At 40.7% G+C, this 144,179-nt stretch overlaps 1 protein-coding gene across 1 annotated transcript; it reads left to right on the top strand.

Annotated features, from left to right (window-relative positions):
* Window positions 1-2,052: 2,052 nt before the first annotated feature.
* On the top strand, window positions 2,053-65,431 carry cdh2 (cadherin 2, type 1, N-cadherin (neuronal)). The gene is made up of 16 exons (XM_080034486.1): window positions 2,053-2,334; window positions 4,043-4,151; window positions 41,402-41,622; window positions 45,039-45,200; window positions 46,362-46,517; window positions 47,753-47,897; window positions 48,246-48,418; window positions 49,811-49,948; window positions 50,454-50,639; window positions 51,324-51,577; window positions 53,318-53,460; window positions 54,517-54,750; window positions 55,694-55,927; window positions 56,248-56,387; window positions 60,947-61,111; window positions 64,001-65,431. Exons 1-16 carry the CDS (start codon window positions 2,275-2,277, stop codon window positions 64,205-64,207), a joined length of 2,727 nt encoding a protein of 908 aa, XP_079890612.1. The 5' UTR covers window positions 2,053-2,274; the 3' UTR covers window positions 64,208-65,431.
* The last annotated feature ends 78,748 nt before the right edge of the window (window positions 65,432-144,179 follow it).

The following is a 144,179-nucleotide window of genomic DNA, read 5'->3' on the forward strand; positions in this document are numbered from 1 at the left end:
AGCGACAAAAATAAAAACAAAAACATGCTTTGGATATATATATATATATTCTGCTAATTATTTAGACATGGCAGAGCAATCAATAAAGAGACCACAAATTCCATAGTTGTTGTACAGCTTTAATTGGCTAAGTAGGTTATCTACATTTTGTGGCACTTCCTTCCCTCTTTTGATTGAATTTGTTCCCACCAAAGAGACAGTAATTATTTTAAAACATGGATGATCAGGCGTGTTAATCCATGACAAGGGTGTAAAGTGACACAAGGCAATTGTTAGAACAAGCTTTCAAAAAATGAATCAGCCGCCTTCTTCCTGTGTGTGTGTGTGTGTGTGTGTGTGTGTGTGTGTGTGTGTGTGTGCTGACAGTAAGTGGGATGTGATAGTGCTCACTGTTTGTTCAGGATTACAACACACTCTCAGGAGCGGATGGTTTGATTTGCGAGATGTGGGGAGCGGCATCACTCCCAACGCGCACTCACATGCCCCTCAAAACACAAATAACTTGGAAAAAACAGACTGCTCCCGAGGAGGTGAACCGAAAGTCAGCCTACGTCTAATTTTTGCAGAAGGGTGGGTATATTTCTCGTCCACCAAACTGAAATATATCTGTGTCACAGATGCAATCTCTTCCATGCAGCCATCTCTTGATAGTTAATTAGGTGTCCACAGCACAGCCGAGGTAGCTCAACCTTCGTCAGGCTGTATCACATGAGAAGATAATGTAAGGGAATTATTCATTGCATATTTTAGTGGTACATGAAAAAAGCTTTACTTACGGACTCTAGACTTAAGTGAAGATGAATGGAAATAATGCAAAATTCAAAGGTCCACAGTGATACAGTCATTTGTATAGCTGAGCATTTTTTCGGCAGCAACGAGAGGGACTGTGTGCGGTATGTTATGTGTGGTTGTGTGTGTGTGTGTGTGTGTGTGGGAGAGAGAGAGAGAGAGAGAGAGAGAGAGTCACACATGCAGATTTATCTACAAAGCATTGACAATTAATAATCCTTAGTATCAAATGTGCAGTAAACAACAATTATCAAAGGGCAATGTGATCAAAATCTCCCGCAGAGCGATCAATGGGGTCAGGGCTACTTTGAATGCAGGCTGAGAGACAACTGATTGAATCCTGAATAACTGATGTCTATGACATTTAAAATGCATTTTTTTCTCAGAGGAGTCTGGAGATTATAACCACAGAATACAAATGCAAAACAATGTGGATATGCATACAACCCAGTGCATCACATTCAGAAATTACACACTGCCATTTCATAACTTCAAACTAAATTCTACACCAAACCACTGACCACCCCATGAAGGGCATGGTAGGGCCTACTAAGTAGGCATGTAAGCTACAATATATTCATACATACAACATGTGTTCTTTTCTTTGTCAGTCTCTGCTGAGTATCTCATTTAAATGTAGATATAATGTGCATGGTGGAGCAAAACCAGACAATAAATACATGGTGACCTCAAACTGACCTTAATATGTTGACAACAACTGCAGGGGGCTGTTAACTGAAATGGTGAGACATTGTCTTTGGAGAGTTAATTTAATTTGGATTGGAAGGGCGGCTTAATGATAGGCAATCTATGAGAGTCATGTTTTAATTGGTCGGCGAAGGTGATAGGACTTTTATGTAGTTTAAATCATGATAGGCTACCAGTACCAAAGCATTAGGCCTGCATTAAAAACATATTTATCCTAACATAGCCTAATTGGCCACAACAGAAAAAAATATACACCATGTAAGATAAGACCACCATAAACTCTACACACTGTGAATGAACATAGCAATTATGTGTGTGCTAATATTATAATAGGCTTAGCCTCATGGACCTATACAGAGCCTAGGCTCCTCACTGCCATTTGTGATGACGGTCAACAACATAGGAGACCAGACCACGTTTCGTCCCAGCGGTGAAATTGGCTATGTGACCAGTAGGGAGAGACAGTGAGATGGGCGGTGTATAGACTAGTGGCTGCCGGGGCTCTTTTTGTTTTTGTGTTGGACTGGATGGGAGGGAGCAGCAGCCTCAGTACCAGGCAGTGCTCTCTTCCCTCAGTACAGACTGGATTGATAGAGGAGGAGGCTGCCTACTCCTCCGCTGCTGCCACCACCACTACTGCTCTTGCCTTTGTCGTAGAGGGACCTGTTTTCACTGCGGCCACGCTTGAGCCAGAGGGATATTCTTTTATTTTTTCTTCTTTCTTTCTCTTTTTACACGGATTCTGAAGAGGGGAATTAAGCGGTCACGGGCGCACCAATGTACTCACTACACGAGGGCAGTGGTCTGTTCCTGCTGGCCGTCTTGGCAGGACTGCAGGTAATGATCTTTTTTTTTTAATATATATATATATAAAGCGGTCTCGAGCGGAGTTATACACCGGACAGTTTGAGTGCTTGTTCCGTTGACGTCGATGCCGTCTGCTCTCTGTTGAGTTACGAGCCCGCTCGCGAGCTGCTAGCCTCCAAACAGGCACTTTACATGGCGTGTTTGGAAACGGTGGGGGAAAAAAAGCACGATAATGTCCCAATAGCACGGACTGTAAAATGACTAGCTAACGGTTGTTGGTTTCGCTGTTTTAAACCTACGTACATTTAAGTGAATTATATAGGCTAGATTGAAATCATTCAAATGTGCTATGACGTAGCCATATTTAAGTTCATGTAACTGAATATTTTATTGTATGGGAGTTGGAAGACAAGAGCCCACATTAACCTAGTTTTCACTTGGTTAAATTTAGTTTTGGTTTAATATTTATGCAGATTGCTGCAGCGTGTCCCTGTCCCCCGGCGAGTTTAGTCCCGTTTAAAAAAAAAACGTCAGCAACAATGAAAAGTAGCCTACTGTATAATATTTCGCAATTACAGACAACATTGTTTAACTGCATAGGGTTAGATTATAATTATTAAGGGATACTAATTGTTAGCCAACCCTAAAGGATGGAAACTCTTTGTACAAAAAATGATGTGGCTGCTCTGAGCAACGTAAACAGCCACGCCATTCAATAGTGCCGTTTCAACAGCTGAAATAGTAAGACTCAATTGTATTGGCGCCTGTGTTAACACTTAAACCCAGAGACATACGTCCTAGTGCCGTTGTTGCTTGTAACGTGCTAGGATTCCGATTCCGCTCCTCCCCCTCCTCTGCAAGCATTTTCCATTTAAATTCCTCTGATTAAGAATGACAAGTGGCACAGATACCCACAATGCTCTTTTTCAGAAGGAACCGTCGCGTTTTACATTCTTTTGCAGAGTGCACGCAAAGAAATGGGGCTAGGCCTCTGCTCATTGGAGCTGAATCAATGCTGAGGTTGTGTGATGATGGAATACATGTTGGACATCTGTCTGAACACCAGAGACTGTTTTATTTTTAGTCATGTTCTTTGTGATTTCTGTAGGCTACTTGTGTCTACATCTTTCTTGCTTTTATTGCTAAATTAATGCTTTTACGAAAGTAACTGCTCAACTGATTCAAAGATTTAGTTTTCTTTGTAACAGTCCCATTATTCCCCAAATATGTTGTAGGCCTATTGACACCCCATATGAACAGTCTTCATTTTATTCTCTTTCAAAAAAGGCACTATTTTAATTTGTCATAGCCTTTTAGTTTATTTAGACAGCAGCAGTTGGTATTTCTACAGACACTTGCATGAATGTTTATTCCCCTAACAGTGGATCGTAGCATTACATGTTTTATTCCCTTGTACCTGCACTTCAAAGTGGAATGTTTGTCCAGAGTAGTGTGTTGATCAGAGGGGCCGACCGAAAGAGTTGGTCATAGCCCCCTACCCTGCGCCTGGGCCTCTCAAGGGGGGACAAATGGAGCTTGTTCTTGCCTAGCCATGCTTTTTGGCTAATGCTTAACCCTTTTGGCCTCATTATCCTAATTGCGGTGCCTGCTATAAAAACAACAGATGCTTTTGTACAACTGCGGGGACTTGAACGGAACGTGACCAAGGGGTTTTGGAGGCAACAGAGTGCATTTTTGAAGGCTGATTTATGACTCTTTGTCCCCCCCACCATTACAGATTGCAGCAGAGGGCAGGGGCACCCCACCATGCAGGCCAGGCTTCTCTGAAGATGTGTACAAGGTTGTGGTGCCAGATATCGCAGAGAAAGGACAGCCTCTTTTCAACGGTGAGTGGTGAAATATTCCCAGTGCTACTCCGTTCTGGATGCTTGTTAAGTCTGTGTATGTGTGTTGGCATGCCTATCAGTTGTTGCATGCTTGCCTCCATGTGTTACATTTCAGGGAGGATCAGAACAAGCCTGACATATTTAAACAATTAGCTTCGGTGTAGTTGTGTGGTATTGAAAGTGGTGTAGTTTGCCTTGTAAACCAGCTCCAACGTGGTTCGACTTTACATGGCTCCTGTCCATTTTGCTAGCATGATGTTTTTTTTTCTGCTTCAAAGCAGACACAAACATAAGCAGTGTTTGCACAAAAGCTAGATCAAACATTGTGTGTGTTTTTGAGATTTAAACAAAAACCATTTCAAGTTGGACAACATTGGTTGAACTAGGAACACTTCTTATTGCAATGAATAAAAATCAATTACACACAGATTGTAATACTCGTGCAACTTTAATCAAGAAAAAAAAATGGCAATTCAATATTCCATACCTTGTGTTGTTGCATTAAATAATTCATGATATATGATTTTTCCCAATTTAACACCTCTTACAGTAAGTTCTTCTTTCACTTCCTGAGCATTATATTTTAAACCATATGGAGGAAGTATTTCTGTCTGCTCCTTTCAACACTTACAATGCCTATTAGGTTCCTGCTAGAATGATTTGGTTATGTGTCCAATTGCAGTGTTCCCCTGCTAAACCCACTCCATGGCAATTCAAACTACATTTTCAGTATCTTTCAAAATGTTTGGCAGAGCAATTGTTCTTCTGCGGGACAACCAATCTGTCAAGGATTTATATTTATTCTAACATATAACCTTGTGCAAACAAGAAAGTAAAAAATAATGATTTTCCTTGCTGTAGCCCATTACATTGCAGGAAGCATGACCAATCCCGCCTCTTTGGAGTTTAATATTGGCAAATTGAGGATGCAGCTACCGTGAAACGGTACGCAGGTCTACAGACGGTAATAAAAACGCGAATATATCACCAGTGTGCCATTACAGAGGTTAGAGGCTTGAGGTCATTCGGACCAGAAAACATTCTCGCTTGTGTTGGATTTCACAGTGTGTGCCTAAAAGTTGCACGCTGACGTTGGTGTGAGTCAGGGTTGGTGGAGAGGAGGGGGAGGTAGCAATGATGAGAGAAGAAAGGAGAGAAGGAAGGGGAGTGCTTATATGGGTGGGTACAGCTTTCACTGGGCTTTACCTTGTGCACAAGTTTGCGTTTGATCCTGCAGGTGATGGATTTCCCTCTGTTGGATTGTGGATGAGCCGTGACCGGTGGTAATCAGGTTCCCTTTTGTTTGCCCCCCCCCCCCTACACACACTACACACACACACGCACGCACACACACACACACACACACACACACACACACACACACACACACACACACACACACACACTCCCCCTCTCCTCTTTTCTCTACCCTTTACTCCCCTCCCCCCCAGCGAGTTGTTGCTCTGTGGAGATTTCCTTGACACAGAGAGGGGCACTCCAGTATCATTGTAATGCAGCAGGGCTCAGCAGCGTGGGATGTGATGTTAATGAAACTGCATTCTCTAATGAAAAACTCCTGTGGCATGTTTTGAAAGACAATGCCCCCACAGTGTGCAGAGGAGGCCTTAAGTTTTTCAACGTTGCTGTCACCATGCTGGTTTGGTATATTGTTTTTGACCAGGATCAGATTTTTTTCAAATGAAGCTTCTACACTAGCCACATGTAGCAGGCTAATGCTTTATGTTTCCTTTGCATTTCATTAACTTTGTCAATTGTCCCCTGGCCTGAAGGCTTTAGATAATGAATACAAAAGGCATTTGTTTTTGTATCCACATACCTGAAAGTCTGTAGCTGTTACAAAACACCACATAGGCGCTTGTCATGTTATAGAAACCCAGTCAGCGTATCCCAATGTGCATGAACTCCTTATGTTATTGGTTGCTTAGTGTGTTTGAAATAGGATCTTCATGCTAGTCTGTGTAATACTATCCGTACATTGAGTAAGGTGTCAGTTTATAGGAGTCCGGTGCTCATATTGTATTGCTTTTGACCCCGGAATATGCCTGAGACGCGGCATTGGTGAGCTGTGAAACCTTTTCCTATCAGAGTTGTCTTTGCTATTGATTAAGACAATACACATCCTGACGACTGTAAAACCGGGAAATGGTGGTTGACATGTAAACAGCTGCCATTGTATGCGCTAAATGAGCGACATCCTGTGGACTTGATGATGGCAATTGTGGCCAAGCAGTTAACAACATAGCTGTTTGATAGTAAGATTTAATCTCATTCCCTGGGGGCGTAAACTGGACTTTAACTGTTAGCAGGCCAAATAATGCCCCATTGATTTTCAATTGATGTTAAAATACATTTCAGGAAAGATGCTTAGAAGAGCAGCCAAACAAAAAAAAAGCCAAGAAGGACAATTATTCTTCTATGAACACTCCTCTCCAATGATCCATTAAAGGTGCAGTCAGCGATTCATGAGAAAGCTCATTGTCAAAATCACTTCTTGTCTACGTACTGTTATTCTACGTACTGTGTGAGTGCTGAAAAAAAGGCTCTGTAAACAGGTATGTCACTACCCCCTTTTACATACCCATTGTGTATACCAGTTTACAGAGCCCAGGCTTTGTATTAACAGTAACACATTTTCAGTGCACACACAGCACAGTATGTGTGCACTGAAAATTAGGTATTAATTAGGTAGTAAGCATTGTGAAGAATCGCTGGCTCAATCTTTTTAAATGCCAAACCATATCAAGCATAGCCAGAGAGTCTGAGGTCCGCTGAGACTCTCAGCTCTTTTAAATCGGGTCTCAAAACATTCTTGTTTCCCTTTTAACCTGTAATTTTTATTTATTTATTTATTTATTTATTTTTGGTAAAATGTTTTAATTCTTTTATTTAAATGTTGTATTTTTATCCATGTTTTAAATTTGTTCCTTTTTTGTATTTGTATTCTTTATTTGATTTTAACCCTGTGAAGCACCTTGAGTGGCCCTGTGCCTGAAATGTGCTTTATAAATAAAATTGCCTTGCCTTGCCTTTCCAACTGTCTACCCTCTGGGGCCCCATATGACCTTGCATTTAAGTTTGGAATATTTGCTCTGGTCTGATAACTGAGTGGAGAGAAAGCCTAACATAGTTATTTATTATCAGACCATCATGCACATGAAAGCAGCTCCGTTCTTTTGTGCTGTGTTCCCTCTTATCTTGTTTAGTCACTTGATAAAGTGACTTGTTTGACTCAATTGCGTTTAATTTCAGGTGGGATGTGGGCTGCGGGTGGTCTGCCCCCTGGTTGTCTAATGGAATTCTGGTGGCTTTGGAGAGCTGACACACATTGTGCTATTTTTTCCAGATGAGGCCTTTAGCAGGGTTGCAGAGTGAGTCAGTCTGAGCATTATTCAGCAGAGGTTTCCCCTCCCTAAAAACTGGGTTAATGAAAAGCCCAAAAGCCTATTTGAGCTTAATACATTCTCTTATGCTGCAGTACTGCAATCCCTACCCCCAACCACCTATTCTGCTTTCATTTTTCTTTTCATCCGCCCCACGGCCCCTGTGTTTTACTGCTTTTTTTCTTCTTGACGGTAATGCCAGCGCTGCTGATGAAAGAGAAGTATGTCTATAGTCTTGCTTTAGCCTCGGTTCAAGTGCTTTAAATGCGAGCGTGTCAAGAGGGTGCAGTGAGCTGGCTGCGGTTTACAGTTGACCAGTTTAATAATGTGATTGAAACAATTAGTGTCAACGTCAGCAATGGGAACACGGACTGGAAAGCTCTCTTACTTGGGCTATAGTGTATATATATGTATCTCAGAATTCTCACTTCGCCCATCATGTGGTTTAATAACCCCTCTTTGCTGTGATTATTTAAGGCAAACTTCTTAAAACAAACTTAAGCGCACCCCCTTTGACAGGAAAAACATTGCATATGTGAAATCCTTCATTTTGCACTTGCTGAACCCATTTTTATGTTGTTCTGGTTCTCTGCGCTCTGTTAAGATTCTGATAGCCCTGGGTACAGCTGGGGCCACTCAGATGTGTTTAAGGGGCCCCGGTGTTTGGTCAGACGTGACCCTGCTCGACCCTCTCCTGTAAACTGGGCCAAGTGCTCAAGCAACATACCCCCATGTTTTTTTTTCTTTTTTGCTTTACCAGCCCACATATTTGCAATGAGGCTGGTGGGGGTTACCTACCAAGGTACAGATGAATGAAAGCTGAGGCCAAAGGGGTCTTGACCCTCCTCACCAGGGAGGCTGTAAATGCTTGGCACCCCAAACGTGTGTTGTTCTGACCTACGAAGTTGATCATTCATCACTTTGAGAAACAAACGAAAGCAAATGTCTTGAGTTTTTCGGCAGCATACATAACGTGTTCTGTAATAGCATGATGGACAGTAAGTCACAATTATAGCCATTGTGCTAAGGTCAAAGGATTGAGAGGGGAGAATTCCAATGTCAAATAGCTCTGTCTAATATTGGAAACAATCCGTTTAGGCTAGCCACTTTGAGGTATAGTCTCGAACAGAATCACCTGAAACCCACAATGGTAAAAAAAGAAAAAAAGACAGTCCTGCCATTTGGATCTTTATGTTTGAGATGTATGAGGTGGTCTGCATTGATGTCTGGCCAATGCTGAATAATTCATCAGCCAAATATTACTTCCTTAATATTCAAATCCCTGTTGTAAGATGAGATCCATAAGCACAGAGTAGCCATCATGCAAAGCAAGAGCAGCATGAGACACCTTGAAGTTCTTCCTGGTTTAATATGTTTCACAATTCTCTTTGTCGTTGTATGTGGGGCATCAAGAAGAGCACAACCCCAAGACCATCTGTCTCTTTTTGGTGGCGTTCAAAAACGCAAGCTCTCCTTCATTTTTATAAGCTTAGGCAGAGGTTTCAAGTTTGTTCAGAACAGCAGTTCATTGCACCCATCCCCCTCTCTTTTTTATCTGGAATTCAATGAATCCAGGGTCTTTGTTTGCACTGATCAATATGTTATAATGAAGGCTGTGCTCCAATTCCCAGCTAAAGCATCACTGGCATGATGTTAGGCTTGAATTTAAAAACAAATCTTTATTGTTATCAGCCTGCATACATTTATTTTCATCTCCCTGTCACTGTTCTTTTTTCTCCTCGGAGCGCCATGGCCTAGATAACCACCACATATTGTGACAACAGATTGAATCTTGGCAGTGTATGATTTTGTGAATTAACCGTTTTATGCAGTTTGCCTAAAGTATAACAAGGAAGTAGAGTTGGACGAGTGCTTGTGGTCGGTCGACCACAATCATTTGTCAGAAGATCACAGCTCCATTGCAGTCCTACGGCTATATCGTTAAAAAAAAGAAAAGGAAAAATGTTGGCGTATTAAAGCAAGTGCACCCATCTGCGGCTAATTTGTGGGTGGGCTGTCTGAGCCTGCTGGGTTACATGACAACACAGGATATATTTTATTTATGTCTGACCTTTTTAGGGCCTACATTCTTCACCAAAGCAAAGGATAGTCTGTAAATAATCTGGTGGCAGACAGGTACTTGAACAATTCCTAAAGCTAGATAAAGTATTTTGTAGAGGACTGACATTATCCTGGTGGCTTCTCATCACCTCTGTTCATATCAGCTCTTATCAGCTACAGGCCCGGCCTTCTGCTATTGGCACCTAACAGTGTGTGGCCCTGACACTGGCCAGTAGTTAAGGTGTCGCTCTCTCGTGCCTTTGTGAGTGTTTGTGTGGGGGGGTTTGTCCTTGGCATATAATTACCTTGTTCAACCCAGACAGCTCTTAAAAGTGCATGGGGCGGCTCCTGGTAATGGAGACTTCTATAACTTGCTGTTGATAAAGGCTAATTGACCAAGACCGCCTCTATCAACACACAATTTGACTTCAAAAAAAAATCTGCATTCAGACCCTGCTTTATAATCTGACTGTGACTAGTTAAATATAGATTGTCATTTCCTCTTCACAAGGTTGCGTGTAACAAGATTTGCCAAATAAAAAAATGTCATTGTCTGTCATGATCCAAAGGGAATAGACAGTGATCTGAAAGGCATACCTTTTCACTGCGTTGCTCTTCTCCACACAGTCATGGAAAGGTTAAAGGGATTTTTATAGGTTATTTGGTCCTGGATCACACCTGGGCCCCTCCATCCGTGAAGCCGTATTGCTATGGTTTTAAAGGTGATATGTGTGCTTCCATTTAAAAGACTGTCGTAAGAGAAAAGATTTATTTGCTCTTCTAAAACAATCTTTTCCTGTTTGCAGTTTGTCATGACACCAGGGGGATCCATTCTTAGGCATTTTGCTGGGATGTTGCTACTAGCCATTTTTATTTAATGTTATGAAGAACCCACAGGATGTGCATTAAATGTGACCCCGCTACGTAATGAGGCCGTGTATAAATAGCTGTATTGACCTGACTTTCTGCATATATGCCTCCCTATAACTAGGCTAGGTGTTATTTTTCACAAGTGTAATGCTAGAACCAGTGTGTGGAAAAGAAAATGCCAGCTTGCACCTAGGAGACAATGCATCAGCACTATGGAGTGAATTGTTTACTTTACCGGGGACTGATTTGTGGAGTCCAGTGCCATTTTTCTTCGGTGGGACAGCCTTTTTTTGGCTGGTAGAGCAAACAAGTCCATATCTCTTTCACAGATCCTGTCTCTACAAAGAAAGCTCTGTTTGCAGTGTTGCCCCAGCTGTTTATTGTGCAACACCCCATTCGATTTTGCCCACAGTCTCTCTCTGCCGCGCTAGTTTTTCTCATTATGTTAAGCTAGATGAAAGTATAGAGAGAGAGACCTGGCTTCACGTTTTCCATCTGTAGGCATGTGAAGGAAAAACCACTCCCAGTCCCCACTACTTTCTCAGTCTCGTTAAATCTTTTGTTCGTGAGGCAATACCTTTGGCTTCATTTAGCCTCAGCTTTGTTGCTTTTAGAAAAGAGTGCATTCACTGGCTGCCCAGATGCAAATTCAACAGCAGCGAACCAAAGACGGCAGGCAGACACAACGTCTTTGTGCGCCGGGTCAAACGGGAAAGCTAATACTCTAAATGAATATATTAATAGAAATAGTTTGAGCAAATGCAGAAAATAGAATCGCAACAGAACTTGTGTTTAGCCTTTTTCTCCGTATGCGAGTGACACACATAGCGCACATTTTTCAAACCCCATGCTGTGTTCAAGGGGCTACACGAATAGGCACACTATTATTCCTCTAACAACAAAAGAGAAATTTGAAGCAGGGACACGTTAATTGACCCAGATACTGTAACCATGTTCACAAAGACCAATATCCTGCATGGGAGGAGATGTCTACCTCCTGCAGGGCCACGCCAACTATTGTGCTCCGGCGGAGGCTTCAATTTCAACGCATCAGTGCCTTTCTGGACACTAGCGTCTGATGAGTCGCTATATGCCGTTTCTTGTGACATTCTCTTCTCTTAACCACCCCTCTTATCGCATACGCCACTCCCTTCCCTACCTCCCCTGCCACATGCTAGCTTTGAGATGGAGGAGCCCCCTCGGCACCATACAATGATTGATGTGACTTAATTGAGTAATGCAAGTACAGTGCTGTAGCATTTAGTTCTTTATTCTACTACCAAATTTGTTTCTTGGGTTGACCTTGGCTTCACAGCTTCAGCCATGAGTGTGATCTGTGATTTTTAGTGGTGTTGGTAATATTTTTGATAGATGGCTGCCTTTTTAATGGTTTTTGGTGTTTTCTTTCTCGGCTGACTAGTGCACCTGTCCGTTCCTGCAAAAAGACACGATATGTCCAAGTCCAATTCACTATCGATTGATCATATCATTAATGGTTCTCTCTGGCGTGAGTTATTTTGTATTTTTCGCTTGTCTTTCGAAATAAAGAAAAAATTACTTTGATTTATAGTACATACATCTGTTTAACCTTGATTGGATTGGCGACTGGTAACATTGCCCCCCCCCCCCTTTTTTCAAACTGTTGGTTCATCAGATAAGCATATGTAGCCCACCATATTACGTGTCCCAAGTGATCTACTGTTACCAGGCCATGCTGACACCAGTGTCTGCCATCGACACACAGATATTATGATTGACCTACAGCAATTTCTTGTCTCCATTTGAGCGCACACTATGGCAGTTAGCAACATATCGCTCGGCTGCCTGCGTTGTCTGAGTTTATATTATCTCTGCCTCTGTCGATATTTACTGAGGCATTAAAGAGCGTGCTGCATGTCGCCCGCTTTATTTCCTGTAGCAGTGCCTGCTCAGCAGGATAGCATCTGGAGGGGGTAGAGTCCTACTGGCGGGTAGAACTGCTGCTACAAGATGAAGAACTGAACATTGTTTCAGTTATGTTCAGTATGAATTTCATAACCAACCCTTGTGTGTTAGACCATCCTGAATCCAATGAGGTGGATTAAACAAAGACAAACAGTTTAAATCTGATTTTGATTTGAATTAGTTCTTGTTGAAAATGACCTTCTGCTTCAAGTTGTGAGCACAATGAACATCATTGTTGGGATAATACAATGGTTGTATTATTTGCTTGAAATGACTTGTCTTCATCAATCAAGTTTCTCCAAATCAAGCGATGTATAAACGGTGAGACTCAAACTAAAACCTCCAAACTATTTCCAGCTCTTAATAGCTAACATCTTAGTCAACCATTTTATACATCTATCAAACGTTTGAGCAGCTTGGGCATCCAATTAGAGTTCTCCTTCTCGCTGCCCATATGTAAGTCAAATATTAATTGTTTTTAAACTATAAAATATCTGGGTCTCTTTATTTAACTTGCAAGAGTGTTAAAATTCCTTCACTAGTTTCTCATTTTCTTTGGCTCTCATTTTATTTCATGCGCAAGTAGAATCTTCTTGTGGGAGGCTGTGAGTTGCTGCCCATCAGAGCTGCATGATTAATTGTCCTAAAAACTATATTTACTTTCTGAAATCTCATGCCTAGGTTGACAAGTATTTGGCCCTTGTATAACAAAATAGGGGTCACATTCTTTGGCATTAACGTATTTCAATTATCAGGTGAGCATGACACATTGAAAGCAAATCATGACTACAGCATTGGAATGTAACACCAACAAATATTTTCAGAATGAGGACGAATCTATCAAGGTCATGAGAACTACCAGAAAATCCTTTGTCCCTGGAGGAGGCTTAATATCTCTTGGTGATTGGGAGAAAGGGTAGTCTTAACAAAAGATTTCAAGGTAGCACTTTTAGCATAGGCTATTCAGTTTCGGTAAACCTTTTCCCCCATTCCAGAGAGTTGTTTCAATCAATGTTAATATAAAAAAAAATATGCTTAATAAAACCTCAACACTGAGAGAAATGCCAAAGCCCAGTCTAATGAATCCACCGAAATGTGCAATGCGCTCAATCTTATACAGGTCCGGTGTCAGCCCTTCACCCTCACACTAAGTGTTCTAAGCACTGTGACCTTTGTAGAAGATAAGCTTCCTTCGGCTGACTTGAAGAGTTTGGAATAACGGCCTCAACCATTAATTTATGGCATTGCTAACCATATGAGGGCTATGAGCCAAGGTTATTGACCTTTCACGCCTGTCACTAGTGATAGAGGGAGCCAGACCCAGGAGGAAAATGAATTGGGCTTATTAAAGAGCCGGGGCTTGAATCAAACCCAGGGGGCAACTTTGTCCTCCACTTTTCTCTTTCATTTAAATCATTCCCTTCTTTTTTTTCCTTCTGTTTTTTTCACACTATTTGACCAACTGTTTTCTGCCAACAGAGAAATTGAAAGCACATACAGCACTGAATCATAACGCTCCCCTGAATGTGTCTGGGAGAGATCAGGGTGCAATGCGTGAAATGCCTGTAGGATTAACACTTGGAGCACGAAACACTTTACAGCAGCACATCTTGTACTGAGGTCATTATTATCAGATGAAGGATTTGTGGACTTAGTAAGCAAGCACTACGTTTTTCTTTCTTTTATTTATGTATAAGGGAGATTTGAACTGCTAGACAAGGCCTTGCAGTTTTTTCCCCCACTCACAAATCTTTTTGTCGTTGCTTGTGATTTACTTACTAGCCAATGAGACAAAAGGAGGAAAGCTGAACAGGCGTAAAACTATTTTGAATAAAACGAAGCATGCAATGAATTTTGTTGTGAAACAGAGAAAGGAGACAGAAAGGAGTGGGCACATCATGTTGTTTCAGCCCCATACTCCCCCAGAGCTCCCAGTGTGTGAAACCTGGTGGGAGGCAAGAGAGGCATGCATTTATATTGGATCAACATGCTATGATGTTATTTTTCCATCCCCACTACTTGTGTTTATAATCATACCCCCATTCCCTTGTGAGGTTCAACTAAAACCATTTTTATTGACTCTGGAGAAGCTTATCTCTGCCTGATACATTGTTTGTACATAGGACCATAATCGCGTCCCAGTGGAAATAAGCCATAGATGAAAATAGAGAACTGGTACAATAAATGTGCTTTTATTGTTAGAGGAGATCACTGGTGAGGACCAACTTAAAGGACATTTTTAATATCATACATATATTGTTCATACATCTACCTTGGAAAAAACGACTGGGCTTCCCTATAACCTTATTAGGAGAGCAACCACAGAGACTGAATCACTGATTCTGCTTCAGCCACCCTCTGTAGTATTAATTTAGAGGAGATTGTTGAATTTTTCAAGCGTTTGTTTATTTACAACGATACAGCCAGGGGGATGAGGTAAAAGGACTAATGCATGAGAATACTCTGTGCTAGCGAGTGCTGTTTGTAAATGCAATGCATACGTGTGGGTTGGGGAGGGACTGCATTTGCGTGCACTGTTAAGATTGACTACTTACCAAAATGTACAGTATGTGCAAAATGGAAGAAAAAATTATCTTTGCCTCGGGGGTAACAGGAGTATGTATGAGTGGGAGGGCTATTTTGGACCTGAAAAGCTCCGTATCGCAAAAGCTTACCTCGAAGCAGGGACAAGTGGGTGCCAGCTGATGGGGCTGGGGGGGGGGGAAACATGCACAAGGGTATGATCACACTGCAGCCAAATATGGTTGTCACTCTAAAGCTGTCACACAGTTTCAAAAGAGGAGGATAAAATGTTAGAGAAGCAAAGTGAATGGTTAAAATGAAATGATGGTTTGTGTATATTTTAATTCTGCAGTGTGTACTGTAATTACATTGGAAAACCAGCAACATAATAGTAATAGCACACACCTTTTTTAAACTCCCTTCCTTCCTCTTTGAACTGTGAATTGCCCTTTTTCCATGCGAGATGCCAGTTACTCATAGAACAAGATGAGATGTAACATCCTCGTGTTTTCAATCCAGATGCTGACTTTCGACTGGTGTTGCTTCTTCCACTGTGTGGGCCATTTTGTGGTCTGGAAATGATGCATTTTACGCTGAGCGCTTTCTCTTAAAGGTACTAAATTTGTCAGGAGGAGATGCACATGAAGTCACTGTCGGTTTATCACAGCCTGACGTGTAAAATCACAACTTCGGCTGTTTGAGCAATCCAGGCAAGCTGAGAAAACACATAAAGCTATCATGATGTTGCCGTGGTTATGGGTGATCCTAATGGATAAGGACATGTTTTCCATTTACCTGTTTCATCATGAGCTAATGCATTATGCCATTTTAAATTCACGTCAGTGGTTGCTTAAGCTGTAAATCACAAACTTCTGTATGAACACCAAGGCTGCTCCCCATAGTCCATTTGTCAGACTATTTAATATTCAGAAAGAAATGTAATATTTCTTGTTTTAATTTCTGTCTTGTTTAAATAGAGAATGAGCCACTAGCCAATGTGCATCCCTGAATCACAATGATACCTTTTTAAGTAAAATAAATGCTTGACAACCATTTTGTCAGATTTTGCAGTCAACTGAACAAATAGATAAACGTAAGAGTCTTACTAGTCAACAACAAACTTCTTTAGCGGATAGCGGTCCGAAATATGCTGTGCTGTGATTTAACCAAGAACATGAAACAATTGGGTCGAGATGGCATTATGACTTCAGTATCTAGTGTTTGTTCAAAGCAACTCCCCCACCCCCCCAGTGCACACGCACGCACACAGCTGGTCTTTTAAAGAGGATCTTATTGGATAAATAGCGGAAAAACAACTGCGGTGAACTCGTTTGGATGTCTCCCCTCTGTCCTACCAAGGATGTGTTGTCTAGAAGGGCTTAGGTCAAAAGACACAAACAAGGCTTTGTTCTTCATTTACCATGCTATACTCTGTGCAGATTGACTGTAGTGTGCAACACTGGAAAACACTGTCCATTTTACATCACTTTAAAGATTAGGAAGATAGAAAGAATATGTATTCATTACCTACGATTAGGGTTGCAAAGGGGTGGAAAGTTTCCGGTAAATTACCGGAAACTTTCCGGAAACTTTCCATGGGAACTTACGCTCAGGAATTTTGGGAATATTCGATTTTTGGGAATTGACTTGAAATTGGGGGAAATTTAATGGACTATCATATTCAAACTTAAATGTAGTTCAAATGTTCAAATGTGTGTCTTCAAAAGTCTTGTGCTCTGGGCTTAATGTAGCCTCAATGCTCCAGGGTTCTAGAAATCATCTGTGTGGAATGCACAGTGCATGTAGGGGGCGTGGCCTCAATACCCCTGCAGTAAGCAGTGTGCTGTGTGCATGTGATTGAGGAAAAGCACATATTCTCAAGTGTGAAAGCATGAAAGCTGGTTTATTTAGTCAAGAATATGCTAAATATACATTTCCCCCGACTATATTTAAAATCACTGTTAAGGTCAAACCTTAAATTTGTTAAATTTTTGGTTTATTCCCGTTAATTCCCATTAATTCCCAAAATTCCCGTTAATTCCCGTTAATTCCCTTGGAAAGTTTCCAACTTTGAAAATTCCCGGAATTTTGCAACCCTACCTACGATTCTGTATATTTAATGTATTTTTGCCAATTTATTGTCTTCTTGAATCGGATTGAACCGTACATTGTGGGTTTTTCATAGACATAAACAAACCAACACAGAAAAGATTCAGGACCCACGGGAGGCTACACATTGATGTGTTGAAGCGATTTGTGGCTTCTCATTTATAGATATTTGATGATTCAAGATGGGTACAATAAAATACACTTTGGTGCTTGAGATATTAGACTGCAGATAAAGCCACTTGCAAGGAACGCTGCCACAATTTTATTTCTTCAGATTTGGAATATAACCTTTTATTCATACTTTTGAATCCAGGGGGCTTGCGGTACTAAAGTGCAACTACATAAATGTATATCTGAGTGACTAGGTCTACAAATCATCCTATTATGAGCTGATTCCTCCACATTTTCGCACCACCGACAAGTATAATTAGTACCACCTCATAGGAAAACAGTGTTGCCATTGTTGCTTTTAATGCTAGCAAACTAACAACCAGAGTGCTCTCACGCTGAGTACATTTATGAACAGGGCTGTTGCAGCCATTTAAAGAGTATGTGTGTGCAGTAGTAGGGTATAGGACCCTGCTGAGAGCGTTCAATGAAACAGCCAATGCAGATTCTAGTCCCTCCTCAGCCTGATCAATCTGATCGGTGCTCTTCGTTTATTGGCCCATCTGCCGTGAGCTTGGAAAACATCTATTTGTGTCTATTTCATAAAAAAGGCACTCCAGTTACAGGGCACATGCATGAGTGGGGAGTTTTTTTTATTTACATCTTTCTCCACTACTTGCAAATCCACTCTCAGCCTGCCACACAGGCAAGAAGATGGTTCCTTAGCTGCTTATCGTGCCTTCCACCAGACCACCACAGGGTCTGAGGACGTGTATGTGTGTACACACACGGGGAGCTGTGCACCACTGTTCAACTCAGTTCTGTGCGGCGTAAGTGGGGATTGGCACGTTCTCTTCTGCCCGTCAGAGCCGGTTTCATCTGTTCAAAAATGCGACAGCTGGGCCTGAGCTCTTTCACTCCTCCCATACGAGAGATATGAACATAAATGAGACATGGAGAGACCGAATGAAAGGAGGGACATTGGACAGTAGGGTTGTCCACAGCTTCCTGACTGTGGCTTGGAGCTAAAGAAAATGTTGGCTGGCACATGTGTTATGAGTTAGCACTGACATAACTGTTTTTAAAGAGCGGCCTAACACATTAAAGATGTGCGGCTGGCTCCTCCACTTTCCTTTCTTTACTATTGATGCTGTAAACACTGAGCAGTAATGGGAAGGAAGGGCATAAGAAGAGTAATTTATGTGCGGAGGAGAAGCCTGAGATGAGCCCTCCCTCCGGGATTAATGGGAGTCTCTGTCTCTGTGCACAGGAAATATGAAAGGCCCTTTGTTGGTAAAGGGCTTGCTGCTGCTGCCAGCAAATAACTACCCCCTGTCATATCGAACCCCCCTACACCACCACCACCACCTCAAAATTCATTGCCTCCTCTTCTGTTCATCTTTCACCCTTTTTTTTCTAAGCCTATGTTTTTTTTCTGTCAAAGTCACTCCTTTATGATTCCACGCCAGGCCTGTCGTACAGAAGCCCAGGAGACACTAGCGCACGTTGTTTAGTATTCACTGTCACTTCTAGAGCTCATGGCCATTGTGGGGAGCAGCAGAAGGAAGATTCTGAGAAATAGTGTCGTACATGTTGGGGATTCACAGATTTTCACCTGCCCGCGTTCAGTCTTTTCCCACACCCGTTGTACGTCCCGATTGGTTTAATTCCACGACTCCCCGTCATATCAGGCTTAGTAGCTGGTTTGCTGTGGTTAATATGCGGCTGTGCTGGTGGTGATGGTTTATTTTTAGTTTTGGTGACGGTGTGTGTGAGTGGGTCTGCGTGGCGGCTAAGCACACCTCCTTAGGCTACGCTAAATAAAGGATGACCTATCAGTGAGGGGAAATGACTGTTTGGCACTAAACCAGCAGTGTGTCTTTCATCAGGTCACACGTTGGTCTCCTCACACCTGCGGCTCAGGACAGGAGGGTTAAAGGCTGTTGGCAGGTGTTAATTGCCAACAACAACAAAAAAGACTGTAGAAAACAAGGCTTGATATATACATTTTTTGTAGGGTCATTTCACTCTCTTCTAAGCTCACGGTTGAAATTATAATTCAAGTCGACAATCGGCTGGTAGCGAGTAGGGGTGGGAATCTCTTGGCACCTCACGATTCGATTCGATTCCGATTCAGAGGTCAACGATTCGATTCAAAATCGATTTTCAATGCATCTCAATGCAAAAAATTTTTTATGTACATACCCATGTGTGAATTTCAAAAATATATTTATATGCACATCTGAGTTTGCTACTCGGAGTTTGCTAATCACTTCCTACTTTTGTGATGATCATTAAAGACAATCAACAGATGAATTGCCTTCTCTAATATTGTATTAAGAGAAAAGCTTTTCTTGTCACAAATATGACTTTCTATGAACAGTGCAATAATCAATGCAGCTTGCATTTCAACACAATATGGAAGTATGTAAAAACTAAACCAATTCAGTTTTATTTTATTTCTAATCTCGTAAATCATGTTTCTATAGGATTTCTATTCTATTATCTATTATTTTCTATGTCATTTCAACACATTGTACAAAAAGTATGTCTTGGAATTCAGCTCTCATACAAAAACGTAAACAGAGATAAAGCCGGTGCAGGTCATGGGTTTGCTGCTCTCAGCCCTTTTGAAGCCACTTTGGAAACAACTCGCACATGTGTGGTGTGCATGCGCAATGGCGCATGAAGTATTAGTATTTACAAAAAAAAAAAAAAAAAAAAAATTATAAAAAAAAAAAAAAAAAAAAAATCGATTATTAACTTTTCTGAATCGATTCAGAATCGTCCGAGAGAGAATCGATATTAATCGGAAAATCGATTTTTTTTCCCACCCCTAGTAGCGAGTAGAGAAGGGTGGGATCCTGAGCCAGTGTGGAACATGTGGGAATGGCTAAACACTGTTTTCCGACCTCACATTTATCGTTTATTATTTTTGTTCGTGAAAAGATTAATTAAAACCACGGCAAAGAACGAAAAAACTTGCAAGTCAAAGCAGAACCCTGTCATGTGGAAGTCATAACACAAATGTAATAACTGGCCACAACAACAATGCTAACAGTATTTTGGAGACATTGTTTTTTTTATTTGTTTGCATCCCAAAATGGAAAGAATAAAGTATTTCACATCTGATTGTTCTATTCTTTTTCTGCCTTCCATTTGAATGAATAATAAAATTGTGTTCCCCTCCCTGTGGTTCTGAGCATACTAACACCATCAAAATTGTTTATTTATTCATTTTTTTGCTCACATAGATTTTTATTTATTTATCTAATTGTATTGTTAGGAAGGAAAATGTTTTTTTTTACTGGATCATCTCTGTCACACCTGAATAAATCACTGAATGTGTGAAGAAACAGCAGACATGTTTTTCCACAATACAAGCTTTTCCCTAAAAATGTATTCCTGCCTTAGATTAAAAAGAATTGCTACAGTTGTTTTGAGCTGTCCGTGGTAGTTTCAGCTGCGTTTGCCTTCCCTGCCTCAGGAGTTCCACAGTGCAGGCAGAGAATCTATTGGCTCCATATTGACTTCCCCGGGCTGTCTCCAATGGATTTGACATGGATAACGCGGTTGTGTTAGTAGCGAAAGGGGGAGGGGACTTAATAAAAGCAGGAGACCCACATCTAAAAAAAGAGGGAGGATGAGTGAAACGAAGAAGACGGGGGGAACTCAAATGAAGAGGGCTCAACTTGGCAAAAGCCAGAGGTTGTCAGGGGCAACTGAAATGGCGCTATGTAACCTGCCTTACCCCTGAGCCTCACTTTCAGAAAGCTCCGAGGTTGCAGGCATTAAGCAGGACTGAATATGAACTGGGCATCCAAACCAAATACACACATTGGATGTCTGCCTTTTTATATAAATGATTTATAATTGAGTTTTCCCGGGCTCTGCTTGGAGTGTAGATGGGGGTAGAGCTTTAATGAGCTTCATAGTTTCATGTTACTCTATGCTTTAATTGCAATACTGAGGACGCCATTCATTTGTTTAATTTACTAGACTGGGAGCTGATGTCTGGGCTGACATGGTTGTTGGGGGGGTGGGGTGGGGTTAATGGCCATCCTCTGGAAAGGATAAGGCTTATTAGGTCTGATGGGCCTCCTGTCTCATATAACCTAATGTGGCCATGATAGACAGAGGATTCTGGGTTTGGATATATTGGACCTATAAATGCAAAGCATATTCCCAGGCCCTGGGCTTTATAATTGCCCATTAATGGCCATGTTTGTAGATGGAGGGTCCATATGTCCCTGACGTGGCTGAGGATCCAACCTGGGCTTTGAGGCAGCACGCTGTTAAAAGGAGGAGAAACATGCGCCGGACATTGGCACTCATTAAAGTGACCTGCTCTCTGCTAGCAGACCTACAGTATAACAAATAAAAAACCTTTTAATGTTCTTACCAGAGAAGCGCCACAATTTGCCCACGATTCTACAAGTCGTAAAAAAGGGGAATTGAATTCCATATGAATTCTCTGCTGTCGTAGCTCATGGCACCAGCTGTCTGTCTGTGTTAAAATCTAACCTCATGGGCGCCACTCCCTCACAGTTTGGTGTGTTCCATATGTTACATTGATCTTAAGAGCTCAGCCCCCACTGGTCTACTTGAGCAGAAGACCTTAGGCTGATGGAGTGGGACATATGCAAGGACAACATCAAACATTTCAGTATTTTGGTGTAAGATCGCGTGACCGTGGTGATGCTACCCTGATTGATTTACAATGATAATGCGGCTTCTCATGTTACCACTCCCCTCATCGGCTCTTCATCTCATCCCTTCCTGTTCAGTAAATATACATAAATGTCTACTTGGATCCATGGAACAGGCTGTCATGACATGGTAATTTAATTTCATCCAGGCACACTGTTGGGGATAGTGTGTCAGTGGTGTCATACTGTAACATGCATGGCAGCACCCATGCCTCTCTGAACACCCTATCCCTTGTTTGTGTTTGGGCTGTTAACTCCCTTGCACAGCTGCCACCGGGTCACGTCTGGGGGGTTTCTGTAATGCCGATGACCTCCTAATGTGGATTCCAGTGAGGCAGAAAGGCAAATGTTTGTGCGTCCAGGTCTTCCTGGTATCCCGGGTCGCTACAGCTGTCATGTTATCCCCTGCCTGGCCCGAGCCCTTCCAGGTCTGAATGCAACACAATATCTGCTGGCGTCCCAGCTGCAGACACTTTTGAGATACTGCTGTTATTTTGACAGAAGCTTGCATACTTAATCGCCAGGCTTCCGGCACAATAGCCCTCATTGAGGCTCAAGACCCGACCGGAAAACAACAAATGCAGTTTTTCAAGGAAAGGAATCTTGAATTAATACCCGCATAATGCCCTGCTCAGTCTCTTATTAATGATGAGTGAACTTCCCATGAACTACACATTATTCAGATAACGTAAACAGTGCTGAATGTTGTTCACGGTAAGATGTAGTAAACTCTGCTTAGCTACGCTTGGTTAGTTTGCAAGAAATCCTCCCTCCAAAGTCTTATCATTTCAATGTTTTGTTTTCTGTGGAATGTTACGGCCTTGTTTGTATGCTGGTCATAGCGAGTGCCAATAGGAATCTTATTTACACTAGCTGGGTTTAGGAGTGTTGGCCAGCACAGTGGAAAGTGTCTCCTCTTAGTAGTCTGCAGGGACTACACTTAGCTCGGTTTTCTGACGGATGGGTCTTTTAATGTGACAACTGAAGGCAGCCCTGTAGTTTCTGTCATGGCCCAAGCAACAATAAAAACGCTTCTAGTAGAGCTCTGCTTTTACTCCCTTCTCTTTGTCTTTGTTTTACAAGGATTTTTGTCGGCCATATTCTATTTCCTCTACTCTTTTCCGCAGCTCTGCTTACTACCAGTCAAAAACTGATATGCAAAAACCGCTTCAGGTTACATCGCAGGCTGTGAGATTCTTTTCAAACCCTGACAACCGGGTGTTGTTAGTAGAGGTGCGGGTAGAGGGATGGAGGAACGCAGCACCGAAGGGAGGAGCCCGATTCCCCTTTTGCCGCTAGGCTAAAAGCATTCAGCTCCTGCCCATTGTGAGTCTTCACTCAAAGGGATTTGTGATGGAGATGATCTTTGACCCCTCTACACCCACATTATGTAAATGAGTGTACAAAAGAGGGAAGATACAATTATATTCCTACACACAAACACTGAGGTAGTTGAAACCTACTTTAGTCTTAGTAGAAATCATGTTTCTGTGAACATGCATGATTTCAATTGTGTGTGTGTGTGTGTGTGTCTCCCATATACTTTCTCCTGTATTGTGTATTAGTTTACTGCTTAACACAACTAGTGTCCTGAGGCATCTAAACAGCATGGAAATGAATAAAGGAAGACGGACTTGTTGTCATGTAACTGAGCTTCCTCCATATGTCGTTATGGCAATGGTTGGGAAGGTAACTAAATCTCCCCCCGCCGTCCTTGCAGTCTCCCCCTCTCCTAAACACTGTTATTGTCCCTGTGCACAAAGGAGGGGGGGGGGGGGGTATTGTAACTTAAGATGGAGCAACACGCTGAGGTTCATGGACAACGCCCTTTCCCAGACTGTATATGAGTGTATCAGCTGACCATTTCCGGTGGCAGTATTTATTTTTTTGAATCCTTCTTTTGTAAGTGTGTTTTTGTGACCTGCCTCTATATTCTTGGTCCGGCCCCTTTTAATATGAATGGGGTGAACAGTAGTTGCAATAGTGACACAATAATGGAAGTTGCACAGCTCGATTTAATGGCTAGCAGTATTCAGCCTTGTCTTTCTTTTTTTGACCATTTCTTTGTGTCCACATAGACGTTGGAGACCTTCAAACTAAATTAATTAAATATGCAGTGAAGTGTTCCTTCTGTGTGTAGCTGTAGGTTAATGTGTGTCTACGTCTGAACATGTGCAGTAGATTATGGTGAGAGATTTAGAATAGGCCGTGGTGTATTTAATTCAAACCATTTAATTTTATTTCTTGATTATTTCCCACCTGAGCAGTTTTTTTAGAGGCGGATACTTAAGCTCCACATTATAGAGTGAAATCCCTAGTTTTAGATGCGTATGGACTGTTCCGATTTTAATTGAAAACCGTTGCTGTATAACACTGAAACAGTTGGCCAAGTGCTTTTTTTCCTCTTTTGAGTTGTGCTTGTCGTTGTATTAGTACAGTGTCAGCATTCCTGCATGTCGAGATGTAGTTTATGACGTGTTGTACTAAATCCAGCATTTTGCGAATACATGGAACCTTGTTTTTAAAACTCGACATGACTCTGATGTACTTGATTCGAACCATATGTGTCAGGGGCTTGAAAGGGTTCTACAGCGTCAACAGACACAGCTGGCTGCCAGTTTGTGATCTCATAGCATGCCATGTTTGCCATAATTTGCTGTTCTCGTCAGCTTTGCCAAAGCCGTACCTCCGCTAACTAATTGTTTACCCTCAGATGCCAAATGACATGCGGATGAATAACCAATTTAAAAATTATCAGTGTCGCACTTTCCTGAGAAAACAATTGGGTGTGATCAACCAGACAAAGTGGTGAGTTTGCTGGATGCAAAACCTTAATGCTGACATCACAGAACTGGTGAGCTTGTAAAAGCGTCAAATGGGAGTTATTTATGGGTGCTGAGGAGGGACATCTCTCCAATGTTCACGTATACAGAGTTTGCATAAGAATTACAGTCTTCATTCGCAGTGAGGTGGCCATGAACAGTGAGTTACAGCCTAACTGCCCACAGCACTGATCATTAACAGTTCTAACACACTGGGATATTAAAGTTTGTTTTACGGTTCCCATCAACAACCATGCAGGGGTATAGACATGTTATTGAATTCATATAACGTGAGTTATTAGGCCGTACATCTTAGTGTCAGTATATATTGCCGGATCTCTCCTCTGTGGTCCTAGAGGAAATAGAGTAGTGAAAGAGATCATATTGGTTAATAAGCAGCTGTGACCATACCTGACCACTGAAGATATGAACAAAAAATAAAAGGTGGTGGTGGTTATTATTATTGTTATTATCACTGCAGGACTGCTTGTTTAACTCTCTGCATCCGTCTTGAGCATGCTCACACATCTGGTGCCCATAGACTTTGCTGAAAAATAATAAGCTCACTCTTGGCATAGGGTTTTTATCATCCAATGAAAGTAATGAGATTAAGCTAGTAAAAAAAACACAATACCTGTGTCCACTCCAGTGAATCCACGGCATGTGGATAATTTGGGAGAACAGCCTTAGATGAGAAGCAGTCTAAGTAATAAAACCAGTCAACGGCCAAGAGATACAGCCCCCATCATTTTCGTTTGTCTTTTACGCTTTAAAAATAGGATCAATTCCAGTCTAGGGAATTGGTATTATTTCACAATCTGACCTAGCAGAGGGGTTTTAAAGAATATTTGGACCACACCTGAAACTCTTTAATCCTCCACCTTTACCCACAAAAAAGTGGTGCTGCCCAATTTAGCCTTTGCTTGGTAATCAAAAAAGCTAATCAATGTAAGCCAAGACCAAACTTGCATTTCATCCTCAAGCTAGCTGTAGCCTTTCTGTTAGTAAGTAAAGTCTTACAAAGGAAAAACCTCAACTGTGTAACAACAAATTCTTACTGCCACTTTTTCAAACAACATCTTATTGTGGGATTAATTCTAAATACTGTTCGGAATCAGCTCGTCTCTTCTCATGTATACGCGAAAGAAGAAAGCAGGACAAATGGGGAGGCACATCAGGAATGGGTTGGTGGATTATGTGCAACAGTGTGGTTTGATGTTTAATCACTCCTTATGTGTAAGCTGTTCTGAGGAGGATAGAAAGGCTTTCCAGTAAGCCCTAATGGTATCGGAATGTCTTGGTGGTGAGTCTTGTCTCTCTGTGCATAACACGCTATGAACCTGTATTTTTTTTGTTTGCCTGAGAGGTTCCTCTGAAGCAGACTACTCTCTCCCTCTCATTCGTCTCTCTTGCGCTCTCTCTGGGTCGGTAAGGTGGAGGAGCGCTAATGGTTTGTATTTGTGAAGTTTTGAAAGCCCACTTCACAACTGTGTAGATCCACTGTCGGGGCCTGGTCTGGAAGCATTTTTAAAAAACAAATATTGCACTGTTTCATAACAGTTACGGCTATTTTTGTGTCAAAAAAATGTACTCACAGAAACGGAACAGTCTTCAAATCTAAAGGTATAAAAACACTGCTATCGTTTCCTCACGGAGAGAACAAACAAGTGACCACACGATAGCACCAGAAGCCGTCCACAGTTATTCACATGTTTGTGCCACCGCAGGGTTCAACACAACTATTTTTTCCTACTGGCCCGCTGGGTCAGTGGATCCGAGTTTTACTGGCCCCTTGTATATTTTCACTGGCCCTGCACACACTTTTTTTTCTTCATAATTTAGTGTAAATAATTATGTAAATACCTGTATTAGAAAAATAAAGAAAAATAACCAAATCTAAAGGGAATATCTATACTGTAACAGTATAGATATTCCCTTTAGATTTGGTTATTTTTCTTTTAGTTAATTATATTAAATGTTGAGATTGCTCATACACATACTATAAAACCAGGCAAACATATTGAATTTGAAGCCTACGACTGAAAGTATGTGGAATGGGTGGGCCAGTATTTAAAGTCCAGTAGTTTGATGATTGTTTTTATTCTTGAATTTGGGCAGTTTAATGAATTGTTCACCTGCATAAGTCATGATCAAACATAGGGAAAAATAAGAGATGAAGGTCTGATCAGTCTTTGTGGTGTGGTAGGCTGTTTTTATTACTTTTTCTATATGCATTATGGATGTGAATGTGTCGACCGAATGACCGGTTTTCCACTTGCGCTCAAGTCGACTTTAAAGATAGAATAGAAATCGAAAATCAGGGGGTTATGCCGTTTTTTTTAATGGGAGATTTCACCGTGTATGCGAGTTCACGTCTGGTTGTGAGCGCGCTGCAGGAGCGTCACTTCAGCATGAAGTGTCAGCTTCACATAAGAGTCCGGTGTGGGACCATTTTTTCAAACTATTGATACAAAACAATGCAGTGCAAAATATGCAGCGTAAGTTAAACGCTCGTCTAAGACTATGACGTTATCACCTTAGAAACACACAATGCCTTCGTCCGAACATAGCAGCGTTTCACCGTGAGAGCCAGTGAGTGAGCGAGTGAGCCGCCGCGCAGAAGAACTGTGGTTTGTGGCTAAAATAATAACCGGGATATTCCCCCCGTTAGCGATTTCAATGGGAAATACTTCCGCGATCTGATTGTATGTCTCGAGCCTGAAAACACAGAGCCATGTCGGCAGACAAACTACGCGACTAAAGGAACTGTCCAGTGATCCGAGTCCCTCCGTTAGTTTCTGTCTACAACCGACACAATCACCGGAGACGCATTCACAGCGTTTAAATAAAGCCTCTCATTTGTATTACCATTAGGGCTTGGATGCAAATACTGTAACATTACGGCGGCAGGAAAAGCGCAATTATCACTTCATTTTGTGCACCTCAACCTCTGCTGTGGGAAGAAAGAAAGGGGGCAAAAGTCGATTGATTTGTCGACTCGCAGGCAGACAGTAGGCAGCTCTGCCAACGGAGCGAGTGCGCCCGCTTGTTGCTCCGCCTGTCAAAACGCCCACGCATCGTTTGTCCGCTGGCCTTTCATTAAAAAATATATTTTATATTAGGTTTATTATATTGAGTCTTAAATAAACGCTGCTTTCATTACGACTCTCAATGCGCATTTCAATGAACCATGATGAAGTCTACAAAAATATACTGAACTGTGATTGGCCGTTACTGGCCCGGGCGGGACAGTGACTGGCCAATCAACTTCCCCTGCATATGATTTTACTGGCCCCGGGCCAGCGGGCCATTGGTTATGTCGAACCCTGCCACCTGCTTGTTCCTGCCACCACTGCCGATGTCAGTGTGACCTTGAAGAACATTGCCATCAGTGAGAGGCGACAGACTATTCCCCAGAGTCCTTGCGTTAAAAACTCAAGCTCTGGAAACATTTCCGCAGGCGGCCTTTCCAAGCGGAGACAGATTTGTACACGGCCATGTTTGCGGTTTGGTGTTATAGCTGCAGACAAACTGAGGCCAGATGTGTGTACAACCCCCCCCCCCCCCCCCTTCTTCCTCCTCTGCCATGATCCTGTATTCCCCTCCCTCCTTCCAGTTACCCTAATCTGGGACTCATTGTGTCTGTAATAAAGCACAGCTGCACGGATCCTTCTCTGAACCCACTCAGTTCAGCTGATTACATGGGAAGTGAGAGGGCTCTCTTCTCATAGAGTCCAGTCACACAGCCCATTCTCCCCACATGGTAATGCTCTACTGTTCCCTCAACACAGATAATGCATGGGACTGGAGACAACTTCCTGGTGCTGGACGGATGCCAAGACTAATTGCTCACACCTGATGTTGCATTTGCACTGTGGATCAGGGCTTCATCCGTTTCTATTTGTAATGTCAAACACAGATTTTGCTCACATAAGGAAAACACATCTTCATTCTTCTTCCATAATGTAGTATTAAACCCCATAATTTAGCTTTGCATACTGCACATAGGCAAACAAAATAGTTTGTCTCGTTTTTAATGCTGCTCACTCCAAATTATTTGAAGGCGAGTTTTTGATTGCAGGATGTCATTTTGTGAGGTCGGATTGTGTTAAATTGCCCTCCGCTTGGAAATGAAAAAGGTGTCCTGCATTATATGACAGTGAGCAGCCGTAATAGAAAGATGTGTCTCTCTTACAAATGGATGCCGTATTGAGCGTTGGAGGCTGAACTCCGGCATTAGAGACAAAGAAACGGTAACATGGATCTATAACGGCTCTGAATTGTGCGCCAGACGTCAGTATCGAACAACCTACCAACTTTCCATCCAACTTGAGGTGAACAACTCAAAGCCCTCATAGTCTATAAAACGGCCGCAATCAAAAAAACAAGCTTTTGAATTGATTTCTTTGTCTCCTGCGATATACAGGTTTGTGCTATCTATGACTGTATCATCCATTCAGCCTTAAGGTATAGACATTAATTGCTTTGCACAGATGGATGTAATACTAGCATCCATGCATGCATAGAACAAACATTGCCTACACGCCTTTTGATCTCTTCTGAGCACACACTATGAGTGGGGGGAGGGTCAAACAGGTTATAGTACGTCAGTAGCGAGATGTGTTTGCAATCTTAGTTTCAACCTTGATATCTCCAGGAAACCGACTCGGTACAAAGGGATACGCTTGGTTGACACATTAAGACAGCTCTTGTACATTCATACAATTCATGCTTCCCTCCCTGTTTGCTTTCTTCATGTGGAGCAGCACATAACAAGCTGTCATGCGTCTCAAAAGCTGTGTATGTGTTGAACGTGAAAGCTCTTGGAGAGGAACATTGGGCTTGCCTTTAATCTTCCCTCTGTGTATTTTTCGTCTTTTTCTTTAAGCACGGGCTAATTGTGTTTCAAGCAGAATTTGACACGTATTGATTCAAACGTGCAATGGCAAATGCACACACCCTGTGTATTGGCGGCTGCCCTAATCCCTCTCTTTGAAGGATTTTTTTTTGTCTTTCTTTGCTGTCATTGTTTTGAGGAATGGTTTTTTTTTCTTCTTCTCTCTCCTCCCCCAACCTTACAGCCTTGGGTTTTTCCATTTTTCAGTTTGTTTTGCTCTTAGGAAGGGGGTTTAGAGAGAGTTTTTTGAGTGCCTCGTTATGTGTGGCATAGGGCAAGTGAGCAACATGAGTGTAACTGTTGGTCGCTTTTACTGTAAGGGTCAGCCCACCACAATGACTCATTTGCTTTGTTTAGCTAGAAATGGCAGCGTTTAAATATTATTTTGTCCTCGTCAACAAAAGTGTTTTTTTTTTCTTTCTTTCTTTTTCTTTCTTTGCTTGGCGATTTATAAAACATTTCTCATTCGATCCCCTAGGAATATTTAACTGATTACCATATATGGTAATCAATCAATAGTTTGTATTTTCTGTGTATGTACAGGAAATAATTTTTATTTTGAGTGATGCACACAAGCAGTCCCGCTCTTACAGTACAATAGTCTCCTCCAGAGGCTGTCAGCCACATCTTCCTTTGTCTGCTGCTTTGTTTCTTAGCCAAAGAGGATTCACATGCCTTCTCCTTGTTTCTCGCCGTGCCCCGACTTCTCCAAAGGAAAAGGCAGAGAAACAGGAATTCCATTAGCTTTGTTCTCAAAAATCTCCGCATGAACTTGTGTGACTGTGGTACACATTAGAAAATGTCCCCAGAACTGATCCCAGATACCCATGCATAATTTTTTGCATTTGTTTCTTGCCTTTATTATACATCTTACTCACATCATTTTATGTATTTTTCCCCCAGACCCTCTGTATTGTATAAAATCCCTTACTTTTTGATTCTGGTTCAAATATCTGTGCTGTTCTGTTTTGTGCACACAGAGGGCTCAGGGAGAGTGTGTGTGTGTGTGTGTGTGTGTGTGTGTGTGTGTGTGTGTGTGTGTGTGTGTGTGTGTGTGTGTGTGTGTGTGTGTGTGTGTGTGTGTGTGTGTGTGTGTGTGTGTGTGTGTGTGTGTGTGTGTGTGTGTGTGTGTGTGTGTGTGTGTGTGTGTGTGTGTGTGTGTGTGTGTGTGTGTGTGTGTGTGTGTGTGTGTGTGTGTGTGTGTGTGTGTGTGTGTGTGTGACCTGTGCATGGTTAAATAAGATGAGAGAAAGTGAATGGGAATGGCATGTTTGTGTGTGTGGTTAGGTTTGTAATTGGATGCAGTGGACTGCATCAGTCTTTACCTGAGCTAGTCATTTGCATGGTTTTGATTGACAACAGAGCTATGCAAAGCATGCACAAGTATTATTCCCTGCGACGGTAGTGGCACTTCACAAACTACTCCTTTTTCATTAACTTTAACGATCACTTTCTTGCTAATTTGTATTGAGTCATTATGGCTAAGAAAATTGTTTGAAATTTCATTTGCATAAAGGCATATGAACTCTGTCCCGCCATGGTCCATCTACTGGAGTGTTTGAGTTTATTTTGCAGATTAAATCTCCCCCCAGTTTAAACATAGCGGGAGGTTTCTATGAATTTGCTGAAGTCATCAAACTAAATGAACTCAGAAGAATCACAAACACTTAAGGCAACCTAAGGGAGTTATCAATCAAGAACTGACTTAAAATATCCAAACAACTAAAGAGTAAGAGCAGCATAAGATATGATGTACTTAACAGATAGTGGGAGTAGTGCATGTAAATTAGAAAATTTGTATTATTATATGACATTGTCTTGAATATCACTTGCCATCTTTGACATTGTGTTTGTTTGGGGTGGTTATACACGTTGCTAATCAAGCAACATGTCATGAAAGTGTAAATGTATTTTAATAAAGTGAGGCAATCAAGATGGTTAACTTTTTATTATTAGACAGAAAGCAGTTAATATTTTAAGGATTAGTATTAACCATGTGCTGCTTTACAGTATAGCTATGAATGGGGCGTGTCAAATATGTAGAGAGGGTACTTAACCTTGTCAAACATGATGGTTGTTATTTACAGTGGCTGGTCCTACCTCCTCTCAGTGTTAAATTAACACCACGTCAAGTAATGACACAGGAGGTTGGACAGTTTTTTCGGAATTTAATCAGGGCCTAATATTCAACTGCGTTTATTTGATTAAATTTGATAACATACAAATAGCTTCCTCTTGGGTCAGTCTCCCGGGAGATGGCGTTGTCTTCTCGGACGTTAATTTGTCCAGTGCAAATGACGGTTTTAATGAACGATTTGATTTGTTTTTGCCTTGTAACGGTTGTGTCTGTCTCTTTACTGTTGGGGATATAGAATGTGGAATCTCAGCAAGGTACACGTGTTAACAACCGTATTTAAGATCACATTAATATTTATTCATTACCATTTCTATCCTTAAACTTACATTGCAAATGCCTTATTTTTTTCAAATTGAAGTACGGTCATAGAAATTGATACTCCATTTGTTGATTCCTTAATCCAATTTATGAAACTTTACTCCTTAATAATTTCATATCAAATATTGAACTGCAGCCGGCTGGAAAAGTCACTGTTTTCTGCTTCACAAAGTAACGCTGGCAACTAGATTCCCAGAGAAATTATTCAAAAGTTGTTGAAACTTCCTCATTTCCACAGCATTATTCATTCCTCAGCTGTCCATCTGTATCATACAATGACACATCATCAAAATGTCTCTAAAGACACAGCTTCCGTTTATCACTCATTCATCGCACTCATGAGTTTTAAGTGATAAAATATGTTTCCACCATGTACTAAAACATCCAATGTATAGTATACAAACCGGTGCCTTTCCGTCTGGCACCAGCCACCCTCAACCCCAGATTGTTTTCTGCAATGATAACAGTTCTACTCTCTTTCTACAATAAGGGGGTATCTTGTTGCACAATCATTTAAGTGACTGTTGAGATAATTTCCATAAATATGAAGTCCTGACTCAGTTAAGATGGAAGCGATACTGTGCCAATGCCGAGCCTTAGAATTGGCACATAAGAGTTTGAGAGATAATATTTACTACAGCTAAAAACAGTGAAGCTGGAGCCTATAGCCTAACCATGCAGGAGTAAACATTTTTTTTAGTTTTCCACTTGGTGAAAGCAGAATGAGACGTTGACATCATTGCGTAAGTCACCTATTCTGTTTTTTTCCACCGAATGCCCTGGATAATGACTTTCCCAGTGGAACAATGATTGGTACAGTTCTGTGCAGAGAGATATACTTCTGTCCTTCTTCTCCAAGAAGCAAATCAGAGTCAGGACCCACTGCGCTGCTTTGATTAAAAAGTCTTACAAGACTCCGTGAACATGCCAGTAGAGGTTACCTCATCACTAGCCACTGCCTTCTTCTTTGTCTCTTTCATTTTTATGATGGTATTTTTGACAGAAATTATCAAGGGGAAGAACTAAATAGCTTTGAGTCCGTGCATTTGAGATCAAAAGGACCTAATAATGTCATATTACAGGTTGCACTGAGGCAGTTTTAGTGCCCGACCCTCGTGATCAGCCTCCTCAGAAAATCCCGTCTCAGCTTGGAACCAGAAGCATGGGGGCACATAGTGAACAGCCCATGTAGCTATTTGGCTGTTTAACGCTTATGCTTGTCTTTTCTCTTCCTTCTTGTAACTCAGTATGAACCACAAATAGATTTCAGTAAAATGAATCCATATAACATCAGCTCTTTCATCAGCATAAGAGATATAAAATACATACAAGTGACTACATACCACATCCATTCTAAAATGAACTCCAGGTTTCTGAATGACTCTTGACATGTGCATAATACTTGAGCGCCTTCTTTTTAAGTAGTGTATTTTGTTTTCTTTGTAATAGATGTATAATTATATAAAGGGATCAGAATCTGGTGTGATGTTCTATGCAGATGAAAATGCCTTAGACACGACAGCCCTGTAACAGCACCATGGCTCGGCAGAGATGGATGTACAGTGCAGTGGAGCATTCTCTAAAATGTGTATTACTGCGGTGTATGGTCACCAGCGAATGACCCCTGTAATACACAAACAAATAAAAGTGATGCATGCAGACACCTTAAATGGATCATTATTCACAGTCTGATTCCTAAAAGACACCTCAGTGCCTCAACCTGCCTCTGGCCCCCAACCTCAAACAAATTGCTTTATTTTTCAACCCTACCTGCGTTTTGTTCTCCATCCCTTTCTCCTCCCCTCCGTTAAGCAATAAAGCCTTTGTAGATTGAACAAAGTGACCAAAGCCAGCACATTTAAGGTGAATTGGGATTGAGAGCAATTAAAATCCTGCGACCTTCTACAAGAGGACAGAACAAGGTCAAGGAAAAGCTCTTATTGTCATGAGTTTTCACATCTCATTTTGTAGAACTGTAAACTCGGCGTTGGTAGGCTATCAGCGTTCACCATTTTAGTAGGTTGATTGAGCGGCCTATTAATATGATCCTTTTCATAATGACTTTCACCTGTAAACATTCACAGTAGTCACCGAGCTATTTTGGATAGACATCATAAAGAGTTTGAGCATGACAGCATGGTAATGTGGTCAGTTTTAATACCCCGCCAAAGCCTATCAAGCCGCTCTTCTCAATAACTCGCCGAAAAAAATCCCAGTCGCTATGAGCTGATAACTGCAGAAGGATGTAGCTTAGCCTTATCAGCTCTTTGGCTCCAGTGACACAGTAATCCACACAATGCTCTGCTGTCATTGAACTGGAAAACACAGAATCATTTAATTTACCCAACAAAGGCCTGAGAATAATTGTGATGTTCCCCCTGCTCTTCCCCTTCACTACAAACCCATTTAAGTTGATAATTGTTCAAAGGCCAAATATAAGTTATTCAAAAGAGCAACTGCCATAATGCGAAAACATTTTTCTTCTCCTTTTGCCACCGGAATAATGTCAGTTTTAGGGAGATCACAGCAGCCAGTTTCATTGGGTTAGCTTCGTCGCTCAGCAGAACTCAGCAGGTATCTAATAAGCATAAGGCTGATGTGTAGGCAGCAGTGGAGAGCTTAATGGTAGTTTTCTTAAGGCTTATCATGGCTGAGAGACATAACAGAGAACAGGGAGAAACCCTCTGAAGTAAATGGAGGTGCCTCTTGCCTCATAATCGTCCTTAAATACAATGTTTGTCAAACGTGGTTGCTGTACCCTGGGATGACAAATGATCATCTGCAAATAAGGTATAAATGCAATTGTAAAAAAAAAAAAAGAACACAGAATGAACATAGTTTCCCCTCTCCTACGTACAAGTATGCTAGATCAAGGAGCTTTACAATATCTGTGTTTGAGATTGAGCAAGCTCATGTTACAGCCGCTCAGACTACTTAAATTCCTCAGTGTGTATACCAATGTGGGTGGGGTGTGATAAGGGGAAGTAGTATCAAGATGTTTTTGAGTGTCTATTCCTAACTCTCTAATTGGGGGCCGCCGTTTTAGAAAGCAAAAGTAGCTCCAACAATATGTGTAAACTACACAAACCAAGTGCGGGGGAGAATGGTCACTGCAATCGAGCTAGGAAATTAAACCAGATGCTTGTTAAATGTGTTTATGCACTGATGCAATTCCTCTTTAGTTTTCTTAATTGCTAGAGACACTGAACAGAGTACAAACACAACATGTTTTTTTCATGCAAATCCCTCACATATTTATGGCCTAGCTATAAATGCATGGAAATCTTTGCGCGTTTGAAGTGAAGTGCATTAGTAAAACGCCTTCAAGGGCTTAGTCTGGCGAAAGGCAATATCATCACTCCCAGATCCGAGCTTCAGCTACAAACACTTTTACTCCTCTGAAGAATATACCCTTTGGAAAACAAAAATATACCATAGTCTCATCTCTGCATCTCAACCTCTTTTTAAGTAAAAAATACATTTAGAAATGTCTCAGGAGGACGACTACTGTCACTCTGCCGGTGATAGTTATTTTATTCAAAAGGATTGACTATGCTCATACAACCCCATAAGTATTGACTTCAATCTTGACACAATCGATTGATGTGCAGGAAAATGTAAATACATCTGTATTGATTGCATCGGATCAGAGACCAACTAAACAATCATTCGGCCAATTGAAGACCTTTACTAAAAATAGTTCTACATTTTAAGCAACGTGGGAAATGGGATGTGATACTTTGCACAATGGCGATTGTTTACTTACCAGCCTGGAAGCCATAGAATATGCATTTATAATGAGAGCATTAGACAAAAGGAACATTTAGAGACTAAATGCACGTACAGTTATGCAACCCAAGCAGCAATCTGAATTTAAAAACCATTAAAGCATTGTGCTTTTAGCAGTTTGTGGAATAATTGGGCAATTACAGAATGTGCTATAAAGGGTATTTTTGTGGTTGGGCGCAAAGTTTGTGCACTGTTAGAGACTGTTAACCTTAATTTGGCATGGTCTCCCCAATTTTGGACTGGATAAGAATTTCATATCACAGCAGTTTGAATTGAGGTACCAGAGTACAAGCTCCACTGGGGCTTAACAGGATCTTATAAACAGTGGTGTTGGTATGGCCGTTTCACACAGCACAATCAGTTGGAGCTTCTGCTTCATATTGCATTGTCTCCCATCGCCAGAGCAGGCCAGTCTACTAAACCTGGTCACATTCATTTGCGAATAATGCATTTTGTCAGAGGTGTTTGTACCATGTTGCCAGGGTTGGGGGGAGGCATTGCCACTGGGGTATTTGCCTGGGTCTGCAATCTCTGCGTTTAGCCACTGATGAAACACCTATGCTGAGTATTTCTCAACTGCCAGTGACCTCACTTCCCAGAAATGAATGATGGTAAATTGGAATGATCTCACACAAGAGGTTTCAGTCTTGTCACATTTACAGCACATTAGAGGGACTTTGAGCCTTCTCGCTTGCAGCCAGTGTATTTGGCAGGCAGGTATAAAAGCTATGATTGTGGAATTTTTTTTTTTGCTTCTGCGCAGTCGCAGAGCCTGCTTTCCATGTCCCAAATTAAATGTATCTCTCTCTCTCTCTCTGCTTCTCCCTATCTCTCTCTAACTATTTGTGTCTGTCTGAGTTAAGAGTTATCACGTGATGGAGCAGACAATAGAGAGGCACTCTGGCACTACTGGGAGGTTAGCCGGGGTTTTTGTGTTGCTTGTCATTGAAGGGGAGGGGGGGCATCTAAGCTGTGAATAGGATCATTGAGTCGGAGGTAATTTTGGGCCCCGGTGCAGGGCATTAGTCGGACAGGCCTTTCTGCTGACAGTCCTTTTTTCTCCCTCTCTCCCCCCTCTTTTTCTTTTTTTTTTTAAACCCCCCAACCCCCAGTCTCCCTCTGCTGCATCGGCATTTTGTATCCAAACCAAAGGCCTTTATCGTTGTGCCCATGACGACATGTCTGTTCGGGCGTGGCAGCCAAGATCTCTTTTAGTCCTGAACCTTGGGGAGCTAATACATCTAGATATAGATAAGTTGCAGGCACCGGGGTTAAATAGTTGCCATGCCACCGTACACATTTCTGCAATTTTTACAAGCCACAACAGTGTGTCTGATAAATGGTGAGACGCATGCTGGACATTCTCATGCATTATCATTGGAAGTGTCTGCGCCCGCTGGGAGTTTGTGTAGCGGTTGCCGTGGAGGCTGCCTGTTGAAGGGCGTCTCAGAGGGTTTCAGATGGCCAAAATCTAGACGATGTTAAAGTGCTGAAGCTCAGCTCAACATGAGGGCTTGGGCTAAAATAACTCGGGGGGGAAACGCTGCTGTCAAGTGCACTGCTACACACATTGACCAAAATGTGTAGTCTAAAGTGCCAGTCGGAAAGAAAATGGAAACTCTTGGGCTGCTGCAGCTTTGATGCTTTTAGTGATAGTTAAACGTAGTGACTTAATATAAATTAATTTGACTTCTCAATTATCTGGAAGAGTGGACATTAAGTAATACCCAAACATATACTAGCGGGCATGGTTTTAAATTGCAATTTGTTTATTGCAATATAGTGGAAATTGATAATTTTTATTATCAGTCACTTGTTTTCCCGATAAATATTAAAAGGTCCCCTGCAAATTTAAAATGGCCACCAGAAAACCAGTTAATCTTCATACATAAGAAGCTGGAACAATTAAACACTTAATATGTTTTATTCTCAAAATACATTTTTAAATGTTTAAAGATGTGATTCTTGTCTTGATAATTGAGTGGTCATACTTGTTTCAGTTCTTCTTAGATTTGCTGAATAACATTATGATCTAACCACCCCAGACGGAGTAGTTTTAGTGAGCCCACCTCTAAGGATAACTCTAAATCTATGGAATGTCTTTGTCTGTATTGTGAGTTATTTTGACAGACTCTTAGACCCCGTTTCCACCTGGCATTAACATGTGTTTTTTGTGATCCGATCACATGAATACAGCTCTAACTACAGGTGAGAACACTCTCAAGACGCATTGAGATCGGATCACAAAAACCCCATTCGGAGGTTGTTTACGTCGCTTGTGTCCGATGTGTTCGCATTCATTTGGTAGTGGAAACACGAATGTGGTTTGTGTCCACATTAGGGACCTCCTACTCAACTGCTGCCCCCTGCCTGGGCGGAAATACGTTGAAAATGCATCACTGGCGTTCATGCAGCTTTTATAGAAGCCTCATGAATGAGTTGCAAATGACAAGCTTACTCCTCTGTTTTCATTTCACTGCGTAAATCTGAAAACACGGAAATCGCTGCTATTGACTGGAGAGCTGCAAGGCAACGACTTCCTGTTCTTATCTGCTTAAGAATAAAAGTCAACTCGCGTTTGGGTAGTAACAGGCTTTTAATGTGAAGGCGCACAGGAAATATTCTGTTCGCATACAGTATCTTAACTTCATACAGAAAGCCGCCCGTGTAGCCTACTGGTGGTGGTGATGACAAGAGTGTAGCAGACGTTAGAAAAGGCGCCCCGCAAACACACATCTTTCACCAGCCAAAGAGGCGTAATAACTTACTCGCCTAAGAGTTTTTACTTTTATATACTATCTATGATATTTCCCGCATTTGGCGAGAGCCCTCTAAGCAGTGTTGTGCATCGCGCCTCCTTGTCTAAATGAGACCGTAGCATATCTCGTCAACCTAGACTGTTATTTATCTTCGCATGTAATGCATTTTAATAGCAAATGCGATTAAAACTGTGGCACTGTACAGCCCTGTATGTTTACTTGTTTGAACCCCACCGGTTAAAATCACCAATGCAAACGGAAATGATGAACGTGTTGATTTAAATACAGCGCGGGTAAATGGAATCCGATCACAAGTAGACAGAGAAGTCACATTTGAAAATACAAGTGGGAACACACGGACTGAGAGCTGTCCACTTGTAACCAGATTCAAAAAGTCAGATGTTAATGCCAGGTGGAAACAGGGTCTTACTCTTTAATCTACCTCTGTCTGAGGATCTGCTGACTTGGGTTGCCTGAAGGCTTTGAGTTTACAGGCAGCTGGGTTTAAGGCAAAACCTTCGTAGGGAGAGAGCGTCATCTATCTGATGTCAGCTTTCCAGGTTCAAAGAGAGAAAAAACCTAATTGTTCAAGGGTAATTTAACAAAGGCAGCCAGGAAGGGGATGGTCAATATCAAGTGAATTCCAGTATAGAATAAAGTATGTGTCATCTTTTATCTTAATTAATGGAACTGCTGGCTCTCCTGTAATGAAACTTCACCTTTTGTGCTATTAAGAAATATTTAGATGAATTGCAACTCTTCAGGGTTAAAAAAAGCATAGTTTGCAGACAGTGCAATGTTCTTGTTTTTTCAGAGTTTAAATCTTTTAGAAGTAGCAGTAATGGAATGCAGCACATTGGCCTCGCCGAAGATTTGTTCTCTCTGTTTGGGTTTAGATAAAGCAGGGCAAGAGTTCATTTTTATTCATCAGAATGAATTCATTTTGTTTACAGTGCATGTCAGTCAGCCTCACATCTTTGATTATTTCTCTCTTTCTTCCTTTCACTTGCATTCTCACATTCAAAAACATGCTATTGTGGGCGACCGTGGCTCAGGTGGTTAAGCGGGTTGGCCAATGATCCAAGGGTTGGCAGTTCGATCCCCGCTCTGCCACCTGTGTCATGGTTGTTGTGTCCTTGGGCAAGACACTTCACCCACCTTGCCTCGTGTGAATGTGTATGACTGCTGTATGTTTGAGGTGGTGGTCAGAGGGGCCGTAGGCGCTGAATGGCAGCCGTGGCAACTATGGTAGTTTACCACCACCAGTATGACTGTGTGTGAATGAATGGAACCTGGAACCCTGTAAAGCGTCTTTGAGTGCCTTGAAAAGCGCTATATAAATCCAATCCATTATTATAGGATGCTTGCTCTTGAATTTTGGTTTATCCACTCTCATTCCTTTTTCAACAATCATCTTTTTCTTTTTTAAACTAAAAAGGAATATTTGATTTCACCTTCTTGCTCCTGTGCTGCTTTGAGCCATTCTGCCCGTTTGTTGCTCACCAAGAAAACAGGTGGAGAGACCAAGGGCGTCTACCTACCTGAAAACATCTTGCCTCGTCTGCTGCTGCAAGCAACAAGAAAAGTGTTGGATTCACCACCTGTCATCACTGAGAGATTTGTTAGCAGTATGGGTGTGGTGCACTTCAGGAGAATTGATTGCGTGTGTTTGGGTGATACTATAAAATGAAGCCTGGCGGTTAAACTTATGACTTCCTCCGGTCTGGACCCCAAACTGATCTACTGCATCCTCTCCCCAAGCCCAGAGGAACTCAATGAGCTCCGAGTGCCGACATCAGTGGGTCCCCAAGGTAGCGGCACAAAGGAAGATTAGGCACCCTCCTTCAAGGCTTTTGTTAAGTAATTCCACATCTACTTTAATAATTCAAAGCCGGCACCAGCAGAGCCTCCACACAAACTATATATGGTAACCGTGATCTCTGTGGCCGAGAGGAGTTTTTATCTTTCCCTTTATGCCGTTTTTTGGGGCTATAAACATGGAGGGGGTGCCAGAAATACATATCCAAACAAAGGGATCACACTATGGAGCTCTTAGCTGTCCAGGTGTGTGTGTGTACATGTAGCTACGTAGGCCTGGCTGTACTGTCATTCACTTGTAACATGAACTGGTGTTGTACCACTGCCACTGAGGCACCGCACCGGTGGGACTTGAGCCCCCATGAGCCACCTGTCTGCAGTTTGTGTGTGTGTGTGTGTGTGTGTGTGTTCGGGTTTCGGTGCGTTTTCTGTGGGAACATGCCAATGAAATAAACATCACACGAACTTGCTTCTTGTGTCTCTTGAGGAGCTGAGGATCGGCAGTCATCCGTGGAAGGCATCCCTGTATGTCATGGGGGACAAAGCTAGCATGCAATTGGCCTTAGCTGGGAAAAAATATATATAGAACTTATCTTTGCAGATTTAAACATGTTAATACATGCTGTATATATTTCCTCTAATAGGAACACACCAGGGCAGTTATACAATCAAATTTACACATCCAGTTTTAAAGTAATGCTTTGGGTTTCTGGGTACTTCTTTAATAGCCCTTAAGGGGCACACTTCCTTTTTTCCTTAGTTTTCTCTCCCTCCAACTCTCTCCTCCACTGCACCTGTTTGGAGCAATACCTTAGGGGCACAGCTTGAAGTGAATAATGTATGAGCAAGAAGGAGAATCAGAAAACCTTTGTGGGCCTTCTGTGTGTCTGTCTGTCTTCCACCTCCCTCTGCTGTCTCCATCTCTATTTTTCTTTCTTTCTCATTGCCTGGCTAATTTTTCTTCTTCTGTCTCTTTGTCTTGCAGTGAGGTTTGTCGACTGTGGCCGAAGCGGTCTGGTCCGGTTTGAATGCAGTAACCCATCTGACTTCCGGATAGAGGCCGACGGAGTAGTTTATGCTGCCAGGAGCATTCAGCTCTCTGCGCTCCTCGTGACACCGCTATCGATCAAGGCCAGCGACACCACCGCTCAGCAGCAATGGGTGACTCAAGTCAGACTGACGCCCTCCACACCTTCTAGCCAAGAGGTAAATACCGCATTACCACCTCCAGAACATTTCTGCCTTATTTGTCAATTGTTTGGCCAATTGTGATTGTGAAAGGTGGAATGGTCAATTATCCCCTCGCCTTGAATAACGTAAGCTTTGTAAGTTGTTAAGGACACTGCACATTCACAGATGAATGTTTCCCTAAATTGTAGCAGGTGTTCCAAGAGAGTGGATGGATGCGTGCTAATTAAAACTTAATGTGTCAATTTACTAGGAGTACAAACATATACTCAACACGGTCAGTGGGTTGCAAGAGCAGATGCAAAATAGCTCCCCATAAAGTAGCATTTCAGTGAGCATGCCTTATCGTCAGGCATGCTCACTGAAATGCTATCATAGGTTATTGCCTTATCATCCAAAAGGGGACGCACCACTTCCAGTACTGTGGGAGACAGGAAGCATCTGTCAGAGCTGTGGAGTGATGCTCAAACTGTTCCGCTGGACGTGTTGTGCAGTCATCTGCAATTAGTTAGAATGACCATGTGCTCACATGTCAACATTGCGGTTGGCTCAGGATCAAAGGAAGTGCACAGAGAAAGCTCTGCACATGTCCTGTCTGTCTGCCTTGTTACCAGGAAATGAAAAGAAGCTCTAAAGGCTGTGTTATTGTAGAGGTTTCAACTCCGGTGCCAGTGGATTATGTGATCCTGCTCAATTAGATAATATCTGTTGCTTTAAATGTACAGGCAGCTTCACTCCTGTGAGTTTAAAGAAACAGATAGCATCTAATTGAGCACACAAACTTGCTATTCTCAACTACGATGTGCTACTTTTAAATCCAGAGCCATTCTGTAGGCCGGGTTACGAGCATGCACGTGCCTTTGTTAAATTTATTGCCGTACAAATCTTGCGTGGTTAGCATTCAGATGTCTTAATGAACACCGCCAAATGCAATTATCATGTTTGTTTAACAAAGACCAATGTGTGTCTCCTCTTTATCCCTGTAATACACTTGAGCAAATGGCCACAAGTGGGCCATTTCTAAACGTGCAGCACAGAAGATAATCTCAGGAAAGGCGGGCGTCATATTTTATTTGGGCGTAAACTTTAATACCGACAGTAATGTGTAGTTACTGTCGGTGCTGCGGGCTCAGTGGTCTGCTGGGCCCAAATTAAACTTGTAGCCGGTAATGATTTCATGGCTTTTTGAAAAACACCGTCGTTAGCCACTGTTGCTCATTAACCATAGGGATTCCTGCTTGTATGTGCTTTTAATGATACCATCGGTCACTGTTGTCAGTTGGTCAAAGGCAAATGCATACCTGTCCCAAAGAGGTATACATGGACTTTCAGTATTATTTATTTTTTTATAAATAAAGTTTTTAAATAAAAGTCAATACCTCACATTGCTGATAAATGTGCACATTGTCAGCTGCATCATCAGCGGCCATACTTATGTGCTTCTGTAGAGCACTTTTGGGTATCCACCGATTTTGTCTGTAATGAAAATCAGGGATTGACTTTACTGTTTCTTGCACGTTCATTAGGTCACGAGCGGTTCGTCTTCCCCAGCAGCGTAATTATTGTCATGAATCATCACACATCTCTTAATCACATCAGTGATTACATTTTTTTATTAGTCGGTGAATGCAGCAGCCTTGGGGAAACATTTTAATCAATGACAACCAAACAATATCCTCATTAACTTGAGTGTGTCCTCGCTCACCATCTCCACCTCCATTTAGAACTCGAGCTCCACCGCAGTCCGAGAGAATGTTTCAGCGATCTGATCTTTTTTTTCTGAAAGGGCACATGCACACACATGCACTAATGCTTCTCACACGCTCACAAACACTCGGGCCATCACTCAGCCTAACGGTCTCCTCGACTCTGGAGTAGACTCCCAGTCAGAAGATGGAGGAGGTTCAGAGAGTGTGGATAGGTGCACAGACCTCCAACGCACCAGAGATAGATGCGTGTTGGGCCGAAACAGACCCACGGTGCCATCCATCATTCCTGACACAGTTTGCAAATAATTACTGCTCTGGCTCGTACCCATTTTAATAGGGTAATAGATATTTCTGAAGCATTGCTCCTTTCGCTATCTGTCCGCTTTTCCACTCTGCATTTCCAATGTGTGAAAGCAGTCTAATCGGATTTCAAACATGATTAGTGGAAGCTCTCCCGACAGCTCCCCAGATGCTAGAGGAGGGGACTGTTGGATGTGGGTCACGTTATAAGGTGCCAAAGTGGTAATTAATGCATGTTTCCATAGGACACTTTGTAGTAGTTTTGTAGGACTGGACAACCTCACGATCAATCAAACATTCAAATGGTAACATGCAACAGCAGAAAGATACTTGAATAAACATGACACAAATCGAAGAAATCCCAGCTATCATTTAACGACATTGACGGATTTTTACATATTGTTTTTCTCTCTTTCCCTTCATGCCTTGTTTTGTTCAAGGTTATTTTAACTTTCCCTGGCACTACTTCAGTCTCCTCAATCTCTGGAGCGGGCGTAAGAAATTTGAGCCATCTGTGTGTTTAGTGTCTGGCTTGCAGGTACCATCCTCCTTTGTTTCGAATCTCATTCATTACAGCCGAGGGAGGATGGCAGATCCATTATGGAAGCTGGTCCGTCTGTGTGGGTGCATTTTATCAGGACATAAGAAGAGCTCTGCCATTTGAAAGCAAACCAGCAGCGGTGCTGTGCGGCTGCCGCAGTAGCCACACCAAAGCGTTTCAACACGTAATGTCACATGTTGTACCGCAGATATTTTAGGCTACAAAGAAAGTCATAGAATTACATAGTTTGATGGCAAACACATTTTGAAAATTAGTATTAAGTGACACCTGGAAGAGCTTACTGAGTAAATGTTAGCCACTTCCATTTCCTTTTTGTATAACCCTAAATAGGAGGGTCAGTCTGCAACACCCTTCAATCTAGTAAGGTGTCAACAGCAAAAAAAAAAAAATTCAACAGCAGTGCCAACAGTTATGAGGGAGCTGTATCAGGGCAGAGTGGTGCTTTGAGCTGAATGCTATGGTCTGCATACTAACATGCTCACAGTTACAGTGCTAACATCAGGCATGTTTACCGTGTTCACCATCTTAGTTTAGCATGTTGGCATTCTAACTAGGACTTAACACAAATTACAAATTATGTCATTTTTGGTCTTTATCATAAACCAAAGTTTTGACCTGATTATGGTAATAACGAAAAAGTCAATGACTCAGCATTAATCAGAATTCAGCTGTTTTCATGAGGAGTTATGAGTATCTGTACAATATTTTGTGGCACGACTTCTAATAATTGTTTCCGTCTGCATGGTCCAACGTTGACATCCATGCCTCTAGCATGGCTAACAAATGTATGCAGTCCATATTTTACTACATGGATACGATCACTACCAGCTCTTGATTAAAACAATTTCCTTTTTACGTTCCAGGAATTTCCTGTCCCCCCAGTCGTGTCCAAGGATTTGAAAGAAATAGTGTTTCCATCACGTAACACTGACAGCCAACTGAAACGCATGAAGAGAGACTGGGTCATCCCCCCAATCAACGTCCCGGAGAACTCAAGAGGCCCGTTCCCACAAGAGCTTGTTCGGGTAAGGTGGCTCACCCTAGCGCATGCACAGACCACACACACACACGCACACGCACACACACACCAACCTCACAACACAAAGAAAATGCCTTTCGCTTGATACAACAACCTTGTAGTTCCCAGTTGCCTTGAGGCCCCCCCCACTGAGCGGGTCACACAGTCATGAGACTTGTGCCTTCAACAGAATGCCTCATATTTACAGCACTTTGCTAAAGGTCAAGGCTCTTTTTTTTCCTTTTGTATTATTTATCTTTTGCTACGGGGAGCAGTCGGTACCAATGTAACCTGGCATTATTTAGAAGCTGAAAGACATTTTTTGAAGTGCTCACCTTCACAGCCGTTCATTGTGTGCCTGTTGAGATATTAGACCATTTTGGCTCAAGGAAACACAAAGCTCAGTTCATGTACATCACTTCTCTGGTCGTGGCTGTGGGTGCGGGTGGCTGACAGAGGACAAGCCGTGTTTGGTACAGCTAAGAAGTCGATCCTTTTTCCAGCGTATTAAGCTGACTTCCTCTCCGAGTGTTAAGTCCTGTACATGCTATTTGTATGTATTATATTAAATCCGGCCATATTAGAAGGGATGTTTCTGGGCTTTAGTGGGATGAGGAAATACTCTATTTGCTCAGCATGGATCCGGGGTGTAGGCACAGAGGGTCTCGGCTTACATGGCAAGCAGAATACACAATCCCACCAAGACAGAACTTCAATATTCCACAGTGCAACTGCTGTTTTACTTGCACAGCAAGCCATTTTTAATCTAATATAAATCAGTGTGGATTGTGTGGATACAGGGTAGTTTTATTTAACCTTTCAGAAACCTGTGGTGGACATTTTGTTGCTGTTTAAACACTATAGACTACTATTAACAATGACTCAAATAATTATTAGATACTAAATATATGGTATAATTATTCTTAGACGGTAGCTGTAATTGTGATGCACTGTGTTATTGTTAGTTTTAAGATAAATGATGATGATATTGGCTTATTTTTCCATCATTTGATATCTTCTGCATCAGCCAATATATAAACACTACACACATCCCAAATGTAAACTTTTCAATGTAAAGAAAAGAAAAAAAAGTCTGTTTTTCAGACACAATATGAGAATGTAGTTAGCATTGTTTAGGGCTTTCATTAACACGTCTGTTCACCCACAGATTCGGTCGGACAATGACAAAAACCGCTCCCTTCGGTACAGTGTGACGGGCCCTGGTGCTGACCAGCCCCCCACTGGCATCTTCATCATCGACCCCATCTCTGGAGAGCTGTCTGTCAACAAGCCCCTGGATCGAGAGCATATCAACAACTTCCATGTGAGTCAGACACAATAACTTTAACTTTTAAATTATATCGTTAACCTTTGCTAACAGTGTTTCCAGCACTGCTTTATCAAGAAGAGAAATGTCTTCTCTGTTGCGGGGCTTTACATTCCTGCCAGATGGCATGTGCTCAAGGGTCACGTGAAGCCCGAACAGTCTCCCCAGACTAGGCGAAGGCTGCGCTCGGTCTTCAAACGTCTGACTTATCCGTCTGAGAATTTAACGGATTGAATGTGATGTTTTTGCTTTATTTATTAGTGGTTCTCCGGTAACATTCCAATGTTTTTTAAATGATATAGCTTGGTTTTTAAATGCTATATATGTATCTTCATATAACACAAAGTGGCAGGCATCAAGCAAGGATGTAGTATAAATGAAATTATAGACTTCTCGAGTTTTCTTCCTTTTCCCCCCTGTTAAAAGGTTTTTTGGATGAGAGTATTTCCTTAATCTGAATCTAGGGTCTCAGGATAGAGTTTTTCCTAAGCTGTACAGAATGTAAAGCCCCCTGAAGGAATGTTTTGATATTGGGCTCTACAAATGAAATGGACTTGACTGGACTTCAACATGTTTACCTACTCGAGTGTACTTACCTGATCTTTAAAGGCCATGAAATACTTTCACAATGAAAGTAATGTGTTACAGATTTCCATACTGGTTCAATTTAAGCTGCTTGTGAACTGTAGCTCTTGGAGCAATAGAGGAGCCGCTCAGTATTGTTGAGAACATCACTGATGTCCTATTTCCTTAATTTTTTACTTATAACTTTACTGTATGCACTTGACACTGTATCATGCAGTATAACTCAATAATTGACACTGCACTTGCAGCAGATCAGAGTTTTTTTTTTATGAAGTTGTGCTGACCCAGTGTAGGCAACAGAGCTGAATACATTCAGGGGGGAATCTGTGTCACGAGGCAACCATACAAAGGCAGCCAAAAGGCTTGTGTTGTTGTCAACCCTATTAGGACTAAATGTAATCATTTGTTTCCTCTGCACGTGCTACAGTTAGTTGTGGGAAAAACATGTTCTTTATATAAAAGAAACAGAATTCCTGTCTTGGTCACGCTCGTCTGAATAAAGAGATATTTCTGAGCTGTTTGTCATTCTATTGGTGGTTTCATTATGACAGCAGTTCAGTTTGGTTTCAATATATTGTTTATGCTGTTGAGAGTCATCAACACTTTTGTTTTAACCGTTCTAAAGTCAAGATGTGTTTCTCCTCCAGCTGCGAGCTCACGCAGTGGACCTGAACGGCAACCAAGTGGAAAACCCTATTGACATTGTGATCAATGTGATCGACATGAACGACAACAGACCGGAGTTCACTCATCAGATCTGGAACGGCAGTGTTCCAGAGGGTTCCAAGCCAGGTAATAAACCACACAAAGCCAAACACCACATCACACTGTATGAGCAACCCATCGATGGTAGTCTGAGCCCCTGGCTTCATGGCTTCCTGTAGTGTTAGCAAATCAAACAGCATTGATGATTTTCCTGGGGAGGGCCACTTAGACTTCCCTTCTGCTGTATTAAAGCCATCAGTAGTATTTAAAGATCACAAAAAAAGAACATTCATTTGGTTGTCTGTATTACAAAGCTATACATTTTGTAGTGTTTGATATTGTTCTATTTCTATTTGTGATGAATTTTGATTGCCAATGATAAAAGGAAATACATGACGTGAAAGGATCTGTATCTTTTGTCTTTTTGTCTCGTAGGAACATTTGTTATGACCGTGACGTCTGTTGACAAAGATGATCCCAAAACAGCCAACGGCATGCTTCGTTATAAGATCTTGTCTCAGAATCCCGAGAGTCCGACCTCCAATATGTTCACCATCAACAATCAAACCGGAGGCATCATTACAGTGGCTGCAGGCCTGGACAGAGAGGTATTTGACGCGACTTCTCTCGTCTTTGTGGCCTTTCATTCTCTCTCTTTAATTTTTTTCCCCTCTGGTATATCGGATTATGGCCCAGCTTTCTTTCTATTGGTTTCAGACACCATAATGCTGTTCCCATTTCACTCTCTATATAGTGTTTGTGAATGTACACTTATAATATAATGACCTCATCAGCATTTAAATGGGCCTTTCCTTAGCAAGGCTATTCTTTGATTATTTATTTTTTGTTTTGCATTTGCCACCTGCTGTGAATGCATAACAACCTATCAATTTCTATGTTTATATAAATGGGCTGTGCATTTTTTCCCCTTTTAAACATGATGACAAAGACACAGCTTGAGTATATTTGCTAATATCCCAACTGTCTACGAACTAATGAGCCAAAGTGAATTTAGCTGATTACCGACTAAATGGGAAATAGAAATAGACTTGGCTGTTTCACACTTATTTACTCCTACAAGGAGGCAGCGTGCATCACTGAGCAGCTAAATGGTTCCCTTCCCTCATCCTCGCCTTCTCTGTCTTTCTCCCTTTTTCAAGCAGAAGCTTTACTTTCATTTTCCTTCTCTCTCTCTCTCTCTCTCTCTCTCTCTCTCTCTCTCTCTCTCTCTCTCTCTCTTTCTCTCTTGCCTTTGCTGTAAATGTTAACACTCTGTCATTTAATTGGATGGCATGGCCGTTTGAGAAAATGAAAAAAATAATACAGAAAGCTGGAGCCAGTTGGTGCAATTCTAGGGAGGGCAATCTGGATAGGTGGCTGCTCAATCACTTCCGCCCTGGGGCCTCCATTTTATGTCCGCCAGTTGCCACCATGAAAGTAATTTTCCCGACTCTCATTACCTAGCAACTGGTCCGTCACCTGAGTGGCTTTTAATGTGAAAAGAGTCATTTGTTAGCTTTGTGGCGGTGTTTCGCACGCAATTCGCAAACCCACATAGGCCATAGAGAATATATTGGATTTATATAAAATGCCGCCATTAGTCATCATAATTCGGAAAGCTAGCCAGTTCAGATTTATTTCAGTTTAGTTGAAGGCATTAATACTGATGTACACTGAGTTACCAGTTTAGTCTATTGCCATCTAAAACAATAATCCAGAAATGAATCCCATCTTTATAAAACTCCAATATAATGGAGTTCAAAACAACATAACCAATAAACACTTTTCTAAAAAGCACCCTAAAGTTAAAGTTGAGATATTATGTCTCGGGTATTGTATTGAATTGCATTAGATTACACAGGTTTACCTAATGAACTGAAAAGTCAGCAAACAAATCAATAATCGCCAAACATAGCTACATTATCGATTGTTACACTGTTCAAAGGTCAAATAATTGGGTTTCAATCCTGCTATTCCTTGTCTTCCCTTTTCCCTTCCAGAAAGTGCCTCAGTACACCCTGATCATACAGGCCACTGACATGGAGGGCAACCCCATGTACGGCCTCTCCAACACGGCCACCGCTGTCATCCGAGTCACCGACGTCAATGACAATCCACCAGAGTTTACTGCTGAGACGGTAAGAAACAAACTGGAATACTGAGACATCATCAACACAGCAATCTTAGAGATAGGAAAGCACCACACTAGGACCCCAATTTCACCCGACTGTGGATACATGCACTCAACCGGCACTTCTGCTCACTTACCTAGTACTGCTTGCCCCAGCACTTCCACCGCCATACAGATATATATAAGTAAGCCAGCCATGCGTAAAGCGTTATATTCCCCTCCAAATGTTGACACATGCAACTACTGGGGATGTCTGCCCCGAGTGAAAGAGGCACTTAACTGTGGCCGTGAATCACTCAAATTTGCAATGCTGCCGTTGTGCTATCAGGGGAGGACAGGGGAATGAGATGACCATGACGACATGATGAGTTACCTTTTTAGATGTCTATTTACCAAAAGAATTGGTCCCGCTGTGCAGTGTGCGAGGCCGGGGCTCTGTGTATATTTCTGCTTGCCACAGCAGTATCACTAACGGCTCGGCTGTTCTGTACATTCATGGTTTATTCATGCAGTTCTTCGGCGAGGTGCCTGAAAACCGCGTGAATGTCATTGTGGCCAACTTGACGGTGACTGACAAGGACCAGCCCAACACGCTGGCCTGGAACGCCGTCTACAAAATCACCGGGGGCGACCCCACCGGCAGGTTCTCCGTGCCCACTGATCCCACCACTAACGAGGGCCTGGTAACGGTCGTCAAGGTAAGGCCACCTCATCAAACTTCACACCTTTTTAAAATCCCCGTGGAGAGACACATTGTATATGTATGTATGTGTGTGTGCTATACTGACAGGTTTGGGGGTTGGTTGAATCTGCATAAATATCTAGAAGTGAGAATATGTTAAGTGTATTTTCATAACATACATTGAATTTGATACAAGTGAAAGGTGTTCCCTGTTGATACAGAGTGTTAATAATCCAACAGTCCAACTCAAACAATTAAAAGAAGACTAGTACTGATACAGTTGAAGATCACTGAATCAAAAATGTCAAATACATTACTTTAAAAATAAAATACACTTCCTGACTATGGTGAGTGGTAAGGTGTAAGAGTACTGCTAGCAAATTCTCTGCTTGAATTATGTGTTAAAGGCAGAAAGGAAAGTAAATTGGCTGGTTGTGCAACTCTTACGCCAGCTCTCGTACTGTATCCTTCAACTGACCATAAAAGGAAAAATTCTCTTTATCTCGTCCCACTGTCCCATTGTGAGCTTTCACAATAACATTTCTCAGGCATGAGGAAGAAAAAGCTTTGATTATTTTTTTCGATTCTTTCTCCATAGTTCCACATAACCGAAAAATTTAACGCGATTTTCTTTTGTTTGAATTCATCCTGCATTTTGATGTGTGACTCCTATATTCTCTTCTCTTACCATGTTCCCCAGCCTATCGACTATGAAATCAGTAGGACGTATGTGCTGACGGTGGAGGCCAAGAACGAGGTTCCCCTGGCCAGGGGCATCCACTCCCCTCGTCAATCCACCGCTACCGTCTCCATCCGAGTGATAGATGTCAACGAGAGTCCCTACTTTGAGCCCAACCCCAAACTGATTAAACTGGAGGAGGGAGTGGCAGCCGAGTCAGCGCTGACCACCTTCACTGCACAGGACCCGGATCGCTTCATGCAGCAGAGCATCAGGTAGATTTTTACAGTGAAATCATGGAGGCTGAGCACTTTCTGATTGGAAGTTAAACCAGGGTTTTTCCTGGCTCAGAATGAGCCTTTGGGGGGTCAGTACGCGACCGACTTTTTTTGGAGTCGCGACTATGTGCAACAGTAAAGGCAAACGGTTTATGTATTTTAAGAGGGTGTGGGGTTGGGAGAGGGGAGTTTCTGTCCAGCTCAAGAGCATTTCAGTCTGCCTGTCAATCACTGCGTAACCATGGAGCTCACTGACACTTATGAAATCACAATAAACAACCTGTAGATATGAAGTCAACATACTAATAATGACTGGGCCTACCTATTTAATACTTTAATTGTTTCTAATTTATCTAAACCATGGAAATTGCAAGAAGAAAGAAACAATCATAATCATGATTATTTTTAGTAATCACATTGTGTTATCACGATTATTAAAGACAGGTAATCATTGATTTAAGAACATTATGCATTTATTTTACTTTTTTAAGGTTTTTTTTCTAATAACACTATGACTTTGGACTTAAAACAAAGGCCTAATTGAACTGAAAACAGGGAGAATAGAAATAGGCTAAATAAGTGAAACATATTTTTAATAATAAAAATAAGAATAAAATAAATATGTCAAAATAAAAATAACCCGTTGTAAATGGTGTTGATAGGACACACCTTCTGATAGCATTAAATGTAAGGGCATGATTTATTTATGTCAAGGAGCTGGGTGGATAGGCAGTTGCACTGTAGTGTTGACAGTTGTGGTGGCAGGAGTCAGGAGCTTTAAACTTCCTGTGTTTTTTATTCAGTGATTGCTTGGTCATAGACCACTATGATTCGACTTAAAGTGAATAAACAAATTGGTCGGGATGTTTAGAGGTGCAGATAAGGTCGTATACCCTTTTTTTTCTGTCTCTCGCTCTCTCTCTCTCGCGGTCGCGTATGTAACGTTACTCGCGTGTCCGCGCGTGAATCAAATAAAAAAAACAATTCCTCCCAGAATACAGTAGTTGATTTCCTACATTTCCTGTTCTCCCTTTAACATCTTGCAAACATGGTTGTTTTGTTTACTTTTTTTTTAGGCAAGGCAATTTTAAATGTTTTCATTCAATCACATGTTTAGCTAAAATAATTCCCAACAACATTAATAATACAGGACTATGTGTGTGTAACATGATAGACTCAGATGTCTTTCTGCATCATTCCTGCTCAAATAACAGTATGCAGCCAGCGTGTGTCCTTCTCAATCTTGTTGAACCTTATTTTTCCCCCCTTTTTCATCATCTCAACGTCTTGCCTCACAGCTGTTTGGCTGTGAAAGAGTTTATCTCTCTGGATGCAGCCCATGTAAAAATAAGCTAGCTTTGTAATTCCACGGTTTGTCCTACAAATTAGTTTGAGCTCCTGATAACAACAAGCCAGTTTGCTCTCCCGCTGTGAGGCTGTTCCCAAAAGTTAGATTAATGATGTAAAATGCATGACGTCTAAAATATTTATTCTGCGTAAACAAATAAAAACAAAAACATTTTTCAAAAGAAATGCCAAACTGGAAAACACAGAGTCAATAAACCAACACAACTTTCTTCTACGGAAAACAAAATAAATACTTTTTTTAGAGCTTTCTCGCTTCTTAAAAAAGGGAACCTGCAGATAGCCTTTGACTTGAATATTCAGCTTAAAGCGAATAGTAAGGATTATGAGTCACTGTGTAAACCCTCATCATTTCTTTGTTTCTTCCCACAGATACTCCAAACTGTCAGACCCAGCCAACTGGCTGAGGATTGACCCCAACACTGGTCGTATCTCAACAATTGCCATTTTGGACAGAGAGTCGCCTTTTGTGAGGAACAGTTTGTACAATGCAACGTTCATGGCTTCTGACAGCGGTACGTAACCATTTCAAGTGGTAGTGCATTTTGCCAGAAATACTTTGGTTACAGGGTCTAGGTGTTTTAGCGAGGCTGTTACACAAGCACTCTATTCCAGGCCATTATTGCTAGAGCATTCAGGAGGAGATAATGGCGCCTTTTCTAAAGGAAGCCCTAGCGGATGTCTAATGTAGCCTGCCTCTCAAAGGTCAATTCTTCCACCTACCATCACTTTGACTACCTTTTCACCCGAAAGCAGTGCAAAAACACACCAAATCAGTTTAGAAAAAACTCTCCCAGTTAAAGATGAAAAGACATCATCCGTCCGCGCTTGAAAGTTAACCTTGTACCAAGCACATTTAGCGTGTCTAGGACACTGAATGCCGCATTCGAAGGTTAATGTGTGCGCAAACCCGGAACCATGCTGCATGTGGATGTGATCACCTCTTCCCGTGCACTGGTGGGATTTACCTCTGTTCAGGTTTACCCTGTTCCGCGGAGCATAGCTTAGGCCAATAGGCTTAAAAACTCTACCAATAAAGAGGTTTCTGAGCATTAATGGGTCAGGATTGGATGACTAGCTCCTTTGAGCGTGGCCTGAATGGTAAAAAAGCCTCTTAGCTGAGTGAATACATAGAGGAGCCTGAGAGGAGCGACACTGGGCTCTGTTTGTGTGCTTTAGTATTCCCATCCCGTGTCCTTCATCAGGAAGACGATCTTTAAGACACACACACACACACACACACACACACACACACACACACACACACACACACACAAATGTTCTGATATCTCCCTTTCTGTCCACCTCCTCACTTGAGATTAGATTTTCAGATCAGTATGCAGTTTGGATGGGTCTTCTCCCACTGGAGTAAATGTCTGCTTAGTATACCATGTGAACCAAAACAAAACAGACTCCATGCTTTACTTACTTTTTCTGTCCATTGCATAATGACTGCAACATGAGAGATGACATTTCAAAAGCATATATTTCTGACCATATGTAAATCTGTGGAGAAAAACATTCCCCATAAATATGTATGTACTGAGTAGTGTGTGTCTTATTTCATGCAGGTGTACCTCCAGCAAGTGGTACAGGTACTCTCCAGATCCACCTGCTGGATATCAACGACAACGCTCCCAGAGTGATGCCCCAAGAGGCAGAGATATGTCAAAAGCCAGAGCCAAACGCCATCAACATCACTGCACTTGACGAAGACCTGAACCCCAATGCCGGGCCGTTTGCCTTTGAGTTAGCTGACCGGCCCAAAGATGTTAAAGGAAACTGGACCATCACAAGAATCAGCGGTAAGACCCTGCATATACACAGAATTTCCCATCAGTTACCCCCAGTTAGATTCATATTTGTGTGCTAATATATAATATACTAAACTTCATTTGATGCATTTTTTTTTCAAACACTGGCATTTATTTTTTAAGAACTTTCAGCTTGTTTATTCTTGCACCCCCTTTGGACAAAAGCGGTAGTGTTTGTGCGACACCAGCTGTTGTTCCTGGGCATTAATAATAACTGTACAGAAGTAGCATTCTTTGCACTGATGGTCTTGTTTGCTGTTTCATGTAATTCATGATCATCTGAGGACATTTTTTCGAAAACTGCAAAACATCAACAACAAAAAAATCTTACAAGTATAAAATTCAGTAGCCTGGTGTCTGGTAATTAAAACTGGAGACTTTGATGTGTGATCCTCCCTGAACAATGTGTAAAATAACACAATGTAGGAGGCGGGTCAGGTGGAATATTATATTAACATTACCAGACGGTCCGTAATTGTTTATGCTAATAAGAACTAAAAACATGGGTGGAAGAAAAACTCATTTGTTGTGTGTTAGCTCTTAGATAGTGTGATTTTGAAATGCTGTTAATATGTCTTGATAGGATAATGGCATTTGGATTATCACTGCTGGGAATTTTGCCTAAGCAGCATTATTTTCAGAAGGTATTCAGTAAATTCATAAGCTCCAAATCTAAATCCTGAACCATGTTTTGGATTAGATGCTGATGCAACTTCCAGGTACGAATCCATGCCTGTGGTAATAGGGGTGTAATCATAAAGTGAACACGGTCTTTACAAACGACTATTAAGTGATTTTAATCCACTAATGAAAGATTCCTCTGTAGAAAAAAAAACAAGCAAAAAAGAAACAGGAAATATCATTGTTAACACATAGAGCAACTTAGTTTCTGTATGAGCACTGACAGGGACCCACTCTTTCTGTCTTCTCTCAGGTGACTATGCCCAGATGAGCCTGAGGATTGGCTTCCTAGAGACTGGACTCTATGACATCCCCATCAAAATCACAGACTCCGGCAACCTGCCCATGGCCAACGTCTCCTATCTGCGGATCAAGGTGTGCCAGTGTGACATTAACGGAGACTGCACCGACCAGCAGCACATCATGGCTGCCGGTCTGGGCACCGGCGCCATCATCTCCATCCTGCTCTGCATCATCATCCTCCTCAGTGAGTGTCTCCTCCAGTGTGACTCTCTCAAACGGCACATCACATACCGACACACGCAGGGATTATAAAAAAAGACAGCTAAACATTATCCGAGATACGACTAGATTACTGTAGGATTACTAAAAAGATAGCCTTGATCAGGCCCCCATCCAAGCTCTAAAACATCGGATCAGATTACACTTATTATGTTTTTGTAATATGAGATCTCTATCCCTCTCTCTCTCTCTCTCTCTCTCTCTCTCTCTCTCTCTCTCTCTCTCTCTCTGTCTGTCTCTCTATCGCTCTCTCTCTTTCTCTCTCTCCCTCTCTCCGTCAATCAGTTCTCGTGCTGATGTTTGTGGTGTGGATGAAGCGTCGTGATAAGGAACGTCAGGCCAAGCAGCTTCTCATCGATCCAGAGGATGATGTGAGAGACAACATTCTCAAGTACGACGAGGAAGGTGGAGGAGAGGAGGATCAGGTAAGAATCATGTTGGAAACCATGCAAGTTATTTTAAAAGTGCACTATGCAATTTTGTGGGAGGGGCGTTGTTTACATTTGCATCGCCTGCAGTTAGTTTACAAAACACATGTTCCCTACATTTCGTAGTATTTGATCATCCCATCATCATGAATCAAAACAAAATAATTTTGAGGCACGTGGGACCAAATATAATACAAAAATATGTTTGTAAACAAAACTACGGGCCCAACTGTAATGGTAGTTTTCTTACTTCAGTGTTCCAGGGATCCAATTTTCTTGTGAGGCAAGTTTGTTAAAGGTCACATATTGTGCTAAATGCACTTTTTAAATGTGTTCTAACATATCCATGGGTCCACGGTGTGCCTAGAGACTGCCAAAATATTTAAAAAATAACAATCTCTCCTTTTCTCACTCTCCCCCTTTCTGAAACCCCCACCCCTCCCCCTCAATATACTCCAGTCAGAATTCTCCTCGTTTCTGACCTCACAAACTGGAAAGCCAGAAGCTTCCACTGTGCAGCCCACACCCCTATTTCTTATTGGTCCACGGCCCTGACAGACAGAGGGCGAGGCGTATCTGGCTTCGCTTCCGGACAGGGGGCGGGGGGAGCTCAAAGATTGTATATTTACGAGGGGAGCTGCAGCTCTTTTAAAAAAATAGGCCATTGTGAGATTAGCTGAACATCAGCATAGTACAATAAATTATCTGAAAGTTATTAGTATTAGGGACCACTAAGACCATATAATATGGTGTATAATAGAACCGAAAAGTGTATAATATGGGAGCTTTAAAAAAGTAATGAGAAGATACCTATACCAACCTAAAATGTCCACTTCTCTGAAACACTCAAAGTTACATAGTGCACCTTTTTAAAAGCCATGAGAAGGTGTCCTGTATGTTCATAACTAAAGTGAGGACAGGTTTGGTTATTTTAAATTGAAACATTTCTGTCTGCTTTTCCCATTGGTTTGGGACACAGACCATAATTTGTTTAGTTCTTGCACAGCATACTCTGTTTACACAGCATTGAAGATTTGACGACTCCCACGGCATTTGGTCAATTATAAAAAAGGGAATTTGGGCATCAGAAAAAGTGTTATTGTGGATTCAGTAGAGGAATTTGGTCATTGTATTATTTGTAGACTCAGACCAACACACCATGCAGCTGCACAGTGTTTATAATTGGGTGACATGAGGCCAGTGTGTGGTCTTTGTTAGGGAGAAAAATTCAGGACACATCCACAGTATGCAGCAGCAAGGATACAGAGGACCACCTATACACTTTCTGCAAGTGTATACATACACTATATGCATTCTTTCTAGTGTCAATGCTGCGCATTATGCTGCTCCAAGTTATACCTCACATTCATACAGTCATTCACAATTAGGAGTTACACCGGATGTATTATCCTTCTCCTGGAAAATGGAGCTGGATATCGAAATCTGAAATCAATACGGCAAACACATTCTGATCCAATCTGTTCTGAAAAATATTGGAAAAGTTTCCTCGACTGGAACTGGTTCCCGCACACAATCATCGCATGCATACAATAGAAATGCACTGCCACAGGCCTCGATAAAGTCACATCTCCTTATCCCTTGTGCACTGCTCAGGTATACAAAGACACAAATTCAATTGCCCCTAATGACCCCTTGTTAGCGGAAAAGGAACCATTACATAAAAAAAGTGTACCAAATGGACTATTTCCTTTTGCTGCTGGCTGAACTGCTGCAGTGGATGAGGTATTAGCAGGAAGCAGGCAGACCCCGATTTGACCCAGCACACTGCCAAATTAGCCTCGGAGGCTTGTAATTGGTAAGCTGATGTCATTTGGAGATAGACATCTGCTGTGGCACAATAATGAAGCTCTGTCCAAGGTAACAATATGACTGGAAGAAAACCATTACGCATCAGCCAGCCATTAGGCATGAGGGAGTGTACAGCCTCTTGTGTATTCACATCCTCATTTTCAGACACAAAATTCACCAACTTTTGGAACCAGAGCGTGTTGAAAAAGAAACATGATATAAATATAACACCCCTTAAAGTCAAAACAGTGGGTGCAGGAATGTATTGAGGGGAAAGAAGCTTCAATGTTTTGTGGCGTAGAGGATGGGCAGAGTGCCAAGAGAAAATTGGTCTTGTCTGCAGAAATCGAGGGAGTCCGCATTGGGTAAAAAATGGCCCTTTTCTTTCCAAGCGATGTGATCTGTATAATGCCAACCTCTGTTCTCCCTATCTCCCACTGAGGAGGAAATTGAAGTGTCAGACCTTCGGGCGCTCCCGGAGTATATGATTTTAGTTGCTGCTGCCACCATTGCTTCTGGTTTGTATTGGTTTGTGAAGCGCTCATTTCATCAACGGCAGACAGCTCATCAGGCTCTCAGGCACATGGTAGAAATAATTCCCCAAAACGACACTGAATTGAGACGTTGTCGCTCACAGTTTTTCCCAGGTGTAAAGATATATGCAAAACAGTGATGAGTCATCCGCATCTTCACATGACCTCAAAATAATGTGATGCACATTAACCTCAGACGGCGTGAGGCATTGGAGGCGTGCTTTGCAAAATGTGTTGATTTGTTTTTTCAATCCCATGCGGTGAGAGAAACGACACGAATCAGGCCTGTTTATGCAGATAGAACAAGTGCTTCATGTATGTGCTTCACCGGAGGTAAAGACAAGTTTAGCGTGTCAGAGGAACTGTACCATCTCTTATCTTAGACTATTCAGCTTTATTGCAATTTGGAGCTTATTTTTGCACAAAGGAAGTAATTGCTGAGATTTGAGATCACAGCGACACCAGAACAAGAAACATGAGCAGTCGGAATTAATGGAATAGTTTAAAGTGTTGAGAAAAACACTTATTCGGCTTCTAATCAAGTGTTAGAGGATAAGGTCAGTAAGAAGTTAACTAAGCACATAGAGTGGGGAAAAAAGGGGGTAAACACCTAGCCTGGGACCGTCTAAAAGTTACAAAATCGTCTTAGCACCTATGTTTTCAGCTAAGCTACGATAACCAGCTTTTGGCTCTGTTATTATGTTGAACGGACATGAAATGAAAATTGAAAAACAGTTTTTGGAATTATTTTAGTGATGTTGCTGCTGTCCCAGATTCAAGAATTGAACAAGTGGGGACAATATTATTATCGGTAGGAATTCTGGCAAAAAAGAAAATAATGAACTTGGTCGTCTTTTGAAATAGCTCAGCTCAAGTCTCACAGTAGATCGGTGTGTGAGAGGCTGAGCCGGGTTCAGTCTCCCAACGTCTGAATGTGGGTCATGAGTGCTCGGGGCAGCCATTTCACCCAACCCAATGTATGCGTTAGGAGTGGATCCCCTGAAGGGGGGGGGGAGGCTGGTATGTCATTAGAGCGTCCTGCCTAGTTTAGCCATTATACGTCTCTGTTGTCATTCCTGTCACTAGCTCCTGACCCCTCAGAGAAGGTCAAACAGGAGACTGAAATAGACCAAATATAATGGGCTGGTGTTATTGCGATGACCGCGGTATTTCTCCAGCTAGCCGCGGGTGGTTTACTGTCATCCCCCATGAAATCAAATTACACATGAATAATCAATGTGTGTGTTGATTTGCGATGATACTGGTTAGTGTGGAGTCGAGTAGGTGTTTGTCAAGTGCCCGCGCGCTTAGTCCTGCTAGTACACCTCGGTTGTTTGTACATCAGAGGGTTTATATTTATTCTCATGTTTATTTTAACATTGGAGCACGTGCAGCCTCTTTTTTTCCCCCTGGGAGTCAGTGTGCATGCAAGAAGCTGTCTTCACAGTAGGTATATGTGCAGCTGAGCAAAGACAAATTTGAAGGGGGGGATATTAGAGATGGATGGATTACTGAAAATCTTTTCTAAAGAGGGGACAATCCATCATGCACGCTTATTAGGCACACACCCTGATTCTCAAATGGTGTTTTTTTCCCTCTATCATATCTGCTGTCACCGTGATACCATCCAGTCATTCAGCTCAGCTCTGCTCTTCACAGCACACCAGTACTCTCCAAACTCCTTTTCTCTCCACCCCCCTCCCCCTGTTCTCCTCTTAACTTCCCTTTGCCCATGACTTTGCACAAAGTGCGAGCCATTCAGGTTGCCTTGGTAATGTTAATAGGATTAGCAATGGGCTTATGCATATCCACCATCCCGTGTCTGGGCATTGATTAGAGCAAAACAGTCGCCTGCACATCCTCCTTCCTGCAGCACGGCGCGCACAAGTACAAACACTCTTGCAGCGTATGATGTGGTCCTCGGCTTGGACCCCCTCAGCGCTGCCTCTCTTTTTATGTGTCAAATTGTCCCTGGGCTTGTGCTTCACAGACAAGAAGATTAAAGCTGCCCACGTGTTCCTCTCAACTCTTTCCTGCTCTATTCTAACTTTAAATTCTTCTCCCCTCAGTTGAACTTCTCTTGCTCCTGATGCATGTATAAAAACACACACACACACACACACACACACACGCATGCACACATATGCACACTTGGGTCTGGGCTCTTGTCACGCTGCTCAGCTAACTCCCATCTGTCTCTTATGTGTTCCCCAGGATTACGACCTGAGTCAACTCCAGCAGCCGGACACGATAGAGCCTGATGCCATCAAGCCGGTGGGAATCCGCCGTCTAGACGAGCGTCCCCTCCACCCGGAGCCCCAATACCCCATGAGGTCAGCAGCACCCCACCCTGGAGACATCGGAGACTTCATTAACGAGGTAAGCTCCCCATGCGGCCGGAGCACGCAGCACGAGTCAACAAAATTATTATTTTTTTAAATGCGATGGTTGTGTTGCCACGGTGTAATCAAATCCCAAGGGGGGTGGGGGGAGAGAGCTGAAATGAAAAGGATCAGTGCTGTCACAAAGCTCCAGAATTTCATTTTCAAGCTCGATGACTTTCTTATAATCAACTTGTATCTGAATAAACAATTTGTTTCATACGATTCAGCATTAGGCGTTGGTGCAGTGCCTTGTAGTGGAGCGAAAAACAAAGATTACTTTAGATTGAATCGATTGTCTTTTTTGTTTGTTTTTCAGAATTGTTTTCATCTTTTCCCCCCAGCAGAAAGTAGAAACTTTTCTCATCTCACATATATGAGGTCAGACATGCATAAAGCCCGAATACTATATGATGCTAACTCGCTTAGATATAATTGTTTTTCTCCTCACTTTTCCACCAAAGAACAGTTATAGATGTGTCAGCATAGAAATAGGAGATGAGAGGCAATGCATTGGCTTTCTATTGGAGTGCGCCGTTCGCAGCGCCCCTGTTTGCCCCGAGGCCATCATTGACTGCAGCATGAAGGGAGAATGTAAAATGAAAAGAGCAGTCATGTATTTTTTACAAGCTCCAACAGACAAGAGTTTCACTGCATTACAAATGGAGCTCTCTCCTAGTTTTTGGATGGCGCCCATGTTTTTAGATTAGAACTTGATCTTTCAGCTCTGCTGCGCGACCATCCATCTCTCAGATCCTTTCACCTCATTCCCCCCCCCTCCTAATTTTCACTCTTGCTGCGTCTCACGAATGCGCCCTAATACACTTGTCGAAACGGGCCGACATTAAGTGAAGTTTAATGTTTTTGCACTGCTCGATAAAGAGCAGGATTCCCAGTGCACACCATCTTTCATCAGACCAGTTGTTTTAATATTCTCTCAAGACCTTTTTAATAGCGTTTTTAAGACTGAGCAGTCCTGACCCAGAAAAAAAACGCTCGTTGCAAAAGGAAGGGCGAACGTTTATCTGTTTTTAGTCCCCAGATTTGAATGTCGCTAATGCTCAGTCATGGTAGCTAGCTCCATCGGAATCTGACCCAACTGATAAGGGGCTGGCTGCCAGAGGAGCGGGGAGACAGAGAGGGATGGAGTGAGGGAGGGAGGGAGGGAGGGAGGGGGTCTGATCTGTAATGTGCACACGCCCCCAGGAGCTTGTGGCTCTTAATTAAATTAGAGGGACAAAAAAAAACAAGGCGTAGGTTTTAGCATAAAGACCTTAACTTCACAGTCAGACAAACAAACGGTCTATTAGTCAGCTCCTGGTTTGTTCCCAGTACTGGGGGGTTGTAACATTAGATACATCAGGACCAACTACACATAACCTCTGTTGGTCACAGGTGGACGCAGTGCCACAAAAGCTTGTATGATTGTCTTTAATGTTTTGCACGGCGCCTCGTTTCAGTCACCGGCATTGCAAGGTTGTCTCTTGAATAGAAATGCCAGTGGGTTTTATTACACACGTCTTTTGTTATCAGCAGGACAGACTGACTCCAAATAAAAAAAGTAATGACGGCTCACCATTCCACCGAGAATGGCGATTGTCTCCAGCACAGTGGATGACTCGATAATGAAATTACGTGCCATGAGTTCTGTGATAGACTAGACAGATGAAACTGCCAGGGAGGTTTTGGTCTTAGATGGGGGGAAGGGGGGGGGGGTCTATAACTAGCAGAGCCATTATAGTTGTAATTGTAATAAACGATCCATCCGTCATATTTCTCACCGAATTATCAGCACCACCGGCCCCTAAGCCCTAATACTTCACGAAAGCTAACAAGTGGAAAATAATCGCTAAGTGCCTGGGCACTTTATTTCAATCCATCTTTTTATTTCAGAGCATTTCAGCACTACAATGGCAGCACAGAGGATACTATAAGTCTTAGACAAGTTCCCGATGAGCGGAGGCCTCGTTTCTCGGTGTGGTGTCACGTCACTTCTGTTAATTCATTTATTATTCGTTGGGGTGGTATACCTCATCTAATAAGAGGGAGAAAAAAACAGGCTTGGATCTAGAGTGGTTCATGGCCGAAGCGCATCTCAACTCCTAGATTAGCAATCCATCAAGTCTCTTGAGTCCCGTTAAGGGAAGGGGCTAAAAATCAATAGCGATCCATGAGGAACGCTCGTGACACCGTGCGGATTTCTGGGAATGTCGAGCACAATCTTCAAAATAGAACCACCCCAATCAACAGCACCACGATAATAACACATGTGCTCCTCTTCCCTGCCTCGTTTCAGCAGGAGCCTGATAAAAATTGATAAATCAAAGATATTAGTTTCTAGATAATAGATCACAAAGTGTCAGTGCCATAGTTGTACCGCCTGCCAAATAGTCCTTGAAGAGAGAAAGAGAGAGAGGGAGAGATAGAGAGCGGTCTTGCTAAAGGGGTCAGTGGGGGAAGGGGAGGGGGGGGGGGGGGTTATGATTCTAGATGATGCTCGTCCGCTGGCTGGTCATGCCTCAATCTTGGCTTTTGATCAAGAACCAGATAATCCTAGTGCATTCCCAGAAAACATCCCGAGAAGTCCGAGAACCACAACACAAGAGGAAAAGAAACCACCGCAGGAACACCAGAGCCCGATTAATCTTATTTCCTGAACGAGTGGCGGTTTGAACCACAGACTGGGTTTTAAGACAGATTAGCCCGTGCTCGTGTGCTGCAGTAGAAGGGGGGAGGGGAGGGAGGGGAGGGGAGGGGAGGCAGTTGTGTTGATGTGGCTCTCTCTCCTTACTGCAGACAGTCTTGGGTGTGCAGCAGACGTGGCTTAATTTCCTTCATCTAAGCCTGGTTTTATTTCCCCCCCCCCCCCCCTCTCTCCTCTGTATAGGGACTGAAGGCAGCAGACAACGACCCCACCGCTCCTCCCTACGACTCCCTGCTAGTGTTTGACTACGAGGGCAGCGGCTCCACGGCGGGCTCCCTCAGCTCCCTCAACTCCTCCAGCAGCGGGGGCGACCAGGACTACGATTACCTCAGCGACTGGGGCCCTCGCTTTAGAAAACTGGCAGACATGTACGGCGGAAGCGACGACTAAGGACTTTAACAGCCAAACCCCCCCTCTCCCCCCCCCCCCCACCAATCGAAAGAATGAAGAGATGAAAAATTACATTGTGGAGAAAAAAAAGACGAAAAAGGAAAAAAAGGTTTCCTGTTTGATGGACAATGGACAGCTTCTTGATATTCCCTGAGAAGAGTGACGGAACTGTGACAAGAAAAGAAACAAAAAAATTAAAATAAACATTGATTCCGAAAAAGTTTTTCAAAAAACAAAACAAACCAACCTAGGCTTATTGTTGTAGTCTACGCATACATATGCTTGTTGAAAGCTTTTGACATAGGCTGTGGGTCCAGTTATGGAGGATGTGGGAGACAACACTGGTGGACTGTCACCACTTGGATTGTTGATATTGAATGCGCTCAGTTACACTTGAATTTCACAGTACAGAAGCACTGGGATATAATGTGCCTTTTTGTACATTTTTTGGGATCTAAACGATTAGTTTTATGTTCAAGGCTTTAATGGTACTGACTTTTGGAGTGATTTCAAACAGTATGTAACACTCTGGTATGCTTCTACATGCTTTTTTTCTTTGGTTACACAATGCTCCTGTTTGTTGAAGATTATTTAAATAGACTGCAATGAAGACGAAGAAATGAAGGATCATCTGTTAGCTTGGATTAGCTAGGATGGAAAGAAAAACAACTAAGAGCAGCACTGTACAGTACGCTAGACTTCTAGACTTTTTCACAAAAAAAAAAAAAATTATGCAGCTGGTTGCAAATAAAGGGAGTTATGAATCATACTTTTGTAGCAGATTTGTTTTTCTTTTTTTTCTGAAGTGATGTAGTATTTCACAAAAACAACAAAAAAAATCTGTTCTGGTCTAATCTATGTACACTTCATTCGCCTTAGTCATCATCTGATATTTTCAAGTTTTGCTTCACTGTAAAAAGATGTGTGTACATAATGTTTTTTTTTTCTTTTATCTTTTTCTTTCGATGTAGTATTATGAAGAAGTGCAAAAGGTTCCAAACTTGTAAATGTATAATTTGGACTACAAATTCAAGTTTTTTGCATGTTTCTATCTTTTCATGACAACAAAATGACAAAAGTGTTGTTTCCCAAATTTATTTACAAAGTGAAAAAATAAATAAAAATCTGGGTGACATTAAATGTGTAGAAGTTAAGAGAGTTTTTTGTATAAAAGAAAAATCTAAAAGTAGTGATCTTGTCAGCACAACTGTTGAATTTGTACCAAAAAGGTGGGATGGGGAGGGTGGGAACTGGGTTGACATGCTAGGCACTAATTACTGAATCAGCTTTAAGACTGGGAAAGGTTTTGGACTTAAGCCTTGTGGATGACCATGTGTTCTTGAGAAAAAATTATTAAACATCTCTGACCCCAACCATCCAAATAAAATGCTAATTTTGGAGCTAAAACCGCCTCTTTATTTATTTGCTTTTGCTCTAACTCAGCATTGTTGCAGAGGCTTAATTAGATTGTGAATTGTGCAATCCATCTCAAAGGACAATGGCTTTAAACAAACAAACAAAAAAAAGTTAATTGCACAATATCCTACCAAAGGGGAGAATAAATCATTCATAGTCGTTATTTATCTGTTGTTTGCACACATTGTGTTCAAGCAAAAGGCTGCAGATCGTAGGTTATGTAACTTGCACGCTAAGAAGCATAACAAAAAGCTTTTTCTGTAACACTATCTCTCCCAAATCAAGTCAAGGACAAAAGCTCAGGGAAATGCCAAAATCCATTCAGCACCTGTGTGCTATTAGGGATTTGTACTGTAGGTCAGATTGGCTTGACCTTAAAAGGAAGAACGCCTCCAAAAACTGTCCCTAGGGTGCCAATGTATATATATATATATACACACCTGGGACATGGAAGGGTGAAGATGAAAGTGACGTATGTGTGTGTGTGTGTACTGTACTGTACACGGTGGTGGTGGCATGCGGTAACGATCTGTTCAGCTGTCGCGCGTTCGGCGTATTTAGATGATGCCATTTAGCCTTCACCTGCCCTTCCTTTCCCCTCTCTCTCTCTCTCTCTCTCTCTCTCTCTCTCTCTCTCTCTCTCTCTCTCTCTCTCTCTCTCTCTCTCTCTCTCTCTCTCTCTCTCTCTCTCTCTCTCTCTCTCTCTCTCTCTCTCTCTCTCTACTCTGTTACCTTTGGGACTTGGAATTCACAGAGCCACCTCTGGCACCCAGCTGAATAGATGGGGACATGGCTTATTAATTCCACTATATTAGACAGGAGCAAGTTTTTTTTTTCTTCTTCTTCTTCGTAGCCCTCAAAAAAATAAAAATAAAAAAGGCAATGAATGTCTATTATAATACAAGCAGTGAACCGGTACAGGCCTTTTGTTTTTCAGCCGGTGTAATCAGTGTCGCTGCTCGCTGTTAATCAGTTCCACATCCTGTTCCTCTTAAGAACACCGGTAGTTCTTACATCCTCCATGCACGAGGCTAGGAAGTTATTCTTACAAAGTACTTATTTTTTTTATCAACCTCGTCTGGTGCGTATCAGAATTCGCTCAGAGTGTGCCTAGATACGCACTGTGTTCGCCAGGAGCAACACGAAATTCTGACGACGCCCATTTGGATTAGGCGTCACTGACCTCGATGTGTTTTTTCAACTGCAAATGAGTCAAATTTGTTTTGCTAAAAATCACAGCTGGATTCAATGTTTTTTTTTCAGCTCTAATAGAAGCCACTTAAACCTTTGCCTAACTAGTTTCTCTGCTTTGATCTCAGCCAGGCATTGATGTGGTAAGTGGCTGAACATCTCAAGAAAGGGCTTCATCAAATACTTTTTGCAGCTTAGACGTGCCCAACGTTAACAACTGTGCAGCCAAGCAGGACGTAGGCCTACTTTAAGAGGAATGCTTTCACAACATTAAAGGAATACTTTGACATTTTGGGAAATTCAATTTTTAATTAATTTTTTTGCTTCCTGGTGGAGAGATGGAGACAAAGATCGATACTACTTTCATGTCTGTCCATTAAATATAAAGTTTCAGCCAGCAGGGGGAGGGTTAGCTAAGGTTGGCACGAAGTCCATAAAAAAGTGGGGAAACAACTAGCCTGGCGCAGAATGAAGATATGGTAATAAAAGACCGCCAAAAGTTAGCCTAATAGCACTGACCACAGAAAATGTTTGCCTGTTTCTAACAAATTAGTTGCTGGTTTATTTCTTAGCTGAAGCATTTGTCACTGCATGTTAATTAGCTTTAGAAATGCTTTGGGTGGAAATACTTTGGTGAATTCCGTAATGTCCCAATGGAGACAGGGAAGCTATTTCACTCTTTTTAACAGCTACAGCCAGCAAGCTGACGGTCTGCCGATTGGAGTGTGGCATTGATCTTTTCTTCTTACCCTCCGCCAGAAAAAAAAGAAGCTTTTCCCCAAAACGTCACACTATCCCAAAAGATGAATAGCTTTAAAGTTGCAGCATGCTGCTACAGTGTACATTTGTCCACTTCCTGGGGCTGCCGTTTCCCCACCTTTACCTGCTCTCCCACCCCACCGCATTGTCTTCTTGATGTTCGGATTACACCAACGGGTTCATATCCGCCAAGCAGTCGAGTTCTTTTTCATTTTTTAACCCTCAGCAGAGGCGGGAGAAGAAAAAAATTGATATTCCAGCGCTGCACTTCAATTTCACAACATGGATTATCCCCCAAGGAAAGCCGTCAATCTTAAAGAGCCCGCGACATAAAAGCTCTGTAGTTTAGCCACACCCAAAACATAGCCATCTGTACGTGCCGTTTATAGACATGTAGCGTTGGAGGCTGTTTAACAATGCAAGGGAAACAGGGGTTGCTGCTGCTTCTGTCAGGATGTATGGCAAATTAAAGGACAATGTATGCGGGGGGGTTATATTCATTGACATTGACAGACCGAGCTGTAATTGGAATGACGATTGTGTGAGAAGCATTTTTTTCATCATTGATTTGCCATATGGAAGGATGGGTGAAATAATTGCTCAAAAATAGCATCTCATTTGCACCTTTTAGCTAGCTGGTGAATGGATAAAAATAGTAATGGGAAGGGGGATTTTTTTTTCTTATTCTAATATGCAGGAAATTATTTGCAAAGCTAATTAAGTTGGATGGGAATGCCATTGGTTTTCATCTGTCTATTGTGAGTGTCTTTGACATACAAAATGCAAGTTTGGAAAAAAAGAAAAGCAAACACCTCAGGAACACAAAGCCATAAATAAATAATGAACCTGCTATCGTTTGCTTGTTAGCATTGTGGACTTTGTTGTATATCCCGGAGCAAATCCTTGCTCTCATGCACACATTGCATTCCAGCGACTCCATATCTTTTTCCATTAGAAACTGCAATATGTGCTGGGCACTATCTCCGAACAAGAGGAGGAACTCAACTTGTAACTACTGTGTACTCCCAGGATGTTCTCTTTGGAAAATGGCTGCATATTGCTGTTCTTACAAGCACCCCTGGGCCCCTTTTATTGACTGTGAAACAATGCTTTCACCAACACCCCCTCACCAACGCAGATTTACAAGACGGCCATCCTCAGCTCCTTAGTTTGTGTGTGTGTGTGTGTGTGTGTGTGTGTGTGTGTGTGTGTGTGTGTGTGTGTGTGTGTGTGTGTGTGTGTGTGTTTTTTTATGCATTCATGTGTGTGTGTGTGTGTGTGTGGGTGTGTGTGTGCGTGTCTGGACGGCTGAACAAGTGTCACAGTGTTGAGCCACCCAGCCTCCGTGGGGGGGACTGCTGGTAAACATGCAGAATGCAGACTAGAATCCGATGCAAACCAGCCTCTAAGTTATGCTGCGTCTGACCTTTGGTGGACTTTTGGAAGATGGATGCTACCCTGGCTATCGATAGAAAATTCTGGCCCTGCAGCATGCAAGAGCATATTTCTTATGGTTTCCCAGCCCCTGCACGCTACCTTGGAATGAATAAGTAAGCAGGCCGGATGACAGAGTGCGCACACACGGGGCACTTTTGCAGCATTTAATGCATGTGTGTGTGTGTGTGTGGACCTAGTCACTTGGCGTAGAATCCATACATTTCATTTCTACCTCGTTGCCCACTAAGTATAATATCAGATCAATTTGTTTGGATTGCTTCAGCCACGAGAGGTGGAAGGGACCTGCACTTGAGTCTTTTTTCTTTCTTTTTTTTGGCGCGGCGATCTCACCAACACCCAGCCTTGATCTACAGCTCCCTGTGTCCTCACCGACTGCAGTCAGATATCTCTCCAATGGCCCTCCCTCTGTTTCAGCAGATATTCTTCTGTCTGTGTTCACGATACTGATTTATCAGCTCTCATTTATCAGGCCCCGTCCTGCCATTATTCTCAGTGACACCCTGGTCAAAGAAAGGCAAGGAGAGGGTAGGGTGGAGGGGGAGGTGTGAAGATAAAAATGATGCACGCCCATTTTTTCCCCCTTAAGATGCATATCGGCTAAGCATGAGATTTTCAGCTTGTATATGAACGTTCAATGTCACTTTCTGCTGCCTGCGAGCACACGGTACCCATTTCTCATCTCGCCTGTGGTTCCTCTTGCATGAATGGTTGATGTGCTCCACAAAGGTAATGTAATCATGGACCATGTGCACACATTCACACCCAGGCCATCTCTTTCTTTCTCTCTCTCGCTCTCTTTCTCTCTCTCTCTCTCTCTGACACACAAACACACACACGCACTCTGCACGCATGCACACGCACGCACACACACACATACACACACATCTCCCCTAAAACACACTCACAGGCGTGTGTCTACCTTCTTTATCGCAACCGGCCAACAAAAAAAAGAAAACTCCCAAACAATTCCATTAAGCAAAAGCAAATCGGAAGGGCGCACCCTAGAGAGAAATACTTTTAGATTTTTTTTTATTCTCCTCGGAAATAAATTATGCAACAAAAAAAAAATATGACGGGGAAAAAGAACAGTAAGGAAAAAAAGAAGGAATACAAAGACTCCCTCGAGAGCCCTAAGATTTATTCACGCTTTTAAAGACTTGACATTCTGTCACCCTCTTGTCATTAAGTCTTTATGTCCCTTGGCCACATTCGGTGCAATAACTAGATCATTTCTTTCCAAAGAGAACAAATGTATTGCCGTTTCCTGTGGTCTCGCTGGTGACTAGTGAAGGAAGGACTTCCATGATCAGTGGCTAATAAATGTGCTCAAGGCTAGACAGGCCCTGAGATCAATGTGCTGCTGATTGTACAACTGGGTCGTTACATTATTGTCTGTATGGGGGAGAAAGGGGGCCACTGGGCAGGCCAGTCTTTCCTGTCTGCTGAGTCTATTGTAGTCACCCATTCGTAGGGATAGCCGAGGGCTGCAGTGACAAGCCATCAGCCTGGACAGGAAAAAAAAAAAAAAAAAAAACTCCAGAGCAACGTCACTCTAAAAGAACACCAGCTTTCATTCAAACATTGTCAAAGACAGCCGGACGTGATATGAGAGCAGCACATCCGTTGGAGATTGTTTTCACTGGCCTCGTGTTTTGGTTTGACATGAATTACAGCTAATTACTGAAACAGGGCAATGAATCAGCGGCTCAGAAAAAAATCATCAGTCAATTCTGACAGGTGTCAAACCGTCCACTGTGATTGGAGTGTGCTGCAGTGATGAACACAGTCATTTTAAGCTCCCTTTAATCCTTTTTGCACTTGAAATTCAATTGACAAAATTTCCATGATAGAAGAAATTGCTCAAAACTGATATTTCATGCTAATAAAATGTTGGCCTATAGCTAATCCCAAAAGGTGTAACATAGAGAAGAGAGATTTTCAGGGTGCCCGGAAGATGGGTTTTGACCTCTGAATAATTTGTCTTAAGGCCATAATTCTTGATTTGACCCTTTACCCTCAATTCTAAGTGGAGTTGCGTAAGGGTTATTTTATTCCGGCAACATCTCCGCTGTCGGTCTTTCTGACGTGGAAGTTTTTATTTTTTTCATTCTATTATTTTTTTAAACAAGCTTGTGCTTCAGAAATCCATATATTCCAAGTCAAGATTTTTACACTGGGGAATATTTCAGAAGTGTCACATTGAGGCTTATTGCAACAGAGTCCTCGGCTCATCTGCATGTCTATTGTGGATGGCAAGGATAAAAAAGTAAATATATATATAAAAAAATACATCCAGTTATTGCTGCACTAGATGAAATCTGCAGAGAGGTTGATTTATGTTGCAAGTTACAGAGCTAAATTACTTTTTAGCTTGCCAGTATGAAAAACACTTCTATTTTTCATAGCTACAATTACACCTAAATAACTCCAACAGTGAAGGGAGCATGAGAAGTACAGGTATGTGTGTGTTTAAAAAAGAAAATTGGAACCTGAATCGCTCGCAACATATATGTTTTATTCTCTTTTATTTTTATTTATTTTTTGTTAGAAACAAACAAAAAGAACAGGACAGCACAAATAAGTATTCCTCAACTAAAGCAGTGAGAGGACTGCCTCACTCAACTTGTTTATAGCACGGACAAATTGTATTACGGGCAAACAAATACATAGACAGGCCCAATCTCACACTGCTGAGGTGTGGTGTGCAGCATGACACTGAGGCAGGATTATTCACTGCCCTGGAAAATTCAGTTGACCTCAACATAAGATGAACCTTTACGCTTGTTGTTTTCAATATAGTTTGCTAAGTTTATTTTTGTACGCTGTTGTCTTAAACTGCTGCCGGCTCAATCAGGTCGTATCATAAAAAGCCCCCCTTCATTATGCCGGCTTTAAGTGTTGAGATGTTTTGATTCCTCCTGCAGTGTAGAAACTATTTCCTCTGTTAAACAAAGACAGATGCCAAAGCTAAGATACCCACAAACTCTTCACTATATGAACTAGCACAAATGCATGCCTGCCAAAGACAGAAAAGCCCCTGATCACAGAACTCCCCAATCCTCTTTATTATCAGTTTGTGGAACATACTGGGTCTGCTATGTTCAGGTCAGGTACACAAACGGCAACAATGCAAGAGACAAAAGAAACGATTACAAATGCCAGGGTGCCTTTTTTTATATGGCCGTTTATATATTGTTTTTTTCTGGCAGCAGTGTGCAGAGCAAAGAATTCAGCCCAAGAAATACACATATTCAGTGCAGTGAGTATGAGAATAGAACCAGCTACAGAGTTAGGCATCTAACCAGTAAATATATGGTTAAGTGGAATAAGTTGAAACATTTATAAGTATGTTGACTAATTAAATTTTATATGTTATAGAAATTCATTATGTATTCACACCATGTCAGAAGACCTCATTAAATCCCTTTTCATATGCTGTTCCTCACTGACAGAGCCAACGTTGAAACAATAACACAAATTAATTCTAATTAAGTGTAAAATATGGCGGAAATCACGGCCGCCATTAATACCGAACATGACAATTTCAGCTCATTATCCACATCCTCGACGCCACAGCTGAGTGGGTCACTGTGAATGCGACTCTGCATGTATGTTTCATTGATTTCCCTCGTTTGGCTGTGGACGACAAATTGCATTGCTGCTGCTGCCCCCAAAATGTCTCTGCATGCATGTTGTGTCGTTGTGTACCTGCTTCCAACTTTGCAGCCAGCCTGATGCGTTCTTTGGGATCAGACATGCTTAACAACCTCGGTGAGAACGCATCAATAACAAGGTATCCAAGGACTGAGACATCAATTGCATATGAGCCCGAAATCGATAATTAATTTAATATAACACACCACAGGTTGGAATCCGTTACTGCCCATTAGTGTCTTAAATAGGAACCAAAGAGATGTCATTAAGATGCATTAGTCCTGGAATGACTATGCAGAGCCAATGATTTCTAAGTTGTAGTCTGATGAGTGGAAGTTGAGAAACATTCATATGCAAAGTAGGCTTTCAAAAGAGCTGTAACCAGGTTTTTATATAGAAAAAATAATTCAAATCTCCTATAACTCAAGGCAATCTCTATGAAAAGACTGTGAAAAGCGAGTCAGAAGCGGAGGATATTGCCACCCTGTCGAGGAACAGCACTGCACAATAATGTGGCAGCACCACCTTTTTTTAAGCCGGTGTCTGCAAGTGAGCTCCAACACCATTAATGGCATGATCCTGTGATCAATCACACCTTATAATAAGATAAAGGTGAACCTTGCCTCAGTCGTTCACATTTTCCCCCACTTCTACCCTGTTCTATTCTGTCAGTCAGCTTTTCTGACACATGCGGCTGGCTTTTTATGGTTCCATTGTGCTGCAGTGGGTTTAAGCAATGGCTATATTGTGGATTTTTTTTTCTCATAGATATGCTGGGGACATCTTCAGACCTGTCACAGCTCCTCAGAACTACTGTGGCAATTCCAGTAGCAGGCCACCTAGATTTTGTCTGAACGAGAAAGAGGACACAATTTAGTAGGAAAAACACAAAGAAAGAGAGATAGAAAGAAAGAAAGAAATATTTTTAAAGACCATCTACATATCCCATTAAAGGTGGATCAGGTATTCTGAATGCTTGTTGTCAAAATAACTTTTTTGTCAAATTCGGTGAATATCTCCTCACCTCATCAGCTACTGTACCTGTCAGTACTGTGTGTGCATTAAAATCAAAATCCAGTGTAAAGCATTTTCCAGAATCGCTGACTCCATCTTTAAAGGCCTACTTCACCGGTTTGAATATGAAGGTGTATTGAATTCTGAGATCCTATGTAGTATAAATGTGCGGAAAAAATTGAAATCGGTTCATCCTAGCCTGAGAAAAGGCAGAAAGAGTGTTTTTTTTAACCCTATATTTCTCTTTCTCGTGACATCACAGAAAGAGAAATATAGGGTTAAAAAAATACTTTCTTTGTAAATATTACTGTGATGTCTTTTACTGTGACATCACAGTAATATTTACAGAGTACGTTTTTTTTTACCGGTAAATTATCCATGTTGTAAAACTGTGTATATAAGTTATATACGTTGTGTATTTTACACAAGAAGAGAGACAGATAAAGGATAAAGCACAAAGTAGTATGACTTATTTTGTTTTGAATATTCACAAGCTCTAAAATTAGCCCTTGTGCAAGGATAAAGATAATCTGATCTCCAACTGAAAGCCCACAGCGAAATGCCTTTAGGTGCAATGTCTTCCATTTACTAAAACATTTTGTATGAATGAGTGATCTGGAAACCACTTTTGCAAACGACATCCAACAGGTAGTCGTAAATATTTCTCTTTATTTATTTATTTGCGCGCTTGCCTGTTTGCACATGTATTTAATATTACGCAGAGCCTCGGCTTTCTGTCCCAGCACGCAGAAGATGGACCTGAGTGGAATGGTAATCTACGCATCTGATGAGCACGTTTCGGAGGAGCGGTGAGTATAACGCACGGGTGGACAACTGGTCATCTATCATTGCTGCTGGACTATTGGGCACAACCCTTTCAAGGACAAAAAACATGTTTACATATTGGAAATTACCTCGGATGAATATCTGATATGGTTATCTCTGGTGTATTAGCCGACTCCACACGACTCTTCACTTATAATAATGAAAGTGTCACAGCTGTAAATCAGAGAAAGCATATCATTTCTGTCATGAAGAGTAAAGAACAAATAACAATAATAATAGAACTACTCATTTAGATGCATTCTGTTTATGCAGTTTCAGTTAGTGTTTAAGTGTTATTATCTCCTCATGGCTTACAGTGAACCATATGGAGACACCCACACACTTCCCAAGGCTTTCATGACAGGTCACTCATAGTTAAAGCTAACGATGATATTGCAAGAGCCGGGAAAAAAGCCGAGAAAGAAACGTATTTAGAATGTCTTCATTTATGACTCCATATAATCATTCTCTTAGTGTTGAAACAAATTAGCATTCTCATTGACCAACTTAAAGCTTAAGTGTGTAACTTCTGTCGCCCCCATGAGGAATTCTGAGTATGATGATTGCGCATGGATTTTATACCTTCTGCTGTACATCCAGGTACATTCTTAGTTGTAGAATCAACAACTTAAACATTATTTAGGTGCTTCTTTCGATTTTTCTGAGCTCCTGTGCCACAGGGGGCGACACCAGTTTGTAAACGCTGCCATACTGAGAAATACAGAGAGAGTTTTGTGGAGCTGATAGACTTATTAAACTGTGTGTCAACTCGTTAGGCATGGCATCAATGTAACCGACATTCATTTATATGAAAAGTAACCTGTTAGCGAGACCATAAGGCGGTAATATTGTCAGTTAACAACTGATTCATGTATCTAGCCTAACAACGCGGCACACGCTATCTACCTAGCCTGATTGATTGGATTTGTTGTTGTAGCTAACAGGAGCTAACTAGCATGATAGCAGTGGTTGAGCTATAAAGAAAATATGGATTTTGAAAAGAAAAAAAGGGACATTAAATTAAACTGTCAATGGGGAAATTGTTTACAATGAAACAAAAATAAACTCCAGAATGAATGGAGAAAGAAAGAGGAAATGACTCTTCGGAAACAAACATATGATTAATTTAACTACATATGAACACAATGTGATGCATATGGTTATTAATTTCACATGAATCATCTCATATTGAATGCTTTGGGGCTTCATGAGTAAATGCCATGATTGGACATCAAGCGTTGGTCCATTATCTAAACGATGTAATTGATGTGAGAATACAACTGGCGACAATCCACCAGTAACCCTGCAGTGTTTGGCAGGAAACAAGTGATGAATTCTAAGCACTTGACTCGAATCTTCCTCAGGGGTTTGATCATCCACCATAGGAAGGAAAATGGAGGACTGGGAGCCTTTAAGCAGAGGCACTCTTCTCTTTTTGCCAATCCCAGCATTCTGCTTCTCCCTGCACCCAGGGACAGTATTAAGGTGGACACGTTCTCTCTGTGTGTTTCAGACACTTTAATGACTGCCAGGACTTGCAGGGACTGATTGGCGAAGAGAGGGGGACCTTTGGATGAGTGTGTGTGGGTAGGAAAACCAATAGGAGCTCTGTTTACTCGCGAGGACACTCACAGACTCCAGTGGGAGATGTTCTGACTGAGCTGCCTACAAAGCTGGAGGTGGAGGGAAGAAAGGATTTTTAAAAAGCAGCGTAAAAAAAAGTGACGAATTTCTCGAAATCTACAGTAGTCAAAGGGTGTTAAAGAATCTTCTCTTATCCTGTTCAGCTTTCTCAAAATAACCCAATTTAGATGAAGGTATATGGCACAAGGGAAATCGCTGTTCCCAGGGACCTGCAGGCAAATTAGTGAGACACTAGTACCTGCATGGTACTGCCCTCAGGAATCCTGCTCCGCATTCACAGCACAAGGAAACAAATTAAACAAGTTAACAACTTGTGACTTTGGTGCCAGGTTTCACACTTTGTCAAAGGGAGTGAATAACATTTTAGAATCTTTAACATGCTCTGCTACAGTGAAATGAAAACATAATTACACATGCCATTAATTTGGAATTGCTTCACGGTATGATTTTGCAATACATTACAAATTATGAGTCAACATATGAGTTCACTGGGTTTCATATTAAAGATGCTGTAAACAATCATGACAATCAGGTAATGGCTTCTAAAACCTTGTCTTCAAGCATACGGGAACAAATTACTACAGCTATAATGTTTCATAGAGCTTGTTTCCGGTACAGATCCAAAACATAAACCCATATTTATGGTAGGATGTGGTTGCAGAGAATGTCCTCGCTGCTTTATGGGGGGCATTAATATTGCAGGTCTCTCTAAACCCATATGTTTTTCCACAGGTGAGCAGAGAGGTGAAGAGGCACTGACCCACTTCGATAATGAGGAACAATGAGATCCATCCAAAAGTGAGTGAGGGTAGGGCTTTGACCATTCCTTGTCCTCTAGTCTATATTTTATTCATATAGATATTACCACAGTGGCGGAGCGGGGGTATAAAGACAATGACTGATATCGATATCTTGACAAAGGAAGTGTCTCTAAAATGGTTGGCTAATTTGTGTCTTCAGAAACACTTTTGTGGAAAAGACAAAAAAAGCTGGGTGATTAGTTAGGGCTCATTGGTCTCGGAGCTTGCATTCAAATGAGTAATGCTTTATGCACCCTGTGCGCTCATAAAGCCCCCCCCAACTCCCATCACGTGCACACACACACACACACACACACACACGCACACACATACACACTCTCCCCTCAGTCCCACCCAAGAAGTGGTACCAGCGATTACAGCCCCATTAGCCGAGCACATGGGAGGTTATTCTCTAGACTGCAGATTTATGATGGCGGGGGGCCCACGCACCAGTGACCCTCTCCAAGCTGGCCCTTTGTAAGGTTCTGCCAAAGATACAGTTAATGGATGCACACAATGAGCCTCAATGGCCCTACAATGATGGATCTGGGGCATCGTGAAAAGATCTACGGACAATCCAGGCATTTCAGAGCCCTGTCAGCAAAACTTACAGGTTGGAGGAGTGGGAGAGGAGCATGCACTGTGGAAATGTTGCATTTGGAAAAAATATAATTGGGACACGGTATAGATACAGTATTTCTGAGCGGTGTTTTAATTGTACATAGAGGGAACAGATTGGATTAGAATCTTTCTAAGGAGCTGACCCAGAAGTGTCTGCTGAATAGGAGCTTATATGCATCTATGTCAACAGTGGTACACACAAAATATATACACACACACGCACACACACAGGCACGCACGCACACACACACACACACACACACACACACACACGCACACACACAAATATGCACAAAAGCACATCTACCATACATTAAAGACGGAATAATCTTTTTTTATTTTTTTATTTTAATGTTTATTTGACAGGGACAATACATTCAACATTGCCACAAAAAAATGGGAAAATGTGATGCATATAAGACGTCTAGCTTCAGCTAATTTGCAGTCTTTGTCCCTGGGTCAGGCTTTAAAATACAATCAAAGATACTAAATACAATAAATGCAGTGATAGAGATACAGTGAATAATACAATTAATAGGTACCATGAGTCAATACACACAGCTGTAGTTATACATTTCAGATTCAAACACAATTAAAATTTAGCATTAAACATTAGTAAAGTGCTCTATTAAAATAACTTGAGAGACGTTAATGTTCACATTTCTGCTGCTGCTTGAGCCACTGTTTAGCTTTCACACTAAAACTCTTTAGTTCTGTTTGGGATTTAATCTCTGATGGTAAAGAATTCCATAGGTGTGTACCTTGCACTGAGAGAGATAATTGGCCAAATGTTGTCCTGCATCTTCGAACTTTACAGTTTTGTTTGGTTATAACTCCTTGTCATTGTCCGGCAGTTGTCAGTCTTTTTAAAGATCTGAGACATTGCTTGTGGGGCCAGTCCATTTAGGCACTTAAAAACAACTTTCAAGGAACAGAATTTTATAAAGTTGGAAAAAGTCAACAAATTGTATTTCTCAATCATTTTACAATGGTGCCATTTCTGTGGCTTCTGGTCTAAAATTTTTAAAGCTTGTTTATAGAGTGAGAATAGAGGTCTAGTAGCTGACTTAGTGGCCTGGCCCCAGGCAGTGATGCAATATGATAGATGTGAAAAAACCATGGCATGCAGATACAAATGAGATGCCTTAGAGGAGAGGCATGACCTGATAAGTCTAAAGCAGTTCAGACTAGTTTTTACAGTTTTAGATAGCTTCTTTATATGTGAGTCAAACTTAAGAGATTTGACGAGATTTAAGCTCACACTACAGACTGAAAATATCACTGGCATATTTCAATGTCAATTTCAATTTCAATGTGTGTTTACAGCCTAATGTATTGTACAATGATGAGCATGCAATGATTTATCCTCCAACTGTTGATATTATTTTACAGCTTAGGTTTCAATGCATTAGTGAGTTTATTAGTATCCCATGTTTTCAGGTGAATATACAGTATATCAATACAAACTCTTAACTTTCTTAAAGGTGCAATACCAACAATTGCAATTCCTTAACATGTTAAGTTGTATTCAAACATAGAACTGACATGTTTCAGTCACTCAGTAGAATAAAAGTAGATATACTGTATATTCACAGTGTAGCAGAAAGCAATATTTTTGTTTTGCGCTTATGAATGCTATGGTGTAAACAATGCACAGAAAGGTGAAACTATTGCCTTTTATAAAACCACATTAGTCAAACCCTAAGTGAACAGAGAAAATACACCACCAGAACAATGTCTGCGGCCTGTGTATTAATGAGGCCTCGGTTGCTGTATAGAGAGGCAAATGTCAACATACAGTAGGACTGAAACCAGTACTAGTTATTTTAAGCTTTTGTGGTCTCCAACACAATTTGGCTATAATCACACTCGGTTAACCGCCTCCATTTAGCTCCACCACCCTATTATATGTTTTTTTACATTCCCTTACCCAGCTCCTTATCCCAACATGCGACCATTAGGGCCCCATTCAGGAGTTCTCTGCTCCTCCAATCAGTGTGTAATGACAGTGCTCGGTGGGTATGGGTGTCACACGTCTCTCTCTGTCTACAGGGATGCAGCTGCCGCAGGCGATGCTCGTTGCAGGGGAGAAATGGGCTAATTATGTACATGTAGGCAGATTGTGAACATGGCACAAAATGGAGGTTGTTACCTTGTCGGTTCGATAATGATGTACAGTGGCGACCGGACCTCGCACTCTGTTTTGTTGTTATTTTGATTCTGCCTGTCGTCACACCTTGGCTGATAATGGGATCACCGGAGAAATAAAAGGCTATTGTTTCATTGGGATGCATTTACAGCTCTGCACGTCTTGCCCGAGCTTGCTGTACAGTAACACCATGGGCTACAAAAGCTGTTCCTTGACATTAGTATGGTAGTTTTGATTAATGGTATCTAGCCGCACGCCACCCCACTCCATCCCACAGACTGCGGTGTCGGAGAAACTTGTGTTGAGGTGATCTGTTTCACTACATCGCCCTCCCCCTGCTCATTGTTCACAGTGTTCTCTTCAACTCAGCAGCTTTGATCATGTTGCGATTGTTTTGCTTCATCTTGTCACTGCTCTCTCTCTCTCTTTCTTTCTCTCTCTCCAATCATTCTCAATGCCAGAAGTGTTGTCCTGAACTTCGGTGACATGGAGGAAAAAAAAAGGAAATCAACAATGGGTCCCATTTGCCAAGATGCCAACAAGAGACACAGAAATGTGTACCGAGAGCGTTGCTAATGATGTGCTATCAAAAATAATTAAACTGCCAGTTATACTCCATAATCTTTACAAACATTTGGCAAGAAGGTTTTGTGCTATGAATCTGTATTGGCTTCAGATTCTGTTTCCTGCCAAGGCAAGCACTAAGCAACTGTTTGTCTTTCTAAGAGTCTTCCATAGATAAATTGGGTGTGAGTATCAGAGTATGTTATTATGTTAATACAAACATTAATATATTACATTGTTAATAATTTGTTATCTCTGGTTATTTAAAGCTGAAAGACTTTCCAGAGAACTCATTTTAGCATGAATCAGATTTTTTTCTTATCTGCTCTGTATTTATTACATTTTGCGATGACAGGCTAAAGCAAACAAATACCGCAAGAGCTGGATTGACGTTGGACGTCACCGCTCTCCTACCCCTGTGCAATGATAAGTGTATTTTCTAATCAGGTTAAGTAAACACACCGGCAGCAATCAGCTCCGTCTTAGAGGCCTTTTTTTTCCCCGAGCGTTCTAGACCAAGGCACCGGATCAAGAAACACTTTCTTATTTGAGATTGCTCTTTGCCTTGGTACAGAAAACGCCGCCGCTGCTGCCAAGGACCTTTTCTTAATTCAAGTTCACGGTCACTCGGTGTGCACAGAGGAAAATACCAAAGCTTGGGCGAGAAGGAAAGGCAGACAGAAAGGTCACATTGGCTCCACCGCTAATCTCCATCCTCTCTCCAGTCAAGTACACGCGGTGACAGACAAATGAGCTCCTCTCAAATACATTAACAGCATAAATAAATCCCCCATAATGCATCCCATTGGTGCCGCCGAAACCTCGTCCAACAATGTCTCTCCTTTGTATCCCGCCGGTCCATCTCTCCATTAGCCGCAGTGATTTGGTGTCTGACGAGTCTATCACAGGTGACAGTGACAGGGAGGCCCCTCATTATACTTCATACACAAACCGATATGAGCACAGCTGTGCACTTCAAAGGAATTTCTGGATGTCCTTTTCGCTTCTTTCACTCACTTTATCATCCAGACACAATGACACCATGTGGCCCGACGAATTACAAGGCGAGGCGGATGCGGGAAAAGTGTGTCTCATGAATTATTCTTCACATATATTTAGCCTAAAGAGGAAAAAGCGTTCCATTTAGTGGATCACGGAAAATATTCTCTTCTTATCTCACGGGCCAAGGGAACATGCCTGCCAGAAACAAAAAATGTAATTTGTAATGTCGTACTTATTAAACACCTGGGGCTGTAATATAGGTCCACTGGCAGCTCATCTGAACTTTAACATCTGAATGACTTTCATATTGACATTATGCCATTATAACTGCTAGAGAAACCAACCTAGACTCTGTCATCTCTGTTTGCCTGACATGACAACTAGAGGGCATACATCGGTGAATGTTCATATGTAAAAGCAGAAAATCATCAACATGTGTGTGTGTGTGTGTGTGTGTGAAATTGTGTTTAGTGCAACAAAGAGGATCTGGCACAGACCATATGGTTTCTCTGCCAGTCCTACTTTCGCAGTTTGGTAGGTGCCAGAGTATAGTCAAACACATTTCACAAAGCATGCCATGTGTTCCAATTGCTTTCAATTCACAGCAACTGAGATGCAATGAGGAAAACTAAAAAAAGAGGGGACATTTGTGTGTGTGTGGACAGACAGCCCCCTTATCCTGTTTGTCTATCTCTGCCCCACTCCAGATCTGTTTAGGTAAGCAGCTTAGATTGCACGTAGGGAATACGCGTCCTCCAAAAATGAGCTGTATTTCCGACAATCTATCTATCTCTGTCTCTCCCATTTGGCATGCAGCGTTGTGCTGACCTGATGCTTCTCCCCGCCGCGTCTCCACTTTCTCCCAGTCGAGATGAGAAGTAATTCACCTACCGTTCACTGGACCCACACTTAAATTAAGCAGCTAATGTTTAAAAGAACTCAGTGGAGAGTCCGCCCTGTGGGGATCCCGAGAAACTCACTGGCCCAACTTAACGGCTGTCAAGGCTATTGCTTTTTTTTTGTTGTTGTTTTTTTGTCAGATTGATTTTTGTACGAGAGTGACGCAGCCACTGCCCTTTTCCCCATATGACACGTACTCCATTCTCAGTTGTGTGTGTGTGAGACAGAGGGTGCTGTGTGTTTTCCAATTTTGACAACAAAAAAAATGTCAAGAATTTCTTTCCATCAATAAGTGTCGCAGTAGCATTCTGACATAAATTAGAGGCAACAAATGGCATGAAAATGTTTCAGTATGTTCTACCCATATTAATTCGCCCTTCATGATCGGCTAATTCAGCTCCCCTGTTTTCAACCCAATGTAATTCTTAAGGTGCTCCGAGGAACTTTCAGTTTGTGTTCATTCTTGCACCCCCTTTGGACAAAAGTGGTAGTGTTTTTACCACGCCAGCTGTTGTTCTTGGGTGAGCGGTCCCATGACAAAGGCATTAAGAACAACTATATAAAAATAGCATTCTTTGCACTGATGGTCTTGTTTGCTGTTAGGTGTAATTTATGATCATAAGAAATAAGAAATATTTAAAAGTTCCTCGTAGCTACTTTAACAAATTACATATTGTTTGTTGAATCTGTCCCCAGTTAAGGTGACAACAGTTGATGACACGTAGCTAGCTGGTATACCACCCCTTGTTTCCAGTCTGTGTGTTAAGCCATAGTAACCATTTGCTTAATATACCGGTAGTTTCATAGATTGATACCCAATCTTACATATAGCCTATATCTTCTCATCTCTCATGAAAGTGAATATGTTTATTCTTCCCAAAAATGTCAAAATGCGACGCACAACCAATTCATCGCTTGATCATGTTTCCACATTATGATAAAGCTAATATGAAGCATACACTTTGGAGTATTTTTCAGAGCTGTGTGAGGCTAGCACATTGCTGCAGTGCTACAATGTGGGAGTGCAGGATCAAGACTAGAGGATAACTGGCTGAGCACCATGAGCTGCTATACCGTCTCTTTCAGAAGTGGTTGTGTGTGCACAGAATAACATTTGCACGGAGATGATTGTGTATATAGCATATTACAGTCAGGTCATATGAGAGTCTTGCTCTATTGTGTTTGGCTGTGAGCGGGTATGTGTGAGTAGCTTTGTGCCTATATAGAGGCAACAGTATAGGTGTGTGCATAATGATTCTCTCTCTGTCTGTCTGTCTCTCTCCCTCCCTCTCTGGCTGCTCAGTGGAGATCAGCAGAGTGTCACAGGGGAAATAAACAGCAGCAGCTCAGCAGGATGGGCCTAATTAAACACAGCGCCTCAGCACTGCAGCCAGCAGACTACTGCAGCTTGGCCCAGTCTAGACCTGACTGGGCTGGCTAAAGACCTGCCGTTGCCATGATCACGGGTTGCCACTGCAAGTGAATGGCAGCGAGGAAGAGGAGGAGGAGGAGGAGGAGGAGGAGGAACCGGGCATCTCATCTCCACTCATTTCAGCAGCTACAAGGGCTGGCCAGAACTCATTTAGTACAATGAGGCAGTCCTGAAGGGAATGGACTATAACATTTGCTTTTTCATCTTCTATAACTGGAGAGGAATTACTTAAAGCAGAAACATAAGTGATTCTGGGGCCGAGGAACCTGTAATGCAGCTTTGCCAAGTATTTGAAACTGCAGGAAAGAGGTTAGAATTGTAATACCAAATTAAAGGACACCTCCGTGCTGTGGGAGAGATTTTTTATTCAGTTTTAAAAATTCATATGTTTAACTTAAAACCTTAAATTATGCAACCACACCCTGTCCAACCCCACGGTTCTTTAGAGATTCCATGCCGCAGTGGGGAAATGTGTAAAAAGTCTAGTTTGCATAATATGCAAATATTATCACCCATTTTAAACCAAAGCTGGAAAAAGCAATGTGAAACAGAGTATACAGTTTACTATATGTATATATATATATATATATATATATATATATATATATATATATATATACACTCAACAAAAATATAAACGCAACACTTTTGTTTTTGCTCCCATTTTTCATGAGATGGACTTAAAGATCTAAAATTCATTCCAGATACACAATTGTACCATTTCTCTCAAACTTTGTTCACAAATCTGTCTAAATGTGTGATAGTGAGCACTTCTGCTTTGCTGAGATAATCCATCCCACCTCACAGGTGTGCCACATCAAGATGCTGATCTGACATCATGATTAGTGCACAGGTGTGCCTTAGACTGTCCACAATAAAAGGCCACTCTGACATGTGCATTTTTTTGCTTTATTGGGGGTCTGGGGACTCAGAACCAGTCAGTATCTGGTGTGACCACCATTTGCCTCATGCAGTGCAACACATCTTCTTCGCATAGAGTTTATCAGATTGTCAATTGTGGCCTGTGGAATGTTGGTCCACTCCTCTTCAATGGCTGTGCGAAGTTGCTGGAGACGGCTTATGGTGGAGAAATGAAAATTCAATGCACGAGCAACAGATCTGGTTGACATTCCTGCTGTCAGCATGCCAATTGCACGCTCCCTCAATGCTTGTGGCATCTGTGGCATTTTGCTGTGAGACAAAACTGCACATTTCAGGGTGGCCTTTCATTGTGGACAGTCTAAGGCACACCTGTGCACTAATCATGATGTCAGATCAGCATCTTGATGTGGCACACCTGTGAGGTGGGATGGATTATCTCAGCAAAGCAGAAGTGCTCACTATCACACATTTAGACAGATTTGTGAACAATGTTTGAGAAAATGGTACAATTGTGTATCTGGAATGAATTTTAGATCTTTAAGTCCATCTCATGAAAAATGGGAGCAAAAACAAAAGTGTTGCGTTTATATTTTTGTTGAGTGTATATATATATATATATATATATATATATACAGTATATATATATACACACTACATATACAGTTTATCACAGGACACGTGTATGTGTGTGTGTGTGTGTGTGTGTGTGTGTGTGTGTGTGTGTGTGTGTGTGTGTGTGTGTTTGTGACATTGTCCGACAATACGATTCCAATATTGCAAAGCTACCTGGAAAAAAAGTACATGTTAAGGGGTCAAGTAAAAAAGTATATGTACTAAGTTTCAAGTATGTGTGAAACCACTACCTTGACATATAAAAAAATCATGTCTGCCAAACATGTAACACAGTGTGATTCACACCTGCAGCGCAGCACAGGGTTTGTGTGTAAAATGTCACGAAACTGGAAGAGATGTTCCACGGGCTACTTTCTCCAAGCGGTCGATGAGCAGAGAATGTTCAGCAGAAATGAAATATCAGAGCTGCCCTCATGTGATTTACAATACCAGCCTGCAGTGAGAGCTTTTCCTGGCTGTCTTTTATTTTTTATTTTTCAGGTCTCACAGGAAATTACGACAAGCTTCTGCGAATGTTTGTGCGAAGGTGTGAATTCAGACAATTTGCAGGGTGAGCCAAGTCTCGGGCTCAGTCCTAATACAATGTTTTCTTCTGCGGCAGAACTCTTAAGCTCTGACTCAGGTTTCGGTTCCTCCCTCTCACACAAAAGACTTCCCTCCTTTATTGCATGGCCCATAATAGAGGATGACGGCAGAGATGTTTGCTGAGACAGAATAACATGCCGCATAGCATTTGAATTAGAGCGAAAAACCCACAACGTACCCTGGCATGTGCCTCAGTCATCTGATCTACTCAGCACCATCTACGCCATGCTCTAACCTTGTATATTTCATTTGACCTTTTGACTCTCACCGTGTCACTTAAAATAAGCAGCTCCATCTCTAGTGCTATTCCTAAACCACTTAAACTGCAAGAGAGAGAGAGAGGAAGCTCATTCCCAGTGTGATGTTTATCTGACATTTTCCACTGGCCTGTGACTCAGTGGGCCGTGATTTCTAGCAGAACACAACGGGGCTAGCAGGGCCTCTGTAAGCATTGGGCTTAAGGGCTTCACTTACTGGATGCTGCATTCCTGCATCCCTGCTCACACAACAGCCAGTAATGACAAAATAGTCCACCAGGACTAGGGGCGTGTGTGGGGGGGGTATTTGGACCCATTCACACTCCTTGTTTACTGCATTGGTATTGTGTGTGTAATATTTTTGAATGCACCCGCGTGCATCTGTGCTTTTATCATCCTTGCGCGCGCACTGTTGTTTTTCCACGGTGTATAAATCCCCGGCCAAAATGGTTTATTTTCTCTTGATTAATAATTCACATCATCAAATTAAAACAAAAATGTCCCCCTCAAAAAGCACTCAAATTGTGTACTCACACAGTGCTTAGGACACAGGAGAGATTATAGAAATCAGTAAACACCTAGGTGGACATGGAGTGCACCATGACCTGCACATGAGTGAGGAGAAGATGCTGACAAGACTGATCCTCTGCTGTGGGAACTTAAAAAGTAACAGAATGACGATAATTATTCCAAGATTGTAGCTTTCATTCCAACGCTTAGGATGGTATCACTGTTCGCCTGTTTTAACGATGGGCACTTAAAAACATGTTTTACAGCACCTCTGAGATGATTCCTCATGAAACAAGATGTCTAAAAATCAATTTAAGGAAAAAACAAAGCAAAATCCTTTCTTTTTGTGATATATACATTGAAAATATCTCTACAAATGATTTCTGGAGAAGGACAAGTGCTTGAGGAAGTTATCACCATTACATTTCTCCCTGTAAAAGGCAGCAATATGTTTGCCTTTGTGGTGATTAATACTTATCGAATATGTGCATACAGTAATGCAGGTGCAGGTATAGCACACAGCCAAAAACTTGAAGAAAACTTGTTGTATAGGCAGAAGTTATGTAGCAGCGTAATGACCAGGTGTCCTGAAACAGAAGGAGCGAATGGAGCTCCTCCATATTCATATTTCACATTCATTCATGTTTCACAGTGGAAGATGGATTAGCATATTATATCGTGTCACAGCCACCTGCCAATTTATTTCAAGATTTATACGGCACTGGTTTTGACTTTTTAGCGTCTCTTTCACCAAACCCCACCCCCCCACCCCCCTTAAAAAAGTGAAATTTAATGATTCCAGATGCTTCTCACTAATGTATTCTGTAATCGTAGATGCGGTGTGCGTTTCAGAGAATCTTGATGATCATATTAAGATATTGTAGAGCAGGCAGCACGGCAAAAGGCAAAAATAAACTTTCTTTTGGGAAGTATGTTTCCTCATACTCTGATTTAGGGGAACAGCTTTTAGGCAGTTTGGGGTCATTGCTTTACAAAACCACAAGGCCTCTTCTAACCAGAGCCACATGTAAGACGGGGGCAGAGTCTGCTCACCATAATCAGCAGCGTTAACAACCCAACACATTAGCCTCGACACCTTTTCCATCACGCTTTTTTTTTTACTGCTTTCAAAATAATGTTCACAGATCATTTTTAACCAGAGAGGACAGAACCCCACCCCCCTTATGCGTTCCTGTGGCTCGCTCTCTGTGGACGCAAATGACCTGACCACATCCGTACAGGGCTTCCTGCCTGCATGTACAGTATTCTGTGTCTGTGGTGGTACATTGCAATGTAAGTCAGTGACGAAAACAAGACCAACACAAAAAATAAAAACATATATAACTGCTCTTTATGACAACAAAGCAATAATCAATTGCAACAGTGGGGTGAGTATTGAGGCAGGTTGATTAACAACACAGTTGCACACATTTAGTAAAACCTGAAAAATTGGACATGGGAGCCGCCTGAACAATGTAATCACAGATACATAGGTCTAAAAATAAATAAAAGAACGCCATGTTTCCTGTTGTAATTTGTCCATGTGCAGGTCCAAATCAGGATATTTTGAATAAACAAATTGAAAATGAATATCCCATTGGTGAGAACAATGAACAACACAACACTACCATTCTAATTATGTTTTGAATTACCGTAACTCTAATGTATTACTTTTTCAATGAATAAATTGCATTCTCAAGAATAAATATATACACAGTATATACTGTATATATACATGTAAATACAGTATATACACTCACCAGCCACTTTATTAGGTACATCAGTTCAATGTTACATCATTTACCATTAACACAAGTTCTAATCAGTCTACTACTTTGTATTACTGAACATTGAACAGTATTTAAGTATTTTAAGTAAGTGCTTTTCTGACACTTTGGTTTTCAGCATTGAAAATAAAAATAAATAAAAACGAGTAGTGATGATGGTGAGCTTAACCAGGCATTGTGCATCTTTGTAAATGGCTGATGTTCATTGTCAGATATGATAACAATGCAAGTTCAATTGAATTAAATATCACTTAAAAGGAACACTGGGTAACACTTTACAATAGGGGTACATTAATTAACTGTTAGTTAATGCTTAATTGACACTTAATAAGCATTAACTAAGCTTGAACCAACTGTTAATACATGGTCAGTAAATGCTTGATAAACATAAACATAGCACTAACTGTTCAGCTTAGTTTATGCTTAACTAAGCATTAGTTAACAAAGCATTAACAAACCGTTAATAGCTAAGCATTAACACTTACTTAATGCTTAATAGGCATTAAATATGCATTAACTAACCCGTAATAACATTAAATATGTATTAACCCTTATGCCCCGTTGGTGGAATTTTGTGTATCTGGGGTCGCATTTTTGAGATAATTTTGGCTGTGATTGTCCCTTAGCCATAAAATTTGGTAAGAAGGTGTGTTTTACAATGAAGTTTTGATATTCTGAGTTTCATCCATTTCCACTTCATTTTGACTGTGTGAGATGTTTTTGTTACACTGGGACCGTTAACTACACGATTTGTACCATTGACTTCCATTATAACGACATTTTTTGACACCCCCCTTAAAATTAAAGCGAAAAATATTTTTGACTGTAATTTCCCATTTCTCTGTAGTAAACTTGATAAACTTATGTAAAAATAAGGTAAATAAAAAAAATGCCCCATTTTAGCCCCCCCCCCCCCCCCCCCCCACTGACCTCTATGGTGACCCTTTACAACAAATTGGCATCCTTTTATAATTCATGGCTGCAAACCAATAACAAAAATAAAAAAATACAATAAAATGGTTTTGATGTGTAGTTAGTGAACACATCTTTTAGTCAGAATGGTTGAAGTGAAAAAATATTTTACAGGAGTCAGTCTGTGTGAACTCAAATCACATAAACTGAAATCCTTGTGTAAAAAGATGCCATTTCGTAAACTCATAAAAAGCCATAAAACCAGTATTTTTGATTCCTTGGCAATGGCAAGATAAAATCAGAATTTATATAATTTTTTGCATTCATTTTGAAGGTAAGGCATCACATTTTAGGTTTTAACCCATTTTTAGTTGATTTATTCATTTCATATGGTCTCAAACCGAGGAACAAACATGCCAAATGACACAAACGAGGAAAGATTTGAAATTTTCATATTTTCTGTCAAACTTCAGGATTACTGGCCAATGTGACAAAAAAATCTAAAGAAAAATGTCAAAGGTGTTCTGATATGGATAGTATGGACTGATGTCTGCATGTCCATGACAAAATAAGATTGTGTGTGTATGTGTGTGTGTGGGGGGGGTGTGTGTGTTTGCATGTGTCATACGATATTAGGGCTGTAAATCTGTACCCCTTGTAATTTCTCTCCTCTCATACACACACACACAAGCACACTTTCACACACACACATGCACTTACACCTGCACACACACACACACGCACACAGACACATACACACACACTCACACACGAAAAAAAAAAAAAAAAAAGCTGTTATTTTGTAGTTTTAGTGAGTGGTTTTCATCATAAAAACTCATATTTTGATGATAAAAGAGGTGATAAAATGGGTAAATTTTACTATTCTCTTTCATTTTACCCAATTGCATTGTGTTTTCTGCAGTAAAATGGGAAATCAGAGGCAAAAAAATTGTTTCACTTTAATTTAAAGGCGGGTTGCCAAAAAGTTTCGTTATAATGTAAGTCAATGGTAGAAATCTAACTTTTTGTATTCAATTTGACATTATTCAAAAAGTAATAATGCCCCAAATTCAATTTTCTCATCTATTGTTCAGATGGGTGAGCCGGTGATACTAACAATAATCAAAGTTAAAAAAAATATTTGAATATTGAATTTTAGTGTATTTTTCAATAAAGCGGTTGGTGGTATATGATCAAAACTGGCATCTAAAGGGTTAATTTTTAATTGTAATTAATTAAATCATGACATAGATTGAACAACAACCCCTTCATGAAAAATATGAAAGAAAAAATTGTGAAAAAATATTGATCTTTCATAAATTTAATGCAATTTAAAGGTCAAAATACACAAAATGTACTTAATGGTCCCAGTGTAACTTTTTTATTCAATCTGACATTATACAAAAAGTAATAATGCATCAAATTCAATTTTCACACCTAGTATTCAGATGGGTGAGCCGGTGATACTAATAATAATCAAAGTTAAAAAAATAAATTTAATATTGAATTTTAGTGTATTTTTCAATAAAGCGGTTGGTGGTATATGATCAAAACTGGCATCTAAAGGGTTAATTTTTAATTTTGATTAATTAAATCATGACATAGATTGAATAACAACTTCTTCATGAAAAAAATTTAAAAAAAATTGTGAAAAAATATTGATCTTTCATCATTTTAATGCAGTTTAAAGGTCAAAATACACAAAATGTACTTAACGGTCCCAGTGTAACTTTTTTTTAATAGGGCATAAGGGTTAACTAACCCTTAATAACACTAAATAAGCATTAACTAACAGTTGCTTAATGTACCCTTATTGTGTTACCGAACACTGTTTATGTCTCTGAGAGGCCATTTCAACTTTTAAACATGAGTTCCCTTTCAACCAGAAAAATACAAATGCAGCAGCTCCGTATTTAATTGCTGGCCTGTCCATTAACACAGCAATCTGCTCACGTAACATACTGCTGCAGGGATTATTAACATATATATTTTTTCCTCTTTCCTTTGTTTTTCAGGACTAAAACGTGGTTCCTATGATGAAAATGTATTTTGACTGAATGTATTGTAAGGTTTTTTTCATTTATAGCAGCCTTTGTTTGGTAAATCAGGTAAGAATTTGGAGTTCAACCCATATTTCTCTGCTCCAAAGCCCCACTCTATACATCCAGCCCAAGGGATTGTATGTAATCTCTCTTCAATAACACTTGATTTGCCAGAACCCCTCGTTCAATAACTTAACCCATTTCATCTCACTCCAGCATATGACCTTGTGTTCTTCATCTCTGCAATAGGCTGCATTGGTCACTCGCTGTCTTGCATCGAGTTGTATGATATAGGCGGAAGAGCATCAGCATGATTCTATGCTTTTGGATGAGGCCAATCATTTATATCTATAAAAAAAAACAAGCAGGATCCGAAAGGGATAAGATGCATACATTTATTTTTTAATTATGAATTTAAAAAATATACGTGCTACATATTTTCTTAACTGAGGAGAGTGCCATCTGAGAAATATTCAGCCTTTTATCATAAATGCATTATATATCATATAGGCACTTTAAAATATTCATATAGTGTATTTGTATCCACGTTGGTACTGTTAGCGTGCAGCTTGTTATTACCCCCTCAAAATGTTTCTTTTCGCTTTTGCTTTGTGATGAATACAACTCCTCATTGCTTTCACATGACATTCATTATTCCTATCTGCTTTCATCCCCGCCCATATATGATCAAGCATTTTATATTTTGGAAGGCTGTGGAAAGAGTGCAGCAGAGAGGGTTCATATTTTCAAAAGAAGACATACCTTTTTAATTTCTTTTGATTGAATCTTATTTATTGACCAGGATTATATCCACTCTTGTGGATATTTGTTTAACTGTATTTTTTTAAATTGTATTTATTAAACTTTAATTTATTTTCCCTATTCATGAGTCTATATCAGACTTCTTTATTCTTGCTTTATATTTTTATTTGTATCTTACTAGTTTTACTTTTCTTAACTTTTATTTATCGATTAGTTTATCTGCTGAATTTTTTTCTGAATAATTGCAGTATTATTTATTTGACTTTTTTCACATTACATTAATACAACCTCTCTGAGTTGGTCCTCTGCTGTTTCCTCAAAGTGTTTTGGATAGCGTTTCCTCATTTCCTGCTTGATTGTTCTATTGATCATGGCTTTTACTTTATCTTGTACCTATCTGGTTTTATTCAGTCCGTGTTTGAGTTATGTTGTTTTTAGTGTTTTTATTTTCTGAAAGGAGTTTGCTGCTCTGTCTGTTTTGTGTTTATTATGTGAAGCACTTTGTGTTGCCTTCACTGCGTATGAAAAGTGCTACAGTATATGAAAAAAAGGTTGATTTATTGATGGATTGATTTCAAGTCCTCTTAGATTGTTAGAATTAACATTATAGTTTCACATTCCATGTTTTCTGGTATACCTAATCTTTGAGTGCATCCAAATACATCCCAGACGAAATACTGTAGATGTGCATGCACAGTCCTTGTGAAACACAACAATTCTATATGTCAATCACGAGAAAGATAAATTAATCAGAGATTTAAAGGGTGAACAAATACATATATTTGACATGTTATATTCCAGATACAGTTGTATTCCTCAGTGAGTAGCCTAATCATGACATGGTTTTAGGGGGGTATGGCAAAATAATATGTGTTGTGCAGAATAACCTCTCCGATGGAATAGTCATTGGGTGGAGGTATAGAAGTGGAGAGAGCATGTGATGAGGACTTGAGGTGATAAATGATGTGGAGGAGGGTTGCATCGATCAGCCTGAAAAATCACTGCTGACAAAGACAGAGTGAACATTTTTCAAATTCAATTGCAACAATGATACAATTGTCTTACAGAGATTATGGGGAATATGATAGGTTAAACTGAGAGAGTGAAACGCCCCTCAACAACTGAGTTTGAAAGGCGGTAAGATGAGTGGGACAGTGTGAGCAAACAGAGAGAGAGAGAGAGAGAGAGAGAGAGAGAGAGAGAGAGAGAGAGAGAGAGAGAGAGAGAGAGAGAGAGAGAAATAGACTTTATAATTAAGTGTGAGTACACACTTCTGTCAGTTTTCCTGTTTGAACTTTGGCTAAGCTTCATAAGATTTGTTCATTGAACTTATGCACCGCTGTAAGCCAATTACCTGCAGGTTCCACAAAGTCAAGGGTCCCATGAGAGTCGTTTCATCTCACAAGATTTTGGTCTCTCTTCCCTCCCATACTTCTTAATGCTGTTTGCAGTGTTTTTCCAGAGTATTTTCATGTTCAGTCTTTATTGATTTATTTATTTTGGAAGCCACTTTGACTGAAATGATCTAATATGATCAAAAAAATAAAATAAAAAGCACAGCGAAGCCTCGGATCCTGCAGTATGAATCAAAGTGGCGAGGGGAGGTTTTTCTTGAGATTGCCTTTGTCTCTTTTGCTCTGGTGTAATCAAAGGGTCAGGCCTTGCTGTTAACAACCTGAGACACAGCATTTAATGAGGCTGTTTTGTCCCTGGCTCCCTAAGTCACACTAATGCCGGCGTCTTCAGTGTCAGCTGCTGGACACATTATTGTGCTGATTACAGCGTTTCCTTTGCTGCTATTTTCACAGACTCAAGGTAGTTAAGGAGACCTCTCTCATTGTTAGATACAATACATATCACAGACACCTGGACATTCCTCACAATGGACAATCCTGGTGAAAGAGAAGACATTTCAAAATGATTGTTAGTAAGTTTGTGCCAAATGTACAGAACAAAAAAAAACAGGCAGTAATAAAATCCAATAAAACATCCAAAATATAAAGCCCACCGACTGTTATATCAACAAAGCCTGGTACTGAGAATAATCTAGATCACAGCAGTTTCACAGTGAGTGAGGGGTATGTGCCTCGAATATGTGAGCCGCACACGGCTAACGAACAGGATGCCAGGCATGGTGGTGACTCATGGGAAATAAATATGCCTATAGCTACAGCAAATTGGTCTTTTTCCAAATTGGAACAGTTCCCTTTCTATATCTCTTTTTTTTTTTTTTTTTTTTTATCCATCAGTTGAGAAGCCCGCATGGCAGTTCAGGCAGACAACTTAAATTGCACTCCCAAACTCCCACATGTCTTACTCCACTGGCTGAAATATACATCTAAACCTGCCTTTGCTACAGCATGGTCTATACAGGCTCCCAGGTTTTGAGGGTTGCCCTGCTCATTAGCCGAGTCTGCTTTTACACTTGCTACTGCCGCTCCTGTTCATGTTGCCTTTCAAAAGAAAGTGTACCTGCTAAGAGTCCAATCATGTGTCTACAGGGTGACTTTGTGGGAGAAATAATTGTGCTCTGTTGGTTTTTATTTATCTATTCAAAGATGCACTTCAAGCCAAAGGTCTCTTTTTCTATTCATTGCGTGGCAATTTAAAGCCAAGGCAACTCCCAGATCGTTCTCTTCTGAGATACCAGCTATTAACCATTACCGACTACCACACTATTTCGTGCTTTGACTTACATGCACGTGTCATTGCCTTTGGTTTGTAAAATATCAGTAGGTTACAAGGCTGCTGACAATAATGACTATGCTATGTGGATCTGCTCCTGGGAAGTGTTGGTATCTGGAGGCTAATGCTGCTATTTTCTGCTTTAATGCTGCTATACTTGTGTTGTGCTATAGCTGATACAAAAGCCAACTTAAATGAAACCCCATACTAACCAGCCTCCTCTTTGTAACTTAGAAGGTAACATAACAATACAGCACACCATATGTGTTATTGTAATAGGTTAAAAAAATGCACATTATTTTTTTCAGACTGCAGCTGCTCAGCCCAATCAGTAGGCTACATGACATGTGTAACATTAACTAATGTCATATCGTCTAACTCAAATGGTCAAGTTAACTAGCAGCTAAATGCACAATGTCATGCAGGCTAATAGCCAGGGCATGTACCAAAACCTATGACAAGCAAGTGACTATCCATGTGAGTTAAGCTAGCAGCGACCGTCTGACAAAATAATACATATGCCATTAAACAAAAGTCATCTACATGCATCATTCCAAACAAAACATTGTTGCTATTCCTAACATGGAGGTCATTTGTAAACATAGGCTACCTATGGCAAGGCAAGGCAAGTTTATTTATATAGCACAATTCAGACACAAGGCCACTCAAAGTGCTTTACAGGGGCAAGATTAGAATACATAAAACACATTCTAAAACATTTAAAAGCAAATAAAATAAAAATTGCAGGTTAAAATGGAAACAAAAAAGTCCTCAGACTCGATTTAAAAGAACTGAGAGTTGCAGCAGACCTCACGTTTTCTGGGAGTTTGTTCCAGATTGTTGGTGCATAATAACTAAAAGTTGCTTCTCCTTGTTTAGTCCTAATTCTGGGGACTGTAAGTAGACCTGTCCCAGACGACCTAAGGGCTCTGGACGGTTCATAACGTATCAGCAGATCAGTAATGTATTTTGGCCCTAAACCATTTAGTGCTTTATAAACCAACATCAGTATTTTGAAATCAATTCTTTGAGTGACAGGAAGCCAGTGTAAAGACCTCAGAACTGGGGAGATGTGATCCACTTTTTTGGTCCTAGTGAGGACTCGAGCAGCAGCATTCTGAATTAGCTTAAGCTGTCTGATAGATTTTTTTGGAAGGCCAGCAAGGACACTGTTACAGTAGTCAAGTCTACTAAAGATAAATGCATGGACAAGTTTTTCTAAATCTTGCTGAGACATAAGCCCTTTAATTCTTGATATGTTTTAGGTGGTAGTAGGCTTTATTAATTGATTTAATGTGTTTCTTGAAATTCAAGTCGGAGTCTACTACAACACCAAGATTTCTGACTTGGGGTGTGGTTTCTAGCATAACGGATGTAAGCTGTGCGCTGACTTTTAATTGTTCATCTTTGGCACCAAAGACAATTACTTCAGTTTTGTCGTTGTTTAATTGAAGGAAATTTTGGCCCATCCAATCATTGATTTGTTCAATGCACTTACTCAGTGCCTGTATCGGACTGTAGTCTCCTGGTGATATGGTTATGTAAATTTGTGTGTCGTCTGCATAATTATGGTAGCATAATTTGTTCTTATTCATAATCTGAGCTAGTGGGAGCATGTAGATGTTAAACAGAAGAGGCCCAAGAATGGAACCTTGGGGGACTCCGCATTCAATATTTGTCCGCTCAGATGTGAAATTTCCTATTGACACATAGTCTCTATCCTTTAAGTAGGATTCAAACCAGCTTAGTACAGTTCCAGAAAGTCCAACCCAGTTTGCTAGTCGATCTAGTAATATGCTGTGGTCAACTGTGTCAAAAGCGGCACTGAGATCCAGTAAAACTAAGACAGAACTTTTGCCACTGTCTGTGTTTAAATGGATATCATTGAGGACCTTAACCAGAGCAGTCTCAGTGCTGTGGTGTTGTCGAAATCCTGACTGGAAAACATCAAAGCAGTTGTTCTTTGCTAAGTAGTTATTTAGCTGTTGATAAACAGCTTTTTCAATGATTTTACTTAAAAATGGTAGGTTAGATATGGGCCTATAATTTTTCATGAGTGATGTATCTAGATTGTTCTTTTTTACGAGTAGCTTGATGACTGCTGTTTTCAGGGCCTGTGGGAATATGCATTGATGTTCTACACTAAAGCTCCTTCTTCTTTTTAAAAGGGGTTTGGTCTCAATCAATTTTTTCTTTCAGTGTGGAAAGTTCTGCTCTCAAACATATTCTGTTTTGATTAATGTCTGTTGGCATTGGCAACTATTTCCGCAGACCCATGAAGTGATGGAAGCTGATCTATATTTTGTGTTGACCTTGCCAAGTTTGATTATAATGTAAGACCTGAGGGGTATACTACGAAGCGAGTTTAAGGGCTGAGCGAGGTCAGTTGAGTCTAAAGCCAGAGTTTTCAGTATCACGAAAGGTGGCTCTCTTTTTACCTGGCTAGATCACCATGGTAACAGAGGCTGCACGGCTAACCTGCTCAGAGCAGTTTTTGTTTCAGAGTTTGAGCTCAAATTCGGCTCTTAGAGCGCTGCCCTTTAAGGAAACTACACATTTTGAAATCCCGCGGACCTGACTATATTGTCTGAGCGATATATTCTCACTGAGGAAACTTGTTAAATAAGTAAACTTATTGATCAATAAGTTAATTAACGAAACGAAGCCGTGACATAAGGCTTACAGCAGAGTGAACTGTAACATCGCGCTGGGGCTTTTTGCCACATGCATACAGTTATTGATGCAGAAAACGTTAAATAGCCTAGACCTAGGCCTACTGTATGCAGCGCTACTCTATGCTCTCACCTCAAATGGTTTTACCTGGCGATCTACACACACTGGCTCTTAATGAAGCGTTCTATAAAATCACAGTTTGCAACATTATTTCACTGTGGGCTTCTTTCTTTTCATCAGTAGCGATTACAGTTGGGACGTGACAGGTGACAGCTGTCACAGTTCGGACATCGCTGCAGACTCGCAGGTTAAGCTTCTCACAGTAGATTCATATTTGTCCGAAAAATCCAGACTACAGGTTTTTTAATGTAGGCCTATTGGTATTTGTAAGATTCAAATAAAAGGCTAATAGTCTAAATCAAAATTGTATTCATTATGATGTGGCCCAAACCTAAAGTGATTTTCCATAGGCTATTCATTTGAGGACAGTGTCAGACTTAAATTACATTCTTAAGTGTGGGACTATAGGCGTAGTGCTATACATATAGCAAAGTAGCCTATATATAGATTAGGCTAAATGGTATAGTGTTTAAATCCGAGTTCAACGTTTCATTGTTTTATAATGTCACGTTACGCACTGCGAGTACGATCGGCAAGATAAATAAATCATTTCCATGCTGGCAGCATTCCACTCTCCTTAGCCTATTTGCAGTAAGAGTTTTTTTCGGCTCTCTGATTTCTGCTGTAATAATTCAGACTGACAAACTCTTCCTCTTGAATGAAGTTGGCGACACTCGTTTGTTTTACTCAGCTGCTCACAATCAGTCCGTTTGTGTAAAGTTAGCGGCACAAGATCAGTCCATTTTGTGCGGATGCAGAGTCAAATGACGGGTCAAACGCCCCCTTTCATGGGGACGCGCTCAGAGCCTGAAGCCGAAACCCTCGTTCAACATAAGAGGTTGATAACTTCCTTCGTGATACCGGTTAGCTCTGAGCGAGGGTGTGTGTTATGTTGAACCAGATCAAAAAAAGAGAGCCGGGCTCTGTTGAGTTTGTTTCGTAGTATACCCCTCTGGTAAATTCCCACAAGCTGTTTGTTTGGATAGAGGACATGGTTTGAGGAGTAACCTTCCACTGCACAAAGTACTGATTTAAGGCCCCCAAATCAGAAAACCATCCCATCAATAGGATTTTCTGCCATTTATGTTAACATTTTCATGCTGAAACAATCAGCCATGATTTCCCTTAAGAAAACCATGATAACAATAAAGCAATGTTGTGGTTCTATTATAATGAAGCTACAGATTGAACGTGAGCAATTAAATACAAAAGAGGAACTTTACTCTTTGTGTTTCTAACTGGTAATAGAAATGCCATGCTTTCCCAAAGGCATGGTCGGATAAACAATTATTTTAGATTCATGTGCTAAGTAGTTTATTTATTTATTTTAGTCCTTTCTCATCATTAAATACACCATATGTTCACAGATCCCCAATGGGTATGAAGCTGATGGATCTCAATAGAGTTGCATATCATCCCGGACAGGATGGAGGAGGGGATATTAGGCTAATGAGTATAATTACAATTCTAATAGCCTCGCTTTTGTACAGTGTTAGCAAAGGTGCAATGTTCTGACCTCTATCGCTGTCTCCTTATTTCTCATTCCCCCTCTGTACATCACCTCCTTCTGTAATTCTCCTCTTGGTGTCTGTGCACGTGTGCATGTTTGAGAAATGAACTTGTGCATACAGTACATTATGTGTAGGTGGTTGGTGGGTGGATTGTGGAATGATTTCCAAGTTGTACCCCCGCTGACCCTTTCTTACTAATGTGACCATTAAGGGGAGTTGACCACACGGCAGCACAATGATTTGTGTGGAATACAAATGTAGAAAAAGGCCTCAAGTTTATTAGTGTAGTAAAGAGGAAGACATTGTTCCTAACAAGCACAAGGGAATCAAGAAAGTGTTACGGTGACGACAGGCAGGCAGGCAAGCAGGACCCAAATGCAAGACGTTTCAAATAAATGTAATTTATTGTCCGAAAAACACAAAAACTCCAAAAAGGCAAAGCACATGGAACACAGGAACATACAGGGACGGACTCACCAACAGATACAATGCAAAGACACCGAACAATGACACACAGGGAGTTAAATACACACACACAAGACAGGGTAGACAACGAGGGACAGGTGTATCACATTAGGGGAGGGAGCAGTAATCACACAGGAGGGAAACTTGACAGGACATGGGGAGGAACAAGACAGACATACCAAAATAAAACAGGAAACATGGGGAACCACCAAAACAAGACAAGACAAAGACAGACCATGACAGAAAGTTGGATAAAAGTTGAAGAATAATAACTGCCAGTGGGTGGTTTATGGTAAATAACACAATGCTCTTTGAAGACTGATGAAACATTATGGACTATTTTAGCTCTATTAAGTGGTATTTAGTTTTTATTTTACTGAATCAAATTACTTCCTGTAATGTGAAGGGTCAATTTGAAGTGATAATCTCTAAGATTTCCATGGAACCAAACCCTGTTTTTGATACTATTTAAGGTCTGCATTTTTCTGCAATTGGTTGTGTTTGTATTCAGTAATAACAGCTGGCGGTCTACAGCAAGGTGAAATTCTCTTACAATTTCCTTCACATCAGAGCCATATAAAGTTACACGTAAAGCAAACTGGAGATGTTATACTTTAACCGACTGTACTGTTCAGTCCTATTGTGTAGAAAACTAGTCGCTCCACGTCCAGAATGGAATCAGATCGCGGTTTTAAATATTATTGACTTCATAAAACAATTACACAATACACAATTGCTCTTCTGATGTATGTCCGACAAATTGGCTTCTCAAGAAGTGTTTGCAGCCCCCCCCCCCCCCGGAATAATGGAACTTGTAGTATTAAACCATCCTTGCTGATATTAACTATTCATTTACATCCAACCGTCAAGAAAACCAAAGACAGTCAGTTATTTTCCATAAGACAAAAATATAAATTTTACATTTGACAGGGAGGAAAACATTTAATCACTCCAATGGGAGGCCCATGTTGCTTTATGTCTGCTGGATGTGTACGCAGCCAATTTCCTACTGATATTTTAGCCCTGAGCTTGATGGTATATCACGTCTCTGTTGCTGTGGATTTGTTTTGGAGTCTTCCTTCTCTCAAGTGGTAAACACTTAATAGAGGTTTAAGAGACATTCATTAGTGAATGACAGTGTATGACAGATTTTCCTGAGGGACATCTTATTTGTACTCTTAAACTTCATGTTTAATTCATCGCGAGACTGGAGGCATTTTATTTTGCAATAGCATTACCGTCAACAGAATACAGTAATTATGAACAGAAAAAAAAAATTTGAGGCAAAATTGATCCTGCTATGTTCCTGAGTGCAGAGGAGAGAAAAAAGCAATGAAAAGTTAAAACCCACCAAACGTGGCTTTTATAAGGTGCACAAAAACTTCATGTGTCAGACGACTTATGATTTATGAAGCCTTCACTGTATTGGTCCAGTGTAGTTCATGACAGCTGGCAAAGCCATTAATCATGTGATGTGTATCTTGCACTTCCCATGGGGTTGATCTACTGTCATTGATCATTTCCACGTCAACAGCATCAGGCCCAAGACACAGCCCGGAGATATTAAACTTTAAATAAAGATGATGGGGACATTTCCTAACATGGCTGAGTGGGACTGACTATTATGACTGGTGGCTGGGCCATCCTGTAACTCCACAGGCCCCTCTGATATGGAGTCACCTTACCTGTGCATTTATTACATGAGTGGTCACTCTCAGTCAGTAGAGACAAATCCTTTCTGGATTAACCTGGATGTTCACTGATGTAGCAAATATAAAAAGGCATCAGTTTGTGCTTTCATCTTAATTAAAGATGCGGGCTCTGATTTCAGACAGATTAGATGGAGGTGACTCTTTGGAACACGTCACATTTGGGATGACCTTATCCTCAGGTGACTTAGGTAAGAGGAGAAATTAATGCATACTATTAACAATAGCCTACTAATTGTCACTGTTTCATGTATTAAGCTCTCTGTATGTGGGCACAAGGAAATCATCTCACCATGGTGTGACACGCAGTGCCATTTTATAATTATTTATTTTACAGAGGGACACTTTGCACTTTGTGCATACAACAGACCAATTATAACAGCAACCCAGTATACCTCACTAGAATTAATCAAGTCATTGAACAACAGTAAATGACAAATGAACACCGCAGTGTCCAACATGCATCAATACGTTGATTAAATAAAACCTTAAAAATCAAGCACAGTGTTTAACAGTAAGGCATTATTTAGTTAAATGTTGTCCTAATGTATTTACTTTTTCAAGCAATTTGAAACTCCAGATGGTCAATAAATACCACCAAATTGCAGGGTTCTTTCTTAAATCACACAGTCTCATTTCATTTTTCGACATGTCTGGAATACAAACGATGCAACGCTGCGGATGCTTTGATTTTGACTTAAGAAGAGTCGTCCACAATTGAGTGCAACTCCCTTCCTAATACCATATTTAATTTCATAAATTAAATGTTGCAAATGACACAAATTCTTTCTCTTTTATGCAGCAGCTCCACATTTACACATGCATCTGTCAGCTGTAAATCCCACTGTGGGTCTGTACCATTTGGGTTACTAAGGAACTTTGCCAGATGATGCATTTAGGTACTGTTGTCATCTTACTATTTTTCTTTAAAACAGTTTTTTACCCATGCTGATTTAAATGAATGCTATCCATGAGCTATAATCAAGTCATCCTAAAAAGCATTGTTTCGAATTGCACTGGTCACGGACTGTTAATGGGCGTCCACCCCCTTCAACAAATACCAGGTAATTGTAGAGCCTGACAGTGATCGAACTGAACAATTTGAGAGCTGAAAGTGTCGCTGCGGACTGTTTGCCGAACGGCTCACCACCCTGTTAAAGTTCAAAGAACATCAATAACTCGAAGAAACATGGTAATCAAGTTTCACACTGTACACGTAGCATACACTGCGGCCAATTGTCGGAAGGAGATTGTGAGTAAAGCCTGCAGCGCTCAATGGCAATAGTGTTTTAATCACTCTGTCACAGAGTTGAGGGCCAGCTTTAAGAGCACAGTCAAGACATGATGAATGATGGCTTAGGCTCAAGCACAACTGGTGTAGTCTGCAGGATTGCTATGATGCTGCGGTAGGAAAAGGCTGATTAGTGGCATCTGGGGGGATGATTAATTGATGCAAACACATTTCAATTTAACAGCTCTTTGATCAATTATTAATGCACAGAACCCCCCCCCCCCCAACACCACCCCTTGTCTCACTCCCATCCCCTCTTTCTTTATTATGTACAACTTCATTTAACAGACCTTCTACTTTGACCTATCACTGCCCTTGCCTGCAACCCAGAAACAGTGGAACTGCTCAAGCAAGTATGTTTCGATGAGCAAAAACTTGTTCTGAATAACTCACTCTCACATGTGAAAAATCATTGAGAGGATTAGAGAATACATTTGAATGGATGGTAAATAAGACGGTATGCAATTTCGACCTAGAGATCTTTCCTCGAAAGTGGCAGTTTCTTGTCAAATAAAAAAAAATAAAAAAGCTTTTTCCTAATTTCTTGATTTTATTTCTCTCTCACATGCCAGTACTGTAAATTGGTGCCCAGATTTATCTGTGGACCTGTAGGTGCGAGAGTGCTCATGTATGTATGAATGTTCTGCCGTAAAGTTTGAAATTGTTCCCTTCAAGGTATCACTGCCTTCATTCAAGCAAATCAAAGACACACCCACATTTTTTTATTTTATTATTTTTTTATTGCCGTTTCTGATCGCCAAGTAGTCAGGAAATATCTGACAATTCAATTACTATGCTTGCACTTACTCCTGGAGGTCAGCATAAGAGCATTCAATAATAATATGAAAGTCAGGGGGTTTAATTGAGTCTGTTTGTGCAGCAGCCAGGATTATTACAGTTAAGATCAATTGTTTATGCATTGCAAATTAATTATGATGAGTTTATAACAAAGGGCCCTGCAATATTCATTGATACAATTCCACTCAGACCTCATGTTTACCCCATCATGTCGCTTAAGAGCTTTGCTGGTGTTGTTGTTGTGATAGTTGAAAGATGTTGCGTGGCCAATAATACTTTGAAAGCCATTTTGGTAAAAGGGCAAATGACGCCTTCCATATCATTTTATTGCAGTGATCTCTACTTTTATTGGTATGTTTACTCCGAGAAAAATGCTCTCTACCCCTTCACTCTCCCCATTATAAATAATTCATTAAGGCAGCCAGGGATAACAAGAGTATGAGGAAATAAATATATGTATTCCTAGCGATCTGGGAGAGAAGCCAAAGGAAATGTCAGACACAATTATATGGGAAAGGGGAGAATAATTCCTCCCATGTTCTTCTTTGGCCCCACTTGGTCTCTTTTGGCCGCGTTCTCGGCTGATCTAGCCAGTGTGGATGGGTGCATTAAGACACACACACACAGGTGGACTGATAGGGGTTGAAAGTGACCCTCTGCTCTCAACACTGGCACAGTGCGGCGGAGCATCAGGCTAAGCCACTTTGACTCTCCCAGCTCTCTTAATTGCTCAGTGAACCTGGCTGCGGCATTGAGCTGCCTGACTTACTGGTCCCCCGAGAGTGTATTACGAGTGCTCTGTCCAACTAATCGCCTCCTTTGTCCCCGATCATCCCCACACAGTTTGTCCACACCTAGTGACAGGCCAGCCATGATAATACTGTAGCGCTATCAACTCTTTCTCCTGCTTGCCAAGCCCTCAAAACACTATCTTATGTCCTGCGTAGCCCATCACACGAGCAGATACATAAGGGTTCAAGTGATGAAAGGAAATGTTCCTCCCTAAAGTGATACAGATATTCAGGGTGGATTTCTTTTTCAAACCCACACACATGCAATTTATTAAACATTCTTGCCTCTCTGTAAAAGCTACAATCAATGTTCAAGGACACTGAGTAATTCCATTTATAAAGAGTGCTGTTGGTCAAAGTCCTCTTGTAAAATATAAAGAGGTTTTTCCGCTAAAAGGTGCAATAGATTTTTATTTTTTTTCTCTAAATGTATCATAATAAATACAAACACTGAATGCTCTGGAACATCCTTTTTTTTTAAAGCAGAGATATGACAAAGTAGAGCAATTGGTAATAAGCTAATGTGTTGAGAGACAAAATGACTCATCAGCATCACACATATTTTAATGTCATCCCTTCCAGATCAAAATGTACAAGGTTGGAAGTCCATGTTCACCATCAAAGTCAAATAACATGCTTTAGTATAAGACATCCATCATACAATTGTCAGTGGCTCTACCCAGGCATCATGGTGTGGGTGCATGCTCAAACTATGGCAGTAACTTTTAGCTGGAGCAAAAATATATATGAATGTTAATTGTACACACTTTGAAAAGAACAGTCCACTTTTATTGCACATGTGCTTTGTCATGGTGGATGACTGTGGCAAATAGGCCTATGACAAAAAAAATACAATTCATGTTAATGAACCAACCTCTAAAAATGATGTGTATTGCATGAGTGTTGCATGTGATATTTTGTAATCTGTGCAGTATGAATGCATTACTACAGCTAGTCTTTTGGTATAAATGTGGACAGGGATTCTGTGTAAGCCAGGAAACTGAAACATCTCAAAAAGTGTCACAATTTGATCTGATTTTATGTAGCGATAATTTAGCAACGTTAAATATGCAGCATGCCTATTCTTTGAATTTTGTGATGAAGTGGTTGAATGAAATTGATTAAAAACTGTGTTAATCGGTATCACAAGCTTGAGACGCAATCTTGAGCAAGTTGGGCATACTAGCTAACAAGCTGCAGAAGTCCACGTAACTATAATGACAAGGTTTTGTCTTTTAACATTGGAAGTGTAATCATTGTTTTAAAATATAAACAAGTTCTCAACTATTGCAGCTTAACTTCCGGGTTAATTTTACAGTGATGTAACAGTCTGATCTTGATTTTTTTCCTTATCATATTTTTAATAAGAATCCAATCCTAAGTAGCTCATAGTCTACAATCAGCCAACTTTTAGCCTGGGACATACAGTGTAGCCCCAGGTGTAGCATTATACATCATCTACAATCATATGAAAAGGTTTGGGAACCCCTCTCAGCCGGCATTATAATTGACTCTGCTTTCACAAAAAAAATATAAAAGTAGTATGTCTTTAATTTACCAGGAACAGCTAAGTACTGGGATGTTTTCCAAACAAAGATTTTTAGAAAAGCAGTATTTGGTTGTATGAAATAAAATAAAATGTGAAAAACTGGCTGTGCAAAAATATGAGTACCCTTGTGGTTTTGTTGATTTTAATGCCTGTAACAGCATGTAAAACTGATGAATTTAAACACAAAGTTGGTTGGATTATGTTGTTAAGCCTTGAACCTCATATACATGTCTGTTTAATCATGAAAAAATGTATTTTAGGTGCCTAAATGCAAGTTGCACTTCTCTTTGACTCTCTGCTGAAGTGAGACAGAATGGGATCATCAAAACTGCTCCCAAAAGATCTTAAAAACAAAGATTATTCATTATCATGGTTTAGGGGAAGGCTACAAGAAGCTTTCCCAAAGGTTTCAATTGTCAATTTCTACTGTAAGGAACGTTGTCAGGGAATGGAAGGACACAGGCACAGTTGCAGTTAAACCCAGGTCTAGCAGACCAAGAAAAGTACAAGAGCGGCATATGCGGCGGATTGTGAGAATGGTTGCACACAACCCAAAGATCCCCTCCAAAGACCTGTAAGAACATCTGGCAGCAGATTGTGTATCTGTACATGGTTCAACAAATCAGTGCAATTTGCACCAAAACATCTGTATGGCCGGGTGATGAGAAGGAAGCCCTTTCTGCGCCCACGCCACAGATACAGTTGCATGGAGTATGCAAAAGCTCATTTAGACAAGCCAGATTCATATTGGAAGAAAATGCTTTGGACTGATGAGACAAAAATTAAGTTATTTGGTCTTTATAAAAAGCAGATGTTTTGGTGCAAATTGCGCTGAATTGTTGAACGATGTACAGATACACAATCTGCAGCCAGATGTTCTTGCAGGTCTTTGGAGGTGATCTGTGGGTTGTGTGCAACCATTCTCACAATCCTCCACCTATGCCGCTCCTGTTTTTTTGTTCACGAACATCTGCCCTTTTGCATGAGCAATGAATCTGTATTTTGGTACATGACCTTTAAAAACAATGAGATATTTACCCAAAGGAAGGTGTTGGCTTATTACCAGTGGTGAAGCGATGAAAAAATCTCCATAGAGATTGGCTGGAAGCATAACAAGGGGTATAATGACCATCACAATAGCCATTTAAGTTATGAAATCTCATAATTATAACGCAGAGCAACCTTCACATTTTTCATCTACCCATTGTTTATGCTTTTTCCCCAGTCAAAATATTGCATTACACTGCATAACATCCTTCTCAGCTGAATACATATAACCACATTTATTCAGCTACATTTGGTAAGTTTTCAAAATAACCCCCACCTCCGCTCAGACACTCATCCGCCACACATTTACTGTGCAAAGGAAATGTGAAGGGATTTTGCTCTTAATTGGACATGAGGTCAATGAAAGACAGTGTTGTTAAGGAGGAAATTGGGACGTGATTACTGGCAGCTTTTATTGTACGATACGCGCTCGCCTCTTTTCATTCCTGTCTTTGTCGAGCTAAGAGCAATGTTGATAATGTCTGCCAGTGCAAAGTGCTCTTTGTGCTTTAGAATGAGGCTGTGCTTGGTATCAACAGTACTAATGAAGACGCTTCTCTGCGCGCATTGCCACACATCAGTAATACATGATTATAAAGGATTTGCCTCTCCCATTGCCGTGCGTCGTCTCAACTGTCTCTTTGTGTTTCTTTCTTCCGTCTTTCCCTCCCTTCCTCTCTTCTCTCTCCTGCTGCCTTCCGTCCTTCCCTCTTTCACTCTCTCTCCCTCTGCTGGCATCAAAGAGGTGCATAACCTGAAATGAATGCATTTGTTAATCACCGTCCCTGGAAGAATTAAATGATCTCCAACCACTTCGACAAATCATGTGCATAAGAGAGCTCTCGGTATTCATAAGCATTGCACTGAGCATTTACATGGATAACAGTGTCAAAACATTAAGTAGGAGGTTCAGAGAAAATGGCTCTTGCAGGAGATCAAAACCTTCCAGGGCAAACTGAGAATTGGTTCCCCCAGTGTCTCTCTTGCAGTCTAGAAATGCATTTCGTAACCCAGATACAAAAAAAATGCAAATTTTTGCATCTAGCTTAGAAATGTATGTATTAATCATACAGAAAAAAAAAACTCTTTAGCAGCAATTTCCGAAGTTCTGATAAATAATATAAAGTTTGGTACACTGACGCCAATAACACAGGCTTCTACACCTACAATGCAATACAATGGCTTTATTATCACAGTAAATATGCCCCAAATATGTCATTAAGTACAGATCAGCAGCTACATGCTCCACCATGTTCAACAGCTAGCTGCTAACTACTGTCTTCGTCTGCTGGGTATGTATAGTATAGGCTTAATTGAGGTTTGTCACTGAAATGTATATGTAATTAATATGTATTTTAGATATGATCTTCATTTGTGAATAACACATGAATATTGAGTCCTGCAAGTCATGTCGACTCTTTATAACGAATATCTTAAACATTTTTTTTAAAGTTTTGCTATTAGAGCAGCCTATACACAGTAGGGGAGACGGCAACATTGTCCTTGTGATCAAACTTGAATCAAAATGATGTCGATTGAAGATAGTGCCCCCGCTGTTCCAGTCTGTACATTAGCATTAGTGGTATAGAACCATTGAAACCTTTTTTTTTGCCCCAGACTTTGTGCTATTTTGAATAGCCTGTGATCTATTAGGTAGAGAATCTTCACTGACTGCTATCTCGCTGCGTGCTGAGATGAAGGGATGAGTATGGCCAAAGTCCTGAGAGTCATTTCAGTCTTCTTTTCTTTCAGGGGCTCAGGGGGAGATTCCCAGCAGAGGGGCTCAACTTGTGATCATGGAGATGATACAAAGCCATGAATTTGTCAACACCAATCCTGAAGCCGCTAAAGTATAACATGCTTGATGGGGATGCTTAAGCTGCTGTGTTTACCTCGTTGGAAAGACACTTCATTTTGTAATCGCAGCAGTGGGTAGATAAGAAGGAGGTGTTTTTTTCCCCTGGTTTATGTAAATGACGTTGTGCAGCTATACAAAACAGCGGATATGTTTGTATATAAATGTACGCTTTCAAATACTCAAGAGCATTTTTAACTCGAAATGATGTCTGCTGCAGATGGGCATTCATATGTTTTTGAAAAACATTCTGCCAATCCATGATATAACCTCAAGCTACCCGCCTCTCTGCACAGCTGAAGTAGTTTCATTAAGTCGAGGCAGGGATTTTTGTTGTTGATACGTTTGTTTTTAAAGGAGCAACAGCATCAAGAGAACACAAGCAGCGCATTTAGCAACCAAAAACACTCTACAGAATCGGGTGGATGTATTGAAGTAGTGCTTGAACAAGAAAGAGCTTTGCAAAGCTTGAAAAGTGAATATCCTGGCAGACAAGTTAAAACTATATGTGTAGGCAGGTGAACAAAAAGCTGGGAGAGTTTTGGAAACCGCAATTGAATACCTAACGGTACGGTCAGCTACGTCTTTGAGCTAAACATTTATTTAGGTTAGGAAAGTCAATCTAAACCAATGTGAAACAATATGAGACTTTATCAAGAATGATCTGACTCTTAGTTTTTAAGGGGTCCAGGAGAAAAAAGAGCACATGTGTTATTATTCAGTAAGCCTGATAACTCAAAACCAGAAAGAGATACTACTTGAAATCAATGTTGTGCATAACTGCAACTCCAGTTATAAGTGTATAGGTTCAATCAATAGGTCAAATCCTCCGTCACTCTGCTTCAAATGAATTATCAGAAATCCATGGTGTGAAAGATCAGAGCTTTATTGGACGCAAACTTGCTTTTAATTATCCAAAGTTTTAGCAGTTGCTTTATTGGCATTACATATTAGCGAAAAAACAAACAAAGGATTATTGTGTTTCCGCACGATGATAGTCTTAAAACACACTCAAAAGGAAACACTAAAACGGAAAAGGAAGGTGTGAGTGTGGGTGGATGTTGGTATACCACATGTGCTTCCGTTAATTAGTGCGGAAGCAATTAAAGAATAAGGGGGAGGCAGAAGAAGAACAATGCCATACTCAATAAAAAGTTTTATAGGTCCACTCACAGTTACTTTTTAAAGTAAAGTAAATAAAATGCAAATTCCCACCAATTTCTGTCTTTAAAAAATACTGTATTTGGGTTCCTTCATTATGTTTATGAAAGCCATTTAAAGCCACTACGAGTAACATTTAAATATCTTAACAGCCTCATGTTTCCTCTGATAGTCATAAATTACCTTTAACAGCAAACAAGACTATCAGTGCAAAGAAAGACGTTGCCAAGCAACGTGTACACAATTTCACAGGAGTGAACTAGACTGCAGTGTTTACTCCTCCTAAATGAATGAGCGGTAGCCTACTAAAACAAACTTTACTTTGCTTCACCATCATCAGATGACCATTATTCATCTGAAATAGTCATTATTTACAACAACATAAACACATTACCTCATCGTGATCCATACTAACTGCCATCTCTTGCTTTCTGTGAGGACACGGAATCTTTCAGCTCCGTGAGAGTAGTTAGGTGTCACTGCATCAACTCATTGCAATCAGGTGTGTGTAGTACTTATTGGCAATAGTTGATGCAGTGTCACTAACCACTCTCATGGAGCCGAAAAGATTCCGTGCCCTCACACTTTCAACACACGGACATGCACTATATTGCGTCCTAATCATTTGACACTCGCACGGCCGGCACGCGCTAGAAAACAGCTTTACGACAGCTGGCGTCGTAAAAATACTACCGCTTTTGTCCAAAGGGGCCGCCAACTGACAAAGTTACTCGTTGTGGCTTTAAAGGTGAAGTGAGCGATACATTTATGTTAATATTAGTGCTGTCAAACGATTAAAATATTTAATCGCGATTAATCGCATTAATGTCATAGTTAACTCGGGATTAATCGCGATTAATCGCATTTTTATTTATTTTAGCCTGAATGTCCCTTAATTTCTTTTTGTCACATTATTTTTTCTCATTTTAATGCTCTTATCACACCCATTCTAATTATGATATTTAAGAAGAAATACACTGAATTACATTGATGTCTACACCATTGTAATTCAGTGTAACCTATTTCTTCTAAAATATCATAATTTGCAATTCAGTGCAAATAACAATATAGACCCCCCCACTCCACCCCTAGAACAGCATTCACAAACATATTGGAACTTTTTTATTTAAAAACAACATAGGGTATAAACAAATTAGTATTAAGGCTAAATTAAATTATTTGTTGTAGGCCTAAATGTTTTGGGAGTCTTTCATCCACGGCTTATTTCAGACTGTGTGTGTGGAGTGGACACACTATGCCTGCGTGCAGGTGGTTGCCATGGTGCTGCTGCAGCCGAGGCTCGAGTCGCCCTTCGTAGCGAAAATTAAAGTGAAAATTAATGACTGGCGGCTACCACTAACATTCATGGGGGTTTTGGTGCGCGCGCAGGTTTATAAGTAGGACTTTTGCAAATGACAGGCTTTCTTTTCTGTTCTTTTCCGCGTAGTCTCAGTCACACACACACGGAAGAAGCTACTATTGATGGCCAGATGAAGCTTTTTGAAGCCTTGAAGCCTTAAAGCCAAATGGTTCACAAAAAGGTTCATTTCTCGAGGCTTCATTTGAACCGATTTGAACACAATACAACCCCCCCTGCTGGTCAAACAGTGTTAAATAGCCAGATAATTCTATCAATTTGTAATACACTCAATACTGTCCTGCACCAGTGCAGCCATGGGAATGAGTGACAAGTAAATAAATCAATACATCTTAATAAATGCATTTCATGTAGCCTATTGTTCATGTATTAATTCATATAAATACAATTTATATTTTGTTTGATGTTTTATTATGGTATGAAACATGATAAAACATATAAATCTATCAATAAATATTTTGTCAAACTTTGAATTACTCATAATGACAGGAATACTTATTTTCAAACTGTCGCAGTGTTATAAAAAGGTAAGGGGCAGTGAATGTGCTTGTGCAACTTAAGGATTTGATTAGATTTTTATTGAGAAACAAAATTTGTTCCACTGTGCTGGGGTTCAGACAATTTCCCCTTTTGGAAACAACTTCTCCTGCTTTGGAGAAGACTCTTTCACATGGTACAGCGGAGGCAGGGGTGCACAATAAAGTCACAGCAAGTTGATACAACATCCACGTCTACATCACTCCCAAACCAATAAATCGCCAACACTAACCCGCAAAATGCGAGTGGATCCACAATACCCGAAGCACTTCTTGAACAAACGAGGCTTCGAACGTCATCAGTCACGTGATTCGCCCTAAACGATACAAGCATCGATACGCACTTCACCAAAAACTTCCGGGATTACTCGACACACGCTCCGAAGCCTCGGCACATTACGACCCATCACTAGAAGCTACTAGTAAAGGTCGCGCAGCTGAGATAGGAAGTGCTAGGTTCCGCTTTCTGCTTCAAAATAAAAGTCAGAATTGACTTGACGTTTTGACGTTTTGCCAGTTAAATAATTTTAATGTGAAACTAGAAATCCCGCGGAGATTTTGAAAGTACGGGCTGCCCGCGCAAATCGGGGAAGGAAAAAAATCACGGCCGACCCCCGTGGTCCGAGAGGCGTTATCGTAGAGCAACACGAGCTGTACACATCTGACAAATGATAAGTCGATCGGAGTCAGGGGGAAAGGGGCGTGGCCTGTCAAACATTGCATTGGTGAATGACGTTTTTCGCATTTGTGGCACCCCCTATGGGTTAACCTCGACAAGCTTAGAGGGCCACGCTACCACATGTCTTCTGCACGTATCCTGCAAGTTTCACGATGATAGGACCTACGGTCAACGAGTTATGGCCAATTTGTAATTAAGCCCCGCCCCTGCGTAAACATTTTAGTCAATGGCGGCCATGTTTTCCAAGCTATCCTACTAATATTTTTCGGAGACGTGCGACATAGTCCCCCTGGGCTTCGTGAGACATTTGGTGTCGATAGAGTGAAACTTGAAAAAGTTGTGGTTAAAACCCTGTTTTTCAGTTTATGCTAATTAGCCGAAAATATTTCCAGGTTGACTTTTATGGTCCAAGAGGCTTTTTTATAGAGCACCCTATCATACAGCTGTGTGAGAAATTTCAAGTCAATCGGACTTACGGTGTGCGGGGCGCGGCCTCTCAAACTTTCTTCAGTCTGGGTTTAATTACAGCGCCCCCTAGTGGAAATCAAAAAAAAATTCCTTGAGGCTATATTGTAGAGCACCATGAGCTGTACAAGTGTAATCAATTTCAAGTGAATCAGAGTCGGGTGACATTTGTGGCGCCCCCTATGGGTTAATCTCGATAAGCTTAGAGGGACATGCTACCACATGACTTCCGCACATACCCAGAAAGTTTGATGATGATAGGACCTATGGTTAAGGAGTTATGGCCAATTTGTGTATAGGCCCCGCCCCTGCGTAAACTTTTTGGGCAATGGCGGCGAAAACAATTATCATGGCTGACCCCTATTGTCAGAGAGGCTATATTGTAGAGCACCATGAGCTGTACAAGTGTAATCAATTTCAAGTCAATCGGAGTCCCCTATGGGTTAACCTCGATAAGCTTCTATGGACATGCTACCACATGACTTCCGCACATACCCAGCAAGTTTGATGATGATAGGACCTATGGTTAAGGAGTTATGGCCAACGTGTTATTAAGCCCCGCCCCTGCGTAAACTTTTTGGTCAATGGCGGCCATGTTTTTCAAGTTGTCCTACTAATCTTTTTTTTACGGGTATGTTTATTGTAGTCCCCCGGGGCTTCACGAGAAATTTGGTGTTGATACAGTCAAATTGCAGAAAGTTGTGGATAACACGCTGTTTTTCACTTTATGCTAATTAGCGGGAAATATTCCCTGAAGAAATTTTATGGTCCCAGAGGCTTTTTTGTAGAGCACCCTAACACACACCTGTGTGAGAAATTTCAAGTCAATCGGAGTTACGGCGTGCGGGGGCGTGGCCTCTCAAAGTTCTTTCAGTCGGGACTTCATAACAGCGCCCCCTAGCGGAAATGGGAAAAACTGTATAATAGCACACCCCGGGGGGTGGGGACGCACGTTGTGTGAAATTTTTGCATGTCTGCGTGTAACGGTGTGGGAGGAGAAGCAGCTAGAAATTTGAGGCAGAATAAGAAGAAGAAGAAGTCAGAAGTCAGAATAAGTATGGTGGAGAGTAATAATTACGGGCCCTCAATACATTGAGTGCCCGTACTTAATTACGCTGTAGGACATGTTCCGTTTGAATTGACAGTAACTTAAATGTGAGCCATATGTATAGTTTGTGGTGTTTCAGTTCTAACATTACTAGTTGATACAACAGCATGTGAAAAAACCACAACGTTTCCTAGGCCATGACGAGCGTTAATCGCGCGATAAAAAAATTGACGCCGTTAAAATGGGTTTGTGTTAACGCCGTTAATAACGCGTTAAACTGACAGCACTAAGTTAATATACGTGTTACAGTAAATCGCATTATATTCATAAAGTGATCACTTATATAGTGTTTTTTTTTTATTTAACCTTTATTTAACCAGGAAAGTCCCATTGAGATTAAAAACCTCTTTTTGGAGGGAGTCCTGGCAAAAAAGTGTGCGTGCTTCATAACACCAGTCTCTCAGTCTCCCACTATGTATGTAATCCACAAATAAACTTTTCTGGGATCCCACAACCTGATATCCAATCCGAAGAGAGAACGCTACACACGGGAACGTCTCTGCAGGTGCACGCGCAGAGAGCGACAGAGAAGTGAAAATGTATGCGCCAACAATTGCGGAGCAGATAAAAATCCTTCCCAATGTCTGTTTTGATGGTTTTTATCATGTTTTATTGCACTTACGGGTCTGTGATGATGCTAGATAACTCGCTGCTCGAAGACCGCAGTGCATTAATGTGGTGACGCAGGGATGAGGGAGGGGACTGCTAACTGCAGTCACTGACAGGAAGTTAGCTAAAAGTATAATTTCGCTCACAGCACCTTTAACATTTCCATTCTGTAAATATTCAATCTAAGTTCATTTGACCAAAGATTTGCACAGGAAATTACAGGACATTATCTATAAATTCACCTTATTTGCCATATGCGAACGATTAAGAATATACCCGGATAACCTCCAATGATGGCTAAGAGTTTTGTAGACATAGGCCTACCTATACCTGCTAACAACAGGGGCATTGTGTGTCTCATTACTGACATGACTTGTTTTGACCACCATATGCAGTTTCATATAAACCTACCAAACCATTAGCAAAACTTTAAAAGCATTCTCAGGATTAATGAGAAATATAAAACGTATATCACAGCACGACAGCAGGCCCTTAAACAGTGCTTGTTATTGGCTTGCAGTCGAATCCAAAGTCTCTCACACCAGGGGCCTGTTTCAGGTAGCTGGTTTTACATACTCTGGGTTTAATCATACGCTCTGAGTTGGTTAACTCAGAGCGCAGGGTTGATAAGCAACTCTGGGTTTTCGGTTTCAGAACAGTGGATCAGCTTGGGTTTATCAACTCTGAGCGTGTTCACTCTGGGTGGAGCGTGTGCATAAAAGCCATCGTCAATGGATCGCTGATAACATGATTCACCATGGAAACAGAAGAAACAAATGATTGATCCTCCCACTTCTCCACTTCTCAAAAAAGAAATCTCCGCTCCTCCCACTAGAGTTAGAAATATTAACGAATGAGTTTATGGTAGCCTATGGAGAAGAATTAACGGGATATTGTCTCATAACTCTGATCTAATCTCCTCGGCAATTCAGAAAAAAAACAGAGCAAACATTTTTTGTCAAGATAATCATTTCGCTTCCGTATGAGAAGCCATAGTCTATTTTAAAAAGTTACGCATATCAGCTGTAAAGTAATAAAGCTGGCGCGGCACAGCATTGCTTACAGTGCCTAAAGCCTACTGTGCAGTAAACAGAACAGACTGTCGCTTCTTTTAAATGGGGAGTGAAATACATTAACGTCAAGACACATTAGGTGACAGTTTCCATTGAAGAGCCTGATTGATTTATTACCAGATCCATTTTCCTCAAGTGATCACAGTTTAAATTATTATATCATTTTTATATTCATATTAGGCTATTTAACGAGGCTTGTCTGTGACTTTAGGATCGCACAAGTGAACTACAACGATCGCGTGCAGCCGCAGCGTTACATGAATCCACCTGACATAAATCTGTTCAGTGGCACAGACGTTAAAAAACATACAATAGGCTACAAATAGGTTTATTAATCTGAATGTAGAGCATGTCACGATGTGTAAGGTGGCCGCCTATATGAACGGACCGAGGGCTGAGAACAAGGCTACTGATCAGATAAATGATTTGTCAAACGTAAAATCATCAGGAAATGATAAAAACATCCCGATGGAGATTTCTATAGAGTGATTTTGCTTCAAACTGTACAGGGACGCGTGTGACAGTGACACTCTTTCTTCAGTCGGAGCTGCAGCGTAAAGTGAAAACAAACTCGGGTAGGTCTAACCACCTATCCAGCAGGTTAGACCCACGGCGTATGTTGCCGCAGTAACTGACTCTCGGTTGCATTGAACCTGCTACCTGAAACGGAAAACCCAGAGTTTCCACCAACTCAGAGCGAACAAACTCCGGGTTGCCTCAAAACCAGCTACCTGAAACAGGCCCCAGGGAGTAAAAGTACCGACATACATATCTATACCAACCATTCCTTAAGCATAACTCAGAGCAACATTTTTTTTTCATTTAGTCAAAATATCCTTACATGTATTTCTTCCTTTTTGATGCATCATCCGAAGCAGTTTGTTTTTACAATGTTTTGACATATGTGTTGTACTAGTATCAAGACGGCTATGTGGGAAAAACAAAAACAAACAAAAAAAAAACAGATCAGTCTCCTTGAAAAATATAGAGAATCTTAAATTCTCATTTTCTCTTTGCTGGTGCGTTCAAGGACTCTTTAATACTTCAGAACCGTCTTGAGACAGCAGGAGAATTTTGCAGTGATGGCTTTACTGTCAGAAAGTCAAGCAAATGGTTGTGAAAGGGATCATGAGTTAATTTTTTTTTTGTATTTAAAGATTTATGTTCAGCCGCATGTCTCACATGTCAGAACATATTTGAACATATTCACAACATTTTCTGTTTTGCTATCAAGGATACCAATCAAGCCCAATTGAAATCTCTGAAACTTTTATTTTCGCTCTACAGTAAAACAAATGGAGACCAATGGATTACTGGAATATCATTTGATGTACAATAGTAGTCCCCCCTTCATGGCTCAAAATGTACTTTCTCAGAAGTTTTGCATTATTGCCCAAAGTTCCCAACAATAAAATGAATAGTCACTCACACAGTGTCAGGCTCCCGAGAAAGCGTGTCTGTTTATTTCCCAGAGTGCAGTTTGTAAAGGAAATTGGTTTATACTTATGAGCCATTGATCCACAGAGAAAAAAAAGCACGCTTTGTCATCCAGTAGGTCTCTCGGATATAGGATGGAGAGATAGCCGAGACTCGGGGGAGAGATGCATCCAGATAAGTTACTTCCGCCATCGCTATCAGCGCGGTCTGCAAGGAGATACAGTTACAGAGGATATGAATGGCTCGGTGCGAAACAAGATTTGCCCGCAATGCTAAATACAATGGTTTTGATGCTCAAAGGTCAGGGTCTCAACCGCATGGCAATCGCAAGAAGGGGCAAAATGACATGGTTTATAAAAAGATTGCACCACTTTTATTTGTCTAGGTTATGGATGTTTTTTCTATAAACTATTTTTTTCACATGCATGTAGTAGACTTGTCGTCTAGAATCAGAAGCATTCAATTCAACGTGAAAAGGTTTTTAATGTGAATTTTTATGAAAAGCTTTTGAAGCTCACTATATTTGTAGATAAAGCTGTTGATGAAGCTAACAATTACATAGCTATAGATATGAACAGTTATGGACTTTAATGAAGTAAATTATAATATAGTTTTAATGAGAAACAGCTTATTATTTTTTTCTTTATTTTTTGTTTTACTTCATAGTGAATGTCTATTTTGAGTTGAGTTGCTTGGAACATATCAATCTTACAGATGGACAGTAGAGAAGTGTATAACGCCGCAGGGCAAGTTAGATACTGAATGTTTATATGACCTTTTGTTACTTTTTACCACTGTGAATTTAAAAATAAAAATTACACAACAGAAATGGAGCTTAGCACCACTGAAGAAACTGACTGTTTACAGCTGCCTTTTTTTAGCCTTTGCTCGAAATTGCTCAAATTATGAAAATAATAGCAATCAAAAAAATACAAAAGGAGCACAATGGGTTTAAATCCTGCTCATGAAAATCCTGGTTCAGGGGCAAAAAGAGAAATTGCAACACCTAGTGTATAGGCTCAACATCTTGGCCACTGCATGCTAGATATCAGGGATTTAAGGTGCCATGGATGTTTGAGTGTCATTTTATGTTTGTTAAAAAGAGGCACCTATTTTAACCATCTGTGCCTCAAAAGAATTAACGGTAACACTTTACAATAAGGTACACAAAATTGTAGTAGCTACTACATACCTACTACATAGATATGTGTTACCTACTACATAGGTTTTTTTGTGTGCTACCTATGTGTTAGGTAGCACAAAAAAAACCCTATGTGTTACCTACTACATAGGTTTTTTTTTTGTGCTACCTATGTGTTAGGTAGCACAAAAAAAAACCCTATGTGTTAGGTAGCACATAGGGTTTTTTTTTGTGCTACCTATGTGTTAGGTAGCACAAAAAAAAACCCTATGTGTTACCTACTACATAGGTTGTTTTTTTTGTGCTACCTATGTGTTAGGTAGCACAAAAAAAACCCTATGTGTTACCTACTACATAGGTTTTTTTGTGTGCTACCTATGTGTTAGGTAGCACAAAAAAACCCTATGTGTTACCTACTACATATGTTTTTTTTTGTGCTACCTATGTGTTAGGTAGCACAAAAAAAAAACGTATGTGTTAGGTAGCACATAGGGGTTTTTTTTTGTGCTACCTATGTGTTAGGTAGCACAAAAAAAACCCTATGTGTTATCTAGTACATAGGGTTTTTTTTTGTGCTACCTATGTGTTAGGTAGCACACAAAAAAAACCCTATGTGTTACCTACTACATAGGTTTTTTTTGTGCTACCTATGTGTTAGGTAGCACACAAAAAAACCCTATGTGTTAGCACAAAAAAAAACCCTATGTGTTACCTACTACATAGGTTTTTTGTGTGCTACCTATGTGTTAGGTAGCACAAAAAAAACCCTGTGTTACCTACTACATAGGTTTTTTTTTGTGCTACCTATGTGTTAGGTAGCACAAAAAAAAAACCCTATGTGTTAGGTAGCACATAGGGTTTTTTTTGTGCTACCTATGTGTTAGGTAGCACAAAAAAAAAACCCTATGTGTTACCTACTACATAGGTTTTTTTTTTGTGCTACCTATGTGTTAGGTAGCACAAAAAAAAAACCCTATGTGTTAGGTAGCACATAGGGTTTTTTTTTTGTGCTACCTATGTGTTAGGTAGCACAAAAAAAAACCCTATGTGTTAGGTAGCACATAGGGGTTTTTTCTTGTGCTACCTATGTGTTAGGTAGCACAAAAAAAAACCCTATGTGTTAGGTAGCACAACAAAAAAACCTGTGTTACCTACTACACAGGTTTTTTTGTGTGCTACCTATGTGTTAGGTAGCACAAAAAAAACCCTATGTGTTACCTACTACATAGGTTTTTTTTTGTGCTACTTATGTGTTAGGTAGCACAAAAAAAAACCCTATGTGTTACCTACTACATAGTTTTTTTTTGTGCTACCTATGTGTTAGGTAGCACAAAAAAAACCCTGTTAGGTAGCACATAGGGTTTTTTTTTTGTGCTACCTATGTGTTAGGTAGCACAAAAAAAAAACCCTATGTGTTACCTACTACATAGGTTTTTTTTTTGTGCTACCTATGTGTTAGGTAGCACAAAAAAAAACCCTATGTGTTAGGTAGCACAAAAAAAAACCCTATGTGTTACCTACTACATAGGTTTTTTTGTGTGCTACCTATGTGTTAGGTAGCACAAAAAAAACCCTATGTGTTAGGTAGCACATAGGGTGTTTTTTTTTTGTGCTACCTATGTGTTAGGTAGCACAAAAAAAACCCTATGTGTTACCTACTACATAGGTTTTTTTTTGTGCTACCTATGTGTTAGGTAGCACAAAAAAAAACCCTATGTGTTAGGTAGCACATAGGGTGTTTTTTTTTTGTGCTACCTATGTGTTAGGTAGCACAAAAAAAAACCCTATGTGTTAGGTAGCACATAGGGTGTTTTTTTTTTGTGCTACCTATGTGTTAGGTAGCACAAAAAAAACCCTATGTGTTACCTACTACATAGGTTTTTTTTTGTGCTACCTATGTGTTAGGTAGCACAAAAAAAACCCTATGTGTTAGGTAGCACATAGGGTTTTTTTTTTTGTGCTACCTATGTGTTAGGTAGCACAAAAAAAAAACCCCTATGTGTTACCTACTACATAGGTTTTTTTTTGTGCTACCTAACACATAGGTAGCACAAAAAAAAAACCTATGTAGTAGGTAACACATATCTATGTAGTAGGTATGTAGTAGCTACTACAATTGTGTGTGCCTTATTGTAAAGTGTTACCGAATTAAGTTATATCCGCAGATACTTGGTGCCGCGATACCGATGAGTTAACTCGATAAAGTCACGCGCTGCCTTGTAGAAAGGCAGAGCAGCCTTTTGAAGGAGATGATTGCAGAGCTCGCTACGTTTCATGCTCCACTATCTGCTCTCTCAATATGCCATTACACACTCAAGCTTCTGAAGAGCAATCGTCGCTAATGGAGGTAATTATACAGAAATTACAACCTGTCTGAATGAAACCCTACAAATGAGCAGACATGGGACTGAACAAGGTGCTTCTCTCACAATCAACACATCTATATCCTGTGGACAACATACTTAACCACTGCGCTCTCCGTGTCAGCGCTCCGAAGTTGAGAGGAAGGCATGAAGACTGACATTTCCATAATCTTACATGAACTGCAGAGTTTGACCTTGATTTACTTAATACCCAGCACAGCTCAACACTTGAAAGAACTCTTATCTCCATTTTGATGAAGTACAGAGTAGGGAGAAAGTGGATTCATCCCTTTTTTTTACGGTGGAAATCCCAAAGGTTGAAATCTACTCACTCGATATTTAATGTATGATCGTGAATTTGATGTTGCCGATAAAGCTTTCCTTTTTGTAGTGTAACCGAGCAGAGTACATTTTGAATTGAGGATTTGCTCCAATGGTACAGCTATTGGTGCTATATTTTAAGGTTCAAACGATTACTCAAATATATTTATGTAAAACCTTCAATTTTAATTCTCTGCTTTAAACACACATTTCATCACTGAGCAGCTCTACGGCACATGAGATGACTCTACAGTGATTGCGTAAGCTTAGAAATTGAGAAAGAGTGCACAGTGGGACATGAGACAGGCAGTACAAAATAAAAAGATGATACTTTGAAATTATGACATAAGAGAAGAAGCTGTCAAAATATGGGAGCAGCGTTGACAGTAGCTGGTGTGTGTGTGTGTGTGTGTGTGTGTGTGTGTGTGTGTGTGTGTGTGTTGGTCATAACAATTTATAATTTATAAGTTGTATTTTGCCTGTTGAATAGCAGTCACAGCACGCTTTCCCAAACCATATTACAAATTTGGTTGATATCTCATATGCACATAATGTTACCTGGTGTCTCTATTAGCAGGGCATCAGTCATCATTTTCCATCAATACATAAGTATAATATATGTAACATGATACACTACCTGATTAATATTAGGCAATGATGGTGGTTGGAAGATATTGACTGGATGCCAACTGGTAGCCTACTCTCTCAAAGTCACACACTTTGTTAATTGTTAATAATAGTACGATCGTCAACATAATGTATTGTTACAGCCGATCCATGTTCCGTTGAGCCGTGACAGTGTCAAATCGACAATTACTTTTACAATAACAATACATTATTATTTTGGATCTGTTTGCACAGAAGCCAGAAGTCCTGATAAAATGTTGTTTGTGTGTGTGAAACAAACAAAAAAAATATCTTCCAGTTGGAAAAAAAGGAAAAAGAAAATGTAATTACCAACCAGACTGCGGAGAAAATGCTTGAGTGCCGCCCGCTTTTTTACTCCTTTTAGTCCTTTGAATACTTGATAGATTGCTGTTTTAAGTCACAGGGGATTTTGGTATTTATAATGAGCATGAAAGCCATACATTCATGTGGGATTTGACCATGCACGGAGCTCGTTATAATAAAGATAAATGCTAACAATATGATGTATATATCATTGCTAATTGGAGCTGAGGATACCTCTCCTGTCTGTCGACTGAACTCTGACCCTGGCATTTTCAGAGAGAACAATCTCTGAACCTCATCCTGGACCTTTTTGGTGGGGTTATACAGTGTTTTAAAGAGCTTCATAATGAGTGGTTGGGTTTAAAAGCTGAGGGACCAGGGAACCCCCCCCCCCCACCCAACCCTGCCTGATATAACACAGTTAAATTATTCATTTGAAGTTATAGTCTTGCTGATGAAATATTCATCATTCCGTAATGAGGGATGTATTGATTTAAAAAGCAGAACTCTGTTAAAAGCCTCGGCAGCAGCAGTGGGAGAAAAAAAAAATCAGAGAGAACGAAAGGTATTTTGCAGATCATCTTTTTGTCTTTTATCAACGCTGGGTACTTGCACTGATTACTAATGAGCCACTCATGGGTGGAAACTATTTGGAGGAAATCACAGCGGATTAGAAATCAGCAGTTACTGATAATGGAAACATTATTACTCTTTATTGCATCTTTTCATTGTGAACTTCAATTGCCCCGAAGCACACGAATGTGCAGATTACTCAATGACCACTTGTTACAGTGAGCCTGTGTTATATTTAAAAAAAATAGGATTTTGTTTCTATGACTTCAGCATAAATCATGACGTCAGAGACACGCAGTATTTTCTATTAGGGGCACAGTTCCTATATTTTGGGTTATGGTTTGCCACTCTGCATTATGTGTTTTTTTACTTTGAAAATGTACTTACATTTTGCTGTATACTGTGAAATCGCTTCTTTATTTAAGTAATGGTTTGAATATTTGTCCACTTCTATCAGGCTTTACGTAAGTGAACGGAAGATGGAGGGAACACTAGCAGGATGGAAGATTGATGTAACCATACCTTTAGGTTTAGTATCACTCTATATTTGCACATGGCGATGAGCCACATGGCATTCGTTGTCCATGGTTATTAACCTTAACTTATTTTTTTATGGTAGTGAAGCACTATTGCAACTTGCTCTTGAAAGGTGCCATATAAATAAGTGTTACTGGAGCGACATGTGGCTCTTTTCTTCCTGTTGAGGGGTCAAGATCAGGATGTCATACATCATTAAGTGCAGGTCTGCAGAGTCTGTAGCTTCTCAATACATTCGAGAGACTGGAGAAAAAATGTAGGAAGCATGAGGATGTGGCTTATTCTCAAGGCTTGACAAACTGTAGGCTACTTATTTGTTTCCTAAATACTCACAAATATTACTAAGACTGTACAGTAAGCCACGGATGATGCTTATTTCTAACAGCCGAGAGATAATATTCATGGGTCAATGTAACATTTGTCCAGCGGAACTCAACCAAAGTACCTGCAAATGTCCCTCTGGGGGGAAATGTCTCATAGGGAATTAAAGAGGGACAATTAGAAAGTGTGTGACTTGAAATCCAAGCACATTTCACTGTCTGAATTATAATCTTTAACAGCATTACAGTTACGATCGCAAATACTTACAATGAGGCTGGAACAAATTGTTAAAAGGACTCGTGGTGAGTTAATTGAAGGTAGCAGTTGTTTTGGGTTTTCGGCACTTGAGATAGGTTTGTTATTATAATAAAGCCATACATTTTTTCTCCAACATGAACATGAAAAAGCTTTTTCTTTCGTGGCTGGGCAGGACAATAAACTGTGTTACCTTGAATCGAAATCCTGACAGTTGCTTGCGATCGTTATGCACCATGGCTGTCATTGTAAACAAGACCTGTCAAGAAATTGCTGTTTGTGTGAAACATGATATCGGCCAGATTGTCAGACACTTTATGGCAGAAACAAATGCCTGAGGATAATTTTGTTTACGGCAGTGCAAAACACGGTATAGAATCCTCATGTGCCAGACGTACGGTGTAAGTTAAGGGAAGTAAAGAAGCACCATTTGTCTTAGGTAAGCACCAGCCTACATCTTTTGCATGGCATAAACTGCTGATTAAACATGACATATTGAGGCGGGTTGAACAGGGCCTCTGAGAATTATGGTCCAATCATAAACAAGCAAAGAAATGTGTCCCTGCGGGCTAGGATTAATTAAAATACAATGCTGCTGCATTTCTTAATTTGGCTGGATCATTCATTGTGTGCAAATTTGGAAAAAGTATTATTAATTAAGTAGGCTACTATTAATCATGGTATTTGGTGTACGGGACTCCACTTTTAGCAAATATATCAGCAAAATAATTAAATTAAATTGATTGCTTTTTCCTGCCTTTACCAAAAGTCATGCTGAAAGGAACCTGAAATGAATTGTGCTCCCCAACAGGAAAGTGTGTCCTGTATTTGATAGTTGGACACAGATAAGATTCATGCGATATAATAAACATGTTTTAATGCTTGTAAAGGTTTTGAATGTAGCCGTGGCCTCACCCTCAACTCTGGCAAGCTTCATAATTTAACATTCTGTAAATGTCTAATGTTGACCCTATTTCACTATTCTGCACGTGACAAAACCGGGTTTCTTTATGTGTGTGTTACTGTGTTTTGACCTAGACATGAGCACTTGCGCGTGTGCCCCTTGCTCTGCCAGTGCTCAACATCCTATACTTACATTGGTACAATAAAAATAAATCGCCTCAGAAGTAGGAATAGTGATGATGATGTGTGATTGGAAGTTCCTCACAATGCAAGAATAAACTAAAAAAAACAAGAACGAACAGAGAAAGCACTTCCAATGTTGCTGTTGTTAATCCCTTGGTCAATGTTTACTAAGATAACTTTTAGTTCTTCCTCCCATAGCACACCCCAATAATATTAAAGTTAAGATCACTGCTGTTTATGCAACATTCATTTCCCATTCAAATGCACTTGAATTGTAGTTTGCCCGTGAACCCATGTAGCCCCCCCCCAAAAAAAATTGTTCACAGGTCATATCAAATTTTAGAAAGAGAACTTTTTTAAACCATACATACAATATGACTACAATAGTTTTACTTGTCAGGAACCCTCATTCCATTCTGCAAATTCAACAAACTTTGACACAGCAGAACGGTTCTATTTTCTAGATGTTCCCTGCTGCGTCAAACATCAACATAGTACATAGCATGCAACAAACAGTCCCCAAAAGGGAATAGACTTAATAAAGAGACACCAATGTGCATGCAGGGGCTGGGATGGAGGAGTCTCTCTCTTCCCAATAGTAGCAGATGAGTTGTTTGGATTTTTAAGCAGATCATCCTTTTCCATTTGCAGCTTGTCATGGTACTTAGTTCACGAACTGTGGATTTGTTGTGCAGTTGTTTTTGTCTTGCACAGTTGTTAGCTCAATGTGGTAGCAGTGCCATGGCTGATAATGCCTTTCTGTTTGCTGGTGATGCTCGCAGGTAGTCTGACTGCTAATTTGGTTGACATTTCAGCCAAAGTCGGTGGGGTGTGTCAGGAACGGTTTAGGAGGCTGAAGAACAATCAGCAGATTGCGTGAGCGAAAGTAGAGGAGGCTGACTTGAAGGGACAAAATGATAAAGTGCCCTCAGCCCGATTGATTGATATTCTGCAGAGGTTAAATCATTGCAGGACAGGAAAAAGTAATAGCGGAGCAAACACAATGCTGTGGTCTGTTAGAATCAGTAGCCACACAGTGGCTAATGATAGTAAAAGCTAACATAGATAATGCTGTGTAATTAGTTAGTTTCTGGACTTTTGCAGTCCTTTGTACTTGTGTTACTTTTATACTGTAACATTTAAACATTAAACCTTGCAGTAAAAAAATAAACAATCTGTATCTCACCAGGAGACAAAGCGATGCCTGAGAAGGTTGAATGTCCTCCTTAAATATTCCTATATTCGTATAGTTCTTTCACGCTACGAGTATGAGAAAATTGCATTGAGCAAAAAAATACATTGTCATGCAAACAAATAGAAAACTCTGTCTGGCTGGCTTGGCTCATATTGCCTATATCGGTACTCACGCCAACATCTTTGTACAAGCTCTTGTGATCTCTCTGTGGTTCAAAAATGGTTCTAAATATTTCAATAAAAGTCTGAAGGTACACTTGTTGAACAGGTGTATAGGAGGAATAATCATGTATTTTGCAGATGATTTGCCCTTGAGTGCATCATATCGTCTCCCAAGGGATTCTGATTAGTGACATGCTCTACCTGTATTAATTTTAATTGCTCATGTAAATACGCCTGTGCGCTCACATCTGGGTGCTGTCACACATTAAGTTTCTGGGCTGATGCTCTCTAGTATTTCTTAAGTTATCAGCTTGTTGTTTCTCTACTTGAACCTAATGAAGCATTAAGTGAAAGGGTTTTGCTCATGTCAATTATAATTCAAAATCCTTGATCATGTGTATTGGGTTTTATGGGCTGCGTTTTCTCAATCATGGGTTATTTTGATGGCTATATTGAGGTTAATCTTACCAAGCACTTCTGCCCCATACTACATACGGTCCACACACCTGCTCTTTTTCTCAATACATTTTACAATCACAATCACCTTCAACGTTGGTTAAAAATAAAAAGCTCCATTTTTTAGGACATGTGTGTTAAGGTTTGCTTGGATTAGAACCAGCTGGATATGCATACCATTGCTACTGCATACAAATATAACTGGAATCCCAAATAACAAGGTAAATACTGGGTATTTAAAATAAATTCTGCTTCACTACAAAGTAAATATTTGATACATCTCTGCAGTGTTTATGATGGTGTCTTTTGACAATGATTGTGCTTGTGTGGTTTCTAAAAACCTAACATTTTATGTAGTTGCACTACTAAGAACTGCACTGTAAGTCTGATAGTACCAGGATGCAGGAAGAGGATTTTTCCTCCCTTCTTCTAAAAGCCTTCATCGGGATGAAACCATTATAATTTATTCAGGGACAGAAGGTGCTATGGAATGTGGCATGTATTCAATGATGTTCAACAACACAGGCAGCTGTATCAAAGAGTTCTTTTTTAATGTTTGCTCTGTCCGGATGATATACCAAGCATAATAGATCAGTTGTGCTGCTTGTTAGTTCTCCACATGCAGTAGAAATAGAAAGATTCAAATACGCTCCCTAACATTCGGACCAAAACACAATTTTTTTTTGCTTAAAAGCGCAACGCATTTTTTGTTTTTCATATCTGAAGCGACACTGTCTTGAAAGCAGTTCTGTGTGGGCAGAGGAAAACAGCAAAAGTGCAAAATAGCATTTCATCTTTTAAACCGCTTGTGAAAAGTGGGGCGTTGTCTAATGAAATCTAATGAAAATGAGAAACACTATTCCTCCTGCAGAGTCTCCGACAGTCGAATGTCAGAACAACTGAGCCCTGGCCCCCACTGTCGCTCCTGCTTCCTTCTTTCATAATGAATTTAACAGGCTTCCATAACGAGGCTATTATAGACTCCAGCCTCCCAGCCGAACAGAGAATTAGATAAGAGGGCACCTGGACACTTCAGCAGCCATCAAAATAGATGCCAATCAAATTAGCCAGAGTCTGGATTTCTCTCTTGTTTTTCTCCCGAAAGACAGCACTATACAATCATCCCCAGAAGGTTTTTTTCACTCTTTGATTTATTGCTTTCATTTTCAGACGATATGCTGTCACCAAAACCCATCCTATAAAATATTAAAATCTAGATCAACGATTAAAAATACATCAACCCCTTTAAAATAAGAGTCCTCATAGATCTAAAGCAGGATGATGAGGCTTTTTTAGGACAACAGCCACGACTGACAGCCTGTGAGAAATTTCATGAATAAAATGCTCCCCCTCCAGGATTTGTATCAGCAGTTACCCTTCTCCATGGACCTTAAAATTAAAAGAAAACCTAATATAACACGACTTAGAGTCTACTACACACAGTAGCATGCTCTTAATTTGCTTTTTTATCATGAAACACAACAGACAAGGTTGATGAGAATTAGTTGTACATACAGTTGATTGTCAACCAAAATACCCAATAGTATTGGAAAAATTGTGAATTATTAATGTTCCCAAGAAAATAAATGTCTGTACCAAATCCCTCTAATAGCTGTTGAGACATTCCACTGACAACCATGAATGTCAATCTTGAGGTGGCACTATAGGAAAAGTCAGGAGATCTCCAAAGTCATTTGGAATTAACCTCTAAGGACCATGAAAAACTGCACAGAATGTTTTTGCTATCCATCAAACAGTGGGACCCAAAGTGGTCGACCAACTGACCGACATTGCCATGCTTTGAGCCATGCCGCATGGTTAAAAAGGTAAGTTATGATGACCTTAAAAGTAAAGAATCATTATCATGATCCTGATTGAACTATTGTTTATTGGATTCCCTTGAAACAAGCAGAAAAAATATGGAGGAGAAAGCAAATGGGGTTTGACTTTTTCGCTAAAGGCTTTCTAGGTTATCATCGGAGGTGGGAGGGAGAATGAAAGAAAGGCCAAACAATGGAAAGCTTTGCCTGTAGGGCAGTACCGACTCCTACGATCTCACCCTGTCACATTTTGGAGATTTATTTAAGGGAAATTAAGGTGGACGACAGAGAGAAGCAGAAGAAAAAGTAAAAATACGTTAGTGGTAGAAATATACCTCTTGACAGTGCTTGACACCACATGTTATTAAACACTGCTGTGATTCACTTCATAATTAAGAAAGGAAATGGTACACACAGTAGCACGGCACTTTGAAATGTAATTTCCAAGCCTTGCAAGTCGCTGCACATTATCGTATAGGGAATTATTTCCTAAAGATTTAAGACTGAATATTGCATTGAATGGACTTTATCTAAATGTCGCTGCATTAGTGATTGTCGATTATGTTGCATGTATTGATCCCAAATTTTGCCTCTTCTCCGGGGTCCTCCACCATTTGTCCTCAGCAGCTCTGTAGCCTCTGCAGCCACCGCCCACGTAGCTTAGTCAGAATCTCTGCAGCTTCTCTCTTTTTTTTCTGTGTTCAGGGGTACTTGATTTCCTTCCTTAATGCTTTATAACCCTGCCACTGTCTCCAGGCAACTCAAAGGCTGTTGAGCTCGTTAAGTCTCTATCCCCTGAAGAGGCCGAGTTCCTTTAAGATTTTATGCACTTCCACAACCTCGCTGTGTTTCTGTTGAAGATCAGATCATATTCGCACGCCAAGCGCTTTGAGGATAATTAGAGTCGTTATAGTGTTAGGCAGTCCAAGGCCTGATTAAATTGCTGTTAATTTGGCTATTTGAAGCAGTTGGTTTTGACAACACTGTGATGTCAAAGATACGAGAAGCAAGCAACGCATTCACAAGAGTGTGGCTGTTAAAAAATACCCACCTCATCTCCCACACCCTATTTTTATATAAGACTGTTAAAAACAGAATACATTTTGAAGGAAGATTTGAAGCCACCTGGAATATAAGTTCCTCCTACTCAAAGAATCATGTAAAACATTCATATTGAACATATCTCCAGAGAGCTCCCTCATTTTCAATATCTTATCCAACAATATATGGTTGGGTTGGGTTGACTAATAAGTCAGTTCAGTTAGTGCTTCTCAATTATTTTCTGTCATGCCCCCCCTAGGGGACAGACATTTTTTCGCACCCCCCTAAATTGAAATACTATTGAGAACCTGCCAATATTTATTTATTTATCTGTACAAAACCACTGTATGAGTTTCTGGCACGAGCATTCTGCATACAATCACCTTATTATCAAATTAGATAACAAAAATTAGCTGAGATAACTTCTGCAGCAAAAACATTCAAAGTTCAGTTTATTAGCTCAATTTGTAACATTTAAACAAGACTGCTCAGTCTGTGTGAATCTCAGGACAGAGAAACAAGAGCAAATGATTCACTGAGGTTTGCATTTCATTCAACACATTTTTAAACTGTAAACATAGTTAAGGTGGTGTTTTTTTATTATTATAGGCCAATTCTGTCATGCGATAACCAATAATTCATTAACGTTATTAGTCTACTTGCTTGATTTCTTTTTAAATAACCTACAGAGACACTTGGAGACACATGTGGACATTTATTTACTGCAAATCGCGGCCTTTCGCGCGGATATGACCGTACACAAGCACACATAGCGCTTGCTAGCACTTAAATTATTATTATTATTATTATTTTTTTTGTCAGTTGGAAATCAAGGCAGCCCGCGCCCCCCCTGACAACTCCAGGGGGGCGCGCCCCACCATTTGAGAAGCACTGAGTTAAAGCATGGGGAAACATTTTGGTATTGCAATTTACGTACAGTATGGGAAGATCATTTGGATTAGGAAAGTAAAATCAATTGGTTAAGGTTACAAAAGGTCAGGATGATGTATGATCAACCCTCTACAGTTTATATTTGCACTATAAAGAGCAAGATATAGATAGATACTGTATATAGATTATGTATACAGGTAGATATCAGTAATATATTGTTGAACAGGTCTGAAAAACACATTTGTTCGATCATCAGACTGATTTCAGATAAACAACTACATAATGAAAATAAAATGTGCCTAGTTTAGATATAATCCATAAATAAGTATGAACAATGCAATCATTGCAAACAAATCATAGATACATTTTTTTAATTTTTACGGTTTTCTACTGTGAAGACAAGCAGAAAGACCTAGCTTAGATGTGAGAAATTGTTTTATAATTTGACTGTTTTGTGCATTTCTAATATAATAAAAGATGTTCCTCATATACAGTAGTTTTTCTCCATCAATGGGCAATAAGCAGAGTGGCTAAGAACATAGTCAGGCCATCCTTAAAGAGGACCTATTATACTACTTTTCTGGTCTTAATTTCTTGTTTTACACTGCTATAGAGCAACCTGACACGAATCACATCACAAAAAACTATGTAGATTTTCGGGAAGCTCTTTCTCTTATTTTGGCGATCCAGCACGTCCTGTCAACACTTGAGTGTGTGTGCTTCGGCAATCTCCGCTCCCTCCGCCTGTGCATCGGCCATCTCCGCTACCCTCCCCCCCTCCTGCAAACCCCACTCCGTTGTGATTGGTTACCTTCCTTCCGGAACACTTTCAGTGGCGGGAAGCGCAAGCATGGACCTATAAGGGCGCGAGGCAGACGCGAGGCAGACGCGAACAGGGAAGTGACAGCATTACCATACATGGAAACATCCGCGTGGTGACTTCACAAAGTTACATGCGATGTCACAAAGTTACAAAGGGTAGACCGCTTTGAAGACGTGACTTCTCGACTGGCTAGAATAGTGTTTAGTGCTCTGCACAGACACCCCAGACGGTCAGCAGGGAATACGTCGAAATGCATGTAAGTCATTATTTGATAATTTAGTATGGTTAAGCATGACTATGAATCATCATAACAACGTTTATAGGTCATAAAAGTCAAAAAGCATCATAGGTCCTCTTTAAGTTTGAAGCACCACTAAAGCAAACATCCAACAGTGGAAACAGGCCCGGTTCTAGACAGTCAGATTAGGGTGGGCCTGTAGAAATTTTAGGTGGGCACACTGGGCAAGCCGGATTTGTTTGCCCTTGTAAGATCTCTGCGTCTGATTTTTGGCACATTTACTGTGAATTGTGTAGAACACAATATGCAAATAAACTTTGAGTGTTGCTGTGTGGGAGATTTGATTCTTGCATGTTTTTTTTCTCCAAAATGTTTATGAATAATAACATGTTGTATATAATATACATTATATACAACATAATGTATCTTTTTTTTATCGCAGTATTAACTGTAGGCAGCCTGAGCTGATTGAAGAGAAAGCTTTGGGACTGGGCAACCTGGATGGTGGTAGTCCAGAGCTATATACTATATACTATACACATAGATATATAGTATTTCCACTATTGGCTCCAATGTCCAGCTGGGTGAAAATAGTAGCCAGCCGAGGTCACAACTCTGCTAGGGGGGTCCGGGGGTATGCTCCCCCGGGAGATTTTTTTTTACCTTTTTAAAGTGAAATGCATGAATCTGGTGCACTTTGAAAGGAAAATTAAGAGGCTAAATCTGAGGAATTTTGTGTGTACAAATAATTTGGAGACACTGGGTCAGATGAATTAGAAGCTATTGAAGAAAGACACATGGATTTTCCATAGAAATATAAATTTGAAATAATATAAAAATATTATGCAGGGTCCTCTGGGATGGGCTTGGTGCTCTTTTCCTTTTACGGGACATATTTTTCTGTAATATAATGAATTCATTTAAATGCAGTGAGAGGAACGAAGCAGAAGAACTCTGTTGTCCAGTTATCTTTTTTTCCACAGACGAGGCTGAAATAGGCTATAGACTATACACAGTGCATGGGCAACTGAGGGCAGCCCCATTTTCAAATATTTTTAAATAAACTCAATACTAACTGTGCATGCCATGGACTTGAACTTGACGTGATCAGTTAACCTCGGATTACCTCCCAGATGAACCGATTCAATTATTAAGCTATTAACTATCTACCAAAACATTGTAGGGGAGAGTGGCCTAAGTTGTGCATTTTGGAAGTTGTTCCACCCCTTGTTTCTAGAAAACCGTGGAAGAAATTGGAAATGTGACCACATATTTAAGAAGAGCCATCCATTTGACTCATCCTGTAAAGAAGGGAGACACAAGGAATAAGATATAAGCACATTTAAGATAAAAAAACTGTGTTTTGCCTTTCAAAGTAAAATTTCCATGATCAAGGTTTTTTGATTATTGTGTCTGAACAATTATAGACAAGTTTGAAAACATTTGACACATGTTTTAGTGCTTTGGTATGCTACATTTTGAGTCTATACAGTCAGCACGATGTCAGCCATAAACTGCTGCATCATGCTTATTATCCAAAATTCTGGGGATGGGATGATTTGTGCCAAAGGGCCTGGGTGAGTTATAAGTAAGTAAGTAAGTAAAATGTATTTATAAAAGCACATGTATGACAGTTTGCACTGTCCAAAGTGCTGTACATAGTGCATTCAGTAGGTAAACAATGAAGGTAAAATAACAATAACCAAAATAAAAGACGTAAAGCCCATACATCCACATAAACACAGATAGTAGTGCAGAGGTAAGATAGTTAATGGGGAGGAAACACCAGGGTGTACATATGGGTTTTGAGCCTTGATTTAAAGGCAGAAATGTAGGGGAATCTCATTTGTCAGGTGGCAGTTGGTTCCACAAGCGCGAAGCAACTAGTGCAAAGTACATTTCTGAGACATTTCACCAAAAGAAAGTGATTGTCTACAGTAGCTCAGAAGAGAGTGACATCTCAATTCCACTTAACGACACCACTGATGAGAGTTCAGATGGCCAGAAAGATGATGATGGTGACTTTGTCATTGTGAGCTTTGCAGGTAAAACCATTAGATCTGCTAGGCCTTGTTTAAGAAAATTGTCCTTCAATCTTTGTCAACTATTTACTTTATTTACTTTAAATAAACCTTAAATAAGTAATTGTCTAATGGATTTGTCTTGCATTACAGTTTATGAGATATATAGCAATGGCACAATTCACCCCATGGTATTCTCTCCAACCGCACAACTTACACCACACCGGGGGCAAGTTGTGCATCAAGACAACTTTTTTTCCGAAAGCTATATTTCTTCAACAGTTTATTCCAGATCCAAAGTTTTTATTGCCAGGGATGCACAACACCCTTAAATATATGTACATATTTGAGTTGGAGACTTTACTGTCAAGGCCTTACTTTAAAGTCACTTTGAGTGAAAAGTTGCACAACTTAGGCCACTCTCCCCTATTCCTTTTATAAAAAAAAAAAAAAATGTATTTTTTTTGATTGGGTGGACACAGCCCACATTTGGGTGGGCACGGCCCACCCTGGCCCCTGGCTACTGCCGGCCCTGAGTGGAAATGTCCTTGTGAAGGACCCCAATTCTCTACACAAGAGACAGCTGTTGACACTGTTTTCTGAACTCCCACTGAAAGGGGCAAGCCATAATTGAATTCTTGTGGGATCAATGCACTGTATATATATATATATATATATATATAAAAAAAAAAGAAGTCAAGGATTGCAACTGAATGAAAATAGATAACGGAGGCATTTGAAGAAGTGGAAAAATACTTCCCTTTGCAGATACTGCTCAATTTTGGGACTGTAACTCAAAAGAAGAATAAGCACCATGCCTTTCAACTGTCATAATGTTCAAAACTTTCTAAAACAGTTAATTTTACCTTTACCAACAAATATTTGTTACTGCACTCATGAATACAAGACATAGTGCAGATGCTGCACATTGCTTAGAGTTTTTTACACTTAAAGTGGCTACGAGGAACTTTTCAGTATTTTTAAAACAGTCTCAGTGTTCCTCTAAGTGCAGTGAGAGGAACGAAGCAGAAGAACTCTGTCTATCTTTTCTTTCACAGACAAGGATTAAATAGGCTATAGACTACTGTATACACAGTGTATGGGCAACTGAGGGCATTTCCAAATGTTTTTAAATAAACTCAATACACACTGTGCATAGACGTGAACGTGACATGATCAGTTAACCTCGGATTACCTACCACAGTGGTCCCCAACCTGGGGTCCGCGCCCCCCAGCAGGGGGCGCCAGAGATCGCAAGGGGGGGGGGGGGGCGCACAAGTGTGTCTGCGCTGAGGTTGTGACTTGTGAAAAAATAAAAAATAAATAAATAAGAAAATTGCACATTAAATTTATAAAACCCCAATAACATCCAATTGGAAAATCAAGGAAAAAGTCCCAGGGTGCGTGATTTCCCACTGCATGATACATCGGCAAGCACTGGCGAGTAAAAAACTTTCCGAAGACCTTAGTGACACCCTGTCAACTGTGTGTGTGTGTGTGTGTGTGTGTGTGTGTGTGTGTGTGTGTGTGTGTGTGTGTGTGTGTGTGTGTGTGTGTGTGTGAGTGAGTGAGTGAGTGAGTGAGTGAGTGAGTGAGTGTGAGAGTGTGAGTGTGTGAGACATCTAGTACAAATAAATCCATGTGTCTATATACAGTGTAAAAGCAGGAGAATAAGAACAAAAGCCTACAACTGCTGTTTATTTTTGCAAATAAAAGTTTGTAATTAATCACTCTATTCTTTTATTGTGTGTATGTAGGTTGGAGTTAGGGTTGGCGGGGCCTTGCTTGTCTTGGACCCTGGCAGGGGGGTCCTCAAGGAAAAAAGGTTGGGAACCACTGACCTACCAGATTAACTGATTCAATTATTAGGCTATTAATTATCTACACCAAAACATTGTGTTCCTTTTTTGTATGATAACTTACATTTGCATAATATGATGTTAATATCAAACACACACACACACACATGCACAAAAGGAGGGGCCCCCCTGGCGGTCGGGGCCCCAAGCAACCACTTAGTTTGCTTATGCCTCAGGCCGGCTCTGCAGGCTGGTATTTGGAAATATACAGTAAACACAGTATGAAAAGAATGTTTCATAAAAGATAATTATGTGCATGATTTGATAGCACAGATTGCAAGTTTAATAGGCCAGGAACCAGAGATCCTTGGAATTGTTATTTCCTTCAAGATGGGTTTCTTTTCAAAAGAAATGTTCCATGGCATAAATAATGAAACAGTGTGCTATTTTGATGTGGAGCGAGTAATATTCAGTATTCAAAACCATCGACCGTGTCTGCCAATCTTCCAGTAAGCACAAACAAATTTGAAGCAAATGTTTCACTTCTGCGGACACTGACAAATGAAATGTGGCGTTGTAAGCAGGATCAGGTCAACACTTCGCCGCTGCCAGGAGAGTGGCACATTAATTAGTGCTGCTGAGCATCACAGCGTCAAATCTGTTTTGTAAAAAGCAGCCATTGATCACAATATATCTCAAGTTACATTAGGTTATACGAATGCTTTTGTACTGTCACTGTCATCTGTATTCATCACAACAATAAAGAAATGAAAGTGTATGTCCAAAAAAGTGAAGGGTATGCTCATACAACCAGAATATGTATTTTCGTGTTTTGGTTTTCCTGCAGGCAAAATATGTCAGACCCATTTTCCAGTCTTATCACAGCAGACAGCAACACTTTTGCTTGTCTGGGACACATTATAGAATGATTCAACAATGTTTTTGTTCATACTTGACACATCCATTTTCGTACACAATGTTGTTCCTCAGTCTCACCTGAACTGCAGTGTGATATTTTCAATCAATATCCTCCTTTGTACTTACCAACATGGAATTTAAACGTTCTCCGCCATAACTTTTCCTTTAATCTCACGTATCATCAACAACAAAGACACGTGAAACGCACTGTATATTTGTTGAAGGTAGTATTTTTTTTGTATTTTTTTTTTTGGTGTTTGGCTCTTCCGTTTGTGTATCGCTCCTTGCACACAGAACATCAAATACTTCTGTGAGAGTCTATGGCCCACATTTGTTTATACAACCCAGGGAAAAAAAACCTCAGAGCATCACAAATGTCTCTGGTGGCTTCTGACAGCTCCGAAAATCTAAGTTCATACCGCATCCCTCATGTCGGGAGATATGTGAGTGGCAATTCTATTAAGAAAATATATAATTTCATATCAAAATGATGTTCCAGGCTAGACAGTTTGTTTCCCCAAAAGCGGGTGCATATTGTTCTGCATTTCAACACCAGCATACAAGCCATTAGACACGGGCAATTGAGTGGTGTTGTCAAATTCAGGAAGATCTATGGTGCTGATGGAGACACAGAATACAGAGTGCTATTCCCAAAGGACGTAAGGGAGGACACAATCGGTGTGCCGCTTTGCTCCTACAGCTTTACGGTACGTGCCGCTGTGGGAAAGATAGTATTTTAACACGATTGGCGATAACACAAAAGTACACTTGATATTACCTGCATTTCAGTATCTTTGTCTATAATCAATCACAAGGGACACCAGAGAGTCTTGGGCAAACCATGCATTACAATTTAAAACAAAGATACTCATAGGAGTGTTGTTATGCGATCATATCTGAGTTACCAGATAGGCAAGTATTGCAGAATACGAATGGGGATGCCTGGAGATTGCGTATGCATTGTTATCACTACAGAGATAACATGCAATCATTGTGGCTATGCTATCAGGGGACTGCTGGCATGCATCTTTTGTGACAACCTCAGCAGTGCAATTTTGGTTTGATTACTTTCTATTTACATTCTAATTGCGCGCGTTCACAAACTCTTCGTGAAATGCACCCATTGTCATACAATTGAAGATGATGAAGAGTTTAAACTACGAATGGCTGTTGATTGCGGCTTTGAATATGAAGCCTATAATGTGATCATCAAATTCCCATTAGGCAGAAAAAAGATTACTCGTGCATATGGATATTTCTATACAGCTTGGAAATGTTTTGAACACTTGTCATTTTATCACCAACACCAGAGTCACGTAAACCTCTGCAGGCCACTTGATATGATTTTGCAGCCTGCCTCCACTGCATCAAGAATATTTCTTTATAAAAAAAAGCTGTTTGCCCAAACCTTTCCCAGGGCTGTGCAGTCTGTCACCGAAACGGAGCGTGTCCATCTGTCCCTTCCCATTTACGGTCTGTTGTTCTCACCGCGGCTGAGCCCGTCATGTAACACAGGGATGGTTGACAGCTGTTTGTTGATTCAATGCCACGGCTTATTTCCTCTGTCTGTTTGTTTGGATGTCAGCGTTCAACGGGATCAGTGGGTGAGTCAGCGTGCCTCTGTTTCAAGGCCCACTCTTGACACCGGGGCGGGGAACATAGGCTACACCCAAGCCCCAACCTCAGCGATTTTCACCGGCATCCAATAAGGAAGTGACCACAACTGTAGTAACCAGAAAGTGCCACTGGGGGTGGCGCCAAGACGAGCAGTTTTTCTTTGACTCACTTGTTAGATAGGCTGTTTTCAAAGTCTTATTAAACCTATTTACAGCCTGGGCCACAAAACCATTTTAGTCTGTATGTTTAGGTCATATCTCCATGACAACACTGAGGGGGGTGAATTTTTTTGGCCCACGCTAGTTTTTATTCTTTTGGAGGTTAAAATGTATTGGCGCGATCTCTTGAGTGACAGCTCTCCGCCCGTTGTCCCTCACTTTGCCTCGGAGGTATACGTCAGCTATCTCCCTACCCCCGACGTGACGTCGATTCCTCTTTTCGGCAAGAGGAGTGAGGCGGAGTAAAAATCTCACAAGATGGCGACGCGCACAAACCAGGATTATTGGATGCCGTGTGAATAACTGAGGTCAGCCCGGATGCTACATCCATATTATTTACTATCTATGGCAACACCATAAAGTAGTCTTTTTTTTTGCTTGTCTGAGCAACTTGAGTCTTTATCATCAGGGATATTAGAATCACTCATAATATGGATCTTCAAAATAATACTAAGATATGTTGGTAAATGTATGAGGAATGGACAATCACTTGTCTGGTACCTCTATTTTCAAATTGTGTGGAATGAAACAAGACTCGCAAATTGTCTAGCTCTATTAGGCTGTACTTACCTAAATGCTAACGCCAGCATCCTACCATGCTCACAAAGACAATGATACGTACATGCTGATGTTAACCCTTGTGTGGTGTTCATATTGTTGTTACACAGCCAGTGTTCGTGGGTCTGGTGGACCCACTGCATTTTAGGAGGTTTTAATTCAACACAATCAAACATTTTATGTTAAAATACTCAACAGATGTTTACTTCATCCTATTTGCAAGAAATATAAACAGCATATATGGTTAATATTTGCCCTTCACCTTTGTTAGATCACATGTATGGATTAAAGTACCACTCGTTTTTTGTCTGTTTTTTAATAAAATGTAATAAAACAAGAAAAACAATTATAAAAAAGATATTAGGGGAATACATTCAACAAATTTACAAATGAAGCAGGGTTTTTCACAACTTTTGATTTTAATTTATTTGAACTTAATTGGAAATTTAACCCATTCAGGTCAGTTTACACTACAAAACTAACGGGCTGGTCCTAGGGCTGGCTGCTGAAGGCTGGTCCTGTGTCTTCGTTTTGGAACTAGCTGATGCTCAATCTCATTCTCTTCTTCAAAGTCACTGTCAGACACTGACATTTCAGAAATGTGATCCTCACAGTGAGCTCATCACTGCTTTATGCAGATGCTTTATGCAGATGATGTGGCCGAAATGGGTTTTCTGAGAAAACCCATTTTGGCCACTTGTACCTGCGGTGTCTGGCATCTCCCTGAGAGATAGGGTGAGCAGCTCAGTCATCCTGAGAGATTTTGTAGTACAGACGCTACTCCTACGTGTAAAAAGGAGCAAGTTGAGGTGGTTCGGGCATCTGGTAAGGATGCCCCCAGGGCGCCTCCCTAGGGAGGTGTTCCCGTCACATCCAGCTGGAAGGAGGCCTCGGGGAAGACCCGAGACTAGGTGAAGAGATTATATCTCCACCCTGACCTGGGAACACCTTTGGATCCCCCAGTCCGAGCTAGTTACTGTGGCCCGGGAAGGAGAAGTTTGGGGTCCCCTGCTCAAGCTGCTGGCCCCGAGACCCGACCCCTGATAAGCAGTTTATCATGAGTAATGATCATGAGAGAGTGAGTGATCCTCACATTCTGAACCCTCTAACTCTACATCATCTTTAAAAGCTTTTCTCTCTTCCAAAACCTACAATTTCTACACTTGTATTAGCCCTGGGTCCAGTAGACCCGAACATCCTGAATGTAATATAAATGTGTAGGGGGGGTGTACAGCGTGTGTTGACTAAATTTTTTTTCTGATATATGTTCTTCCCAGTAAATGAGCCAAGGCCAATGAGTCTCAGTTTGAAATTATAATTAATAGTATCAGTTTTCTTTTGATAAAAAAGAAAATGGGTCCCACAGACCCGAACACCACACAAGGGTTAAGCAGGTATTATGTTTGCCATATTAGCATCCACATTAGCTGGCAGTCGCTAATACGCATTCAATGCAAAATGAAGCTGAGGTTGATGGGAATGCCATGAGGTTTACAAGTAGGGTCATAAACCAAAGTGATGGGCACATGAAAAATAGTTTAAGCTGATTTGCGGTGCAAAGTCCTGTATGAAGAATTGTTGTCTGGGGACCATGGATGTCTACACAAAATGTCAAGGCAACACATCCAATAGTTGTTGAGACATTTCAGTCAAAATCCAACAATGGCATATGTATTGATATTTCAGATATATTTTAATATGTTTAACATATGAATTGCATTGCTCTTTGCGGTGACATAGTTGCTTTCTTTACTTGCGTATGTTATACCATTTTCTGGGAAAGACAGCTTTTAGCTTCAGTGCCCCTGACTCCTGGAACAACTTACAGCAACAAATTAAACTAAATATGCTTTAACCAATTTAAACAAACTATCTTAAATCTGCCAAACTCTACCTGTAACTGTTTTAATTAGGCTATATTGTACTTTCACCCATTTCATTTTAATTGCTGCCACTCTTCACCACTGTGTAAATGTTTCAATTGTTTTTCTCTTCACCTGTTGTTGTGTATTTGATGTATTTGCATTGAATATTGTTTATGTATTGTTGTTCTTCCTTTGAATTTGTTTGATCTCGACGTCATTGTAAATGAGGGTCACCCCTCAATTGGTCTCTCGAGGATAAATAAAAGTTAAATAAATAAAATAAATAAATAAATAATTATGTAATGATCATATTTTAATTGTATTGATCATCTCTGACAATGATTTATAGAGCTACAATTGACTTAATATATTTTAAAGGTGGAGTTAGTTACTCTTTTAAATGATCTTTTTGGTAAAAGGATTTTCACTCGCAATCCACTTCTCATTTACACTAGCAGCCTGCTCTTCTAGACAGTGAGTCACACTATATAAATAATGCGTGAGTTTAAAGCATGCAAACAGGGTTGAGAGATTCAGTAATTTTATGACTTGATGGTAAAATGGACAGGATGTGATCTAAGCAACTTTGAACGTGGTAGGATGTTTGATCTCAGATGTGCCAATTCCAACGTAAACACACACTCACTATCCTGGGAAGTTTACTCACTATACGGTGGCTTCGGTTTAGTCAGAATGCTGCCATGAGCGAAACATTATGAACAAACAAACTAAAAAGTCAGTGACATGTTTGTGGACAAAAAAGGCCTTGTTGAGAGAGGGAGAGGTCACAGTAGAACAACAAGATTTGTTCAAGCTGACAGATGGCCCACCAAAATGCAAGTAACAGCTCGCTACTCGGTGATGTGCAGAAGGGCGTCTTAAATCAGACAACTAGTCAAATCTGAAACTGGATGGAGCACAGCAGAAAAACACCATGCCAAGTTCCACTCTGCTGCTCAAAAAAGAATCTTAAGAAGAAGCCATGGTGGGGATGTCATCACAGCTGCACAGCCAGAGGTTTTTGCAAAGTCCAAAAGGGATCAAGGTTTGTGTTGCAACACTTTAGCATGAACTGCATGAATCCATGAGTCCATCCATTGTGGAGAATGTTCAAACAGCGACTAGTGCTGTTTTCCTGGTGCACATTGGTCCCTTCAGTGCCAACCGAGCATCAATCTAATGACACAGCATACCTCGACATTTCTGAAAAACCCATATTTTTTCGTGTCCAAAGCCTGTGCTTTTTTCGGATTAATTCTTCCAGGAGAATGTGTCATATCCTCTTCAAACTGTTTGAGAAATATCAGCGGTGTGGTGTTGCTACCTTGCAATGCTTATAGTCTATAAATGTTTACGTTCATAGGAAATAATTACTACTATACAACCAAACTTTTGTTTGTTTGTGTGGTTGGTGGCGATTTGAAAACTGCCAAATAGATTGCCAGACATTCAGAAACAGTGCTTGGCACAGGGAGATATACAGCTGAATTTCACAGCTATTCTATGAATATGATAATGACAGGTTTGACAGGTGGTGCCATATTGTTACCGGAAATTCAGAAAAACGAATAACTGGCATTTCTTCATTAGATGGATGGTACTGTCATCAATCTCTGTTATGAATACATATTTTGAGCCTTTTGTTGATTAACAGATTTCAGGAAAAGGCCAGACTAAATTATTCTCTATATTACGGAGGGAGGGGGGCCGGGGGGGAGAGAAAAATACGGAATCTTATTCCGAAAGTATACCCATCTTGACAAAGGCTTGTGAAAATGCAAGTGAACACGACTTGTCTTCCCCAATAAGCACAGCTAGTCCATCTTACATGTTGAGGCCCCTTTGCTCCATGCGAGACAAATAGTTGCCAGTCCCTGACTAGCTGCACATCAGATGCATTGTGACTGACATCCACTGCATTTAGAGGAACGTTCACTCAGTCATTTGGTGGAAATGTAGTGTTTGCACTTCTTTAATGCTGGGTTTTTAATGCTGTCAGTTTTTTGACTTATTTCACCATGTAGAGGAAGACGTCCCATGTAATTGTAACGGAACAAACAATGTTCATTGCTGTGTCATGAGGAACGCAATACAAACCATATGATTGCAAACTTGCTGAATTACCAATTCACCTATTCATCGAAACACACTAAAAATGTGTTTGTACCGGTTCGGCCGATCATGACGGACCTATTAACTCCAACTCTTTGCGGTCTAAGTGCTTGTTTCACCATGCAAGTCATGTTTACTCTATTATATTAACCAATGACTAACTACATCTATAAATGTGATTTTGGTATTTTAGGAACTTTGAACCCATAGGTTCAGCGGTGTGAGTTTGCCATGGTTGCATTTTTATGCCATAAAAGCCAGATTCTCTATCCTCATACTTTCAAAATAATCTCATCAATCGGCTGCAATGCTCCCCAATGCACCTCTTCCGATGTATTATTCAGTTTCTGTTTCTTATCTTCTCTGTTGCTTTTCTTGTAGGAAACTGCCACCACCTCTGCTCCAACTTCCACCAGACTCTTCAAACCACTGCAGGCAGGCTCTGCTGCCCTCCTGCAGAGTGCTACGATCTGCTCCATGCTGGCTGTAGCTGGAATTTCGATGAGTCTACCAAATCTTTAGCATTTCCCTCATGCATAGTGAAGCCTCTTCTACTTGACCTGCTTTACTCTATTTCTATTTTAATAAGTTGGCTAGTTTGCTCATCTTGTTTTATAAGTAATACCGAGGCAGGGTAATCTTCTTTTGAAGCAATTATAGTGTTCTTCTTTTTCTATAAGATATGGGCTGTAGGTACGCTAACAACACTAGCTAAAAAAACATGAAATAGGAAAAAACGTACCGTTTTCCAACTTCCTCCTTCAGTGTTCTGAATCATCCACTCTGTGGAGGCCGGTTTCAGCAGATGAAGGCTTTTTAAGAGCAGTCAAGAAGATTGCTTTTGCTTTCAGTCCTCTCTGAGAGAAACTGAACAAATGGAACCCGAAGAATAGTGTAAGGAGAAAAAAGGGCCCTTCAGTTTTTAATGGAATCTTTCTCTCAATAACTTATTCCTCAAAAATACATTCCTTTTATCATAAAGATAACCCATTTTCCTCTTTACCTTGAATAGTGGATGTATGTATATGTGCTAAGTGCTGTCTTAATGAAATCATTACTGGTCCTTATGCTTCAAAGCCATTGATTTACTGTGTCTTTACATCATTTCCCAATGGGTTTAGTTTCTTGTAATATTAATGGGGATTTTACTCATGTTTCCTCTGTTGCTGAGCTTATATATAGGCCACTGTATCCGGGGACTGTATCCTTGCAAGCACAACAATGTTTGTAAGTTAGACTATTGCCTTCCACATAAGTGCTTTGGTCTGTTTGCAGCACGACTGGGAATGGCTTTGCAACCTGAATGTCAGTGAGTCTACATAGAGTTGCAACGCAGGAAAAAAGATGTGTAGATGGCTTGAAAGTGAAACACGAGCATGAGAGACATGAGCCAATGAGCCAAGAGAAAGAGAGACATGGGGGCATTTTAAACTTTTATAAAACAAATAAATAACAGACAAAAAGGGCCATTTTCCCCAAAAAATATTATTGCATGAGGAATGCAGTTAAATCAACTTTGGATGAGGTGAACGTGAGATGAAATGCTGAAGATATTGGTGTGAGGGGTAGCAAAAAAACATTAGAAAGAAGCTTGCACCCCGTTTCCACTTGGCATTAACATCTGACTTTTGTAATCGGAGCACATGAATAAAGCTCTAACTACAGGTGAAAACACTCTCAAGACGCATTGAGATCGGATCACAAAAACCACATTCGGAGGTGGTTTACGTCCGTTGTGACCGTTGTGTCCGCATTCATTTGGTAGTGGAAACACCAATGTGGTTTTTATCCACCTTAGGAACCTCCTACTGCCGCCCCCTGCCTGAGCGGAAATACGTTGAAAATGCAGCTTTTATAGAAGCCTCATGAACGTTAGTTGCATCCGCCAGTATTGCAAATGACAAGCTTTCTGTCCTCTGTTTTCATTTCACTGCGTACATCTGAAAACACGG

Source organism: Ammodytes marinus (genome assembly GCF_949987685.1).
Source record: "Ammodytes marinus genome assembly, chromosome: 9".
Classification (NCBI taxonomy): Eukaryota; Metazoa; Chordata; class Actinopteri; order Uranoscopiformes; family Ammodytidae; genus Ammodytes; species Ammodytes marinus.

Coding starts and splice junctions, on each gene's coding strand:
- cdh2 (XM_080034486.1), top strand. CDS start 2,275: ATGTACTCACTACACGAGGGCAGTGGTCTGTTCCTGCTGGCCGTCTTG. Junction 46,518..47,752: donor AGCATATCAACAACTTCCAT/GTGAGTCAGACA, acceptor TTTCTCCTCCAG/CTGCGAGCTCACGCAGTGGA. Junction 56,388..60,946: donor GTGGAGGAGAGGAGGATCAG/GTAAGAATCATG, acceptor TGTGTTCCCCAG/GATTACGACCTGAGTCAACT.